At 41.8% G+C, this 144,179-nt stretch overlaps 3 protein-coding genes, 1 long non-coding RNA gene and 2 pseudogenes across 8 annotated transcripts in view; 2 read left to right on the forward strand and 4 right to left on the reverse strand.

Annotated features, from left to right (window-relative positions):
* Positions 1 to 6,033: 6,033 nt before the first annotated feature.
* On the forward strand, positions 6,034 to 9,430 carry LOC117268122 (uncharacterized). Of its 2 annotated transcripts, none has more exons than XR_013488066.1 (4): positions 6,034 to 6,094; positions 6,181 to 6,331; positions 7,077 to 7,276; positions 7,601 to 9,430. It is a non-coding gene; the product is annotated as an uncharacterized LOC117268122 (long non-coding RNA). The 2 variants fall into 2 exon arrangements; XR_004502622.2 differs by having other exon boundaries at positions 7,077 to 7,260; positions 7,601 to 9,428.
* A 5,864-nt stretch (positions 9,431 to 15,294) lies between these two features.
* Positions 15,295 to 41,708, reverse strand: LOC144458671 (uncharacterized; annotated as a pseudogene).
* A 16,056-nt stretch (positions 41,709 to 57,764) lies between these two features.
* timm29 (translocase of inner mitochondrial membrane 29) lies at positions 57,765 to 61,916 on the reverse strand. Its single transcript, XM_033643741.2, has 2 exons — positions 61,688 to 61,916; positions 57,765 to 58,781 (listed from the first exon to the last, which is right to left on the reverse strand). The coding sequence occupies exons 1-2, from the start codon at positions 61,791 to 61,793 to the stop codon at positions 58,120 to 58,122; spliced, it is 768 nt and encodes a 255-aa protein (XP_033499632.2). The 5' UTR covers positions 61,794 to 61,916; the 3' UTR covers positions 57,765 to 58,119.
* Positions 61,917 to 62,127: 211 nt separating this feature from the next.
* On the forward strand, positions 62,128 to 111,929 carry yipf2 (Yip1 domain family, member 2). Of its 2 annotated transcripts, XM_033644543.2 has the most exons (9): positions 62,128 to 62,388; positions 76,972 to 77,037; positions 79,059 to 79,243; positions 79,338 to 79,418; positions 79,595 to 79,682; positions 90,681 to 90,797; positions 90,889 to 91,055; positions 102,038 to 102,220; positions 102,308 to 111,929. In XM_033644543.2, exons 2-9 carry the CDS (start codon positions 77,007 to 77,009, stop codon positions 102,395 to 102,397), a joined length of 942 nt encoding a protein of 313 aa, XP_033500434.1. In that variant the 5' UTR covers positions 62,128 to 62,388; positions 76,972 to 77,006; the 3' UTR covers positions 102,398 to 111,929. The 2 variants fall into 2 exon arrangements, with proteins under 2 accessions (XP_033500434.1, XP_078017853.1); XM_078161727.1 differs by lacking the exons at positions 62,128 to 62,388; positions 76,972 to 77,037 and adding an exon at positions 77,153 to 77,276 and having other exon boundaries at positions 79,061 to 79,243.
* Positions 64,503 to 66,208, reverse strand: LOC144458672 (uncharacterized; annotated as a pseudogene). The gene has a single exon (XR_013488051.1). The product of XR_013488051.1 is annotated as an uncharacterized LOC144458672 (transcript).
* Positions 111,930 to 124,084: 12,155 nt separating the features above from the next.
* Positions 124,085 to 144,179, reverse strand: part of carm1 (coactivator-associated arginine methyltransferase 1) — a 78,352-nt gene continuing 58,257 nt past the window's right edge. The window contains exons 12-16 of one of the 2 annotated variants that reach the window (XM_033645287.2): positions 140,778 to 140,867; positions 140,559 to 140,671; positions 137,707 to 137,784; positions 126,874 to 126,942; positions 124,085 to 126,764 (exon numbers count right to left, since the gene is read on the reverse strand). In XM_033645287.2, the coding sequence (XP_033501178.1) occupies positions 126,625 to 126,764; positions 126,874 to 126,942; positions 137,707 to 137,784; positions 140,559 to 140,671; positions 140,778 to 140,867 (490 nt within the window). In that variant the 3' untranslated portion in view covers positions 124,085 to 126,624. Of the gene's footprint in view, positions 126,765 to 126,873; positions 126,943 to 136,017; positions 136,186 to 137,706; positions 137,785 to 140,558; positions 140,672 to 140,777; positions 140,868 to 144,179 lie in introns of those variants that run through there. The other variant, XM_033645288.2, reaches the window with a different exon arrangement.

A 144,179-nucleotide genomic window follows, 5' to 3' on the forward strand; every position in this document is an offset into this window, starting at 1 on the left:
CCACCCCATCTCTCCCACCTTGCCCCAACCCGGGCTCTGAGCGCTCTGTCTGCGCTTAGAAATATATTCAATAGTTAAATCTAAATATTAAATGTGGCACCTAAATGTTAAATGTTAATTCTAAATATTAAATCTAAATCTAAATGCTGAATATTAAATATAAATATAAATATAAATGTTAAATCTAAATGCTAAATCTAAATATAAATATAAATGTTAAATCTAAATATTAAATATAAATCTAAATGTTAAATCTAAATGCTAAATATAAATATAAATGTTAAATGTTAAATCTAAATGTTCTGGGTGAAACTAAATATTTAGCTAATATGGAAATTCACACTGTCGGTCACCAGAAGTACCAAAATAAAAGCTCGAGATGGTCAGACTGTCTTTATAGAATCAAATAATGAATTAAAACCAACTTATCGGGGGAAATGGACACTTGAACATACAGCGTGATAATAACTACCTAAAATAACAAGAAACGTGTTTGGAGAAATTTTATTTGATGTGTACTTTGAGTTGTTAGTATCCCTTCGGAGGGAATCACCTTGTTGTTTACAAATACTTCCGGGTAGAAAACTAGCGGAGTTTAGCTACATATATATATGCATATCTCACATTTTTCACGTCACTATATCACCGTTTAAACTAATCTAGTGTTTGTAAAGTCTATAAGCACAATGATTGAACAAACATTACTATCACGTTTTGAAATTAATAACATGGTTATCGTAGATTAGCGGGGCTAACGTTAGCTGTTAGCCCCGTTAGCGGTGTCTGTAATGACTCATTAACTCTAAACGGTCCATGAAAAAGAATATTTTTTTCCAGCGGATGTCTTAGTTACAACATGATTGAGCTAACTGGAGTAGTTTCATGTCATATCCGACAACGGGAGGCTTTTAACAGATGACGTCCTGATGTTAGCTTTGCTGCTGCTGCAGCCACTGATGCTTTCTAGACATCATGATTTCCCAAAACTGAATAAATACCACACATCGCAACACAAAACTGCTTTGCTAGCTCAATCATGTTGTAACTAAGACATCCGCTGGAAAAAAAGATTTTTTTCACAGGCCGTTTAAGAGTTAATGAATCATTACAGACACTGCTAACGGTGCTAAGAGCTAACGGTTGTTAGCTTAGCTTAGGTTGTTAGTCCCTCCGAAAGGACACTAACAACTCAAAGTACACGTCAAATAAAATTTCTCCAAACATGTTTCTTGTTATTTTAGGTAGTTATTATCACGCCAATGTATGTTCAAGTGTTCATTTCCCCCGATAAGTTGGTTTTAATTCGTTATTTGATTCTATAAACACAGTCTGACCATCTCGAGCTTTTATTTTGGTACTTCCGGTGACCAGCAGTGTGAATTTGCATATTAGCTAAATATTAAGTTTCACGCAGAACATTTAGATTTAACATTTAACATTTAGATTTATATTTATATTTAGCATTTAGATTTAACATTTAGATTTAATATTTATATTTATATTTAATATTTAGATTTAACATTTAGATTTAGATTTAACATTTAGATTTAATTGCCACATTTAATATTTAGATTTAACTATTTAATATATTTCTAAGTTAACAAATATTGCTGTAAATGTGGTAAAAGGTGATGTTAAAAAAATTCACAATACTTTTTTAAACATTGTTTAAAGCTAAATGTGGCAAAATGTTGATGTTATTTTCAGCGTGAGACACTTTACAAACGGCACCCCATAAAAAGATACCTACTAGACTCACTGAGAGGCACACTAAAGAATGCAGAGCACAGATCAATCACAGTGAACCACTTTGCATTGGGTGGAACATTGTGAGGATTTGGAACTTCGGACTAAAAGTCCTTTACTACCTCATTTAAAACTCGCAGATCGTGTACCAGCCGGTACTTATTTTTGTCTGCCTTCTTTACCTGCAAGATTGGTGTTTTACTACATGGATTAGGTTCAATCACCAGCACACCTGCCTCCAACAGGCCCTGTATTGTCTAGTCAATACCAGCCTCAGGCTTTAGTGGATATTGTGGTTTCCATGGAGGTTTGCATCCTACCTTTAATTTCACCTCCACTGGTTGTGCCGACTTAATGAGACCCACATCAGTCTCATGTTTTGACCACAAATTTGTTGGTACTGTAGCCAACATCTCTTTTTCAAGATCAGAATGCTAATGACAAAATGCAGATAGACATGGAAGTCTGACAGCCTGTTGACACGCCTACCCTGTAGCAGAGACAGATATCTTGATGAAAGATCCATCTTCACTCAACCAAATGTCTTTATTCTCAGTCAGTGTGAACTTTACTTCTTTACCCTCTAGTACCATAGGACCTAGATGCTTTGGCACATAGTCAGGATTCACCAACAATGTTACATGTGGAAAACTCTTTGATTTTAAACTCTTGGTCCAGATACGGGCCCCTCTCCATTACAATTGCAGCACCCTGTCTACCCAACACAATGGCAGAGGACCCTATTTGGACTTTTTCAGGCTATTCTTTAAGCCACAGATCTGGCTGTGATTCATATCCATTCTTCTTCTTTTTTTTCTTTTTTTTAGTTTTAGTTTTAGTTTAGTTTAAGTTTTTAGTTTTTATTAGTTTTTACAAAAAGAAAAAAACAAGTAGACAAAAACCAATAACAGACAAAATCAGCAACAAATAGGCAGGGACATCATAGGCAGAGGTGAAATGCCCAACATTGAGCAAAACAGAAAATAAGAAGAGGCAAGGCTATACTGCAATGTCACTGACAAGGGGTCATCCATGTCCATTGTTGTCTCTCAAGACCACAAAAGGTCCCCATGATCCCCAACCATGTCCCCTGAAAATCCAGAGCCCCTCCAGGGAGGGAAAGAAATTGTCTAGTCATCCATGAGCCACTGTCCATCCTACATGTCCCCTGGCCAAGGGGGACAAAGCAAGATTCACCAAACGAATTAGATAACTTCAAAGTCAAATAAGATTTCCATTTTTTACAATATTGTTCACATTTTTCAGTGGCATGTCTCAGGGAAAAGGTCACTTGTTCCATGGCATAAATATCCTTAATAATGGGGCGTAGGTGGCTTAGTGGTAGAGCAGGCGCCCCATGTACAAGGCTTTTGCCACAGTGGCCTGGGTTCAACTCCAGCCTGTGGCCCTTTGCTGCATGTCATCCCCTCTCTCTCTCCCCCCTTCACGCTTGTCTGTCCTGTCCATTAAAGGCTAAAAAGCCCTAAAAAATAAATTAAAAAAAAAAAAAATATCCTGAACAATTTCTGTCCATTAGGAGGTTGTTGGGGACTCTTTACTCAACCATTTCCTAGTTACTGCCTTTTTAGAACCTGCTTGTAGTATTTGTCATAAATATTTGTCCTGCTTTGATAGTCCAGGGGGCCTATTGCACAAAACTAGGATAAGGGATTAAGCCGGGATATCTTGGTTATTCTGGCTCAACTTATCCGTGATCCGGTTGCACAAAAGCGGGATAGTGGACAGCGGAATATGTTATGACATAAGTTACCATGGAGATTTATTCTGTGGAGCTAGCCTGCTCCAGACCAGGCTAAGTTCCAGGATCTATTTAATCTCATCCCTTATCTCAGTCAGCAGTCACCACAAACGGAAACCAGTAGTTATTCCACTACCGACTGCACATTGTTATCACATTCAACCAGACCCACTGTCATTATTTAAACATTGGTGATCATTAATTGCAATAATTTTAGATAAATGATGATTTTAGATGATTTTGCAATTTACAGTTTTCCACAGACTATATAAAATACACATCCCATATAAATATAAATACACATCAAAGAGTAACATGATGTTCCTTTATTGAATAAGGATAAATCAAAGCAAGTAAACCATCCGCTCCTTTCAAAACTGAAGTCACACAGTGACTCTACAAGATAGAAAGCACGGAATCAAAGCATATTATACAACACAAGAATAAATACACATTCAAAGGTTTGTATATGATACACCCCACGTCTGCACACTGAAATAAATGCAGGACAAATCCATACACAACAAATGAACAGGCAAATGAATGGATGCAGTAGCCTCCCTGCAAGCTTGTATACACACAGTATACAGCACAAACAACATAAGAGGCCAAATCAATTTAAATTGAATAAAAAAAAACCAAAAAAAAACCCAATTCCTCTGCCAATGCAGGCCATATTTAACTGAAATTCACAGCATGCGTCTCTGCCACTCCAGGACATATTTAACTGAAATTCACAGCATGTGTCTCTGCCACTGCAGGACATATGTATTTAACTTAAATTTAAAGCATGCATGTTAACTAAAATAACCAGCCGACCACTGTCGTCATCAGGGAAGATGGCAGGATTGTCCCAGTCCATGTGTGATGGCACTCTGGGGGCCCTCTCCTTCCTCAGGCAGGCCACATTGTGGAGGACAGCACAGGCCACAGTGATGTCACATGCCCTCAAAGGGCTGACCCTTAAGTGGTTAAGACAGTGAAAGCATGCCTTCAGGAGTCCAAAGGTCATTTCAATCCTGGCCCTTGACCTGGCATGGGCATGATTATAGGCCTGCTGTGCTTCCTGAGGGTCTGTGTATGGTGTGGGGAGAAAAGGCTGGCAGGCATACCCCCTGTCCCCCAGCGACACACCAGAGAATTCACCTGTCAATACAAAATCTCATCATCACAACCAGGGGCGAAAATCCCATTTCATAGTTGGGGGGGACAATAAACAGTAAAATTTTAGAGAATAATTCCAGGGGGGGACAAGGAAAAAAAGTTGTAGCCTATCTTTTATACAGCATCTTTTACCGCAATTTGACGCTTTAATCTTTTCTCTATCTCTCAGGCAGGCACTTTGAGGAATTCAAAGATTTTTCTTATAATGACGTCACTAAGAGCTACTTTTAGTCTTAGGATTCTTTGTGAATACAGGCCCTGTTCTGTACGACATCTATTGCTCGTCTGTCCATCCTGGAAGAGGGATCCCTCCTCAGTTGCTCTTCCTGAGGTTTCTACCGTTTTTTTCCCCGTTAAAGGGTTTTTTTGGGTTGAGTTTTTCCTGATCAGCTGTGAAGGTCCAAAGGACAGAGGGATGTCGTATGCTGTAAAGCCCTGTGAGGCAAGTTGTGATTTGTGATACTGGGCTTTATAAATAAGGGGAAATTCAATTTTTTTTCACTCTGTTTGTCAATTATACACAGGTCCCAACACACACATGCACAAACTGGACCTATACATGCACTAAGTGGAGGGATGTCAGAGTGGGCTGCCCATGACAGGTGCTCCGAGCGGTTGGGGGGTTCGGTGCCTTGCTCAGGGGCAACTTGGCAGTGCCCAGGAGGTGAACTGGCACCTCTCCAGCTACCAGTCCACGCTCCATATTTTGGTCCGGACTTGAACAGGCGACCCTCCAGTTCCCAACCCAAGTCCCTATGGACTGAGCTACTGCTGCCCCAAAGAAGAAGAAGATCACGGAGGCAATCAACAGCGTCGCCGTTGACAAACAGACTCCGGCTGAGGTTTGAATAAAATTCTCAATAAGTAGCCTATAATAATTAAAAAAAAATATTTTATTCATCCATAGCTTTATAGCCAATGCCTGGTAGTTGATCAAGTTACAATTCTTTACGTTTAGGTCAAGAAAAAGTGGTCAGACTTAAAGCTGGCACCAAAAAGCCCTTAGGCGCAGCAATACGCAGACTGGAGGAGGCCAACCAGATCCCAGCCTGACCCTGACGGGGACCGAGGAAAGAATCTCCTCACTAATCGGGTCAGAATCTATCTCTGGCACACAGACGCACTTTCGTCGGAGCCGGAGCAGAACGGTAACTAACAGTCCTCCTTTTGCTTGCATTAGTTTATTTAACCTGACAGTGGCTACACTACTGTCCAAACAAATAGGTGTAGCAGGATGAGATGCATCATCCCTACTCTCATGACGAATGTGCCACCTTGCTCTCCTCAGCACATTAACCAATCAGCACCTGAGGCCACTCTATATAGGAGGGCAGTGCCCATCTTGTCGCCCTCTCGCTCTTTGGCTCTGAGGCCCGCCCACTTCCTGGTCGCCTCACTTCCTCCTTCCCACCGTTGCTGGTGCAGGTAATGTGGCAGTAGCTGTCTTGCTTTGGCACCTGATTTCGCCTGATTCGGCACGTTTTTATATTGGTCGCTATGTTTGGTTTCAGACGTCGGATTGTCGGACACGGTGCCGACGTAACCGCTCACGGGGAATCTCCGTTCCGGCGCACGTGGCTTATTGGCGGCCGCGGTTTGCAACCGCAGCCATCTGAGCGTGAAGCTCTCTTCTCCCGCATGCGGTCTGACGCAGCCTGATCGGTATGTGCAGCGCATGTCAACCTGTCTCTCTGCTCTCACCCTTAACATGTAGTTTGTCTTTTATGTTAATTTAGTTTATTTCTTTTATTTATGGCAGACACTGACAGGTGGGCCATGTGACGCTGCTGATTGGGAACCACTGCTGCTTTGCTTGGGTCTGCTTTGCTTTGCTCCTGTTTTGCTGTGCTTTGCTGCTGCTTTGCACTGATTTGTGTACACCGCCATTTGCCGTGCCTTGCCTCTGGGCTGTGGCTTTCCTGCCTTGCTTCTGCCGGTGTCAACTATGCTGGCGTTGATAGGAGGCTCATGCAGCTAAAACAAACGAACTGTATATGCTGACGTTCGCAGCCCATTTTCCTTGGGCTGCTATTTTGTGTGTGAGCTGCGGGGTTAACTCCCTTACTTTCTCATTTTTGTTCATTGGCTTCCCATTTGCTCCTCTTGTCACCACTGGAGGTGCACTCAATTGATTAGTTTCAATTATTTTTGTTTTGGTTATCTGATGTCATGTTAACTTTATTTTGATCAAGTGTCGTTTACATTCTGTTTGAATAATTCTGATTATTTTGTGTACATTGTTCTTGTTAAATTGTTTTGAAATATTTATGGCAGCTAAATTATATTAATTTGGTTAAGTTGTAAACTTGGTCGCTGCCCCTTTGTTAAAAGCTTTGTATTTATTTTTGTTTATTGGTGATTTGATTATTTGAGTTCACCCCAATAATCGTTTCCCTTCTCCTTTCAGGTGCTGGAAGCTTACGGTGGTGGTCTTGGTGCCCTGGTGGTGTCCCCTTTTGTGTGCTGTGCAACCCCCGGTTTTCATTTGGTTTCCCCGTTGTGTGTTTGCGTGCGTGAGTGACACGAGTGACTGGGGTGCTCCTTTTCCTGGGATTCCTCTCGCCTCCTCATTGCCCCATTTCCCTCCACTGGTAAGCTCCAGCTCTGGTAAGCTAGTGCCTTCCCTTCCCTTCACATCCCTGTATGCATGGTGTTTTTATTAGATATTTTTAATAACTTTTGTAATAAAGCATATTGTATTTTAACCAGAACCACGTCTCCCGCCTCAAGTAAAACTAACCTGTGTGCCTTGTATTGGTACTATAACTATTTCCTAGGCGAAATTCCCAGGGTGGCGTTGTCTGGCTTCCATTGGGTTGTTTATAAATCTAACCATTGTACCAACCCCACTCGTACGTGTGTGCTGCCACATAGGCTTACACGTGTTACACAGGTACACATTTTTAATGTTTTGATTAAATGCTGTTTCAGAGCCAGGCACCAGCGGCATGGCGCCAGGCAGGCGAGCGCGTGCCCTCCGCCTCCCATGCTTGGCCAATCATCACGGCAGAGGTCCTGGAAAGGCAGACAGAAATATGCCATTTATTGGCTTCAGTTAGCACGCTCGAGACAATTAATAACACGCTAAAATAATTTAACTAGAATGTAAAAAAAAATAAAAAAACCTGAATAAAATGTTTAAATGACTAAAGGTTGTCCATTGTCTGTATTGAATGTCCTTATACCCTAATAGGCTATACTTGCATTACATTACTGATTAAATAGGCCTACTGTAGAGCACTTACACAACTTTAAAGTATACTTTACATTTTAGAAGCGATGAATGAGGTCCTGTCTCCTCCGTGTTGCCCCCAGTGGAGGCTGTGCTGGCCACGGTTCCCTGGGCATTGGTTCATCTGGCTGCGCTGGCACATCAAACGGCACTCCATTGTCTAAAGCAATATTGTGCAAAACTGCACAGGCCAAAATGATGTTGCACACCTTTTCTGGGGTATACAGCAGCGTTCCTCCTGCTGGTCCAAGACACAGCCACCTGCACTTGAGCAACCCGAAGCAGCGCTCCACCGTGACCCGTGTGCGTGTGTGCGCACTGTTAAACCTGCGCTCCTGCTCTGTGGCAGGGTTTGCCAGTGGGGCTATAAGGTATTGAGGGGATAACCTTTGTCACATAGAATAAGAACATACCAAAATGTTGTCATTTGATAGCCTACTTATTGAGGAGACACCGGCCCTGAAGTGCGCCATCCCGTAGCTGTGCGCCCACACTAGAGGTTTGTTTAATAATTATTTTCAGACTCAGCCAGATCTGGCTGTGCTACACCGCAAATCCACACTGACTCAAACTTACATACACGAACTGAGACCCGACCTGAGATTTGATCGTACCCTACGCTCACGTCCAAATTGATAAATGCCAAAGTTGGCGTGGAAATGAGCGTACACCCATTATTCTGGCGTACGTTCGTTTGATAAATGAGGGCCAGTGGCTGCGTTTCCCAGATCACTCTTAGCTTAAGATCTTTCACTAAGAAGGAGTTGTAAGATCAAGCTGACCCACTCTTAACAGTCTTCTTAGCGACCAAACGCTCACAGCTCCAGCCGCGGCAGGCAGATTAATATTGCACTAAGCAAGGAGATGTTAAAACAGTGCGCACTGTATATATTTTGATCTATTTTATACTTCAGATTTATATTGTTTAGCATTAATTGGTGACAGAAAAGAATGAATTTCATTCTGCAGGGAAACGCGTGTCCTTACTGTGCATATTGAATCTTGAATCTATGCTTTATGAAGACCCTGTGTGCGCTCAGAGCTGTGGCACAAGTTATGCACCAAAATCTGGTGGAAGAAAAATAAGTATGACAATACTTAATATAACAAGTGTGTTCCTGTATGTGCTGTACACATCAGGCACACAAATAAAATGAATCATGACTATCATTTATCATAATTTGTCCGCACATATCCCACATTTGACAAACACATCCACCCTCCAAACCTGCGACATTCACAGACATCAGGCAACTGACAGGTGTAATTGAGCTCAGTTGGAACCACATCAAGGGACGCTCCACCTGCTACTCTATATAAAGGCGTTGCCACATCACACGTGTGAGATACCATGGCTGCTTTACAGCATATTCTCGCTGCTAAACAACAGTGTCGCCATGTGCGAAGCCAAACCGTATATGTAATGCATTTGTGCGTCAGCACTTCAGCCCACTCGACATGCTGTCAGACTGGGCTGTCCAAATGAAGTACCGGCTGAGATACAACGCCTCATCAACTAGTGTCTCCACACATCAGGAGGGCAACCCGGTGCAATTTCGCCCTCAGCCCAGAGGTGCAATGCCTGGCTGCGCTGCGTTTTTACACAGTGGGGAGCTTCCTGGACGTGGTGGGAGACAGCACCAGCCTCAGCAAGGCATCTGTGTTTTTTGTTTAAATATAATACATTTCCACATGATTTTCTTACCAAGACTACTTCTTATTTAGATGTAGTCTTGTTTTCGTCATGAAAATAGGTCATTAACAAATATTTATCGTCTTAGTTTTTCATTAGAATTATTAGAACACACATACACACGAGCAGCAGGGAATTAGTGCGTTAGGTAGCAGCACTGTATGTGACTGATGCGCTGATGAAGTGGTGGGTGATCGATGTGCCTAACATCGATTGATTTAGTTTCAGCACCGCGATAGTGGTCAGCTCCTGTTAAGAGCGTCTTAAAGAGCAATCGTAAGAGCGATCCTAAGAAGGGCATTAAGAAGGCATCTGGGAAACACTCCTATCTTAGCGTCCCTTCTTACCAAAGATGTTCTTAACTGCGCTCTAAAGTCCTAAGATGGCTCTTAACTGGGAAACGCGGCCGTTATTGATCTGTGCCCGTATTCACAAAGATTCTCAGAGTCCTCTCAGAGAGCTCCTAACTTAGCCTAAAAATTCCTTGCAAGGAATCTTAGCTTAAGAGTGATTCAGGAAGTTTCTGAGAGCAACTCTGAGCAAGGAGGGGACAGAAACTTTTATCTTAGTGAGGAGGTGTGGTTGACCCCGTTGCTAGGTATGACGCAGTCTTCTAAAAGCTGTGATTGGTTGTTACAAAAAAAAAAAAAGTGCTCCTAGTAATGAATGGACAGTGAAATCAACCATCATAGAACTTAGACTGTAGGCTATTAAGAAATGTGTAATCATGAAAATAATTTTATGTCATGATGATGAAACTCAGCAAAATTAAATTAATTGTTACACAGCTTCAAAATGTTTGAACGTACCTCATTCACATGCCGATTATTATATTGATTTGTTTATTATTATGTTTACTCGCCATGCTGGTAATTTTACTACTTAATCTATTTGATATTAATGGTGGACGCAGACTCAGCTGTCAGCAATTACTGTGATTGCTGGCCTCCTTGTAAAAAGCGGTTTGATTTGGCAGAATGACCAAAACAATGAACGAAATGGAGAACGAGAAACCCGAACTGGACAGAAGAGCAGTGCCTGCTGTTGGCACAGCTCGTGGAGGAGAACAACGGAGTTTTAAGAGGGAAATTCGATCCCGGGATCACGGCACAAGGGAAGAGGCAGACTTGGGAGCGTATTGCCCGACAAATCAATGCATCATTCCCTCTCCTTTTACGCACAAGCAATGAGTGTGAGAAGCGCTGGTACGTGCTGCAATCCAAAGCGGGCGTTATTGCGTTACTACGCTGGGTGGGAAAAGAAGGCTCATCCCTGATGAGGTTAACCACAAACATTATCCCTGCACTATCATGCTGGTAGCGTCTTATTAAATCACTGTCGTTCAATATACGAAGAATATCTCTCCTTCCTCTCTGTCTTTCCGCCATCTTCTCTGTTTAAGACACTCTTAGGCTTCTTAAAAGTCCTCCTCCCTCCTCTGAACAGTTTTTCACCTTAGGAGCTCTCTTAAGGCCTAAGATGCTTTGTGAATAACTTTTATCTTACCAAGGGAAAATTCTAAGAAAAATCTTAGAAATCGAGGAATTCTAAGATTTTTCTTAGAATGATGTCACTAAGAGCTACTTTAGTCTTAGGATTCTTTGTGAATACGGGCCCTGGGCCCGTATTTATCAAGCTTCTTAGAATTACTCCTAAGAGCACTGCTAAGAGTCGACTTATGAGTAAAAAAATTCTTCGCTGAAAGCTGCACTTAAAAGTTAGTTATCAAGCGTCTTACTCACACTTTTAGTGAAGTGTAGGACTGAATCTTAAGTGTCGGTCTCAGAGCTGAATCACGACAGTACTATGTGCCGTAAACGGAATTTTAGGTGACGTCACTTCCAAGTCAATAGAAATGACCAATCACTGAAGGGAATCCCTTATCTAAGAATATAGAAATATCTTAGAAATATCTCAGTGAATAATTAAATGGACAATGGGAGTGTATATTTTGACAATAATCTACAAATAATACAAAACATATACATTGGCAGTGAATCAAAAATAAATGTTTCCTTATCTTTCCAATTCATTAATTAGGCAACTACCTTGAAACTGGTGTGCGGTTAACTGAGTGGCTCTATATACTGCAGCCACAGTCCACCAAGCTGAAACCAACATGGAATCAAAAAGAAAACCAAACTAAAGAGAAGAAGAGATACTATCAGATGGATGGATGTTGCTAGGGATGCTCGCATCTCCATCTCCTCCCTCATCGTCATCATCGCCGTCTGCCGTTGGGACTGGGACATTGCGCGCCTTACAAATGTTGTGCAGTATTGCACATGCCGTAATGATACGGCACACTCTGCCGTATTTCTGAATGCAGAACGTAGAATCTGCGCTTCCACTGGCCAATTCCTCTCTCCACCACACTTCTTGTGCTTTTGTGTGCCCTGTCACGAGAATAAACCCCCCTATTAAACCATATTCTATAAACTTAATTAAAGATTTTAAATTTAAAACAATTAGGCATTTCGTTCGCTGTTATAGTTCATTTGGCCTTGTGTCTGTGGCATCTGATAAGGGGTAAGAACCCCCACTTAGGTGACACCCAGGTGGCACAATGTGCCTCTCAAACAGCTGCTTCAGGCCACTTTCATTTAGGATCCTTGTATCATGGGTGGACCCAGGCCACTTGGGTACCACATCCAAGATGTTGTAGTCTGCATCAAACACTACTTGCGTGTTGATACTGTGGTACCTCTTCCTGTTTACATAAACGCTCTCGTCCAAGCTTTGAGTGATGATCCTAATATGTGTGCCATGATTGATTGCACTGACCACTCCAGGGAAGCCAACTATTTGCATGAATGCAGTTTGCTTCTGTTGAATTACCCAGGGTGTAGTTGGGAAGTCAATGAAATGCATGACGAGGTGAGTAGTAAGGGCCATTATTGTTTCCATAACAATTCTGCTAATTGACGGTTGTGATGGCCCCAAATCATCAGCGTTACACTGTTGCATTTTTCCAGTGGCGAGATATCGAAGCATTGTGATGACCTTTAATTCTGCTGTGAAAGCTCTGCTGCGTAATGTTACTGATGAGATGACGTCCCTTATTAAATCTGTGACAAAAATAATACCCGCTTTGTCCAAACGATACCGTTTGATCAGCTGCTCGTCATCAAACAAAGCCAGGACATCCTTCCGGTCCCGGAACGTTCACGCACGTCTCTCTCGCCGCAGTGCCATCCTTTACTGGCAACTCCTAACCACTTAGGACACCTCTGGAGATCTCTTAAATATCTGGGGGAGTAGGAGTGATTCTTAGACTTGAGAAGGTTGATAAATAGCTTTTATTATTAAGTTTGAGAGTAGGACTAAATTTCACAAATTCTCAGCACTTAAGACTAAAATGGCGCTTTAAGACGCTTGATAAATACGGCCCCTGATCTCTGTAACCACATTTACCCAGTAAGAGGAAATTTTAGAACACTCCCAAAAGATATGAAAGTGACCAGCAGACATGTTACCACACATTCTTCAACACTGACCATCCTCAGGTTTGTTGCTTTGTGATTTTTTAATTTTGGGAGTTATAAAGAAACTTAGTGTTTTTCCAGATGAACTCCCTCCACAGACCTGAGCTTGACATGTTAGATTGTGTCTTACATATGTTCAGCCAGTCATCTTCGGTTAACTTTATGTTAGCTTCTTTCTCCCACCGTGATTTAACGTACAATGTGGACCGACCCTTTTCCAACTGTAATGATGAATAAATCCTAGAAATCAGCTTTCTGGTAATTTTACCCTTATATGCATCAATGAATATGCCAATTGGGCTCATTCCCTTCTCTTCTGTAGTTTTAAGATTTTTATCAAAGTATTGTCTCAGTTGAAGATATCTGAAAAAATCCTGTTTCTCTAAATTATACATATCTGTGAGTTGTTGAAATGTATCTAAACCTGTACTGAAGGATATTACGCGAACACGACCCTCCTTGACCCAGCCCGTGACTGGAAGATGCAGCTCGACCTTGACCACAGGCTGCTCTTCCCAACAGAGATAGTAACAACTAATCTCAGACCAGACCATACGCTGAAATCGTATCTCACATTGTCCTGGGTTTTCCTGGTTTTTACAAAGCCTGTCTGGTCTGTATCTTTTAGATCAGGGATTATGTTTTCCAATAGTTTTGCTAGTATTGAAGCAAATAATCTATAATCTATGTTTAAAACAGATATAGGTCTATAACTATATTCTGTCTTATATTTTCCCATTTTAGGAATTACTGAGATTACTGCTTGTCTCCAGGACATTGGAGTCTCACCACCCCTGCGAACATAGTTAAAACATTCCTGGAGTATTGGTATTATTATCTCTCTGAGGGTTTTGTACCATTCTGATGGATAGCCATCGGCACCTGGCATTTTATTTGCTTTCAGTCTTGATATAGCCTCATTTATTTCTTCTTCTGTTATCTCCTGAGTTATTATTTTATTCTGTTCTGTTCCTACAGATGGTAAATCTAAAGGGGTTGGGCATATAACTTTGTGTAATTTCAAAGGAATTTTGTATATCTTCCAGTTTGTGAAATATCTTGTTGGTCTGGGGCTCTTTAACTTTATGTATTAAATCTCTCAGCTTGTTGTTTGTGAATTCTCCAGGCCAATAATTTCTTAGATTTCGGGCCATTCTCATAAAAATTTCGTTTAATGAATTTATCTCTCTTCTCCATTTGACTTTCATATAGGTTATTTAGAGTTTGTTTTGTATCCTGGATCTGATTTAAGACAGTGGTATTATTCTCTATGTGTTCATTCTCCAAAGATTTTAACTTTTCAATCAAGTCCGTCATTCATGTCCCTTTATCCTTTTTTTTCTGGCCTGACCATATTACTAATTTACCGATAAGAACTTCTGCAGCATCCAGAGATACAGTTCCATTGTTATTATGAGTCATATAATCTTTAAATTCTCCCTTTATATATTTTTGACATTGAGGGTCATTCAGAAGGCTAGTATTGAGTCTCCATAAGGTCTCCTTGGGCTTACTGTCTAAATGTAATGTTAAATATATTCCTGCGTGGTCAGAGATGTCCCTTACACCTATGTTACAGTTTATAATTTGGTGTTTATCCAACTTAAACATAAAAAAGTAATTGATTCTTGAATACACAGAATGAGGATGGGAAAAAAAGGTAAACCGCTTATGAAGTGGATGTAGTTCTCTCCATATATCTATCATACCTATTTCTTTTTGACATGTAATGCTTCAGACTTTATCTTTGGTGTTCTGTTGAGTCCAGGGAGGGCTGTAAATGAATATTCCAGTCCCCCCCACATATCAACACGCCTCATGTTTCCATGGATATTATATTAAAAATCTTTTTGATCAGCTGTTTATCATTTCCTGGTAGTCTATAAACATTCAATAATGTAACTTCTTTATGGTCGATAAAACCTTTAACCAAATCAGTAATTTGTGAGGAAAGTTGGAAATTAACTTTGTTTGAAATTAATATTGCTACCCCCTGGCACTATGTCTTAAGAATGAGGAGTTACATACGTTTTTAAATCCCATTTTACGTAACTTCTCATGTTCAACACTTGATAGATGTGTTTCTTGTCTAAAAATTATAGATTCAGATCCATTCTTGAAAAAACTGGAGTGTGCAGTGAGGCAGACATAAAGATAGAGATGCATCAGGCAGATTGGCTTTAATAAAGTCCATCCACACCCTGGCTGGGTCCAAAAAGGTATCACTCAAGTTCCCAAGCCAATACACCATCTCCTCTTCTCGCCTCACAGTCATTTGACAGTGTGTTGCGTCAACAATTACCCCATCCGCGGTACATAAGATGGCACAGTTCAATTTACACAAAGCATCTCGTCCAAGCAAGTTTTTCGGAGTCTGATTAGATATTAACACTGGGAGGATATCAGGGGAACGGGACTTGAAAAGAGAATCCGCCATTTTACCCCTGAGAACCCCTGGATTCGCACCAACTGCCCAGACTTTGGGAGGTGATTTTCATCTGTTTGTTTTACACAGGTAAACTAGACCCCTGAATCTGCCATCATTTCAAAGGGTTTACCTACCGTGTTAGTCCCCTGAACAGTGGTATCTCATATGTCCATAATTCAGACACCCTGCCACCCTGCTTCCTCTCTTTGATCCCCTTCCTCTGCCTCGTGTCATCTGGGGGCCTCCTCCCCATCCACCAGGTTTTACATATTACCTGTGGGGTGACAACAGGTGGCGGTGGAAGTGGTGGAGGTGGGGGATCCACTGCTGGGTCAGCATCCTTGATAGGAACTGCAACAATACTGTCAGGCTGAATTCTTGCTGGAAATCGCATTCTTAAAGCAGTTGAAAAACTCTCCATCATGGGCCTGTGTTCCCACATACTCACCCAGTTGAGCTGCATTCAATGCCTCTTCCATCTCTTGTTTTCCCAAATTTTTTCCCAAAATGGCCTTAAGGTCCCCCATTGCCAAAACTGTAACAATGGTTTCCTCCTCAAATGCTGCTATCCACTTACCCGCTCCATCATAGATGCATGGAAGTCGCTGCACCAGTCCCTCCAACTCCATTGCGGGCCAGGGGACATATTGGAGCTGTGCTCCTTTAGCCAGAAGTGGATACTCCGATGCTTCCTCCACCACAGTTGTTGTCATTGGTGCTCCACAGGAGTTAAGTGTTATTACTCCATCCATTTTTCCTCGTTCCTCCAAAATATCACTTCCAACAGCCAATCCTGCTCCATCCTCCACACCCCTCTCCACTCCTCCTGGTCTTATTAGAGCAGAGTGCTCCACCTTCTCACGCTGTTTTTTTTTTTTTTTTTTTAAATTGGCGGCAAGAGGAGGGGTGGTACTGTGAGGCTTCAGGATGGACTGAGGAGGCCTTGGTATTACCCCTTCCCTTTCATGTTTCCTGTCCGGTTTTTTTGGCTGATATGGGAGTGGAACCATGCCAGGGTCAGATAGCTCAGTGTAATCCACCTGTAAAATGGAAGGCTCTGAACCCTCTTCTCCACCTGCTGCTTCAGCCTTTTTTCCTTCCACAACTCGATCATGTATTCCACTTATCCATCTAGGATTTCTGCCTGTGAGCTTAATTGACTCTAAATAAACTTCAGGTAACTTAAGATAACCCATCCTCCTCCTGTTCTTGTTCTACAGCTTTCGCCAGGTCTGGATAAAGTGACGTTTGGCCAGATTTCATTACGTAGTCTCCCATAAACTTTAATTCACGCACAGGCATTTCTGTTGAATAAGGGGGTGGTCCTCCTTTCTCCCCCTCTGCTGTGTTTTCTGCAACAGCTGGCTTCCTTTGTTCCAGCTGTTTTATAACATACTCTTTGGTCTTTTCCCTCAATGTATTAGCAAATTCAGAGAACAAATGTAACACAGCAAACTCTCAGTCACGTTTGCGAGCACGTTGAGCAGATTGATCGTTAACTTTATAGTTTTTGACCAAAACCATTATCTTAGCACACTGTGCCGCATCAAATGTTCCCTCCGATGGCCATGGAGAGGGACTTTTCCATGTCCTCGCATTCCACTTCTGTCTCTTTTTTTCTTCCACTGCAAGCAGATTCTTTTTTCCAAGTATTACTACTGGACGCAAATCCTTAATTTTTTTTATTTTTTTTAATTTTATTTTTTTTTAAAGATTATTTTTATGGGCTTTTTGCCTTTATTGACAGGACAGAGAGTGAAATGGGGAGACAGAGAGAGTGGGGACCGACATGCAGCAAAGGGCCGCAAGCCGGATTCAAACCCGCGGCCGCTGCAGCGAGGCGATGCCTCTGTACATGGGGCACCGGCACTATCCACTACGCTACCGACGCCCCGCAAATCCTTAATTTCAGGCCCCATGATGCAGTATGTCTTATCAGTCTGTGTATATGCTTCAAATGTAGTATACTATCAAATACCAAGTGATGCAAAATGCAAATGCAATGCAAAATAACTGATTAATTACTTCCACAAAATAAACACAAATACTCAATATAGGTGTATATATACACACACATTTAGAATGTCCACTCACACACATACACACAATTCACACGAAAAAAGAGATCTCACTCAGGCAGGCACACACTCCAGCACACACACTCAGCTGATTTAGCTGACACAATAGACACACTTTATTAAAACATACAGTCCGGACATTAAATACACATTTACAATGCACTTTTTCTCAATTCTTATCTCACACACCGTGTACCGTTCCTTCTCAAAGGAACACTATAGCCACAATCCTAGGCTGATCAGTCCTGGGCGTCAACTATATAGTTCACATATACATTTTAACCCTGTCATGTAAGGTTGTAGCCCAGAGAGCCACTTTTGAGTAGCCAAACTGCCCTTTGGCACACATACTATAATTTATGGCCAGAACCCACGTACAGGTTGCACACTGTTGTTCCCTGCAGCAATACCACAGCACATCAGCTGCATGATTGGGGGACCAGCGGCCATAGACAAAAAGTTAGAGTGCCCAAACCCAGCCAACTGTCACCAAGTGTGGGCCAAATCCACTGCAGACCCACGCGGGACAACCAGATATGTTGGCAGTCTATATTAAGAGTTTTAGGACCAGAACTAGATCAGGAGTCGAACCTCCGAACAATTTAGAGTAATCAAACCAACATCCTGTCTAAAACTTCTCACAACAATTTACGTGGCCAATAGACTGCAATCAAATCTCCTCACTCCTCCGAACAAACAAATAACACATTACACTCATAAGCAACACATGCAGTTAATAAGACCAGAGATGTTAAAAGCCTTGTACCCTGTTCCACACAAAAACAACAGTTCCCCCCACAGGTAATTTAAGGAGAGCCAAATTAGAATCTGAATTGGGATTTTTTTTGATTTTTTTTTATTTTATGTCAAAATGTACACTGAACAAAAATATAAATGCAACATTTTTGTTTTTGCTCCCATTTTTCATGAGCTGAACTCAAAGATCTAAAATATTTTCTATATACACAAAAGACTATTTCTCACAAATACTGTTCACAAATCTGTCTATATCTGTGTTAGTGAGCACTTCTCCTTTGCCGAGATAATCCATCCCACCTCACAGGTGTGGCATATCAAGATGCTGATTAGACAGCATGAATATTACACAGGTGTACCTTAGGCTGGCCACAATAAAAGGCCACTCTGAAATGTGCAGTTTTGCTTTATTGGGGGGGTCTGGGGGGGGGGTCAGAAAACCAGTCAGTATCTGGTGTGACCACCATTTGCCTCATGCAGTGCAACACCTGAGTTGATCAGGTTGTTGATTGTGGCCTGTGGAATGTTGGTCCACTCCTCTTCAATGGCTGTGCGAAGTTGCTGGATATTGGCAGGAACTGGAACACGCTGTCGTATACACCAATCCAGAACATCCCAAACATGCTCAATGGGTTACATGTCCGGTGAGTATACTGGCCATGCAAGAACTGGGATGTTTTCAGCTTCCAGGAATTGTGTACAGATCCTTGCAACATCGGGCCGTGCATTATCATGCTGCAACATGAGGTGATGGTCGTGGATGAATGGCACAACAATGGGCCTCAGGATCTCATCACGGTATCTCTGTGCATTCAAAATGCCATTAATAAAATGCACCTGTGTTCGTTGTCCATAACATACGCCTGACCATACCATAACCCCACCGCCACCACGGGCCACTCGATCCACAACGTTGACATCAGCAAACCACTCACCCACACGACACCACACACGCTGTCTGCCATCTGCCCTGAACAGTGAAAACCGGGATTCATCCGTGAAGAGAACACCTCTCCAACGTGCCAGACGCCATCGAATGTGAGCATTTGCCCACTCAAGTCGGTTACGACAACGAACTGCAGTCAGGTCGAGACCCTGATGAGGATGATGAGCATGCAGATGAGCTTCCCTGAGACGGTTTCTGACGGTTTGTGCAGAAATTCTTTGGTTATGCAAACCGATTGTTGCAGCAGCTGTCTGGGTGGCTGGTCTCAGACGTTCTTGGAGGTGAACATGCTGGATGTGGAGGTCCTGGGCTGGTGTGGTTATACATGTGGTCTGCGGTTGTGAGGCCGGTTGGATGTACTGCCAAATTGTCTGAAATGCCTTTGGAGACGGCTTATGGTAGAGAAATGAACATTCAATTCACAGGCAACAGCTCTGGTGGACATTCCTGCAGTCAGCATGCCAATTACACGCTCCCTCAAAACTTGCGACATCTGTGGCATTGTGCTGGGTGATAAAACTGAACATTTTAGAGTGTCCTTTTATTGTGACCAGCCTAAGGCACACCTGTGCAATATTCATGCTGTCTACTCAGCATCTTGATATACCACACCTGTGAGGTGGGATGGATTATCTCGGCAAAGGAGAAGTGCTCACTAACACAGATTTAGACAGATTTGTGAACAATATTTGAGGGAAATGGTCTTTTGTGTGTATAGCAAATGTTTTAGATCTTTGAGTTCAACTCATGAAAAATGGGAGCAAAAACAAAAGTGTTGCATTTATATTTTTGTTTAGTGCATTTACCAGCATCTCCCAGCATTTCCCTCCATCACAGACAGTATTCAATTTTTCTTTAACAAAAAGCAAAAAATTGTTCTTATCTCAGTGCACTCTTGAAAACTGTCTGCGAAGAGGGAGCGCCCAGAGCTGCTGGGCCAACCCACACCCAACCCGGCCCCTTTCCTGTAACGCCAAAATTCTGTGGTGGCAAATAATAATGACAGACCAATCAATACAGTTCAATGGTATATTTATTATGTATTCAATAATGTTACAATAGTTGGAACAAGGTACATATTACCCGCAGGTTTGAGCAACAGAGATAGATGGCCTGGTGAGAAGATCAAGAGCAAACCGAGAGAAGAGAAGAAGACCTTGACAAGTCTTAGCCTGTGTTTCTTATTACTCAGTTCGATCACCTATCCCATATCTTCAGTGGGGACATTATTTCCTAATAAGGCAACATTCAGTGATCGAATCAAGCACCCAATAGCCAAGCATCACATTCCAGACATGACATGCTCTCTCCCTGTCTACCAAGCCCTTAGGTCATCTTAGAGCTGTCCTTAGGCAATATTAACCCAATGAGGAGTGAGTAAATGAAAATATAACAATGTTGTAGATACTAATGCGAATGGTATAATAAAGATATAAGTAATATTATGTATTATGTATCATAAACCACTACATTGGTTAAAGCCTGCTTCATTCACTAAAGGATCCCAGGATCATTACAGAGATGCCAACGTATTTTACATCCTGGAGTGAGACCAGACTGCTATGGGTGTTAAATCACAATCCATCCCACCTGCACTCCTGACTAGACCACTCCCTCCAAGATTTGAAAACTCCACCCTTCAGGCCTATGACTGTCTTTTTCTCTCCAAACATGCCAGGTAGAACAAAGAGAGGACTGATGTGAGTGGAATATAGACTTTTCGCCTTTATAATGTTTTACTTTGTTAATCTTGTATGTATTTTTTAAAGTGAACAGATTGTTTTGTGTTTATTGTTGTGAAGATTCCTGAGTTTAAACTGTTGTTAAAAGAATATAAAGAGTAATGCCATAGCAGATACATTAATGATGTAAGTTAAATGATACCTAATTTACTATTTTATCTTATTTTATTTTTATAATTCTGTTTTTATTATTATTGTTTAATATTATGCAGAATGGTAACATTTTCTTTTAATTTTCCCTTTTTATAGGAAAGATCATCTGACAACCACCACAGAACTGTTCAACTACAAGGTCTGCAATAAAATGTTGAAATGGCTCCCTGGATCCTGTGTTTTAATGTGCACCCCAACATCAGATGCTCTGTGCAGCATAACTGTTTTTCAATGTGGGTGTAATTAGACCCAGTACATGTAAAATTTGTTTTAATGTGACATCCCAAAATCTACATCTGCTCATATCACATGACATGGGACTCACTGGCTCTGTGGGGCTGACTTTGTGGGACTGGATCTGTGGGGCTGGCTCTGAGGGACTGGCTCTTAAGGACTGGCTCTGTGGGGTTTGGACTTCGGTGCTGGCTCTGTGGGACTGGTTCTGCAGGACTGACTCTGGGGGACTGGCTCTTGGCAGACCGAAGGTTAAAGACCACTGGTGTGCAGCTCTTATTTATTCAAAACCCTTTTAAAAAAAAACACAGACAAATCAAAGCATGTTTGTATTATTTATCATTAAAATATTATTAAAAACTAACTAACTTTTCTGCATGCCTAGTTTTTTAAAGTTTTTTAAATGCTGAAATCTTTAATTTGACTCTTTACCCTTGACTGCTGCAACACTGGAATTTCTCAATTGTGACATCAATAAAGGTGTATCTTATCTTATCTTAATAAACCCTACAATAGTCTATTTTAAAAATACTAGTAGCCTAGCAATTAAATTTTTACCAGTGTCCAGCTCAGACACTGGTTATGTCTGTGTCTCATCTGCTACCAGCCACACACTCCTCAGTCGCGGTCAACTACGTGCTTTTATATGAATATTATAACAATATCAATATTGTATAATATAGATGGACATTATTAATATATAAAGGCTATAGGTCAGTCATATCATAAATGTATACATTAAACATTCAAACCTCAGCTGGAGTTCGATTGTCCACTGCAACACTGTTGACTGCAGCAATGATTTCTTCCATACTGTATTTTTCCGACTTCCTTGATTGCCACTTTTCAGGCTGACATATACGTAGACCCTTTTAGGGCTGACTGTCACAATGAGGTCAGTTTGTTAGCTGGAGGCAAAACACCACAGGGCTGTAGGCTGTAGAGTCTTAAAATGTCATCTTGTTGTGTTATTGTGTGTCAGAATAGAAGGAGTCATGGCTCAAAACTTGAATTTTATTACATACCAGCTGTCACTGCCCGTCAACAAAAATGAAGACAACAATGGTTAAATGTGATAAGAGGAAAGTACTGGACAGAAGCAATTATCAAAAATGCTTGCATGTGCAGTGCACACTTCATATCATGTTAGGGAAAAAGTATTTACTGTTGTAGAAATGAATAACGTTATGTGTATTAAGAGTTATCATGTCCACCTCATCAGAAATTAGGGATATATTAAGAGGAATATTGGATTTTTCCATAACGCAATTTTTTTTTAATATACAGTACAGGCCAAAAGTTTGGACACACCTTCTCATTCAATGCGTTTTCTTTATTTTCATGACTATTTACATTGTAGATTCTCACTGAAGGCATCAAAACTATGAATGAACACATGTGGAGTTATGTACTTAACAAAAAAAGGTGAAATAACTGAAAACATGTTTTATATTCTAGTTTCTTCAAAATAGCCACCCTTTGCTCTGATTACTGCTTTGCACACTCTTGGCATTCTCTCCATGAGCTTCAAGAGGTAGTCACCTGAAATGGTTTCCACTTCACAGGTGTGCCTTATCAGGGTTAATTAGTGGAATTTCTTGCTTTATCAATGGGGTTGGGACCATCAGTTGTGTTGTGCAGAAGTCAGGTTAATACACAGCCGACAGCCCTATTGGACAACTGTTAAAATTCATATTATGGCAAGAACCAATCAGCTAACTAAAGAAAAACGAGTGGCCATCATTACTTTAAGAAATGAAGGTCAGTCAGTCCGGAAAATTGCAAAAACTTTAAATGTGTCCCCAAGTGGAGTCGCAAAAACCATCAAGCGCTACAACGAAACTGGCACACATGAGGACCGACCCAGGAAAGGAAGACCAAGAGTCACCTCTGCTTCTGAGGATAAGTTCATCCGAGTCACCAGCCTCAGAAATGGCAAGTTAACAGCAGCTCAGATCAGAGACCAGATGAATGCCACACAGAGTTCTAGCAGCAGACCCATCTCTAGAACAACTGTTAAGAGGAGACTGCGCGAATCAGGCCTTCATGGTCAAATAGCTGCTAGGAAACCACTGCTAAGGAGAGGCAACAAGCAGAAGAGATTTGTTTGGGCCAAGAAACACAAGGAATGGACATTAGACCAGTGGAAATCTGTGCTTTGGTCTGATGAGTCCAAATTTGAGATCTTTGGTTCCAACCGCTGTGTCTTTGTGAGACGCAGAAAAGGTGAACGGATGGATTCCACATGCCTGGTTCCCACTGTGAAGCATGGAGGAGGAGGTGTGATGGTGTGGGGGTGTTTTGCTGGTGACACTTTTGGGGATTTATTCAAAATTGAAGGCACACTGAACCAGCATGGCTACCACAGCATCCTGCAGCGACATGCCATCCCATCCGGTTTGCGTTTAGTTGGACGATCATTTATTTTTCAACAGGACAATGACCCCAAACACACCTCCAGGCTGCGTAAGGGCTATTTGACCAAGAAGGAGAGTGATGGAGTGCTGCGGCAGATGACCTGGCCTCCACAGTCACCGGACCTGAACCCAATCGAGATGGTTTGGGGTGAGCTGGACCGCAGAGTGAAGGCAAAGGGGCCAACAAGTGCTAAACACCTCTGGGAACTCCTTCAAGACTGTTGGAAAACCATTTCAGGTGACTACCTCTTGAAGCTCATGGAGAGAATGCCAAGAGTGTGCAAAGCAGTAATCAGAGCAAAGGGTGGCTATTTTGAAGAAACTAGAATATAAAACATGTTTTCAGTTATTTCACCTTTTTTTGTTAAGTACATAACTCCACATGTGTTCATTCATAGTTTTGATGCCTTCAGTGAGAATCTACAATGTAAATAGTCATGAAAATAAAGAAAACGCATTGAATGAGAAGGTGTGTCCAAACTTTTGGCCTGTACTGTATATATTAGCTAACATTAGCTTTGATAAAAAAAACAAAACAGAGGAAACCGTTCAAGTGTCGTCCTCCTTTGTAAGATTGGCATAGTAATCAATGAAAAAGCTGGCCATCCCACCTTCAGCAATCCTGTCAAATCATCCATCCACTGAGTGAGAGCATACCAGTCAGTGTTTACTTAAGTAACACTCACAGTCCCGGAGAGTGAGTGACCTGACATGGTGTGTTCATAAATTCAGTGTGACGCTCTACACTAAAATGAGACACTGTTGGTCAAAGAAACAAAGTGTTCTACTTTTAAATGAATTAACAAATGATTACGTTAATCACACATTTGATATGCTTGGCGCTCTGCTGCTCCATCTGCCCAGACAGAGTGCCTAGAGTGCGCTCTGCCACTCTGAGAGTGCGGTGCTCTGGATAAGCAAACGGTACATTCTGACAGTGCACTGAATTTACTAACAGTCAAGCTTGTGCATTATCTTCCTCCATTGCCTAAAACAAGCCAACAGAACATGCTAGCTAGCACTAACTAATGTTTTTGGAGAATTGTTTTGCTTCCAGTTAAGCCTCACCCATCAAAAAACATCATACTGTTTACTAACAGTAAAAGGGTCTTTAAAACCAGTTAGCTGGACATGGAATGTCAGTGTTTCCATTTCTAGCTCAAAGAAGTTTCTCTTCTATTACCCCTCTCCATAAACTCTAAGGGTGAGGCCTATCAACCCAGAATATATTTGGGCAGGATATTTCAATTGACGCTGTGTTTAGTGTGATAAGAACATTTCATGGATCACAAGCAAATCCCACCATAAGATCTTATGGTGGGATTTGCTTGGTTTTTTACATTATATTAATAAATGAGGGCCATTGAGAGTGGGTCATAAGTGATGACTGAGAGGGATTAATTCTGTACGAATCTATACATTTCTAAATGCTATGTTGTAGGCAACTGGACTTGCATGAGTTTCTTGAAGATGTTTCACCTCTCATCCAAGAGGCCTTTATAGTTCTCCAGCTTACACTAGGGCTCCACTGTGAAGGGACACAGGGCTACAAGGATCCTTTAGAACTGAAAAAGCTTATTGGATGAGAGGTGAAACATCTTCAAGAGACTTAAGCAAGTCCAGCTGCCTATGATATACCACTTAGAATTACCATGACCTGGATGACTGAGAATCTGCAGAGTGTATCTGTAAACAATTGGTCTGTCTAGATCATTTTAGCAACACATGGAAACAGCAACATTTTACTTCCCATTCAGATATTTCTTTGTACATTTTAAAAGGCAACCTTTTACTTGACATGCTTGCTTTGTTTCACAGTCAGCTTCAATCCAAGCACATGATGCTGTTTGAAGCTACTGTTTTCAGTACATCATAGTCTATCCCTAATCCAATTCAATTAGTTATAACAGCAGTTTTTGTGCATTTGCATCACTCAGCACCACCTGAACACTGCCCTGTTTTTTTCATTTACACTGTCTTTTACCCTCCTCCATCTTCTGCAACATATCCCCCACTCTCTCCATCATCCTCCCTCCTTCCTTGGTTCCATATTGATTAGGTCGCTTAGAGTGTGTGTGTGTGTGTGTGTGTGCGCATACATACGAGCCTGGTCCTGCTGTGGTCAATGAGGTCAACATGATGGCCAGACAGACATCACCACCCCCTTTATTTTTGTTGTTTTTTCCCCCCCGGCTCCTCCATCACCTCCTGCTCTCTCTTCTCAGGGTTAATGAGTGAAGTGTAGGCGAGGTAAAGGAAGCGTCAGCATGCTTCATGAGCTCACCTAACAGCTCAGTTGGTAGCAGCTGACAGAAAATAGATCCACAGATTTGCACAGTGTACCACGATGAGTTTGATGTGTTCATGAGGCACAAAGAAGTTTACATAGATAATTTCCCAATTTTGTCCCAGATGAACCTTCCATATCCCTAAATTTCCTCACAGGAAAGTTAAACCATTAGGTGGAAGGAAATTGCATTCATACATGTGAAAATGTTGGGTGATTAGGTGATGTCCCCTAACTTTCCAAACTTGGGTTTACATTGAAAGAAAAAAAAGCAGCGTGTTTTTTAAATGGCACCTGACAATGACCACCCTCACTGACTAGGGGTCAGACAGACTGGCTGTCTGAGTGGAGGAGGGGTGGGATGGATGGTAATGCAGGGAGTCGACAGAGGTCATGTGGCAAAGATTGAGGGAGATACACACAGAGGATGCTTGAAACGATGCAATACAAGAGAGGCAACAGAGCATCAAGCATCAACACCATGTATTCATCATTTCAACATTTTCACTTACTAACTCATCAAAATGCTGTGGTAAATGTAGCAAAGAAAGCTAAAATATGAATTGAAGTTGATAATCTCAATGAAGCAAACTGATATTATTAGAGAAGTATGTTAGCATGCTGATATACACACTGCAAGCTGTCATATGCTCAAAATGCTCTCTTCTAACTTGTCAGTACATCCCTGCCTGCTCTCCCAACATTATTTCACTGTGTGTAAATATAAGTGTGTGCACTTGTTTTGCACACCCTCACACTGTGATATCCTCCTCTCACATCACTGTGGCTCAGTGTATTATTTTGTCCTGTTTCTGCTCTTCAGGTTCCATGAGTGGAGTGTCTCTTACCCTGAACATTGAGACAGGGCTTGGAGCAGGATAGGATTTATTTGACCCTTTACTCTGGTAGAAGTACTAATAGCATATATTACAGGTACCGGTTGGCACCATATAAACAGCTTAATTCTTTCTGTAAACAGGAGAAATAAATCAGACAGGGCAACTTCATGTCTGTTCATTAGCCTCGGTCAGCAGAAAGAGAAGAAGAGGATTTATTAAACCAATGCAATATAAACCCTCTTTACATGGTCAATACTCACCTGTACATTATCACTGTATATTCCAATTGACAAAAACACAACTTCAACATAAAACAGTTTCACATTGTCTTTTCCCATATCTCAACATTCAGCATGTATACTGTTTTTTTTTAAACTGTGTTGGTTCAGTTACCCAAAATAATATAACATTTTCACCTCCAGTCTGTTTACTGAGTGCCAAGTTGTGCTGATTCAATAAATCAAAACAAAGTAACCCCTGTTACACTTGTGGGTTGTCTCCTAATCTTAAACTAAAATATAGCTTCTGCTACATTTTTGCATATGGCTCTTAATAGCTTTCTCTTTTAACTTGTCTTTTACTCTTTTAAAATGCCTGAGCTGACAGATTTTAACTAGTTTTTAACCCTTATAACGTATATGAAATGGCAGTTTTTAACTCTAGCTTTTAACATCTTTACAGTACATGAAATTACAGCTTTTAACCTTGTTTAAGATGAGATAAAAGTGGTAATGTAAAAGCCTTGCAGATAGTTAAAAACAACTGTACACATTTTAACAATATTATAAACTATACAGAAATGTTCTTGGAGCCAAAACTAAAACTCAGACTGACTGACGTCACTCACGATGCACCAGCTAATATTGCTACTAAGTTAGCCTTACAAATACATCCATATATCATTACAACAACGTCTTTTCTGGGTATTCAGACATCCAGCAACAAGTTTGAATAGTGAACTTAAGTAATTTATCTTAGATTACTGTTTCACCAACAGGAGAAATAAATCAGACAGGGCAACTTCATGTCTGTTCATTAGCTTCGCTCAGCAGAAAGAGGGAGAGTGGTTTCCATGTTTTTGAAATGACTTTGTGTTGGCCTACCTTAAATATATTTTGTTTTCTTATCCTGCATATTATGATATTATGTAACCTGTTCAATCTCCTGGCATCACTCTATTTTGAACTGTAACCCCCTCACCCCCTTGCACACGTATACTTACCATTTTTGTCAACTTGAAATGACAACAATTAAAAAAAAAAAAAAAAAAAGAGGGGGACTGTAAAGTGACCTGTACTGTCGTAAAGACGGTCCTGGAGCCAAGTAAAGCACCACACTGGCCCCTGCTGACTATAAACACATTAATTACTCCTGATGTGTGAACTACAATATTATTGTGTAGAGATGGTGGAAACAGGTTGGTTATACATGGAAATAAAATTAAAACACGAAATATCAAATTTACAAAAAACATAAAAAAATGTGATGACACTTTAGTGGGCATTACACATACTGTAAAACCATACTGTTATGAGTAAAAGTCCTGCATTCAAAATGATACTTAAATTAAAATATGGAAGTATAATTAGGAAAAGGAAAAGTATGGTGCTGAGAAAAATGTCCCCTGTGATTGTTATACTATTAAATATCATATCATTAGATTTGTATGACTTATGCATTAATGAAAAAGCAGGATTTTACTGTTGTAGTTGGCTGAGGTAGAGCACATTTTAACTCTAACTTTTAACAACTAAAAATTCTTTTCATTGTAGATTAATCTACTGATTATTTTCTCCACTTCTTAACTATCCAATGCCCCGCATGGTTTTATTTGATGATTATGATATGTAAACAACTGCTGTATTTGCTGTGTTGAAGTGGTTTACTCATACAAGCTATTGTTCGAAAGCTACGCTCCAAGGTCATTTTTGGCAATAGAGGGACTTTATATTACAGTATGTTACAAAATGTATTTAAGAGTCATCACAAAAGTAGAACAGTATTATCAGTAGGCCTAATAAAGGCTGTAGTAGTATGCGAGAGATGGAAAACACTGATATATAATGTGTAGATGCTGTTTCAAATGGAGATTCTGCTCCTGTAAGATCTGCCTTTGAGTTTGTGAGAGACGCACACACACACACACACTCATTGGTGTATTGTATTGGATGCAGGATCTGATGTTCAAGGACGATGTGCACACACACACACACACTCATTGGTGTATGGTATTGGATGCAGGATCTGATAGGATCTGATGTTCAAGGACGAAAGTGGAAAGTACCTAGGATCTGATAGCATTTGACACAGGCCTGTGTCTGTGTGAGTGAACCCATTGTCATGACGATTAATGAGCTACATGCAGCAGACAAGAGCACAGAAAGGGAGAGACAAGCTGAGATACCAGGCAGATTAACATGGGTTTAAAATTTCTTGAACTAGTCCTTCCCATTCCCAAACCGTGAGTCCAGTCGTCAATCTGAGCATACCTGCAGAGAGATACACTCATCCTGAACGCAGACATATCCTGGTTATGTTTGTGGAGTCAAAAATGTGATCTTGGTCGCAAGTTTAAGATGTGTTGCCCCTCAGCTGTTCTCCAGAAATTTCTCCTCGCGGTTTACATGGGAGTGAATGAGAAAAAAAAAATTGTCTCTCCCTTCGCTTGGGAGCTCACTGACCCAAATGTGTAAGTGTGAGTGATTCCCTAGGCACATAGTTGTGACCAGGACAAATTTTCCTACGTTCTGAGGTCTAATTGTGTATGTACAGTGAAAATTGTGGCAATGCCAGCCAGTTTAACCCTATGGACCCTAGGCCTTTTTGTGGTATTTTTACTGAAGAAAGACAACACGCACTCTCAAAAAAGAAGAAAAAAGTCTGGAGGTGCTTGGCCACAGAATAACAGTATAAACTGTAAACACAGACCGGTTTCGACAAGTGTCTTGACACTTGTGGAAACTTGATCGCCTGTACCAGCGAGGTATTAAAAGTTGGTAACGAAGGACACCGAGTGTTGCTGGCTTTTTCTTGTTTATACTGGGGTATTTTTACTGCCTTTACTTTTAAGCTCATATCACAATCATTCTAAAGGCTACATACACATGCTATATCTTGTTTTTTTTTTTCAGGACAATCTGGGCTAACCAGATTTGCCATCATTACATGTCCTCCTATGTGCCTGTATTTTATATAAATTTTTATACGAATGAAAAAAACAAATCCGTATGACTAAATTCTTACATTTTGACATGTATCTCACCATAGCAAGTTGGAAAATGACATGTTCTGCCATATATGAAGAGGGAAGACTCTCTGGAATCTGGCAATATAAGAACCATGATGCTGGGACATTCTGTCACTTCACAGTTGTCCAAAACATGGTTTGTGCCAGGCGGACATGATTGCCAGTATTTTTTCATTATTGCAAGAAATTCCATTGACTCATTCACAAGTCAAAAATGTGTTTTATCTGAAAGAAGCATGCAATATTTACATCTAAGATAATAGAAAAATAGTCAACCAAGTGCAATGATGTCCTCCAAGATAATATTTGTTTTTCAGTTTCAGTTATATACTGGGGGGACATTTTGGGCATTGGTGGGGGGGGGCATGTGTCCCCCTCAATGTATATGGTGACTACGGCCCTGTCATGCATGCATAATTAGGCCTCAATTGTCTGGGTGCGCAAAGGTGAAGTGCGCTGGTTTTGTCATACAAAGTTTGATGGAGTGTCAACTGGACAATATGGAGATATTTGCATCTTGAAAGCTGGACTACAAATGTGGATAGACAGGAAGAAACACACGCAAGCCTAAGATGTGGCAAGATACGATATTCCTCACTATATGAAGTGACTGATAACAAGATCTGTATAATGTATTGTAAAGAAATTCGTCAGGTTTTTATTTTGTAGACACTTGATTTGTATTTATAGCGTGATGGGATGACAGCACAATGATGTGTGTGGTATCACTGGAAAGCTCTGCTCCTGCGCTTTCATGTGATATGCGTGGCATTTCTGTGCGAGCCTGCATTCGCGAGTAATCCATCCAAGAGTAATGTGTGTGCAAAGCTCTGTTATACATAATTTTAGTGTCATTTTATTATATTTTTTCGCTGTGAAAACATTGGACTACCGACAAGTGCTTGGTCTTCCGCTGTTTCACGTGATATGCGTGGCTTCTCGCTATGACGAATCCATAAGAGAAATCCATAGAGAAGAACAGGTGTGAATTTGGACGCACTATGCGTCGTTGGGGCCCATAGGGTTAAGACAAAGATTTAAGACAATTTTAGAGCCCTCTCCACTCTAGCTCAAAGCATTCAGTGCAATACACACCCATTATAAACTAACAATTTCTCCACATTTGCTCATGGTACTTGAAGAGGCACAGATATGAAAAAGATGAAGACATGGCTAAATAGATGAGACCTGTGGCAACATTTGGAAGTTGGAATGGAGTCTGTAGCACTTCTCTATACTTTTATAGAGAAGCTGTATAGGCTAGAAAATGCCCAATGACTGGTCCCTTTCTCCATTAATTTCCTATGGGACAGCTTTCGAAGATCATCAGGAGGTTTTGTGGCACGTCAACTTTGAGCGCTTATAAAATCCAAACCATTCGAGAAATGACAAAGTTACACAGAAGTTTTGTTCAGCAGGGTGTGAGCTGTCATGTGTGTGAGGTTGAAGCCGATAGGATAGACGGTCTAGGAGGAGAGAGTTTTTGAAAAAGAGCATTTTTAAGGCGAAATCTTACTTTGAAAGGCCAAATAGTTCACTTCCTGTTGGATTTAGTTCAGGGGTGTCATGGGTGATTTGTAGGTCTTGATTAGACAAACAAGCCAGTTTTTGTTTGTACGACATTCCTATAGGCCACAGTGGTCATTTTAGTGTGCCTAGGTGGTGCTAGAGAGCGTATTTTGGCACTTTAGGGGTTAATTTCTGTTTTTCATTTTACCAAATTTTTCGCCAGTCCTGACAAGCGTGCCAATTTTGAGTTTTTGAGCATGTTAAGGGGGCGAAATTTGTCCTCAAAGGGGCGGCGGGAGAAAGACTAAATAAAGAAAGAATAAGAAATGCACCAAAAACAATAGGGTCCTTGACTGCGGCAAGAGTCTTCTGCCTTCGGCTCTGTCCCTAATAACCATGCTGGGGCTGGGCTCATTAAAGGATAACTTCGGTATTTTTCAACCTGGGCCCTATTTCCCCATGTGTATGTGTGTGTATGATTCATAGGTACAACTTGTTCTAAAATTGGTTCAGTATTGAGGGAGGCGGATGCAGCCGGGAGCCACAAAACGAGCTAAAACGGTAACGGGGGCAAATGCGTCCCGTATAAGTTTGCGCATTAAAAGTGCTTTTTTCACCACTGACCGGTTCAGATCGCCAGTGCTATCTCTGTAAATAGCATAGTAAACATTTCCCTTATCTCTGGGCTGTGTGATGTCATCTTGCGAGAGCTTTGCTCTGTGTCTGTAGCTCTCTCTACTCGTGGGGCAGCGGTTTTCTTGAGGAAGAGGTGTTTCTGGATTGGATGTCTTCTCTTCTTCGGCTGGCAGTTGTCATCTTGGGAGAAGTGAGCACTGCAGACCCGATGGTCTGCAAGGCGCAGTGTCTGGACAGGAGTGTTAGCATCCACTTGTAGCACAACTAGACACAACTTCAGCATCTCGCCGTCTGACAAAGGCAGCCTATGAAAGCTGTACTGGGTGTTGCGCGACATTCTGAGACAACCAGCGCCACTCGGAGCGTCGCTCTGCATGACTCCTCTGTTTTCTTCTGGCAACAAGCAAAGCTCTCGCGAGATGACGTAACAGCCCAGAGCAAGTGAAGGGTAAGGGAAACGTTTACTATGCTATCTACAGAGATAGCACTGGCGATCTGAACCGGTCAGTGGCGGTTCAGATCTGCTGCATCTGGCTCCCTCAATACTGAGCCAATTTTAGAACGAGTTGTACCTATGAATCATACGCACATATACACATTGGAAAATAGGGCCCAGGTTGAAAAATACCGAAGTTATCCTTTAATACTTTTGCACTAGAACGCCCCCTGATGGTTCATCCTAAAACACCTTTAGCCCTTGAATCTTGTGACATTTAACTCGGCTCCCTATTGAAAACTGCTGGCCCCTGACTTGTGACTTCCTCCAGGTGATATGTGATAGCCCCTGCTTGTGAGTCTGATTAGTGGCATCATGAGTCACCTTTGACCCCATTAGGGCTTTAAGTCCCTCTATATGGTTGGCTTATCAGTCCAGTGAGTCTGTGAGACTCCCTGATAAGTATCTGTGGAACTAACGGACCGGGTCATGAATCTACAATGAGATGCTGAGTGAAATACTGTACCTGCAATTATCATACAACCATCTGACAGTGAAGGCAACAGTGGTGTACTTCTCTGCTGTATGCTACAAGCTTACACACTTCAACCAAAAATATCCATCAGCACCGGACGACCAGCTCTTCCTCCTCCACTTCAGGAGGGGCCACCAGCCATCCCACAGGCCTTGCACTCCTCTTCCCACACCAAAACCATGGCCCTCTCTGTTCTGGAGAGTGGTGTCAACAGACTTTTTTAGAGGCAGAACCCCTGCAAAGCTCTGTGCTGACATGCCACGTACCAGCCTGCTTCAAAACCTCCACCATCATCCCAGTAGCCCCCCCCTTGTATAGTAGTATAGATTTACCTTCCTCTGAAAATTACATGATCGTCCCTCTCTGGAAACTGAGCCGCAATACAGTTTTCCAACATGATAATGTCCCAAAACACACCTAGTAGATGACAACTGCCTTGCTGAGGAAGCTGAAGGTGAAGGTGATGGACTGGCCAAGTATGTATCCAGCCCTAAACTCACCTGTGCACCTGTGGGCCATCCTCAAGCTGAAGGTGGGGTAGCGCAAGGTGTCTTCACATCCATCTGCTCCATGATGTCATCATGGAGGAGTGGGAGAGGATTCCTGAAGCAACCTGTGAGCTCTGGTGAATTCCATGCCCAGAAGGGTTAAGGCAGTGCTAGATAATAATGGTTGGCACCACAGTTGGGTATAACACGTTACCAAGTAAAGCGTTAGAGTACTTTGATTACTTTTTGCAGTAACGAGTAACCTAACGCGTTAGTTTGCTGTTTGAGTAATCAAATACTTAAGTACATTTTCAAACAAGACATCAGTTACTTCCGTTACTTTTAGAACGCTGGTCCTTCAGCTCCGAAACAGCAACGGCTGTCGTTTGGTTCTAATAACGGAGATAACGTTAAACCTATCAGTCTGAAAGAAGCCACGGAGCTTGTGGCTCGCTACGTGGTCGGAGAAATGCTGCCGTTGTCTACGGTGGAGTCTAAGTAAGTGGAGTAGGATTTGCTGACAGACATATTTCAGACTCAGGACTTGCATTATGCCTGATACACGATACATGCTGGTACTCACCAATTATCCCCAGTCGGCTTTCACGGCGTGTGTGATGTCATCGGGTTATTCCTATTTTTTTCACTTTTACTATTATTTGTGTCTGTTCATGTGCCAGCCAACATGTTGTTGTAGTCGCCTAAAAGTGTCAGCAGATGGCAGGAGCTACATTTGAAGCGTCATAAGTAAACTATCAAGCTACTGTATCTTCCACAGGAAGTTCTGACAAATGTTTCAGAATAAAAGCCTATTTAGAAAATGGAGGGATTCTCTCAGCTGAGGTTATAAGGGGCTTTTAATTTGAAACAAGTGTTGAGTTTGAAATGACAGTGCGATATGTTAACTTTACAAAGACAATGGAGCAGATAAGAACTAAATATATATGGCCTGTTTCCACTGAAGAAGTTCCTGGTACTATTTGGGGGGCAGGAACTACTATAGGAACATCCTCTTGCTCGGCCCTCTCAACCGCCGTGTTTCCACTGAGAGCAGAATACGAGGAAGGTTCCTGTAAAGTTACGGGCTCTGGATGTGACGTAATCGTTGCGCGACCATTTACCGGGGCGACGTAGGGACGCCTTTAGCTGTTAGCCTTAGCGGTGTCTGTAATAACTCACTAAATGGCCCATGAAAAAAAATATTTTTTCCAGCGGATGTCTTAGTTACAACATGATTGAGCTAACTGGAGTAGTTTCATGTCGTATCCGACAACGGGAGGCTTTTAACAGATGACGTCCTGATGTTAGCTTTGCTGCTGTTAGCTGTCCCTGTCAGCGGCAGCCACTGATGCTTTCTAGACATCGTGATTTCCCAAAACTGAATAAATACCACACATATCAACACAAAACTGCTTTGCTAGCTCAATCATGTTGTAACTAAGATATTCGCTGGAAAAAATATTTTTTTCACGGGCCATTTAGTGAGTTTTTTTACATGGCGGCGGAAGCTATATGAATGAGCTAACCCTCGTTTGCTGAGTTTTAAAAATGCCGGCTATTTTGTTGTTTTCTGTTGTCGTCACATCCCTCCTTGAGTATATCCAATCAGCACCAAGTAATCCCCAAGCCCCAGCCAGGAGTCTATCGGGGCCGTTCTGAGTACCTACCCCGAGGCAGGGACTTGTTTAGCCCCTGTAAAAGTTCCGGAACTCTGTCCTTCAGGGGTTCCTGCGGTGGAGACACGCACCAACGGCCCCGGCCCCGGCCCCGTAAAATTACCCTGAAGTTCCTGCGGTGGAAACGGGCCTATAAACACACAAAGGGATTAATAAATAACGGACCACCTATAATGTAGTTTGTTTCAAATGAAGCTGGGAGCCTCTGCAGTTGTGGTGAGTAAAAGCCCCGCCGCTATTTGTTAATGTTTATTACTTTATGTCCGACCATGAGGATGTAACATTGTTTGCTACCTTGATGCTAATGACAGTAACGTTAACTCAGCGGGTTGACAAAGTGCCTCTGCTGTTTCACACCATCATTTCCCCATTTCACTCTGTGTGGTAACATCCCTAGAGGAAATATTAAAAATGCTGGGGTGTTGTTGTCATACAGTTGTCTACGGCAGCAGATCATTCTGTGTTTCTACTGGTCAAAGTGACGGCTGTGATGGGAGAATTGGATCTCAGTGAAGGGCAAGTGGTCCATAACTTTAATTATGGAGACAAAAAAATGTAGGCTTAGCGCCCTGTGGTCCATTGCCCAATAGGAAATGTAGAATACTCAAAAGTACTTTAAAAGTGCCTGAGTTACTTTTCTCAGGGTGTAATGTTGGAAGTACTTTTAAAGTAATTGAGTTACTTTACTCAGGGAGTAACGCAGTAAAGTAACTAGTTACTTTTTTAAAAAGTAGTGCAGTAACGTACTTTGATTACTTTTAAAGTAACCCTTACCCAACACTGGTTGGCACACAAAATATTGACACTTTAGGCACAATTTGGACATATTCCCTGTGGGGTGTACTCACTTATGTTGCCAGCTGTTTAGATGTTGATGACTGTGTTTTGAGTAATTTTCAGAGGAAGGTAAATCTATACTACTATACAAGCTGTACACTGGCTACTTTAAGTTATATCAAAGTGTTATTTCTATAGTGTTGTCCCATGAAAAGATATAATAAAATATTTCCAAAAATGGGAGGGGTGTACTCACTTATGTGAGATACTGTACACCCACAGCTGAACCTCCAATCACCAGTAGTCTATATTTAAAAATATAAAATATGTGTATACAGTATGTATATCTCGTCTCGTCTCGTCATCCTCCGCTTATCCGGGTCTGGGTCGCGGGGGCAGCAGCCTCAGCAAAGAAGCCCAGACAGTCCTCTCCCCAGCCACCTCCGTCAGCTCTTCCGAGGGAACCCCGAGGTGTTCCCAGGCCAGCCGGGCGATGTAATCCCTCCAGCGTGTCCTGGGGCGGCCCCGAGGTCTCCTCCCGGTTGGACATGCCCGAAATACCTCTCAAGGGAGGCGTCCGGGAGGCATCCTTACCAGATGCCCGAACAACCTCAACTGGCTCCTCTCGATGTGGAGGAGCAGCGGCTCTACTCCGAGTCCCTCCCGGATGTCCGAGCTCCTCACCTTATCTCTAAGGCTGAGCCAAGCCACCCTGCGGAGGAAACTCATTTCGGCCGCTTGTACTCGCGATCTCGTTCTTTCGGTCACTACCCAGAGCTCATGACCATAGGTGAGGGTTGGAACGTAGATCGATCGGTAAATCGAGAGCTTCGCTTTCTGGCTAAGCTCCCTTTTCACCACAACGGACCGGTTAAGCGTCCGCATCACTGCTGACGCCGCCCCAATCCGCCTGTCAATCTCCCGCTCCATCCTACCCTCACTCGTGAACAAGATCCCGAGGTACTTAAACTCCTCCACCTGAGGCAGGACCTCCCCCCTGACCTGGAGTGGGCAATCCACCCTTTTCCGGCTGAGGACCATGGCCTCAGACTTGGAGGTGCTGATTCTCATCCCAGCCGCTTCACACTCGGCTGCGAACCGTCCCAGCGAGAGCTGGAGGTCACTGTTTGATGGAGCTAGGAGGACCACGTCATCCGCAAATAGCAGGGACGAGATCCTCCTGTCACCAAACCTGACACCCTCCACCCCTCGGCTGCGCCTAGAAATTCTGTCCATGAAAGTTATGAACAGAACCGGTGACAAAGGGCAGCCCTGGCGGAGTCCAACCCTCACCGGGAACAGGTCCGACTTACTGCCAGCCACGCGAACCAGACTCGTGCTCCTTCGGTACAGGGACTGGATGGCCCTTAGCAAAGGGCCACCAACCCCATACTCCTGGAGCACCCCCCCACAGGATGCCCCTGGGGACATGGTCGTAAGCCTTCTCCAAATCCACAAAACACATGTGGACTGGTTGGGCGAACTCCCATGCCCCCTCCAGCACCCTGGCGAGGGTAAAGAGCTGGTCCATGGTTCCACGTCCAGGACGAAAACCACATTGCTCCTCCTCAATCTGAGGTTCAACTATCGACTGGACCCTCTTCTCCAGCATCCTGGCGTAAACCTTACCGGGTAGGCTGAGGAGTGTGATCCCCCTATAGTTGGAACATACAACATGGCCTCACCGAACTCCTCCCACGCCCGAGTTTTTGCCTCCGCGACTGCCGCTGCTGCGCTCCGCTTGGCCCGCCGGTACCCGTCAGCTGCTTCTGGAGACCCACAGACCAACCATGACCTGTAGGCCTCCTTCTTCAGCCTGATGGTTACCGCCGCGACTGGCCCCCGTGGCCTTGCAGCCACAGCTCGCAACAGCCGCCTCGACAATGGCAGAGCGGAACAAGGCCCATTCGGACTCAATGTCCCCCTCCGCCCTTGGGACGCGGTCGAAGCTCTCCTGGAGGTGGGAGTTGAAGATCATCTTGACAGGTTCTTCCGCCAGGCATTCCCAGCAGACCCTCACTGCTTGTTTGGGCCTGCCAGGTCTGTGCGGCGTCCTCCCCTGCCACCTGATCCAACTCACCACCAGGTGGTGATCAGTTGACAGCTCTGCTCCTCTCTTCACCCGAGTGTCCAGAACATATGGTCGCAGGTCAAATGACACGACTACAAAGTCAATCATTGACCTGCGACCTAGGCTATCCTGGTGCCACGTGCACCGATGGACATCCTTATGCTCGAACATGGTGTTAGTTATGGCCAAACTGCGACCCGCACAGAAGTCCAATAACTGCACACCACTCGGGTTCAGATCGGGCAGGCCGTTCCTCCCAGTGACGCCCCTCCAGGTCCTGCTGTCATTGCCCACGTGAGCGTTGAAGTCCCCCAGCAGAACAATGGAGTCCCCGGTCGGGGCACTGTCCAGCACCCGTCCCAGGGACTCCAAAAAGGGCGGGTACTCTGAACTGCTGTTCGGCGCATAAGCGCAGACAACAGTCAGGACCCGTTCCCCGACCCGAAGGCGCAGGGACGCAACCCTTTCGTCCACTGAGGTAAACCCCAACGTACAGGCAGAGAGTCTGGGGGCTATCAGAAAGCCCACCCCGGACCTCCGCCTCTCACCCGGAGCAACTCCAGCAAAGGAAAGAGTCCAACCCCTCTCAAGGACTTGGGTTCCAGAGCCGGAACTATGTGTCGAGGTGAGGCCGACTATATCTAGCCAGTAGCGCTCAACCTCTTCCACGAGCTCCGGCTCCTTCCCCGCCAGAGAGGTGACATTCCATGTCCCAAGAGCCAACTTCCGTAGCCGAGGATCGGACCGCCAAGGCCCCCACCTTGGTCTGCTGCCCGATCCACACTGCACCAAACCCTTCTGGATCCCTTTGCGGGTGGTGGGCCTGCTGGGGGACGAGCCCATGTAGCCGGTTCGGGCTGGGCCCGGCCGGACCCCATGGGCGAAGGCCCGGCCACCAGGCGCTCGCCCACGGGCCCCATCCTCAGGCCTGGCTCCAGGGCGGGGCCCCGGTAACCCTCCGGGCCGGGTACACCAACTTGTTATCTTCCATCATGAAGGGTCTTCTGAACCGTTCTTCGTCTGACCCTTCGCCCAGAACCAATCTGCCATGGGAAACCCTACCAGGGGCGAAATGCCCCCGACAGCACAGCTCCTAGGGTCATTAGGGCCAGTATGTATATGTGTGTATATATATATAGAGAGAGAGAGAGAGAGAGAGAGAGAGATTTATATGTACATATAGATAAATATATATTCATATATATATACATATATATATATATATAAATATAAAAGAAAAGTAAGGCACTAAATTGAATTACTGTACACACAAGACTATTTACAATATATACACAGTATAATAAAGATATGGGATATGGGATATTGCACAGAGTATGTAAATTGCACAGGGTCTTAGCAGGGATGATAAACATTGTTATGCAGCAGATGTGACAGTGCTACATTACATTAGATGTTGCTGTTAAAGAGTCTGACAGCTGATGGGATAAATGACCTGCAGTAGCGCTCTGTCTTGCACTGTGGGTGCAGCAGTCTGCTGCTGAATGGGCTGCTCAGTGCACGGACATGCTCATGTAGGGGGTGAGAGGTGTTGTCCATGATTGATATCAGCTTGGCTAACATCCTCCTCTCGCCCACCTCCTCGATGGTCTCCAGGGGACAGTCCAGGACAGAGCCAGCCCTCCTGACCAGCTTGTTCAGTCTTTTCCTGTTCCTCTCCGTGCTTCCACAGCTCTAGCAGACCACTGCATAGAAGATGACAGATGCTACCATAGTGTCATAAAAAGTCCTTAGCAGTGTCCTGCATACTCCAAAGGACCTCAGCCTCCTCAGCAGGTGGAGACGACTTTGGCCCTTCTTGTACAGGACGCTGGTGTTCGAGGAACAGTCCAGTTTATTGTTGAGGTGAATACCCAGGTATTTGTACTCCTCCACGACCTCAATGTCCAAACCCTGGATGTTCACTGGAGTATTCTAGGATGTGATGAAGCAGAATTCGGGCCCGGAAGTGGGCCTGGTGGGTCCGGACCTCGTCTTCAACTTTTAGATTACTTTTGCTCTTGTCCAAAAATAAGTATCTTTAAAACCAAATTCTCAGCAGTCAAGGAATCACTGGAGACACGTAGAATCGAGTGCAACTGAGTTTAATGTGTTCGCAGTCAACAACACATACAACTCAATGAGTCAAGCTCTGGAGCAGGACTGAAGTTTTGCTTTCTGTGTGCTCTCTTTTATGCTCTTCTCTTTAGTCCTTCCCACATAAGCCTGAACATAATGGTGTCATACATGCACATCAAATGCTATCAGATCCTAGGTACTTTCCACTTTCGTCCTTGAACATCAGATCCTATCAGATCCTGCATCCAATACCATACACCAATGAGTGTGTGTGTGTGCACATCGTCCTTGAACATCAGATCCTGCATCCAATAAAATACACCAATGAGTGTGTGTGTGTGTGTGTGTGTGTGTGTGTGTGTGTGTGTGTGCACATTATGTGGATACATGAAACAATAAACCATGGTGTGACTGGTTATGATCAAGCAAAATATACTGCCTGGACATGTATTTTTAAAGGTCAACTGATACTAAAGCATAAGACTAAACAGATACATTACACTACATTCCCCCCTTTGGGGCTAACAAGTCCCACTACATGGTGGGGGAGAAGATATATATTCCCCCCTCTGGGACTGAAAAGTCCCATTCTACATTCTACACGAAGTCATCAAGCTAGCAGAGGAAAAATATATATTCCCTCCTCTGGGACTGCAAAGTCCCATTCTACTCAAGCAGTTGGCTAGGCATCACACGTGATTCAACTCTACTGGTTATATTTTATCTAGGCACAACAAGAGTAAGGCACACAATCAGTAGTGACACTATCACAGTGCTTGATCAGAAAATTACAAAGGTGAATAGTGCAACACATGAGATAATTCACAGTGGGATATATTATCACTCCAGTGTATTCATAGTAATATAACGATTACATGAGTAGGGCACTTTAGTGGCCCCGCAACTGTTGATATAGCACAGTCACTGTTCAGGGGAGACATACGCCGATGTCCTGGCCATACGCAGACAACGGTAGGCTGCAACTTGGTCCTTCAGCAGCTCAATCTCATGCTCCAACTCTCGATAGGTTGCCAGCTGCTTCCGCAGGTCACGGTTATCTCTCGTCAGGATGTTGAGCGCGCAGATTTACCTTCTCCTGTTGGTCCTGCTCACACTGTGACTTCAGGGCCCAGTGTCTTTCTATCACCCAGGCCTTGTGGATGGCGTAGTATGTGGATGTGCAGTCCTGGGCGCAACTCCAGGGGGAGGCTACTCACTAGATGATGGTAGGGTTTCGAGGGAATGTTGTGGAGCAGGGTTCGCAGATGGTCCACGAGCAGCTTGTATCTCTTCGTCATGGGTTTCTCTGTCTGTAGCTCACAAAGATGCCTCTCTACCTCTTCGGGACACACCTTGTAATGCTTGTAAAGCTCTGATAGCTCGGGACATTGGTGTCTGGGGCAGGGGCTTATGTGCGTTCACTGACACCGGGTGTGGTTGGTCTGGTTTTGCTTGGGGCTTATTGACAGGTGGGCTGGTTGGGGAGTAGGACATGAGTGGGGGTAATGGCCCCTCTGCATCTGTTTCTGGCACTTCTTCTGAGGATGAGCCCGTCTCAGAGGATGGACAGGACAGTGGTGCCATCCACCGCTTGTCCTCAGTGCAGTCCCTCTGCAGTGGCTGTGACATTATGGGGGTTGGTTGAGGCTCAGGCACTTTCGGCGTCATGTATTGAGATGGGGGAGGTGCCACGTTGCCTGGGTGTCCCTCCCAAAGATTTTTTACTTGGCTTGGTCCTGGCTGGTCCATATCATACAGGTTGATGTTGCTGGGGGGTTGGTTGTAGGTTCCTTGGCCTGCCATCTCCCCGGTCATGGTCGATCCCCATTCTCTTGTGGCCATCCCTGGGCCGGGGGTCTCGAACAGGGGCTGAGAACCTGGCAGGGCACGTTGTGAGTTGTCCGTAGAGTTGAAGAGGGGTTGGCTAAGATTGAGCATCAGCGGTGGCTGCAGAACTGGAGGCGTGTAGGTCATCGACGACGTCCCAGTGGTACCAGTGGGCCTCAATGGGGGCTTCTCCTTGCAGCACATATGGGGGTGGTGGTGTGTTGATCATCGCAGGAGCCGGGTAGGGGTGGTCTGCGAGATACTGCACGGCTGAGAGCTCTTGGTAGCTCGGCCCGGGGTGGCACCCTGGGCTCTGCGGGTATGGGTAGTGGGTTCTCCACTGGTTGGCCATACTTTGCACTTATCTATGTGTTGTAAGGGGACATTTTTAGTTCAAGTCATTTTTCTCTTTTCCCCTCGCCTTCTCCCTTTCCTTCCCACCACTCAGTGTTAGAGAGAAACTTCATAGGTTAGTAGAAAGGTTGTTAGTATTTTTGGGTCTGGTGACAGCAAGGGCTACCTGGGTGCTGTGGGTCTGACCATCACACCAGACTCTTGCTGTCACCCTCCCGTCAGCGCTACATTGTGGTCCTATAGACCGGCCACGCAACTTGATGTTTTCTGGGCCCTCCACCAGTATGTCGTCATACGCATGCGATTTGTAGTAGGTTAGTTGCACTATTTCTCTCTTAGGTATCTGTCTGTGCTCTGTGGCCATAGATCCTAATGCAAGTAGACATCTGTCTATCTGCCCCTTATTCTGTCTACTGTGTTCTGTTCCTTCACCTGGTTTTACTCCTGAGGCAAGCAGTAGTGTTAGTAGCACTGCCGCTATTATTCCTGCCTGGATCCCTCCACCTATTCTGCCCTGGCCTCCTGCATTGACTAGGGGCCCGTCACTAAGGGGCCTGCTAGGGTGCTGGTCCCTGTCCTGAGTCTGAGTCTCCCGTGTCTGCATCTGCTAGGTCTGTGTTTCCTGTGTCTGCTTCTGTTCTGCCTCTTTCTTCCTCTTCTTCCACTGCAACTTCCTCAACCTCCTCTGTTCCTGCTGTCCCTGCACCCTCATCATCATCCCTGCAGCTGTCAGGTGTCGACTTATGAGACTCATCGCTAGCCACTAACGACCTGCTGCTGTCACTCTGGACGTCGCTCTGGCCCCGCCTGGCCGCCAAGCGTGAGGAGCGCCTTGTCCCCTGACTCTGCAGGGAGGCATCGCCTTCCCCTCCCGGATGACCCCCTACACCCCTTGGGGCGGCCTCATCTTCCCCTTGTGGCCCAGACAGAGGTGCTCTCCGTCTGGTCCTGGGTCGGGGTGTAGGTATCTCTGGGTTGTTAGCTCGGCAGCAGTGGTTAAGATGAAACCAGACGTCCTTACCGTCAACTTTCAAGGCTGTTGGGGTTGTTACTATAACCTTGAATGGACCCTCCCTTCTTGGTTGGTCCCACTTTCTTTTGAACACCTTGACGTACACCCACTCTCCCGGGAGTATTCTTTGAAGGTCCTCTGGGATTTCGACCCTCCTGTCTGTTGTGGCCCCTTTCACCTGCTGGAAGATGGCCCTGTGAATACGAGTTAAACTTCGTAAATAGTCAAACATTTCATTTTGCAGCTGCTCCAATGAAGGGCCCCCTCAAATAAGGTATTGGCATGGGTCGACCCGTGAGCATTTCATGCAGTGTTAGATGCGTGATTCTGCTGGGCTTGTGAGCGCATGGACATTAGTGCAAGCGGTAAAGTGTCTATCCAGTTAAGCTTGTCCCCGCTGTCTGCTACTATCTTGGCTATTTTTGTTTTTAGAATCCCATTTGCTCTTTCTACTGCTCCCTGTGATTGAGGGTGGTAAACGTTGCCAAACTTGTGTTTGATGCCCAATTGCTTCAATGTTTCTTGTATTACATTAGATACAAAGTGTTTACCGTTATCTGATGATATGGTGTCTGGCATCCCAAATCTCGGGAAAACTTCTCGGCAAAGGAATTTTGCAACTGTCCTGTGATCTGATCGGGCTGTGGCTGTTGCTTCTACCCATCGGCTGTATCTGCATATGATTACCAAAACGTATCTCATTCCTCTTACTCTGGATTGTGCTCCCATGTCTATGTAGTCTAACATGAGGTGTCTGAAAGGACCGTCTGGGGGTGGTATGTGCGCCAGTGGGGCTGTATGGCAAAAGAAGATGGTAATATTTCCTGATATTGTACCTCGCGCAAGTTTCGCATTTGCTTAGTACTCTATCTACCGTGGCTGCCATGAATGGTGACCACCATGTTGGTTGCAATTTCCAGAGGATCTCCCCCCTTGCGCAATGGTCACTACCATGCGCCCAAATTATAGCATGTCGTAGCAACAGGGTAGGTAGTACAAAATTGCCATGACTAGATCCTGTGTCAACACTCGGTTAAAGATCGAAGGGGAATCCGAGAACCACTGCGCGAGACGCGAATACGTATATTACTGACCTTCGTAGGTGAACACAAACAGATACTGAGAATCTGGGTGGAGGAGCACGCTGAAAAAAAGCTGAACATAAATCAATAACTGTGTACCACCAAGTGTCTGGCGGTATGTTCAAAAGCAACGTGTGTGGGTCTGGCACATGTGGTGTCTCCGTCTCTACCACTGCGTTAACTGCTCTCCGATCATGCACCAGACGATAGTCTGAGGAATTTGGTTTCTTGATAGGAAAAATGGGTGTGTTGCAGGGGCTCCTGGTTTTGATCAGTACCCCCACTTTCACCAAGCCCTCGATTGTGGGTCTGATACCGTCAATGGCATGTTGTGAGAGAGGATACTGTCTCTGGTATGGTACGTTAACATGTGGTTTTAGTGTAACGTGGACGGGTTGTGCTGATTTTATCAAGCCTACGTCTGTCTTATGTGCTGTCCACAACTGCGATGGAACTTCTCTCAGTAACTGTGCATGCTCGTCGGTGACTGCCATCTGCGTGTGTGTGATACCATCAACCAGCACTTTGTCTGCGGTTGCCTCATCGCCTGTTTTAGTTGAAATTCTAATGTATTGTTTGTCTTCTGAAATGTGAATGTATTTGTTTTTGGTGGGTAACCACTCTCGCACCTGCAGTGCACGTCTGACCATAGGACCCAGATGGTGAGACTCATAACCCTCCGCTATCAACAATGTAACATGTGGTGTAGAATTTGGCACCTGAAACCACCCAGCTAATTCTTCTGGGAGGTGAACGGCCGCTGCCACGCCTTGCGGTCCCAAATACATGTCTTCATTTGTGATTAGACATGGTTTCTTATTGAGTATGGCATCCCAACATTATTGGTAATCTGCATGAGTCTGATCTACGTCGTACATGAGCATGCAGTGCAGTGGCAAGGGTGCCGTATGTGCTGTGTCAAAGTGTAACCTGCCCCATGGTTCCCACTCAGTCCATGTCTGTTTGAGGTGAGACTCTTCTGGTGTCAGTTGGAGCCAGTAGACCATCGCCTGTGGTGTCTCTGTTTCGTCCAAGGGCAGTTGTGGCATCATGTTTTGTGAGGGGACTTCAGGGAAGTCTAAATATAGTCCATCCTGAGTACACATGATCTTAGCTTTGAGAGGGCATAGTATGTCTCTACCTAATAAATTCACTGGTGTGTGAGCTGAATAGAGTAGGGGTGCAAATATGACTACCTGCGATGAGCATTGGAACGGGCTCTGTCAATGGTATGACTTATGATTTCCCAGCGAAGCCTATGGTCTTGATGGATGACTTAGAGAGGGGGAGTTTAGAGCCTTCTTTTCCAATGCATGAATATGTAGCCCCTGTATCCACCATAAAAGGGTATGCTTGTTCGTGGATGACAAGAGGTATAGTTGGTTCGTCGTGTGGCTGTAACAAAATGACTGGTGACATTACTTCCCCCTCAGGCTTCTCTGGGCAGCCCTACCATGGGCACCCTGTCTCTGTGTTAGGCCAATTTTCTGCTGGACCTTCCCATGGATTGACCGGACAGTCCCTGCGTCGGTGCCTGGGCTGGTTACAACCCCAGCACAAGTTGTCAGGTGCAGCAGGAGTCGCTCCTGGATAGCCTTTGTTCATTTCTTGGGGGCCTGATTGCTAATAGGGTGCGGCTTGCTGATAGGTTTGCTGTTGAGGTGGCTGGGGTCCTGGAGGAAAGTTCGGTCCCCCTCTCCATCCTCCTCGGCCTGCTGGTCCCCCCCTTGGTCTGCCCCGACCCCGCCCCCTCGGGGGCCTCTGGTTACTGTTGTTTCTACCTGCCAGTTGTGGATAGTAGTAGTGGTGATGTGTAGTATTTGCAGGGTTATACCCCCTGCCCTTGGGATCTGTGGGGGGCATTTGCTCAGCCATCTGAGGTGCTGGCAGGGGTTGGGCAGCTTGTGGCGTTGCCTGATTGGCAATGACAACAGGAGCCTAGATCTTTGTTTTCTCTTTTTCTTTTTTAGCTAGTTTGCTCAGCTCCCCCAACTGTAACTGCGTCAACCTAGTGGCTAGCTATTTGTTGTCCTCTTCCTGGTTTTTCTTCTCCTTCCTGTAGTGCTCCACATGATGGGCGATATGTTCTGAGAACATAGGCCAGTCCATCTTCATCAACCCTACGACGCCATCCAAGCGCCGCTGCACCTCTTCTGGCATGGCCTTTTTGACCATCGTTTTCAACAGACTTTGGGTGGTCTGGTTAGTGTTCCATACTTCTCCTGTCTCCTTCTTCCACCTTCGTTGGAAACTATGCAGGAAACTGGAGGGACACTCATCCTCGGACAGGGTCTCTCCTTCCAGTTTAGTAGGATCTCTTTTTTTGGGGTACTGTTTTCACAGTTGCTGCCACAACCTGTTGCGGTGTTTTCCTAAGTCGCTGTCATCATAGGTGTTGCTAGTTACTGCAAGGCCCAAACGAGCGTCGTTGAACATCTCATGGGTGGTTTGTTTACCTGCCACATATGTAAGTAGAGCTTTAATGTCTCCCAATGCCAGATGTAGGCCGGCGGTGGTCTCTTCCAGGGCCATTATCCATTTGTCAGCCCCATCTGTGAGGGCCGGCAGTCGCTCCACCAGACCTTTCATATCCATGAAGGGCCATGGTTCATATTGGGTTCACCCTGAGGCTCTTGTCACTAGGGGGCACATGAACTCTGACTCTGAGTCAGTATCATCCTCCTTCTGAACCAGCCCTTTAGTTGTCTTTCCTCCCCTTAGGAGCATCCCAGAGGTTCCGTCACTCTGGTATCCCTTGTCTCTTTTGCCATCACGCCCCTGTCGGTGGGCCTTTTTCGCCTGCTGGCTCTGCTTTGCTTGTCTCTGCGGTGCCTTGAAGTTGCACTACAATGTGGTTTTTGGAAGCATCTGTAGGGAGCTCACTTGCCCCTTGTTGGGAGGCTCTGGAGCTGTTCAGTTGTGCCTCCAGTAGGGTCAGGCCTTGACTTATCTGTTGTATTTTCTGCTCATGTCTGCTCACGACCTCATCCCACTTCCGTAGTATGTCCTTATCCTGCCCTCTTGCCTCTGCTAACTTAGCGGGGGTTGGGATTCCCTGGTGCCGGTCCCTCCCGTTGATTTGTGTGGCATCCATCAACTGAGGCCTCTCTAGTAAGGGTGGGGTGAGGAGCTCGGTGCGGGCCACTTGTGCCTCCATGTGCTCCAGCAATCTCAATTGTTCAAGGTTGGCCATTTTCTGTTGCCTCTTTATTTCACTTTCCTCCCTTTCTCTGTTATACAGCTCTTGCCAGTTCCATGTCTCTGTCCTCGGGGTGCTGGTGGCTCTACTTGGTTGGGAGGCTTCGCTTTTGGCCTTCAGAGATTGCCTCGACCGTGTATTATTCCAGAGGAGGCTTTTCCCCATTTCTCAGCTGTGGTTTGGCTCTGTTTCCCCTGCCCTCTGGGTCTGTGTCCTCTGTCTCTATATGGGGCCCAGAGTGACTCCCGTGTCCTTGGTCTGAGTCTCCTGACTGCCGTCCACATTGTACTTCCTCATCTGAGCCTCCTGTCTCTTCTGCAGAGGCGTCTTCGCTGTCAGCTGAACACCATCCTTCTTCTAGGTCTTTGTCAGTGCAGTGAGGTGACTGCATTGGCAGGGTTTTGCATGATGATGACACTCCTCGTCTTTTACTTATAAGTTTAGCTGTCATGTCTTTAGCCAGGGTCATGGTAAATCTTCCCTCTAACTGACCCTTCATCCTTGTGGCTATCTCCGCTTTCCCTCTCTGACGCACAGCATACTGTCCTGCCTCCAACTGAGGTGTGTCTTGTGGGTATGGGGGTGGTGCTACTGGCAGGGGTGGTGCTGTGGGTACAACACCCTCTTGTGTCGATGGTTCCTGGGGGTGCTGGCTATGCTCTATCTGCACCATCTGCTTTCTACCTCCCACCTGTCTAAACCATCCCAACACTTCCCTTTCCTTAGTCCTCTTGTTCTTTTTCTTGTAGCTAGCTTTGGTGTCCCTTGCCTCCATGTATCTCAATTCTGTTTCCACCTCATCACAGCATGCCAGGTTGAAGGTACCGTCTTTAGGCCAGCGATTTTTCCCTGATGTTCTTTTGTGCCACTTGGTCACACATCGTTGAATTCGGTTCTTCCTGCTCGGGTGTTGCTGCATCACTATCTCCACGGGGGTCAGAACCCCTTTCTCCATTTTTCCTTGGTTGGCTCCCATGAAGCCCTGTTTAACATCGTTGGCTCTTGGAATCTGTGGTTGTTCGTCTGTTTCTTTTGTGCGTATTAACACTAGTATTTTCCCTACTGTGATGGCAGTTTTGTATTTCTTTTTTTTCTCTCCAGGGGTTATATTCTAATTTATGTGACCTGTCGCCTTGGGGGACTTTGGTTAAGCAGCCAAATCTTCCTGTCTCCCACTCAACTTTTCTAGGCACGACAACAATCTGCAGCAGTGGATTAAAATCCACTCCGTTCTCTCGGTCCTGGAATACCACTTGGCTCAGAGGAAGCAAAGCTACTGGTCCGCCCCTATAATTGTCACACAAATATTGCAATAGTGGATCTAATGAGTAGGGCGTCCACAAATCACTCAGAATCGTCTCCCACTGTACACTTGGAAATTCCTCCTGTACTTGTTTTAAATTAGTGAATTTAGTGATCAGCCAAAGTTTTTAGTTGGATTTCTTGCTCGTCCTGCCACTGCTCCTTTCCCTCATTATCTATGTAGGTTCTTTCTAACCAAAAATGTGTTCTTATTCCTCTGGTATCTACTGAACCCTCTGTCATGCAATGTTCCTCAGTCCAAATTTCATTTCCACTACTGTCACCTTCTTCCACCTAATTTTAGCAGCCTTTCTTTAACTTTTTATTTTTATTTTATTCTTACGTTTTTGTTTTTTTATTTTTTATTTTATCTATTATTATTACTTATTTTATTTATTTATAAAGCTAAATAAAGATAATAAAAAAATTCTTTTTTATTCTCCCCTTAACAGCCAACCAGTTTGTATGGAGTTTACCCGAGCAACTGGTCCAATCAGTGAAATATATGGACTTTTGTTGACACCATTAGGTTTCCCGGTCCCCACACAATTTGTTGACACTGTGAGACACTGTCAATAACTACCACATTTAACAAAACTTTAAAGCAAATCACATAAAACAAATACACCGATACCAAATTATGACGAACACAAAACAAACACACAAATACTAAGTTGTGATTTTATCAGAGTCCCAGACTCCCCAGTATTATTTATCAAGTCCCTGACTTAGATTTAACTCTTTAATGATTAAGATTAATCATCTCCTACCCTTTTAATCGGGTCCATCGGTCCGTCTCTCTCTTTGGTTGACCCTGTCACTGTCTCCCCTTCCAGCCGGTCCTGGCCTCCTCTTGCCAAAACGGGGTTTTAAGAACTCCGTGGTGGAGGTCTTTGGTTGTTCTTGAAAGGCCTTTAACAGGTCCGTTGCCTTTTGAGGAGATCAGTTATTGGGGTCCCTGTTCGGGCGCCAAAATGTCAAAAGAATTTCTTTGTAATGACCTTTAAAGCAATAGAGATTGGAGCCGAAGTATCAAAGTTTAACAAAGCTTTATTTTCTTGTACAAGAAGGAGCATTTCACAGTGCAACACACAAGAGGAGGTTATTTTGTTCTTATGTGCCTACTTCTGTTGGCTGTGTGCACTCTTTTTATCTACCTCCTACGCACCTCTTCCTAGTCTAGTCGTTAGTCTATTATGTCATCAGTCTTTTTATTTACACACGTCTATTTATCTTTACTGTATTTACAACTCCTGTCTTCTTCTATAATATTTACAATTTTTACACTTTGATCAGCAGTCCTATCGGTTCCTAACGACTCTTATTTCTTTTACTATCGCAGTCCTTTAAGGCTCCTAGCGATTTATTTTTCCTTTACTATCGCAGTCCTTTAAGGCTCCTAGTGATTTATTTTTCCTTTACTATCGCAGTCCTTTAAGGCTCCTAGCAATTTATTTTTTTGTCAGCATTCTGCCCGTGCAGACCTGTTTTCTAATGCGGCACCCCTGCTTTTGAGCTTGAGGTGCTGCGAGATTAACAGCGGTATCCACAGAATGCTTTTATGTATTATCTCTTCTCACGTGATTTATTTTCTGCTGTACTGTACTTGGCACTCCTTTTATGTCTTTAACACACACATTCATTCCCTCTCTCCGCACCAATGTCATGCTTATTGCACTAGATTACACACACACTCTCATTCACTCTTTCCGCACCAAGGTCATGCTTATTGCACTAGATTCAGTTGTCTCCAGCAATAAATCAGCTATGTCCCAATGTTGTGTTATCAATTAGCAACTATCACATCACACTTTAGGTTCTTTAGAAGAGGAATTTGTCAAATACCTCTGACCTGGGCGGCTCCCAACACTGCACCTCAGACGCACGCCGGTTTTAGGCAGAAAAAGGCTCTGCTTACGTTATCTGGTGGCCACCTGTACGTCTGGTGTGCAGCCCAGTGCCCCCGGTCTCAGGAGCTGACCTCCTTGCCCTCCTGGCTGGCTCACCACATGATGAAACAGAATTCGGGGCCCAGAATTGGGCCTGGTGGGTCCTGACCTCGTCTTCAACTTTTAGACTACTAGATGCTACTCAGATCCTAGGTACTTTCCACTTTCGTCCTTGAACATCAGATCCTATCAGATCCTGCATCTAATACAATACACCGATGAGTGTGTGTGTGTGCACATCGTCCTTGAACATCAGATCCTGCATCCAATACAATACACCAATGAGTGTGTGTGTGTGTGTGCACATTATGTGGATACATGAAACAATAAACCATGGTGTGACTGGTTATGATCAAGCAGAGTATACTGCCTGGATATGTATTTTTAAAGGTCAACTGATACTAAAGCATAAGACTAAACAGTTACATTACACTACAGGTGCTTTCCTGCCGAAGTCAATCACTAACTCCTTTGTCTTGCTGGCATTGATGTGAAGACGGTTGACCTCACACCAGTTGACAAAGTCCGTGATGACACCCCTGTACTCCAGATCATTCCCCTCTGACACACGCCCAACAATGGCTGTATTGTAATAAACCTATTTTGATACAAGAAGTAGGCACCTGCATGGGAGTGTAAAGTGCACAGACAGAAGGAGGGGCCCACGAAGGTAAGTCAAAAAAACAATCAATTTTTATTTCATAGCATTAAATTCATTTAAGGAACAGCTCCGCTAGCAGATGAGATCCTGAATGAACCCTAGGCTTCTCCTCAGAACCACCTGTCGACCAGTAACATGCACGTGTACAGGCACAAGCCAACGACCCCCATAAGGCACTGCAAAACTGTCACTGCACTGCAACTCAGTAAACACACTGCAACTCACACTGAGGATAAACCCCCGCAGAGCACGTCACCACATTGCACTACAAAACACATCAAATCACACTGTGGGCTATGGGCCCCCTAAGGCAACTGTAGATACGCCTGTGGCACGCTCGGCTCTCCCTAAGAGTGAAATGCTGCTCTGGTTAAAACCACTAACAATAACACACACAAGAAAACACTTTAACACACAGACAAATGATGGTTTAAAAGCTACTTATCTCTCCCAGGGTTTGAGACCCTTCCCCCGGGGTCTGAGCTTCAGCGCGGGACGGCCACTGGCAGTAACTGTGGTGGGGGAACCGGCCAGTCCAGCGCAGCGAGGCGACTCCACAGGCTACAGGAGAGCCTCTACACACGGCTGGAGAGCGGACAGAAGCACTCCTATGGTCCCCACTATCCTCCCCGTGTCCCTGTCGGATTCAGGAACCTCTCCCTGCTCCCCCGCTGACTATCTTCGCCGCCGGCAGCCCTAAACAGCGTGCAAACGGCACCCTCCCCCCGAGATCGAGTGCACAACAACCACTGTTTGGCTGGGCTTTAGCCCGGTAACGCTCACCAAGCTCCGCTCCCCAGAGACAACTGCCGCCCCTCTCTCTCCCTCTTTTCACTCTTACCACCCACACTCACAGCTGCAATCACTTGGCTCATCACCCTCAGTGCCAACACACTCTTCCCGAGCAACGCACCCGGTTCCTAGCAACGTCACTCACTACCGTATCATCAGAGAACTTCTGGAGGTGGCAGCTGTCCGTGTTGTATCTGAAGTCCGATGTGTACAGGGTGAAGAGGAAGGGGGCGCGGACTGTCCCCTGTGGAGTCCCCGTGCTGCAGACTACCACATCAGACATACAGTCACGAAGCCTCACATACTGTAGTCTGCTGGTGAGGTAGTCGATGGTCCACGCAGCCAGGTGGCGGTCAACTCCAGCTCCTTCCAGCTTCCCCCTGAGCAGAGATGGTTGTATTGTATTGAAAGCGCTGGAAAAGTAAAAAAAAACAAAACATGACTCTCACAGCACTTCCAGTGTTCTCCAGGTGAGACAGTGATCGGTGGAGCAGGTAGATGACTGGGTCATCCACCCCAATGCCTGTCTGATATGCGAACTGCAGTTGGTCCAGTTCTGTTCTAACCAGGGGTTGGAGGTAGTTGAGTATAATCCTCTCCATGGTCTTTATCAGGTTGGAGGTCAGGGCTACAGGTCTGAGGTGGTTGGGCTCCCTGGGGTGTGCAGTCTTTGGTACAGGAACCACGCAGGAAGTCTTCCTCAGGACAGGAACCTTCTCCAGACTGAGGCTGAGGTTGAAGATGTGCAGAACCAGTGAAACCCTGAGTTCACCCTGTCTCCTCCCTACTGCCGAGCCTGAAGCAAGCTGTCAGACAGACATGGGTTGTTCGTATGTAGGAAATCTGATCGATATCGAGGCAGAATTAATTCACAATGCTTTATGCCTTAGATGTGCTGTCATTTCCCAATGAATATCTGTTTGAACAGTACCGTTTTTCATTAGACTCACATGCCACACATATCAAATCTGACACACCACAGACGTGCGCTCTCATCAGAGCACGTGTTTTTGCAAATGGTAACTTTTTATATGATATTGGTGATGTTTTGCAGCCTCTGCCTTCTTTCTGTAGGCTGAGTAGAACTCAAATGTTACTAAGCAGGATATTAGGCAAGAGGACATATAAGTTGAAACAGTATTTTTTTTTTTTTTTTGGGGGGGGGGGTTAAATTACTAAGACCTACAGTACATAATGAAATAGCCACTGAATGAGGTTATTTAAGCTACTTTAATAAATCAAATATGAATAAAAATAAAGAAAGGTACAGTCATGGCCAAGTCAAATATGCCTTACCTGTTTGAATGATGTTTTTATATTTCATGTTAAGCTACTTCCAAGTGCGTTTTCCCCTGTGAGATTGCACCTACATGAAAATCAGAATTTATTCAAAATCACTCCACCACTTTTTCACCTGTATACTACGATTTTAATTAAGTGTGGTTAAATGTAAATTAATGGACTAGTGCATTCAAACTTACGCGACTTAGCGGTGTTACTTTTTTAACTAAATATATGCCCATATTCGCTGTAGGCATTCATGTCCACAGGTGTAAAATAAGTTGATCGCTTTTTCTCTCCGGTTGCCGTGGTGAATCGAAGTATCGGGGCTCCATTGATGATGGCTTTTTATTGTTGTGCACGCGTTTAACTCAAGGCCTGCGTTCCAAATAGCATACTTCTACTATATACTTTTAGTATGTACTGCAGCTGCCTTTAAAAAGTATGTAGTGTAGTATGCAGTGTGCATGCAGTATGCATACTATTGGGACACACTACATCCGCCATCACATCGCTCCCTGAAGTCCGACCCTCTTGCTCACTTCCGCCGCCGTCCGTAGCGCCACATTTGAATATTTTGTTTTGTTGTACTTTGGAGATGCAGCAAATCTCCTCTCGTCGAGCTCGCCAGAGTCGCGCATACTGTCGGAGGTGCCGGAGAGCTCTGTTGCTGTTATGTCGTAATGTATGTTGTTGCTTCTAATAAACTGACGTGTTCACGTAAACAGTCCCAAGCCTATTATTAGTGACCTGTCTATTGAACTAGTCACCAGTAGGCATATTAACCCCTTCACACACAGCTCTCTGTTGCTGGCAGATGTTTGTTGTTAAATATATTTACAGCTATGCAGCTGCTGGCACTATATTCTGTCTGCACGTGAGGTAGTCTTACATTCACATTACTTTAATTTGTAGTGTAACATACTTGCACATTCTTACTACATTACTTAATATGTATTTGACTTTTACTATTCATATATTTACTGGTCTATACTGCTCATACCTGGCCCATAGTGTATTCATATTTAGTCATATTCATTCATTATTTATACCACACTTACACCACTGCCTGTACTGGTAGAATCTTCTATATTGTAGTCATAGTTGAACCCTAACATTGATTATACTATAATCACAATTAAGTTGAATGTTGTAACCGTGTTCTTGCAAAACTGTATATGTGACAGTATATAATCAGATCATTGCAGTCCTAATATGTAGTGTCTTAGTATCTCAAATTAAATAAACCATGTATGAAAGGAAGTGTGGGCGTTGGTTGTACACGCAGCTCAGTCAGTGCGACGTAACTTCCGCTGCGCAAAGGATTGTGGGTCAGAATGGCCAAAGAAGCATGCTGACATGCATACTGCGAAATATGACTGGATGTAGTAGAATATCCTGGTACTTCTGGCATACTGCATCTGACATACTATGTATTGGGACACACTAATTCTTTTTCTGGCATACTAAATAGTATGGTAGTATGGGTATTGGAACGCAGGGAAGGTGTACCTACTCAGAGTTGATTGAACTAATTCAAATCAGCTGTTCTGGAACCGGATACTCAGAGTTTCCCACCTCTGGGTAAATCAACTCAGAGTTCAGGATTAGACTCAGGGTTTGTTGAACCTCCTACCTGGAATACCCCTCTGGTGCACTGAAAACAACCTGGAGCTCAACCCCTTAATATAGTTTCCCCCATCACCCTGTGTGATTCCCCAGCCAATGCTGGCCTGGAGTCGTACGCTTTCAACATGAAGTCGACTGTGGAGGATGAAAAACTTGCTGGCAAGATAAGTGAAGACGACAACCACAGTTTGGTGGTGCAAGTCTTTCCTCTGGCTCCTTCATTACTCAGGACCTCAAGTTGGAGCTGAACATCAGCTCCCTCATCAAGAAGAGGATACTCAGTAGAGGATGTCTACTCTGATTCCTCTGGTAATTAAGTTTTCCCATTGTATGCTTCTATATATTACTGTACTGCACCACTATGGTTCAAAGTAAAGAATTATACTTCTCAGGCTGAAAAACATATGACCTTATATTATACAACCATTGGTTCTCAGCCTTTTTGGCTTGTGACCCCCCAGAAAAAAACTGTGTGTAGTTGGGACCCCTCGTCATGTTTTAAAAGTCAGCGAGTTGTTGTATGTATGTGTACACACACATATGATTGATGATTTGTCAAATAATGATTATGTATTTATTATTATTTATTATTATTCTGAATGTGCAATGTAGTGATACATTCAGTGAGTTGAAAAAAATGAGTAAATATTTCCTACAGGGCCCAGGCCAGCTTTTCTACATTCACAGTATTCTGTAAGTTGTAGTGGCATATTTCCACTGTGGAGATACATCTAGAAATTAAAAAAGAAATAAAATGAATGGTGTAAGTCTGTGTTACTGATAATATAGTTTTACTGACAAACTACTAACTGTAGCTAAGGAAGCACCTGCCAACATGACACGCACTGACCTGACAAAGGTGTTTCGGAGATGCAGTACCCTGTTTCTACACTCCAAAGGCCTGGGCCCTGTTTCAAAAAGCAGGTTTAGTGAAAACTCTGAGTTACTTAACCCTGGGATGAGGGAAACCCTGAGTTTCTCTGTCTCCTCACTCTGAAAAAGCCAGACATGCCATTTCATTTCTTCATTGATTCAGTCCATATTAAAGCATGTATCAAAGTGCATTAATTAGTGGACTTTTACTGTCCGTTAGAATCAAAACCCTGTTTGGATCTTAGTTTGTTATGAAGGACCATCTAAACTTACCACTTTTGTGGTAACACTGTCAGTGGTTTCTTTGAACAGAAGTTTTCACCCTCACATTAAAGTATTCCACAGGATTAAGTCACCCCCAATCTCTATACACAGATATCAGCATACTTAGCCTGCTTGAGTACTCACAACAACAAAAAAATCAAACATATGAACAGGAATATAAATTGGTCTACAATGGGAAATAAGCGCTATTCGAATCTTAATGATTAAACAGCAAGGCTTTAATTATCCTATTAAACCATACATTCAGAGTTAACATAAGAAAAATCAGCAATTTTTCTGTCTCTGTCATTAGGTTAGATGCAGCACTGCAGGACTGTCACCAGGGTCCAGAGCCACTTCCCTCCTAGTCAGTTTAACGTCTGCCCAGTTATCATGAGCTAACACAAAAGCAGCTATCATCAGACACTGTGCCCATTAACATCCCATCGAACTTACACCAACACCAAAACGACTCAACTCTGTCGATAAACCTGTTAATAACCCTGAGATAACTTTAGACTTTTGATGCTAAGTTAGCCCTGTCACTGTGTGCATGTGTGCGCGCAGGTGGACTATCAACTGTTCCCCGGCATGGAGCTCACACTTCTGCAGCAGTAGTCTCATATTAAATATAAAAAAAGCAACAGCTAGACAAGGAGGCGCTAAGCCAAGCTCTCCTGAAATTGGATTGGACCCATTTTAAAGAGTGAAAAATACAAAAGTCATGTTCACATGAAGGAGGTTTGGCAGTAATTACTCAAAACATTGAACAAATGCTGATGTCCAAATCAAGTACTAGAGTACTTATTTGCACATCCCTAATTGATTTACTGTATTTAAAACATCAGAGGCAAAAGCCAGGTTTGGTGTCAGCGGCTCAGACTTTAAGAGAAGAGAGGATGCTTCCTAGAGACAAACATTTTCACACTCACAGCGCCAGAAAGTAAAGAAAAGGACAGTAAATGAAAATGTGTGAAAATCCTAAATTAAATAAAAGACAAGGCAAGGCAGGTTGATGGGATGGGGACAAATAGACATCACACATTGAAAATGCTATCTTAAAACAGCTGGTGGTCTGTATAAATATGTTAGAGTTGGGAGACAAGTGAGATAGAACAAAAGTAAGATATCTAGAAATAATTGACAGTTTTATTGATACATGGTTCAAAGGATAAATGATTGCATTACTTTCTGTGATACAAAAAACAGGCTGGAATAAATAAAACTAAAGACTTTGAAGAGGGCTGCTTTTACTATGATGAGGAAGCTGTGGATGTTTCCTCATTCCTTGGCCACTTGTGGTGGCAGTAAATAGTTTGGACAATTCATAACTGAAAAATGAGTTCTAAAAGTTTTTTGTTTTTTTTTTAAAATCCAGGACTGACTGTAACAAAAAAAAAAAAAGAATAACTACCCTTGTATAGTTCTGTATTCAGCATGTTTTTTCCTTGCAGTGTGAAATGTCTCCACAGCACTTCAGCTTGTTACTCTTTCAGTGTTGCTATTTGGCTCTCTTCACTGACACGCTCCTCCTTTATGTTCACAACATTTGTTTCTTCCCCCTCTTCCTCCAGAGTCAGTACTAACCAGGACTCTTTGTGCAACTTCTCATTCCTTTCCACCTCCCTAACACTGGGTGGCAATGTCACCTGCATGTGTGCTGGAAGGTGCTTGAACTCTTCCTCGTTCACATCACAGTCCTTCATCTTTAAGTCCAGCACCCACCAGCGGCCAACGAAGCCCACATCTAGCATCCGCTCAGGGAGCTCCCTCCAGGGTACCGACAGATTGGAGCACTGGGCTTCATACAGTGTGGTGTCAGGGTCGTAGTCGGCACAGTACACCAGAGAGAGAAGACCCAGGCTGGCATGACGGAGCCGGCCCTCGTTACGAAGCTTTACTAGACTCTGTATGTGGCTGTCAGAGGTCCCGTTGCGTATCCATGGGGAAAGCAGGCCCAGCTGGTTGGAGCACTCCAGCAGGGTGGCTTCAAAGGACGAGCAGTCAGGTTTAGTGTAGAAGCAGGCCCAGGTCCCAGCAAGCAGTGAGGCATATACAGACGCTTTGACCGGACGCTCCCATAAACCAACAACCACCTCCCAGGATGCGTCTTTGTAGTCAGAGAACAGGCTGCGACACCACACACCTACAGACAGAAGGAAGGATGCAGCACAACAAAGGACACTTAGTCCTGTGCGGTGTCTTTAACACACACAATTCAAAGCAATTTCAAGAGAGTGGTTACACAGTTTGGTGGTGAAAACCCAGTTTCTTTGTCCTATTTAATGTTTAGCTATTTCCTGGACAATATTTTTCAATTTCATGGCATTAAATCGATCCTCAGACTGAGCAGCACAGTCTCACAGATTCTGTTCTTCTCTCTGACTTTAAGGGAACTAAATATGCTGTTGATAAAAAAATAAAACTGGACACCAATTGTTTCTGTAGGTAAGCAATATTACAGGAGAGGGTGTGCTTTAACGTTATTTGTTGTACGACTGATGTGGTCAGGACCAAGGCACCCAAGGTGCTGTATTTATGTTGAGGGGCTCTCAAAATAAAAAACTTTTTGTGACTGTTTTCTCCATTTCCATGGTGTCCATCCTTTCAAAAACAACTTTTTCCACTGTGGTTACACTGTGACTGTCTGCACTCCAGCGGAGCACCTGCACTGACAAATAGCACCATCAATTATATTCCTTAAAGAAAGTTGATTTAATAAAAAATAAGACTAACTCATTTAGTTCGACAAATTACAAAGCCTAAATAACTATGTTGGTGAATTTCTGCAAATGCAGTGGTTAAGTTCAAGTTCTGAAATGGTTTTATTAAAGTTAAGTGTTTTATAAAAGGGTTCCTATAACAGCTGCAACAGCCACAAACATCAGAAGCATTTGTTAGTACGGATGCACCGATATAGACTTTTTTTCAACTGATACCGATAACCAATCGTCTAGTCACCTGCTTCTCATGGCCTATAACTGATAATTTCACATTTTTGTATTTTACGAAGTGTATACTCTGTAGTTGATGTACACCTGAGGGTAAGAAAGGCTAAGATGTGGTGAGAAAATATGGATGATTTAATATTCCATAGACCTGACCTAACCACATTAAAATGACATCACTATTGCTAACACAACAAAAACAAACAACGGTTCTGACTCTCCCAAACCTGCCAACATCAGGCTGTGAAAAAGAGGGAGATTTTCTGGGGTATTGTCAAATACTCTCAATGTCCCTGCCCCATATAACCCTACACTACAGATGAACATGAGGATGTGAATGTAAAATGACTTTTAATCAGAGAGAGAGAGGGAAATGATGAAGCCCAGTGTTACTGTGCAATTCTCTGTTGTATCAGTAAAGTGTATAAACTAAACTGCAGAATTGAGTCTCTACTAACAGAAACAAACAGTGACAGGTGACTCATATGAACAGGTTGAATGCACAACAGCAGGTCCTCTTTACATCTGGCATGAAATGAAAACATGAAAAGTTTATATCATCACGCTGCATTTTTATAAACACACCCAGACGCCATCTCAATGTCCCATGATAGATTAGCCTACAACTACCAAGTAGAATAACGATGTGCTATTGATTCACCTCACACATTAACACTCAGCTCAGACAAACAAGCTGCTGTGTCTCGAACACACACGCAGCCAGAGACAGAGATGTACTCCAGACTGGGTTGCCAGGTATCAATACAAATAATCATTAATTGTAGCATCATATGGCTAGCAGTTTTTCACAAGTTAAACAACAGTGTCAAGTCTTTTAAAAGCTTGTTGTTGGATACAAGCTGTTGCTGCTAATTAGCTTGTGCTAACAATCTGGAAACCATCCCTCAACACTGTGTCTTAACCTGGGTCGGGCGGTCGGAGATCAGATCCTCGGTGCAATCCTTTTGTCTTCCTCTGGAACTGTGAAAGACATCTACGCCGCAACAGGTTTTGCCCTCAAGACAGCATGCTGCATTTGTTGTTCTTCTACTCAGTGTTTACTGGTGGCTTGCAAACTAGATTTGAAGGTATATGTACCACCCACTGTGCTGGGTGTGTTGATGCTGCTCTTGTTAAGTCAATGAAAGCAGTCTGGCTTTGTATTATTGGCACTATTTATTGCTTATAATTTTAATTATCGGAATGTTGCATAATTATAAAAAATACCCCATTATTGGCCGATAATTTATCGGCCCAATATATATCGTGCATCCCTATATGTTTATAAGATAACCTGACAACCCATTTTTGGAGGCTTTCTGCTAATCCTCATTTCAGCTCATTTGAAATAAAGAACAGAATGGTTCAGATTAAAAATTTAATTATATTGATTGATTAATTAGTTTCATAAATGTTGACTTCTATTGGGCTTATAAATATTTGTTTACATATTAGGCTTCAAATTTTCCAGATTGTGACGAGTTTTACAATAGATTTTCACCCATATACATGAAAAACATACAAAGCATATGTTCTCAGTATGTACGAAAGCAACAACAGCAGCAGCAGCAGCAGCAGCAGCAGCAAGATGTACTGACGAAGTAATACTTTCACCACAGCAGGCGAAATAGATTCACAATCACTTGTGGGCAGATTGATATCTCTGAATTTTAACTGACTTGGTGTTATACTGTAACCATCAAGTGTTCACTTATTTTTTTGTGACAGTGTAACAGGTGCAGGAGCGAGTGTCAGGAGACGTTATCAAACAGATTCTTGATACACAGGACTGAAGTTATACAGGCCTGTATCAGCTGCTGCGATTAGTAAGTGTTGACCTGACTGATAACAACTACACTAATGTTTTTATAGCAAAAATACAAAGGGAACATAGTTACACATATTTGTGCTAATATTTGCAACATGCACACTGGAACACTGGAAAATACGTAATCATGTTTCCCTCTACAAACATTATAATACCAGTGGATGGTGCAGCAGGATTAACTATTGTTTACTTTAACATCATATCGAAAGCTACGTTGGCTCGTAGTGTCCCTGTAACCTTCCACAAAGCCTAACGTCAGCTGACTCTGTTTCTCACCCGCCTTGCTGTTTTTCAACCTTTCCCATCTGCTGCCTGTGACCGGAGCTGCAGCTGTGTCTGCTGCAGTGCAGAACATCCTCCTTATTGCCCGCAACGAAGCCATTTCACCAGGTTTTATTCACCGGTGCGGTCACCTCCACGCTGAAGAAACATCCGGAACTCACCTCACATAGAGCCAAAATGGCAACCGAAAAGCGACTCATTTTTTATCTTCCGACAGAAAGCAATACCTCGCAAACGTTCCACTTGCGATCACTTGAACACAAAGCGTATTAGTAACAAAGAATACATGAAGTTAAGTTTTTTTGTAAATTGGAAATGCATCCGATGTGTCGCTTAACTGTAAATCACACAGCACACACTGCATTTTAGTAAAAATAAATAAAAACTAATTTTTAAAAGAAGATCGTTCAAGTGACAGCTTTGTTTACGTGGTGACGTGTACCGGAAGACATGATAACCTGACCTGCATGACAGACAGCAGCTGCGATAGTTATGAACTACAGTTGAGAGCAGTGTACGAATATTTTTTTGTGTGAGTTTATTAACACTACATGGGCTGTGGTGTTTTATATTTACGTCAGCTACCTACACATCTTCAAACAGATGAGAAACAAGAGTGCTAGCATCAGATTAGCCTAGCTATTGTTACCGTCACGCATCATCATCTCCAGGGACATCCTGCTGTACAAGAACAGGTTGGTTTTTATTTTTTTCTGATCACGACCCAGAGGCAGAGTATCAACGTTAGAGCAGAACTGTAGGGTAAGATGGGTAAGATGCCCTCATCCCATTAATTCCTCTCCTATCCAATAAATGACACTAAATCTGCTCTGAACAACTGCGGTCCATTGACCCGTCATTTGTCAGCCGTCGTCAAGCCAGCCGCGACACGGATTTTTAATGCGTGTCTATTCATGGTATTACGGTAGGGATGGTGGAAACAGCCAGGCGTGACAGAGACGTCCGTTTTTCAGCAATGCATTCTCCCGTTTCTCCCTTTGATATACCAAATATACAGTGCATTGTCTTGCACATTATATGAATTTCAATTACAAAGTGTCAGAAGTTTTTCTGCTGTACTGTAGAGCTCTAAATTAAAAATATCGACAAACTTTTTTTTTCCTGTCACTAAATAAAATGCTTATTATATTATTCGTTTTATTAATCCACTCCTATTCTGGGTGACCCCTACAATGGACATATCATAATTTTCATGCAATTTTACTGTGGAGTTTATGAGAAATTTAAAAGGTAAAATCTGCTCAAAATACAACAAAATGTAATCAAAGTTTCCTAATATTAAATATTAATTAAAAAAAAAATCCTCAATAGGTAACATAAATCTTTCAATTGATTCTTGTTGTAGGTGACCCCCACTACATCCAGATCAATTTTCATGCAATTTTACTGTAGAGTTTATGAGAAACTTAAAGGTAAAATCTTGTAAACAATACTCTATAGTATAATCATAATGTCCTCATATTAAATATAATTTTTAAAATAAATCCCTAATAGGTTACATAAATCTTTAAATGGATTGTTGTTGTAGGTGACCCCAACTACATCCAGATTAATTTTCATGCAATTTTACTGTAGAGTTTATGAGAAATTTAAAGGTAAAGTCTGCTCAAATTGCAACTGAATATTTAATAATTTCCTCTGTAGCTGTCTTGCTACATTCGTGAGTTTTCCCCAGCACAAACACACAGATCCTCTGTCAGGTTTTTTTTAAAATTTAATTTTATATACTTTATTAATCCCCGAGGGGAAATTCAATTTTTCAATTTTTCACTCTGTTTGTCAATTACACACAGGTCCGAACACACACACATGCACAAACTGGACCTATACATGCACTAAGTGGAGAGATGTCAGAGTGGGCTGCCCATGACAGGCGCTCCGAGCGGTTGGGGGGTTCGGTGCCTTGCTCAGGGGCACCTCGGCAGTGCCCAGGAGGTGAACTGGCACCTCTCCAGCTACCAGTCCACGCTCCATATTTTGGTCTGAACAGGGACTTGAACAAGCGACCCTCCGGTTCCCAACCCAAGTCCTTATGGACTGAGCTACTGCCGCCCCAAATATATTAATATATAATATATTAATATATTATTATTATTATTATTGTTAATATATAATATATTATTATTATTATTATTATTATTATTATATATAAATAATATTAATTAAAAAAAAAAAGATTCTTCATAGGTTACATAAATCTTTTAATGCATTCTTGTTGTAGGTGACCCCCACTTTGACCAGACCAATTTTCATTCAGTTTTACTGTAGAGTTTATGAAAAATTTAAAGAGAAATTTCTGTTGAAACACATATATAAATAAGATACAATAGAATAAAAATAAGATTTCCCTTTGAGTTTGCTGTGCAGTGTCTACAGTGCATTTAGAAAGTATTCAGACCCTCTTCACTTTTTTCACTTTTGTTATGTTGCAACCTGATGCTGCAATCGTTTAATTCATTTTTTTTTTACATTAATCTACACTCAGAACCGCATAATGACGAAAATATAATAATAATGGACAGACTCCAAATGACAAAAAATATTGCCGTAAAAAGTGTAATTTGCGTCACAACAATATAAATGATAGAGGAAAATATGAAACAATAGACATTTTTCTCTCGTTACACGATATATATCGTCATATCGCACAGCCCTATAAAATGATTATGCACTTCTTGTCAGTTTACTCTCGTTGTCTTGTGTTGCAAATCAAACGCACCCAGAAGCTGCGCATGCGCAAAACTGCCCCCTCCTCTTCTTTGCAAATCCTCTCTAGCCCAATCAGGTTGGATGGGGGCTGTCGGTGGACAGTAGGGCTGCTCAATTAATCGAATTTTAATCTAGATTACAATTTGGGCTTTCAACGATTATGAAAACAAAATAATCGACATAAAACGATAGGGCTGGGCAATATGACCAAAATCTCATATCACGATATAGGTCATTTCATATCCCGATAATGATACATATCACAATATAGCACATTTTAATCCAATGAATAAAAAGTTGCCCAGAAGAGTAATTTATCAATGTGATCCATGCAAAAGATGGACAGACTCCAAATGACAAAAAATATTGCCGTAAAAAGTGTAATTTGCGTCACAACAATATAAATGATAGAGAAAAATATGAAACGATAGACATTTTTCTCTCGTCACACGATATATATCGTCATATCGCACAGCCCTATAAAACGATTATGCACTTCTTGTCAGTTTACTCTCATTGTCTTGTGTTGCAAATGAAACGCACCCGGAAGCTGCGCATGCGCAATACTGCCCCCTCCTCTCCTCTCCTCTATTCACTCCACGAGCCAGTCAAGTAGGTGAAATTGAATAATGTGAGGGGCAGGTGATCGCCGAAGATTTAAAAAAACAGCGTGCGGAAAATATCAGAGGGAGAGCGAGAGAGGTTGGTGTGTGTGTGTGTGTGTGTGCGCACATCAGGGCCGAACTCTGCCGTGCGCGATACAGAGAGCAGAGGAGAATTGTAAACGTGCGACCATGTGGAGACAGAAATGACATGCCGTCGTGTAAATAAGTCATCACTTGCGCCGCATAATTGTTTGCATAATCGTGATTTCTATTTTAACCAAAATAATCGTGATTATGATTTTTTCCATAATCGAGCAGCCCTAGTGGACAGCCATTTTCAGGTCTCTCCAGAGATGTTCGTTGAAGTTCACAAGTCAGGGCTTTGGCTGGACCACTCCAGAACATTCACAGAGTTGCCCCTAAGCCACTTCTGTGTTGTCTTGGCTGTGTACTTAGGGTCATTGTCATGTTGGAAGGCGAACTGTCAGCCCAGTCTGAGGTCCTGAGCGCTGTGGAACAGACTTTCATTGAGGATCTCTCTGTACTTTGCTCCATTCAACTTTCCCTCATTCCTGACCAGTCTCCCAGGCCCTGCTGCTGAAAAACACCCCCACAGCATGATGCTGTCACCACCATGTTTCACTGTTGGGATGGTATTTGGCAGGTGATGAGCTGTGTCTCGTTTCCTCCAGACATAAGGCTTAGAATTGAGGCCAAACTGTTTTATTTTGGTTTCATCAGACCAGAGAATCTTGTTAACAGTCTGAGAGTCCTTCAGGTGCTTCTTTGCAAACTCCAAGCGGGCTTTCATGTGTTTTGCACTGAGGAGAGGCTTCCGTCTAGCCACTCTGCCCAGATTGATGGAGGGCTGCAGTGATGGTTGTCCTTCTGGAACTTTGTCTCATCTCCACACAGATCTCTGGAGCTCAGTCAGAGTGACCATTGGGTTCTTGGTCACCTCTCTTACTAAAGCCCTTCTCCCCCGATTACTCAGTTTCTCCAGATGAGCAGCTCTTGGTAGAGTCCTGGTTGTGCCAAACTTCTTCCATTTGAGAATTATGGAGACCAGTATGCTCTTGGGAACGTTCAGTGCAGCAGAAATTTTTTTGTAGCCTTCCCCATATTTGTGCCTTGCAACAATTCTGTCTCTGAGCTCTGCAGGCAGTTCCTTTGTCCTCATGGCTTGGTTTTTGCTCTGATATGCATTGTCACCTGTGAGGCCTTTTTATAGAGAGGTGTGTGCCTTCCAAATCATGTCCAATCAATTTGATTTGCCACAGGTGGAGTCCAGTCAAGGTGTAGAAACATCTCTGCAATGGTCAAGGGGAATGAGAGGCACCTGAGCGGAATTTCAAGTGTTGCTGCAAAGGGTCTGAATACTTATGCAAATGTGATATTTCAGTTTGTCCTTTTTAATAAATTAGTGAAAAATTCTAATATTCTATTTTCACTTTGTCATTATGGGGCACTGAGTGTAGATTAAAGTGAAAAAAAAAAAAGAATTTAAATGATTGTAGCATCAGGCTGCAACATAACAGAAGTGACAAAAGTGAAGGGGGTCTGAATACTTTCTGAATGCACTGTATATAAATTAAAGGTTCAACTTTTTAGAGCACATAAAAGTGTTCTCTTACACCTCCTTTTACATTATAGTTTTGTTGATTTCTTTCTTTTTTCCCAAACACAACCTACTTTTGTCTACAGGAGGACAGCATTTCAGTCATTGTATTATACCCTCTAACATCAGACTGCTCAACACCCTTGAAACACCCTGGAAATTTTAGATTTATGCATGTGCATTACTTTTAGTAAAAAAATTACATCTATCGATCTGTCGACCTATCTGACTATCTGATGTTAGTGGGTACAATACAACAACTGAAGTGCTGTACTCTTGCAGACAAAAGTAGGTTGTGTCTGGAAAAAAGAAAGAAATCTACAAAACTATGATGTAAAAGGAAGCATAAGAGAACAAATGTGACAGACAACTTAAAAACCTAAAGCAGTACACTGTAAAATATGAAGTTCACATAGGCTGAAAGACTTTGATGTTATTGTCTTTGTTTTTGCTCTCTGTCAATCTGTCTGTACATCTGTGTCTTTGCATTGGCCTAGCACAACTAAAATATTATATGACAGTGTTATTAAAAGTATTCAACAGAAAGATTGCTAAAAAACCCCTCAACATTACTTAATTGAGGACAGGGAAGACATGCTAGCATAACATTGGATTTCATTTAGATTATGAACATGATAGTTTATATGCTCTCAAAAATGGAACTTTACTTTCACAGAAAATTAGGTATATAAACAGTGCACAGCAAGCTGAAAAGGAAATTTATGGGTCAGTGACAAATCAGGGTTGGCAAGATGAGCAATTCAGAAATATCTTCAAAAATAGTTTTCAAAGCATGCATCAGATTTGTTAAAATGTACATTCTGTATTTTTGTTGGTTTTATGTCATTTGAAATGACATTTGCACCATTTTTATGAAAAGTAAGACTGAATGCTCCTGAAAATGTAAAATGGTGTAACCACGAAAGAATGATAAATATTAAATATTTTATCCACCTACAGTAGATTTAAGTGTACTTATAAAAAATATCTTTATTTGAAAAGCATTAAATTGAAATAAGATATTTTTGGAGTATTTCTATATTTAAATTTTAATGCATTTTGGCAATACTGAGCAGGACATTTCCTAGAAACACCCCTTTTTTTCTAAATAACGTGTGACAAATTATGTAAAATTTGTTAAAAAACACAGTGTTGCACTACAGAGGTGGATTACATTTATTCCACATTTTACTCCACAATTATTTTCCTGTATATAATCATATTTTTATGAAAAAATACCAGTTACATCAAATGATACTGGGTTGTGTCAATTGGTGTAACTGGTATTTTTCATAAAAATATGATACACTGCCTGACCATGTTCCTTCTACAGTCAAACACCACTGTTTGGTGAAGGAATTGACACTGAAAATCAAATATGACAGTCAACAAGGTTAAGTGAACTTGTTTTTTTCATGTTATTTCAGTTCAGAAAAAAGAACATCTGGCAACAGTGAGTTAATTTCTTCTACTGTAAATTCTTTGCTGAAAATACATTTTACAATCATGTTTCATTTTAAAATGTAACTCATGTTTTGTAACTTAAGTTCTGTTAAGAAAAAAGTCAACTGACAGCAACTCATAAGGGTGAACTGGTCTACTATTGTGAATATGGTTGATAAAAATTTAATGAGAGAGAAAGTTCAGAAAAAAGAACATCTGACAACAATTAACTAATTTCTTCTACTGTAAATTCTTTGCTAACAACAATCATTTAATTTTAAAATTTAACTCATGTTTCATGTTTTGTATTTTAAATTCTGATAAGGGAAAAAGTCACCTGACAACAACAACTCTTAAGGACGTAATTGGCCCTTGCTGCAGCATTAGCATTCATTAGCATTCATTTGCATTAGCACTCTATGACGAGCCACTTTTTCCTTGTTCGAAACTGGCATCTAATGGGGAAAAATGATTTTATTGATTTTGTTTGATTACTTTAGTTTTCTATAAATGTATCATGTATTGTAATGAAATAGCAGAAATGTAAATAATTGTATTTTACAGACAGAAATTTTAATGTCTGAGTAACACTTGTACTTTAAATGAATTATTGGATTTTTAGGTATTTTAAAGCTACTGTACAAGATCAAAAGTAGGGTTTTTTTATAATACATCTTTAATCAGCATCATAAACTACTGATATCTAACAAATTACCATCATAAACTGCTGATATTTGACATAATTACCTATAACAGAAGGCTCTTAATAGGAGTCAAATTCATTTTAAAATCAAATTTGACAGGCATTACCATGGACACCTGTGTAAGCACATGGTCTTAGTGTCAATATTTCAAACATATTTTTTAAAGTAAATATTCATTTTAATGATTTTTATGAATTATTAATGTTTTTCTAGGGTCATACCATTTGACATGTAAACTTACCAAACCTGACCAGAGTCTAAAAACGTCAATTTATTAGTAATTTTAAAAGATTCTAACCTTGTCATGCAGCAGTTGTGATCATCAGAGGTCCTTCTCTGTAACACCATTTCCTGTTACATGGCCTTCTTTACAATATTAACAAAATGGCCTCTTAAACGGTGGTTACACCACTTGACACTTCATGTAGTTTACTTAACTTTCATGATTCCCCAAATTAAATTTCATATTTAGAACAAATGTATTCCATTACCTTTATTGAATATAAAAAAGTAATAATTTAAAGCAAGTTTAATTATTTGGTGCAAGTTTTTATGGTTACACCACTTAGACATTTTTGCCATTATCCTCTAATATATTCTCTCAAAATGTATTAAAAGCAGAAATTTTATACTGGATCCACACAAAATTAAAGTTTGTAAGTTAATCATACATTTATTTTCAAATTTTAACCCTTTTAAATTTGACTAAACCATATGGACACAAAAAAAGTAGCATCACGTCATGTGTTTGAGAAAGTTTTCTCTTGAAATTTCTCATAAACTCTACAGTAAAATTACATGAAAGTTGATATGGTCATAGTGGGGGTAACCTTAAACAAGAATCAATTGAAAGATTGATGTAACCTATTTAGGATTTTTTGGAAAATTAATATGTAAAATGATGAAGCTTTGATCAGATTATGTTGCATTTTGAGCAGACTTTATCTTTAAATTTCTCCTATATTCTACAGTAAAATTGCATGAAAATTGTCTTGGATGTAGTGGTAGTCATCTACAACAAGAATCAATTAAAAGATTGATGTAACCTATGAAGGACTTTTTAAAAATTAATATTTAATATGATGAAGCTTTGATTACATTTTGTTGTATTTTGAGCAGACTTTACCTTTAATTTTTTTTTTTCAGGAAATTATGATTATACTTTAGGGTATTTTTTTTTTTTTTTAGCAGATTTTACCCTTACATTTCTCATAAACTTTACAGTAAAACTGCATGAAAATAGTTTTGGATGTAGTGGGGGTCACCTACAACAAGAATCCATTGAAAGCTTTATTTAACCTATTAGGGATTTTGTTTTAATTATATTTAATATGAGGAAATTATGATTATACTTTAGATTATGTTTTTTTTGTTTTGTTTTTTTTATTTACAAGATTTTACCTTTAAATTTCTCATAAATTCTACAGCAAAATTGCATGAAAATTGATCTGGATGTAGTGGGGGTCACCTACAACAAGAATCCATTGAAAGATTTATGTAACCTATGGAGGATTTCTTTAAATCAATATTTAATATTAGGAAACTTTGATTACATTTTGTTTTGTTTTGAGCAAACTTAACTTTTAAATTTCTCATAAACTCTACAGTAAAATTGCATGAAAATTAATCTGGATGTAGTGGGGGTCACCTATAACAAGAATCAATTGAAAGATTTATGTTACCTATTGAGGATTTTTTTTTAAAAAAAAATTATATTTAATATTAGGAAACTTTGATTACATTTTTGTTTTATTTTGAGCAGATTTTACCTTTAAATTTCTCATAAACTCCACAGTAAAATTGCATGAAAATTATGATATGACCATTGTAGGGGTCATCCAGAATAGGAATGCATTAATAAAATGTATAACATAATAAACATTTTATTTAGTGACGGGGAAAAAAAATGTCAATATTTTTAATTTAGAGTTCCTTTTAAAAAAGTGTAGTTAAAAAAATTCTGATACTTTGTAATTGAAATTCATACAATGTGCAAGAAGATGCACTGAATATTTGGTATATCAAAGGGAGAAACAGGGGAGAATGCATTGCTGAAAAACAGGTGTCTCTGTTATGTCTGGCTGTTTCCACCATCCCTACCGTAATACCACAAATAGGCACGCATTAAAAATCCGTGTCGCGGCTGGCTTGACGACGGCTCACAAATTATGGCTCGCTTGACTGCAGTTCTTAACACGTGTATTTAATGGATATGCTGGAGTGAATGTTGACATTTCATCTGAATTGGCGCATTCTTGAGATTTATTCCACTAGAACCATTTTGGGCTAAACCCATCAATTTTTTTGTCACTGGAAAATAGTACTTTCCTCCCTGTCATATTATAAGACTTGTCTTAATTGAGGAAAAGCTGCTAATTAAGTTTCGCTAATTTTGTAATAAACCTATTTTAATTCTTATATAGTCTTAAAAATAAAAGCCCCCCGTTATTTTGCTTTGTAAAAACTTAATGTGAAGCAGCAAAATAAGGAAATGTTGAATTTTCTAGCAGCAACTTTACAAATATGTAAAGTACAAACAGGATGCAGGAGAGAAACTGAACTCCAAACCACAGAGATTCAGTTAGAAGCTACAAAAGCACTGAGAGCTGAACACACAGAGGGCTCTAGTTTCCCGGCGCAGCGCAGGGTGGCGCAGGGTGGCGAACCCCGCGCAGAGCTAGTTTCGAGCAGCGCAACCCGAGGCGCGCTCAGTTTGGCAGACCGAGGTGCGCTGAGATGGGTGTGGTGGCGCAGCAGGGGGAGGTGTCGACAGATCCAACTTGGCGCAGTGACAGTTTCGTGCCAAAAGGCTTCGCCGAAGGTGCGCTAAAAGCTTGCCATCTGAAACCTGGTCTACTGTCAGCGCAGGGGGAGCGCAGCCGGTGTAAGCCGAAATTTACTGCGGTCAAGCCAGCAGTGGTTTGCTTTTGCTTGGTCAAATCAGCCGCACGTTTTTTTCTAGTGCGCGAATCTACTAACACTTATGGTAATCGTAATGAAACGGCTCTGAAGAGCTGCTGGTAGTGACTGTGGGTCAGACTGCAGAGGACAAGTTCAAGGATATTTTGCTGAACTTTGACGTAGAATAAAAAACGTATTTTCCATGTAGTCCATAAAAAACTTATTTTCCATAAGTAGTCTATGATTCGTATATCGCTGAATTTAGTACTTCCTAGACTACTTGCATGCATAATATCAAGTACTTTTACTGTGTAGTTTTTGAGTAATCCTTTGTCAAAGTCCTTAACAGATCACAAGATTAAGGATATTTCACCCAACTTTGATGTGGAATAAAAAACTTATTTTCCATAAGTAGTCTATGATCCATATACTGCTGAACTTTGCACTTCCTAGACTACATGCATGCATAATATGAAGTATTTTTAGTGTGTAGTTTTTGAGTAATCCTGTGTCAAAATCCTTAACAGATCACAAGATCAAGGATATTTCACCCAACTTTGATGCGGAATTAAAAACCTATTTTCCATAAGTAGTCCAAGATCCATATACCGCTGAACTTAGTACTTCCTAGACTACGTCCATGAATAATATGAAGTACTTTTACTGTGTACTTTTTCAGTAATCCTGTGTGAAAATCCTTAACAGAGGATAAGATTAAGGATACTTCGCCCAATTTGATGTGAAATAAAAAAAATATTTTCCGTAAGTAGTCTGTGATTCATATACCGCTGAACTAAGTACTTCCTAGACTACGTGCATGCATAATATGAAGTACTTCTACTGTGTAGTTTTCGAGTAATCCTTTGTCAAAATCCTTAACAGAGGACAAGATTAAGGATATTTCACCCAACTTTGATGTGGAATAAAAAACTTATTTTCCATAAGTAGTTCAAGATTCATATACCGCTGAACTTAGTACTTCCTAGACTATGTGCATGCATAATATGAAGTACTTTTACTGTGTACTTCTCGAGTAATCCTGTGTCAAAATCCCTAACAGAGGATAAAATAAGGATATTTCACCCAACTTTGATGTGGAATAAAAAAACTTTTTTTCCATAAGTAGTCTATGATTCATATACCACTGAACTTAGTACTTCCTAGACTACATGCATGCATAATATCAAGTACTTTTACTGTGTAGTTTTTCAGTAATCCTTTGTCAAAATCCATAACAGATCTTAAGATTAAGGATATTTCACCCAACTTTGATGTGGAATAAAAAACTTATTTTCCATAAGTAGTCCAAGATTCATATACCGCTGAACTTAGTACTTCCTAGACTATGTGCATGCATAATATGAAGTACTTTTACTGTGTACTTCTCGAGTAATCCTGTGTCAAAATCCCTAACAGAGGATAAGATTAAGGATATTTCACCCAACTTTGATGTGGAATAAAAAAACTTTTTTTCCATAAATAGCCTATGATTCATATACCACTGAACTTAGTACTTCCTAGACTACATGCATGCATAATATCAAGTACTTTTACTGTGTAGTTTTTGAGTAATCCTTTGTCAAAATCCATAACAGATCACAAGATTAAGGATATTTCACCCAACTTTGATGTGGAATAAAAAACTATTTTACGTAAGTAGTCTATGATCCATATACCGCTGAACTTTGCACTTCGTAGACTACGTGCATGCATAATATGAAGTATTTTTACTGTGTAGTTTTTGAGTAATGCTTTGTCAAAATCCTTAACAGATCACAAGATTAAGTATATTTCACCCAACTTTTTTTTATTCCACATCAAAGTTGGGTGAAATATCCTTGATCTTGTGATCTGTTAAGGATTTTGACAAAGGATTACTCGAAAATTACATAGTAAAAGTACTTCATATTATGGATGCACATAATCTAGGGAGTACTAAGTTCAGCAGTATATGAATCTTGGGCTACTTATGGAAAATAAGTGTTTTATTCTACATCAAAGTTGGGTGAAATATCCTTAATCTTGTCCTCTGTTAAGGATTTTGACACAGAATTACTGAAAAAGTACACAGTAAAAGTATTTGATATTATGCAAACAAGAAGTCTAAGAAGTGCAAAGTTCAGCGGTATATGAATCATAGACTACTTATGGAAAATAAGTGTTTTATTCTACGTCAAAGTTGGGTGAAATATCCTTAATCTTGTCCTCTGTTAAGGATTTTGACACAGGATTACTTGAAAACTACACAGTAAAAATACTTCATGTTATGCATGCACGTAGTCTAGGAAGTACTTAGTTCAGCGGTATATGAATCTTTGACTACTTATGGAAAATAAGTGTTTTATTCTACGTCAAAGTTCGGCAAAATATCCTTGATCTTGTCCTCTGTTTAGGATTTTGACACAGGATTACTGAAAAAGTACACAGTAAAAGTACTTCATATTATGCATGCACGTAGTCTAGGAAGTACTAAGTTCATCAGTATATGAATCTTGGACTACTTATGGAAAATAAGTTTTTTATTCTACGTCAAAGTTGGGCAAAATATCCTTCAACTTGTCCTCTGCAGTCTGACCCACAGTCAGTACCAGCAGCTCTTCAGAGCCGTTTCATTACGATTACCATAAGTGTTAGCAGATTTGCGCACTAGAAAAAAACGTGCGGCTGATTTAACCAAGCAAAAGCGAACCACGGCTGGCTTGACCGCAGTCGAAATTTGGCTGACCGGCGGACAGCGCGCACACGTCACCAAAACCTCACAGGCAGGTTTCCAGAATATCAGGCACATTAACGATGCAATAAATAGCCACAAAACCACTATTCAATGCAACTATCTGCAATCAGCACATAAATGTATCTCTATATTGACTGTCCCATCACATCTGATGTCAGATCAAAGGGGATTGGCACCGTTTGGCACATTTGGCACGTTTGGCACGCGTAATGGAAACCCAACCTGATTTGATTAAACAGCTGCAAACTAATGAGTTCACATCCCTCTCAGCCAACAACAAACAGCCACAGCATCAGATAGGGAGTATATATTCAGCATCTGTCATCTTAGAAAAGTCAAAAGAAAAGAAACAGAGTGAGACTGCGAGAGAGAAAGAGAGAGCGTGCGCACGAGAAAAACGTGTGGTGACCTCCTCCCAGGCTACCTTTGCATCATCAGCCCGTGGAGGTCTGCTCACAGTTCCGTATACGCGGACACTGCGAGCTTGGACCTCCCGGCCCAAAACATCAGTTTCCTCCTGGGAGAAGTTTGGCCGTCTGACGCTGCTGCTCTCTTCTGCCATGGCGAATTGAGTAAACTCTCATTACGCCTTCGTGCGGCACATTTAAGGACGAGGAGAGGGGCTCATTTGATTGGTGTGATGTGTGTAAAACCCACTCCACGCCTTCTCTCCTCCCTCTTTCCGACTTGCGCAGGTAGGAGGGACGGAGGTGGGACAGACGAGTAGCTGCGCCAGCGTGCACGGTGTGCCAAACTTGCAAAATCCGCCTGGCCACACCCAGTTGGCGAAGCGCAGGTGCGCTGCGCCCCCGCCTCGCCCGGTCTGCGAAACTAGAGCCCAAAAAATGCCTTTCTCACTGGTCTCCTGCAGACAGAGGTGAGTAGAGTCCCACAACACATGGTTAGTTTGAGGGGGAATAACAGGTCGGGCGGGGGATCAGCTGCAGTTGGTGAGACGTTACCGCTACCCCCTTACCCGCCTTGCGGGTGGCCCGGCTTTTGGACCTACTTTGGAGAACGAGTAGGTGCGCAGCTCGGCGTGGCACCGCACACCTAAACTGATAACAGAAACACAAATCAGTGCTTGACTGGACGCGGCTAAAAGTTACAGAGTAAAAGGCCCACAGTATTGTACCTGTGCTGCAGCAGTAACTTCATTCGCAGACTGATTTAGCATAGCTCGTGCACCATAAAGACCAATGTCACAGTGGCTACGGTTACATGATAGCTTCTCATTCGGAATGAAATAAATCTGAATGAAATCATTCGGATTTAAAGTCTTTCCAGGTAGTTTACATGGGAAATATTCATTCCGAATGAGGGTTTACATGGGAGATCAGTTCAATCGCCTTTATTCAGGTCTGCGCAAGGTTTGGGGCAGGGAAGGTTTCTGATTGGATAGGGGGCGGGGCGGATGTTACGTGTTTACGTTTACCGGAAGAAAACACTGTATAGTCCTCGCTCCGGATAACAAGATGCTTGACGATGCCGTTCTTAGTGCATTTTTTGAGCTTGTTTTGCTTATATTCTTGAAGCACCACGACAACAACCTTGTTCTGCTAATGCTTCGTCTGTTGAGGAGGAGAAGGGAGGTAGAAGGTCGAAGAAGGGAGATAGAAGACCGTGCTGTGGTGAATGGAAACCGGTGAGTGCAACAAGTCCGACTGCTCTATCTCAGCCTGTTGCTATGCAGCCCATTGCTATGCGCGCTATATACGTCATCGTGCCAGAAGGGCAAGGAAACGAGCATGCGCAGAAAGACCGGAATGAATTTAAAGAGGAATGAGTGTATACATGCACACAAAATTCTTTCATTCGGAATGACAAACGGAATAAACCACCCCCTTTAATCGGATTTAATTTTTTGTAAACGTACTGACTGTAGACTAATTAACAGACAGATTAAACAGAGGAGCAGCTCTGTGTCTCTGAGTGTTGATGGAGAACCTGTGAGTGAATGTACGTGACTTAAGCGATAATGTTCATTAATGTGCACTGTCCCTTTCTAAATGAAATAAAATTTTTAAAAAAGTGCTACAACAACAATATTAGCTGCTCTATCAATTTAATTCTCCCAACAGTCTCCCACCATGGCTAGTGGATTCCAAAATCTACCAACCAGACAATTATTGTGTTTTTGGTTGGTGAGTGAGGCAAATTTGCAGCCACTTGCATATTTTACCAGCATTTGGCTGGTGGTTGGTGCCTGCACACGCTAAAATCCTAACCAAATCTCTTTTTAATTTAACAGTAAATTGACTTTGTTCTTTGTCTGGATGACTTATGAGATTACTGAACATTTAATTGTCAAAGAACTTGATATGTGAGCTTGCTGCTTGATAAGTTAAATGAGCGGATGCCCGGTCTGCAAAGAGATGACCTAACTTTATCATTTCAGTAACATAGACTTTATAAAAGTATAGCTAAATTCATAGCCTACAATCTATCAGTTGACCAATAAACTCTGCCCAGCGTGCAGGGAACCCTAGTATGTGAAAACTGCTGTCAGTGCTCATCTGTATCCATCCATTATCTTCTCCTAGGTCTTGCATGAGGTTGCTGTTTGATCACTGAAGCAATGGCCAGTCCTAATGATCTACAGTTCCAAGGTAAAGATTGTGAAATTCAACCTTAATCCATCAGTTTATTTTTTTGCATGAAATTATACAGGATACATGCATCCATCCATCCATTTTCATCTGCTTATCCGGGCCGAGTTGCAGGGGCAGCAGGCCAAACAAAGCATCCCAGACATCCCTCTCCTCAGCAACACTTTCAAGCTCCTCCTGGGGGACCTCAAGGCGTTCCCAGGCCAGATGACATATGTAATCCCTCCAGCATGTTCTGGGTATGCCCTAGGGCCTCCTAACATTGGGACATGCCCGAAACACCTCCAATGGGAGGCACGATAGTCGAACCACCTAAACTGACCCCTTTCGATGCAAAGGAGTAGCGGCTCTCCTCCAAGCTCCCTCCAGATGTCTGAGCTTCTTACCTCATCTCTAAGGCTGAGCCCAACCCCCCCCACCCCCCCACCCCCCCACCCCCCCCCCCCCCACAGAGGAACTCATTTTAGCAGCTTCTATCTGTGATCACATTCTTTCGGGCAGTACCCAGAGCTCATGACCATAGATCATAGATGAGGGTTGGGACATAGGTGGACCAGTAAATCGAAAGCTCTGCCTTGCGGCTCAGCTCCCTCTTCACCACGACGGTCTGGCGCAGTGCCCGCATCACTGCAGAAGCCGCACCAAATAGCAAATCCATCTCACGTTCCATTCTACCCTCATTCTTGATCAAGACCTCAAGACATTTTCTGACAAAGGGTGGTCTTGCTTCTTTGAACAGTAAGGGGTGAAATAAGACATCCCTTAAGATGGTGACCAGATCAATTTCTGGGTTACCAGTGGAGCAAGGAGCAGCATTGAGTGTCACTTTTTTATTTCTGTAGGATGGGGCACCTGGGTTCAGACAAAAGCGAAAGTGCAGGTTAATCTTCTCAGGGCAGCTGTTCTAAAATTCAATCCAGATCAGAATGATCCAGATTTGGAAATTCCATTTTTTGCTATTCAGAATCACCTAATCCACTTTAATTTTTCAAAGCAACATTGGATCAAATCACCCTGATCCACACACAAAGTTTTCAAGATAACCAGATCTGGATAACCAGTGGTCTAAATGGAACTACATATCACAGTGTAGGCAGTCTGCCAACAAACACACTACAGTTACCACTTATCACCATAGTTGCTGCCAAGGAGAACAAACAGGGATCTTTGAAATTCTAACTTTAAATAAGTTTTGGTTGATTTTGACAGCTATTTGGGTGATTATTATATTTTATGAATGTTTGACCAAATTCAAACCTGTGTTACATTATGTTCCTGAAATCCACCCTGAATCAAACCTTCTGCTGGGATCAGGATAATCCAGATTTTTTGGATCAGAGGTATCCCAATCCTAATAAAAAGTTTTCAACAACACCTACTGAAGGTTTTATTCAGATCAAAACCAAGACTGGATTACATGATCTAAGGATTTCAAATTCCTTTTTTCTTTTGAACTGCCCATTTCCAAGATTTGATCTAATTTGATAGCTGAAATCCGATCAGATTACATTTTAAACAACTGGGCCTTGAGGAAACAGCAGTAGGGTTTAAGAGGGACCGTAGCGTTTGTTCCAGGTTTTTGTTGATGTTTTCAAAAATACTGATAACCAATATTTATATGATGAGTTGGCTGTTAAGGAGCTCATTTTTGAATGCTAAATATTAGCAAAATTATGTGACCCTTTTTTGGGAATAATTTTGCGTATTGTTTGTATTTCAGATGAGATTTTCTGTCAATGGATCCCCTCAGAAAATCAGACTGTCCTGTTATAAGCCCTCTGTTAATGTTTCTGTCCAATCAGCCAATAGAAAATAAGTGGAAAATTTGATAGGGGTTAGTTTACCACACTAAATACATATTGACCATTAAAATGCATATTAATTGTGCGAAGCGAGAGAGCCCGACTGAGTTGAATTGGCTTCAGGTACTGGCCTGAAGTACAACTATTATGTACACAACCAGGCTTGTAGTAACACAGCCACTTTACTATCTCCCTGTGTTTCTCAATGCATGTCTTAAGAGTTTGAGGAAGCAGCAGAGCTGTTGTCTGCAGACCCGGGAGCCTCCACACTCAGTATGTCTGCCTCAAACACCAGCATGACAGCAGCAGCAGCAGGAGGAGAAAGAGAAAGAGAAAGAGAAAGAGGGGAGGATGTTAAACTAGACCTCTCAGAGGATGAGGAGGGTCAGGAGGAGAGTTCAGAGGTGTGTAAAGTATCTGTGTTGACTCATCATGACAGTTTCTAACAGAGTCTCGATGTTTTGAATGAACACAGCTGAAAGATGTGTGTGTTTCCAGCTGTTAGGAGGACAGAAACCAACTGGTGGCTTCTGGACCTTTGGGTATTATCAGTCTTTCTTCAATGTGGACACAGTGCAGGTATGAGCCACTCCCTCTCTACAAATACACTTTTTATACAATTGCAGGTGTGACTGAACAATGGATACATGTGATTTTTTTTTCATGATAAACCTAGCTCAAAGAATATATGAGTTTCTTTTAATGTGGTTTTTTTTTTCTTTTTTTGTTGCTTGACATTCCTTTATGTGATGCAGGTACTGGACAGAGTTAAGGGGTCAGTGATGCCATTACCTGGAAGAAACTTTATTAAACACCACCTAAGGAGTAACCCTGATCTCTATGGTAAGCCAATGGAGTTGGTTAAATATATCATATTATACATTCCCTTGTGTTTTTCTTTATTTTCTCTAGATGAAAGACCTTATGGTTAGATGTTTTATGTGATATTAACGGTCTAGTGTTGAGGATTTAGTGGCATCTAGTGGTGAGGTTGCAAACAGCAACCAACTGAAACTTCTGTGGCCAGTGCAAAAATGTTAAATGCAAGTGGCCCTATTTAGAGCCAGTGTCTGATGTGTCAGTTCTTGGCTACTGTAGAATAACATGACGGACTCTGTGGATGAGGACTCACTCTGTGTGTAGTAGTTCCAAGGTAACAAAACACAACAATTCTTAGTTTTAACATATCCCTGTAAATCCTACACTGTGGAGCTTTAAAGCTAGATTTACAGTTGTGTGTGGGATATACATACAGTTGAGGACAAAATTATTAGCCCCCCTACAAAAATGTCATTGTTTAAAAAGTATTTCCCAAGTGCTTTTAAACAGAGCAACACATTTTTAACACAGCTTTTTTAGACATCCTAGTTTTATTTTGGATGCTTACATTATTTTAGTTTGCACACAGAAATGAAAATATTCCACAAAAAACAAAAAATACCAGGGTCAAAATTATTAGCCCCCCGGATCCTAATAGTCAATTGTGTATCCTTTTTGCTGGATAACAGCCTGCAGTCGTTTGTTGTAGTTTTCAACAAGTCTCTGACACTTCTTTTGAGGAATCCCAGCCCATTCTTCTTTGGCAAATCTCTCAAGCTCCTCCAGATTTGATGGCCTTCTGGCATGGACGTTCTTCTTTAGGTCACCCCACATATTTTCAATGGGATTTAAGTCAGGGCACTCAATTACATTCACTTTGGTCTTCTGGAGATAGTTCTTCACCAAGAGAGACGTATGTTTTGGATCGTTGTCATGTTGGAAGACGAAGCGACAACCTAGACCCAGTTTTACTGCTGACTGCTTAAGGTTTTCTTTCAAAATCTCCACATATCTTTCTTTGTTCATGATTCCTTCCACCTTGACAAGATTTCCAATTCCAGATGCACTGAAGCATCCCCACAGCGTAATACTCCCACCACCGTGTTTCACTGTGGGGACGGTTCTTTGGGTTATATGCCTCTCCCTTTTTTCTCCAAACATAAGCAGTGTCTCTATGGCCAAAGATCTCTAGTTTAGTCTCATCAGACCATAGGACACGCTTCCAGTATGCATAATCTTTCTTCAGGTTGTCCTGAGCATACTTAAGTCTGGCTTGAAGGTGTCTCTTCTTCAAAAGTGGAGTTTTCTTGGTCTGCAACCTCACAGTCCATTCCTGTGCAGAGCTCTAGTGATTGTCTTCTCAGAGACTATGATTCCTGATGTGTCCAAGTCATTCACCAGTGTCTTGGCAGTTGTTCTGGGGTCTTTAGACACATCTCTCACTAGTTTTCTTTCCAGGGTCTTTGAAATCTTTCGCTTCCTACCTCTGCCAGGCTTGTTCTGTACTGTGTGGCTGTCTTTGAATTTCTGAATTATACTTCTCACTCCAGTTCTTGACACTTGGAAATGCTTGGATAGCTTTATATATCCTTCTCCTGCTTTGTGTGCATCAATAATTCTTTTTCTCAAGTCCAAACTGATTTCTTTAGTTTTCGGCATGGTGCTTTCTAAACTGACAGCTCAATGACCCATACTGAGGCTTTTATACCATGTTTTAACTTAATTGTTGAGTGAAATCACCTGATTCACCTGATCACCTTTAAGTACATCACCTGTGAAGTGAAAGCACATCATTGCACAAAAGTGGTTTGTGCAATGACTTAATAAATGGTCATTTCTTAAAGGGGGCTAATAATAATGTCCCTGGTCATTTTAGTTTTTTCTTAAATAATTCTGTTTTGGTGTGCAAATATAAATAATTTGTGCCTTCTTAAGAAAACTAGTATGTTCAGAAATGCTATGTTGAAAATTCCTTGCTCTGTTAAAAAAGTACTTGGGAAAATCTTGAAGAAACTTCAAATTTCATAGGGGGGCTAATAATTTTGTCCTCGACTGTATATATGGGACATACACACGTCTGCGTAGGGTCCAGTGTTTGCATAGACTACTGTAATATTTCCCTTGTAACAGTATGCAATTCACATTCCATTCAATAATATATGGTCCGCATCCTTTTTATTTTAAAAAGTTGACTGCATTGATGAATTAATTACTTATTTGAAAGAGGAGGGAGTGCTCCGCCGCAGCCGCTGTGTTGTTATTTATGTTATGCCAGCAGAGGAGCTGCGAGTAGCCTCTCTCTCCATTAGTTCCGGTGAAAGCCAAGATACTGGGCAGGCCAGGCACAGGATTTTAAAAGACTAAGCCAAGAGTTATTTTCTGCACTACAGAGGTGTTTTAATTTGGTTAATGCTGCAGCATGTGTTGGTCGCTCATCACTGCTCCTTTCGTTATTGTTAGTCTCTGGGTAATGGTGTAAGTAAGTATTCACAATATACAATATGCCTCGCAAATGTAATTACTTAGACAGTGAATTAACACAAGCTTGCAACTGCCGTCTTTTGTGAAGATGAAACACAACAAGTTAACTTTACCTGGTCCACATTGTAGACTGTCCTGGGGCCTGTATCACGAAGCGAGATCAACCTTTCCTGGGTTACCCAGACCTATCCTGGGTTGACTAACCCTAACAATGGCAATCAGGATAATCGGTATCACGACGCTGGATATCAACTCGGTAACTCAACCCAGTGTTGCTTTATCAAGAGCCGTGAACAAGCATGCAGCGGACCAATCACAATCATGAGAGAAGCGCAGCGTCACTGAGCGTCACTGAGCGTCCTCACTGAGCGTCCTCACAGAGCGCCGTATGTGAGGGGAAAAAAGTATTTCTCGTGAGGATCAGAGATTAATTCTACTAAAATATGAAGAGGAGAAAAGCAACATTAGAGAAAAGGCCAACACCGTGGCAGCTGCAGGAGGAGGGAACATGCGTGGCAACGCATAACGGGATGAATAATGTTTAGTTTCAGTTTAGATTAGTTTATTTGGACATAATGTTAAAAACAGAGAGTATAACATTTACAAGATTAAAAAAAGAAAAGTGCTGGAGAGGTTAGAAGCCACTAAAAGCTTATCAAAGAAATTCCCCTGTCAAAACATCTATGAAATCACATAATAGAGAAAAAAAAAACGGGTCAGGAAAGAAGAAAGAGAGGAGGAGAGAGGGAAAAATCAAGACAAAACAAGGTAGCAAATAAAATGATGTCTAGGTTAAATTACTCATCTCTGGTTCAAGTAGCTACAGTACCTGTACCTGTACATCTGACACTGATCACACCCTTGAATCCCATGAAATCAATGCTGCGCAGATGAATTGCGTGTATTACAATTATCGTCTAACATCACTGCGTCTGATAAATTGGTCTTCTTTGTCATAACGTTATATATGCTACAATAAAGCTTAAAGCTGACGTCACAATTAAATCATATCAACACCAAATTAATAGTCTGAATAAAATCATCCTGATATTGAGCTGTGTTAGAAATTAACATTATTAACAAAAATATACCTAGTCTCCCTCTTTAAAAAACAAAAAGGAAAATCCCTCAAACACCATGAAGTGTGACGTAAGTATGTTTACGTTCACATTTCTCTACCGTCTATGAGCGAGAGGAGATGTGTGATTAAAAACGGAACGGAACTATGGATATAAGGAAATTCTTCCGACCACCGCGACCTAAAACTGCCTCCAGTAGGGCAGAGCAAGCTGAGGAACAAGCGACAGCGGAGCAGGAGCACTTTATCCCATCTACTCCACACTTCAACACTTGGTAGTAGCTTCCTTGTTTGTTTTTAAATAACAACTTCTCATCTCATAAAGCATTCTTACAGATTGTGATCCTGAATCTCCAGAACTGTACAATTAAGTTAACTGCCCCGTCTCTCAGGAGTAACTGCTGTGAAAATCCAGCTGTAAACTGTTGCCAGTTTGTGAAGCAGTCCTCAGGAAAATGGAGGGAACACAACAAAATGTCCAGGTTGTATTGTTGAGGAAAAGTGTTAAAAATAAATTCTAACTTTTATTCTTCCTCTCTTCTTCCTTTGGCAGTCTAAACACAAGACTGATATAACTGAGTAAATGTGACATAACCCCTATATCTTAGAGACTTAGTTTTCCCAAACATATCTCCTAGAGCTCCACTTGCAGAATCTGCTAATACTGATATCCCATGTAAAAATGACGTGTTCATCAAGGAATAGGCCAAGGTATTTATACTTATCTGTGAATTTTTATGACCAAAAATAAATTGAAATTCACTTCTTTTCTTACCAGGTTTTCTAAACTCTTTAACCTCTGTCTTTTTGGGATTGATAGAAAGACGCCACCTCTTACACCATTTATCTGCACATATTAGCATCTTTTGCAAATCTTTGTCATTTTCTGCCAGCAATATTATATCATCTGCATAAAGCAGGATGCTCAGTTTATTTCTCCACATTACTCCCATTCCAACCTGTTTTATTTCTGTTACTAACTCATTGAGAAGAATAGCAAATAGATTTGGGGATAAAACATCACCTTGCCTCACCCCTGAAGGTGTAGGGAACCACTTAGTATAATATTCATTTAGCTTGACATAGGCAGCAGATGCATTATAGATTGATTGCATGGCATGATAAAATTTTCCTTGAATTTCTGTTTTAAGGTAGCCTGGAAATCCAGACCCAAATCTAGAAAGATTTAGGGTCTGGCCATGAGTAATGAAAATGGCCCAACTCGAGGGGTGGCACCAAGCATGCATTTGTAAATATCACTGCACGCAATTGAATAACACTACGACCAATCAGAACAATACACGGGGTGACGTATACGCTTAGCTACCAGCGGAGCTAACTGGTAGAGTAGACTCTTGCCGTATCCGGTCGGCAAAACAGCAAAAACGTCCTTCTTGCAAAGGAAAGACTCGAGCGCCGTCTTCTGTTCCTCTTTTAGAGAAAAAGCCAAGTCTAACTCGTTCATTGTAGCAGCCAAAGCCGTTTCAAAAAACTGGTGTTCATCTGTAGGCATCTTGCAGTTTTAAATGACTGATTCCGGACTTCGTCGTTGCAGCACTATCGTCATCTGTTTAGCTTACCTCTGGCCCACCTATATCAGATACACCGATGTGATTGGTGCAGCTCGGTTTCATGGGCATAGGTAATGAGCATCATTACTGATTGCCAGAGTGACTCGCTGAGCAAATTCAAATTGTGCTCTCGCGAGAACTCTGGATTTCCAGGGTAGTTTGAAGGAGCCTAAATGAAAAAAGTCTTTTCTCAAAAGTCTTTTGAAAATCAGTAAAACAAGCAAAAGTAGACCTATTTTCCTGAATTTTATTTCTAATTACAGTACAGGCCAAAAGTTTGGACACACCTTCTCATTCAATGCGTTTTCTTTATTTTCATGACTATTTACATTGTAGATTCTCACTGAAGGCATCAAAACTATGAATGAACACATGTGGAGTTATGTACTTAACAAAAAAAGGTGAAATAACTGAAAACATGTTTTATATTCTAGTTTCTTCAAAATAGCCACCCTTTGCTCTGATTACTGCTTTGCACACTCTTGGCATTCTCTCGATGAGCTTCAAGAGGTAGTCACCTGAAATGGTTTTCCAACAGTCTTGAAGGAGTTCCCAGAGGTGTTTAGCACTTGTTGGCCCCTTTGCCTTCACTCTGCGGTCCAGCTCATGCTTTGGACCTATTTATTTTTAGACAATCAGACCTTTTGTCTGATTGTCTAAAAATAAATAGGTCCAAAGCGTGATTTGACCAAAAACTACATTTCCCACAATGCATGTCGATTATGTTACCCATGAAGTGACGGCTTCCCGCCACTAGACGGCAGTGTTTCCACATCAATGCGATTTATCCAACAAGTGGAATTGAGAAATACAAATAATGATCCCAAAATGTCCAGGAAGAGAAAAGTCTGTCACACATGTTCTTAGCAGCTCACAATTGTTGGTTTTACAGTAATTAAGCCCCTCTCAACTATGACAAAAACGTTTTGAACAAAGTTAATGTCATAACTTGTGTTTGATGTTATTTTTCTTTATTCACTTGGATAGTTTGATCCTTGATTGATGGAGTTATGTGGGTTTCATAACCTGACAAATTAAAAGGATTTATGTTATAATAGAGCAACAAGCAAACATATTTTTTTCTATGCAACTGTAATATTTGTAACTTGAATAAGTAATAAATTCAGAGTTATTTAACATTAAGGAGTAGTTACATTTATTTTACATTACATTTGGTTACATTTAGTTACATTTATAAGTTACGTCTGGCCCTTTGAGGGCAGCCATTATGCTGATGTGGCCCTTGGTGAAAATGAGTTTGACACCCCTGCATTAAGAGGATCTCTTTGTTGCCACCAGCCTTCAGACAGATTGTCAAGAGACACGTCCTTTTCACTGGGTGTCCTATACATAACAATAATGTTGAATGACATTTCAGAAGAGAAAATTACAGTAACTTCAACACATTCTGGGGCGTTTTTGGAAAGATCAATCTGTTTACATTGTATGTTGTTTTTGACAGAGAGTAGAAAAACCCTGCCTTTGCAATGAGCGTAGTCTCCTCTGAAGGTCTTGTATCCTGTAATATTAAAAATGCCTGAGGGAATTGTTGGAGTCAGTCAAGTCTCAGATACTGCTAAGTGATCAAGATCTGAGTCAAACATTAACTTTTTAAGTTGTTCTGTTGTAGATATGGTCATTAATGTGCGCACCAAACATCCCCTTTGGCTTAATTGTTGGGTCCCAAAAAACCCTAGCATGATTAACAGTCTGTAGCACTTAAGTTGTTTAAATATTGCCATGTTAACAGCAGATGGCACATTAGCAATAGAATTTTCCATGTCCCTTTATAAGTCAGCCTTACCATCGCTGCAGCTCTGAGGCCTGTGTTGCCCACACTGGCCAGCTTGTGTGGCTAGTGGTGGCAGTGGTTCATCAGCTGCTGGTTTTTGGGCCATAGGTACTGTTGGGATTCACAGCACAATTTATTTGTCTTTTGGTAAAATCTAAACTGGAGATTTAAAGGCTTTTTCCTCTGCATGCTTTTTGTCTTTAAACAAAGAGAGCTATGTGACACCCATCTCCAGGAGGTCTCACCTCACACCTCAGTGAGACACAAGTCTCACAACTTGATTGGACAGGACTTTTAGGCCCTGTTTAGACGACGGTTTCTCTAAAAACGGAAAAGTCTGTCCTTTGCGTTTTAAAAAACTTCTGCGTTTATATGACGCCGTTATTGAAACGATCCCCGTTCACACGGAGCCACAAAATCTACTGGAAATGCTGTAGTATGCATGCCAGGCCAATGGATGGCAGTGTAAATTTGCAAAGCAACACCACGGCATGACGCCATGCGCCTGCGCTGAAGCGCCTTCCTCTACAATGCGGTGATTACAAACCAAATCAAAGAAGACACAATGGCAAAAGCATGCACAGATAACTTTGTCTGGATGGACAACAAGGTGGAGATGCTACAGTAACAGATCTACACTTCACTTCAAATCAACAGCGAGCACAAGCAGAGCTCAGCATTGTTGTTGTGACGGTCGGCATGCCTAGTGACTGGACCCGTAATGCACGTGTGCGAAAAGTCTCCGTTTTCAGAGGAACTGCATATTGCAAGTTTACATGACAACAGAGATGCTGCCGTTTCCAAAACGTTGCACTCTGGAACCCGTTTTCAAAACGTTGCATTTTCAGGCACCCAAAATGCCACTATCGTGTAAACAATCGGCCAAAACGCAACTAAAGTCTACCATTTTCAGTTGAAATCGTTGTCGTATAAACAGGGCCTTACAGTGACATGTGATTCTGATGTCACACGCATCTGTAGAAGGTCTGCTCCCTTCAGACAAGCTCTCTTACTCGGGAACTGCAGAGCAGCCCACACCTTTTTCCTGCTGGGCCTGGACCAGCCCAGATGCTCAGACCCTTGCTCCTTGCCCTGAACCATCAAAGGTGGGGCAATTGATCACAGACTCTCTAACCTGAACCAGAAAGTTAGAGGTGCAAGCACAAGGTTTGCAGCTAGTTTTCCAGCAACAAGGAACTAAGTGAGTTAGCACCCAGCATCTAACTTTGCAAGGACCCCGAGTGACTGGCTTCCTCTAATCAGAACCTTTGGAACAAGGACACAGCAAAGACTGCAGCTGGAACCACAGCTCTTCCCAGCCTTCTTCTGCCGCCTAACAAAGCAGCACACCACCAAGTGACTCTTTCTTTCATCCACTCAAGGATCGGTAATGTAACAATTGGGCATAGCTTTATCACAGATTTACAGGCTAAGCAAGTCTGTTTAACTTGTTGTATGTGATTTAATGCTGTCATTGAGTTATTGTTGTGATTGTTTGCAGTTAGGTCATTGATTAGTTGGCTTCGCCAAAGCTAAGTGTTTAGTTTGCTAATACTGTTCACAACAGATTCTTGCACACAACTAAACAATCTCTGCACGAATCCAGACTGTTTGCAGCACAAATCACATTGACATAGACTCATTAACAAATAGGCTTTCAACAGAGCTACACCCAACCAGGCATCTCAAAGTTCCCGCTTCTTTTCCTTTGTCTTTGTCCTGACCACACGGTCAGACAAACACCTCCCCCAACTGGAAGTCAGCTTTGATTCGGCCATTTGTAGTCCTCTGTTGTCAGCCATTTTGGTTTGTAGGCCAAACGGCTCTTTGATCACCACACCTGCCTTTGTCTTTCTTCTCTCTCTCTCGCACACACGCACACACACACACACACACACACCAAGCTTGTATATAGTTAGTTAGAATTTGTGTGTTTTGGTTTGCTTTGCTAGTTTGTGAATAAATATAATTCTTTGGAATCATACCTGCTGCCTGTTTAATGTTGCATAAGAGTGAATGAATGGTCAACCTCTGCTGCGTCAAGAACTCCAAAATCCTTCAGGCGTTACTGTTAATTTTGGTTGTTGTCATTAATTTAATTATTAATCAAACTCCAAATTAATAGTTTAGCGTATTTTATGAGACTGATATCTTTAACTGGCTATCATTTTCCCTTTACGGGAATGGTGGCCCACGAGGTGATTTAATGTTAATTAAGTCACACTATTTAACATAATTATGAATTATTATTAATATTATTAATTATTTCCGATAACCAAATGACCCCAACATAATTGGTGCCTCTGTGTGATGCCCTAATATGTTGATCACAACATATTTGGTGCTGCCATGGGAGACCGAAAATTATGTTTCCAACATATTTGGTGCCTCCGTGTGAATCCCGAATTTAAATCCCTACATATTTGGTGCCCCTTGGTGAGGCCTAATATGTTGATCCCAACAGTACAGACCAGCTAATGTCTACCAATGTTGAGGGTTTGCTGCAATGCTGGGGTGGATTCCCAATGTATTCCTCAGCTGCTGGGCCTTGGCTGTAGGCATGGACCAACTGATGTCCACCAGTGTTGAGGATCTGCTGTCACAAACTGGCTCAGTGAATGTGACAAGTAGGGAGTCCATACAAAAGATTTCGTTACAACAAACGTAATTAATTAAACTAAGATTAACTTAAATAAAAAATGGAGTGTGTATGTCAGCAAAGTCAGTAATTGAAGCCATGCATGGATGTGTAGGTAAGGTACACAGTGGAGGTGTTGATGGTGCAAAATCAAAAAGCAATGATACAAGGTGGACGTCTGCTGTAGGAAGAGGGAGAGCGAGTGTAAACATGATGCAGCTTTTATAGCCTGGAAGGCCCAGCTCACCTTAAGGCAACGACCCCCCCATGTTAGCTAACTGCCTGATGAGTTTGGCCAGGACATTCGAGACAATGGGAGGGGTGTCACACCCACCCTCTTAAGATCAAGGTTCCACCTTAAACACAAATCATACTAAACAAAGTTTGAAACAATACAATATGTAGAGAAAGGAATAACATTTCCCCACTTTTGACTTGTAGTCTACCAACTGTCCCCCTTACACTGGACTGGCCATCATACAAACATACGTTCATATGAACATTGACCTAAACCTCCACCCACCACCAGCCATCTTACCAAATCAAATCCCTCACCCAGGAACTTTGGATCCAGAGGAGCAATTTAAGGATGAGGGTCCACCAAAGCATCCATGTGAAGGCTCTGGGATAGTGCTGTGCTTTGACACCTTTCTTCACCAAAGCCCACTCCCTTAGAGTTTGTGCAACATTGATGAGGTGCTGGGTAATTATCTGTTTCAGGTCAGGAGCTGTGTGTTTGTGGGGGAGACAGAACGCCCTTTACCTTTACCTCCCTGAACCTTTTTTTTTTTACTTAGCAGACCTTATAGAGGCAGAAAAATGCTATATAACACACTAAAGAAGAGGGGAAACCCCAAAAAGCATAATAGGTCTCCTTTAATGGAAGCTGTTGTGTCTTCTCCTTGCAGGACATGTTAAACAGTAGTTTTAAGGTAGATCAGCACAGAAGAGAAAGAAGCACAGGTGTTACTGATAATGTGAACATATAATTTAACATGTACTGCATATTCCTGTTGTAATGATGGCCATCGCTCAACCATTTTCTTTTTTCTCTCTCACTGAAACACGCACACACACACACACAGTGTGTGGTATATGGACCTGATCATACAGCTTAGTCAGTACTAGTAATATTAGTATTGGGATGTGCACTAAGAAGCAGGCACAAAATTCACGTCAAAATTTCTTGCAACATTTTCTAATTTCATATACAGTATGATAAATGATGTGGCAATGTTGTAGAAGAACAGTTCCCCTGCAAAAAGCACAATTCTAACCATACAGGATCATTTGAACCTCTGTTTTTCAGTGCATCATCTCAGCAGTTTGAATACATCTTGGGTGTACACACATAATAACATGCATTTTTGTTTCTTCTGTCATTAAAGGGACAGTTTTAAAGGGTAGGTTGGTAAGAAAAGTCTGTGTATGTGTGTGTGTGTGTGTGTGTGTGTGTGTCTAGGTCCATTCTGGATCTGTGTGACACTGGTGTTCTCAGTAGCAATCAGTGGGAACTTGTCCACCTTCCTCAGTGAGATGGGAAACCCTTCCTACCACTACAGACCACAGTTCCACAGAGGTTAGTAATCCACATTATGCCAGAATAGTTTCTTAGATGTTCTTAGTCTTGATGAGTCTGCTTTCTTTGTCCTTTTTTTTCTTACCAACAGTCACGATAGCTGCATTAGTGATCTTCATGTATGCCTGGCTCGTGCCGATTGGTTTATGGGGTTTCTTGACCTGGCGTCAAGGGGCTGAGAGGCAGATTGGAGGCTATTCATTTCTGGAGACTGTGTGTGTCTATGGCTACTCCCTCTTCATTTATATCCCAACCTCGGTGAGTTCATCACTCCCTTTTGAGTTTTATTTATGGATGTCAGGGTCACCATAAGACAAAGACAGACAAACTATTTCAGTATAGAGCACCATGTGTATTGGCTTTAGTTTGAGTCTAAAGATGAAAAATGGGGAAAAGGAAAAAATCTGTCTAAATTATCCCAGCAGCTTGCCGTCTTTCCACCTGGTAAAAATCAAGATCAGAACAGTAAAGACAGACTAGAAAATTTGATAAGACTTTGTATGAATGTTATTATTATGCATCATAAGGTCATTCACAAGACATAATGCATTTATAAGGCTTTTAAAAACATGTATAAATCTTTGCATGACAGCTTATAACAAGGTTTATAAAGTATTATAAGTGTTGGACATAATTTCAATCAGGAGAGACTTGTTTTTTTATGGTAAAAGAATATTTATTAATGTACACATGAGAATAAAAATGTGGACAGTCTTTGGCGATTAGACCCTGTAGAGATGGTTTGATTTAAGGTGGGTGATGAATCCATAGTCGAATAGGGAACCTCCCCTGGGGTCTAGACCCTGGTGGTGGTAGAGGTGGTGAAGATGAGAGGAAGATGGAGAAATGCTGATGATCTGGATGAGTATGAGCCTTTGTTGAGCTTGTCCTGGACTCTGGATACGATGGCTGGAGGTGAATTGGGTGGAGGAGCGTGCGAAGATTCTTCCTAAAACGATGGCTGACAGCAGCAGAAGACAGAGCAGTTTTAAAATTTTGTAGTGGCATCCTGATTGGCTGAGAGAGATTGTGGCAATGTTTGATTGGATAACTATAAGAATGAACACCCATAGTTAGCTGATTAGAGGGAGTAGTGTGAGTGGGATGGAGAGAATTGTGAATGGATGAGCACAAAAAAGTCTTCCTGATTGAACTTATGCTGAGCTTCATGTGTTCTAAGTTTAGCATTCATAAAGCTTTAAACCTTCATACCAAAGTGACAATAGTGTTTGAAAGATGACTCCACGCACTGGGTTACACAGCACAGATATACTTACTTTACTTTACTACTTTAGTAATTTAAAGTTACTGAAATGGAATAAACAGAATATTAATGTTATATTATAAACATTAACAATATGCTATACCATGACTTTGTGAGCATTAAGAAAAGTGACAGCACTGTATATATGTATTAGCAATTGTATGACACTACAACACAATTACTTGGACTCATGAGCAGTATTTGCTGGCTGCAAGTAAAGTGTAAGACAGAAAATACAAATATAGTTGTGGTTCAAGTCAGCATGGACCTTTAAAACTTGAATCTGTGTAGGACCCAGACACCTGCATTAAAAATAACTGGTTTATGATGATCGACATTCATTTATATCCAAATCTGTGCTGGGCCACACTCTTTGGAAAGATTTTTGCTTCCTATTGGTCAGTTGCAGAAACATTTTGGGAACATGCTTCAATGGCTTAGTTAAAAACATCCACTGAGTTTGGTGACATTTTTTGTGAAAAGCCAATGCACTGGTGGCGCCCCCTAATGACCAATTTCAAATAATTTTACACATGTGGTTCAACATTATTTAATATATCTGATTCATAGTCTGATTTGTGCATTTATAGCGCCCCCCAAGTGGTCAATTTGAATGACACTTTCAGGGTATGTTTAAGGCATTCTCGGAACCCATTGGCTGTATTCGGCGTCTGACTTCCGGCAGACGGTGATACAGCCTCTGGGGGCAGACCACCGATTTTTTGGCATTGTGGTTTGATTTGGGCGGAGGAGGCAAATTTCCGTTTCCAACTTCGGTTTATATATAAGTAAATATGCTGAACCACTGCGATAGATTCAGAGTTTGCAGTGACGCCAATTATGTTCCGCCTCGTTAGTTCACTGCACGGACCGTTTAACCTGGCAACAACTGCAGCCGGCTCAAACGTGATTGGTCAATATCATGCGGACTACAAACAGCCTACAACAGGAAACCAGGGCTCCTCCGCTCTTCTTCCGGAGGCAAGATTTCCGGGGTTTGCCTACAGACTCTACATTCACTGAATGTAGAGTTTGTATATAGAGACTATGTTTAAGGTACTTAAGCGGATATCCCACAAGTTTCGTGATGATAAGCCTAACTGTGCATTCACACCAAAAGCGTCATGAGCGCCAGCAGTCACTCAGGTCGCTGGCATCGCGCTGCCTGGCAGCAGCTCCAGCAGGCGCTTGCAGTGGCCAAAGGGGCGGGGCTGGCTGCTGCAGATGTGTCCATCAAGGCTGACACGGCTGTTCACTTTACAAGGATGAACAAATATATCATTTATGTCTTCACTTTGTATTATCCATGACTTTCATTGCACAATTAAAATAACGCTAATAAACACAGTCAATATAGCCTTTATGAGTCCTTTATAATTATGATTTTACTCTCCTGTTGGCACGTAGGACCACTGAGAAATGTAATTGGTGGTAAATAAGCGGGAGCTCATTAATCGCACTTTTCGGAAGCCTCCTTTGTACTGCATCGGCGTATTTGCTGAGGTGACACAGGGCCCAGAGCCGTCGGGCCATCTGGGTCCACAGAGTCCTGCAAACCCGGCAACTCCATGGTGAATTTCACCGGCTTGTACAGCTCCGGGAGAGCCCAGACCTCCGTACTCGAATCCCGGTCTGCAATTGGCTGCTGCTTCGGCAGCGGCACTGCTCATTTGCATAAAGTTCAGCTTCTCTCAACTTCTACTTGACGCTCTGGTCGCTGGCATTGCGCCGCTCACTGCAGCCGATGCCCCTGACGCCCTTCGTAGCAAGCGTACATTGAAAATGAATGCCTGCCGGCCGCTTATGACGCTCATGACGCTCATGACGCTTTTGGTGTGAATGCACAGTAAGTGTTGTGGAGTATGATATATTTATGTGCTGAGCCAGGCCAAGTTCATTCAAGAATATTTCTTCAGAATGCAATGAGATATCAACAAGCTTTAATAACTTTTGATAAGCTTGGTCAAATAATGATCCACAGAAAATGTGATATGAATCAGACCTGTGGTTTAGGAGATGCCAAAAATGCATTTTTCAACTTCCGGTTTAGCGATTAATGGAGTAAGACAAGACTCTCTGGGCTCTTGCAGCAGTCTATAAAAATCCTTCTATAGACACACTTTTTGCACTTTTTGGTGTAAGTTTTGCTCAATACTTTTACTTTTGCCTCCCATGGAGCAAAATGCCTTCAAAATCCAAAACTGGGAGTACTTAAACCACACAGCCACAACAGCCTTCTCTGCACATTACACCGCCACCTGGTAGTGGTGACACTGCCTGCCCAGACGAAGCCGAGGGCGCCACAGTCACGCCATCAGATACTACGGCCCCCTCCGATTTCAAAGCCAGGCTGCTCCCTTCCCTTTGCACCGAGATGGCGGTAATCTTCAAGACCGAGCTTAAAGTGGCTTTGAACAAGAACCTATCAAACACATAGACTGTGTAAAAATATGGACATAGTCACCGTGATATCACCCATTGGTTTCTGAGGAGCGGGTTTGAAGCTCAAAGTAAGTGGCTCTGGCTGTCGCCATCTTGGCAGTGCCTGACTCCGCCCAACTCCCGGCCAATCAAAAATGGGCAAAGAGGCGGGCCAAATGAAGCCTGGTTGCTTAAACACACCCACCTCGCTTGAAGCTGCTAAGTTAGCTAAGGCTAACAAGCTACGTTACTTTGGCTAGCCCTGTGGTGTTGGCTGCTCCCACTCATGCTCCCACTTGGTGCCAGCTCCCTCACGAAACAAAATATCCAAAAGGCACAAACATGGCTGAGAGGTCAGGTTCAGTGACTTGCGAATTAGCTGAGATGACGCCTAGCAGACAGCCAGCAGCCATCTCCACCTTGCATCTTGTATTTGGACTGTTCTGAGTGTTCAGGGTTTCTGTGTATGCACATGCTTGTTTGTTTTGTTTTGTTTTGCCTTCACATATATATATTTTTTTCTTTTCCTGGAGGGGTTGTGGCTCCAGGTTTCACCACTCTCTCGATATATACAGCCATTCAATAGATGGCCACTAATATTAGTAACTCAGGGATTTTAATTCTAAAGCCATAGGGGTTGCTGTTCTAATTGGTATATTTTTAATTAATTTAATTTAATTTAATTTTAATTTTATATACTTTATTAATCCCCCTGAGGGGAAATTCAATTTCAGTACATATATATAATTAGCAGTACAGTTTTCACCCTCTAAAACTATATCTGATAAAAATGGCAGATATTTGTTGATTTGCAGACTGAATTTGATCTTGTCACAACCACTGATGTCGAGCGCCTTTTTTTATGCTCGCGTTCCACGTATTATGAGCATGCCAATAAGGCAAGCCGGCTCCGGGCACACCAATTACGCCGCCAGACAGCCTCACGTATGAAAAAAATAAATAAATTAAAAGATTCCTCAGGCACTTTACACACGGACCCAGCCACAATTATTTTTGTCTTCTGTTCGTTTTATTCTTTCTTATATACATCTAAAATGGTAAAAAAATAAAAAAATAAAAAAATAATATTAAATCACATTTTCCCATCTCAGGTATGTAGATTTTATTGATGCCACACAATTATTTTCAATGTCCTGACTGTAACACCAACTATTATAATCCAGTGTGAAACAGAGCTCAAGCTTTTTACTTAGAACACTGGTGCTAGGAAGTGCATTGTGATTTCCATCAGTCTTTATCACTGCTGCTCCTGTTGTCAGTACTTTCACTACTGCTGCTTTCATCACCTGGTGTAGAAAAAAGAAATCACTATATAAGAGTGCAGACATTTTTATCTACATTATATACACATCATGTACACATGGTTACACTCACAAACATATGACCATGTGTAAACGACAAAAAGCTGAAACTCTACACGAAATTATTGCATTATTACTGCTGTTTTTTTTTATAAGATTATCTATTTGGCCTGTTGCTTCAGGACAGCATGAAATGGGGAAATAGAGAATGGGCCGCAGGCCGGGATCGAGCCCGCGACCGCTGCGGCGAGGCAGCGCCTCTGTGCACGGGGTCTGCGCATGCTGCGTACAGACTACACTCCTGACCAGGCGATGAAAACGCCAGTAATAGGGGCGTCGGTAGCTTAGTGGATAGTGTTGATGCCCCTATTACTGGCATTTTCATCACCTGGTTAGGAGTGTAGTCTTCATCACTGTCAATGAGACAGCTGTCATCACTTTCGACTGGTGGAACCCTGGTTTGAAGTCCACCTTGTTGCTTCCCATAGAACATTGATGCATTCATTTGGTTCTGTGTTGTGAAAAAGCACAGAAATTGCATTCATATCCCAGCATGCTATTTTTATAATGTTTATAGAAATTAACTAGAATGTCATTTCCCAAAGAAATGCATGTGAGTGCTGAAATCCATCTAAATACAGCATTATTTATATGCTGCCGTTATGGCCGAATGTAGCCGTTATGCCAATGTAGCCGAATTTGCGACAAACAGAAATCTTCAAATAATGTAAAATATATTCGCCACATGAAGTCTATTCCAATATGTCAGCTGTAGAAGCAAACAATAAGCTGGTATGTATTTTTACCTTAGCACAACTTACCTCATATTGGACAATTTCTTCAAATTTGCAGCCTCCACACACAGCGGTTATTAGCCAAAGTGTTAGCTTCCATGAACCAGATGTAGTTCTCACTCCGACTGGTCCTACAAGAAACCAGTGCTTGCAAAGGTTCCTAGGTACATATTGAATATGCACAAACTGGCATTGGGGGAATACATACACTATCTCGGCTGCAGTCTGAATGGAAGTGGTATGATGCGAATTTGCGACAATCTGTGTCATTCCATAAGTTGTAAAGAAAGCAAGGGAACAACATTTAATAAAGCCCTGGAGGGTGGGAGTGGATGAACCCGAGTACCCGCCCGGACGGGACGCTCTTAAACTAAAATGAGCGCGCCCACAAGGAGGCAGGAATCATTTCATTGGTCAACAGTAAACCTGGCGTTCTATTGGTTCGGGGATTTTGATAGGGTTGTTACACAAAAAAATCCAAGCGCAGGGCAGAAATCTGAGAGCAGAAATTCGGCAAGCGCACAGAAGCAGTTTGAGCGTGAAGAGAAAAGCCAAAGCTCGAGCAGGAAATCTGTGCAAGCAACATGGTATCTGAGAGCAAGCAACATGGTATCTGAGTGCGAGCAACATGGTATCTGAATGCGAGCACACAGTCTGAGCAGAAACAGAGTCGATCTAAGCCCAAGCAGAGGCTATCTGAGTGCGAAGGCAGGGTTTTGAGGGACAATATTACAAAATCTGAACGTGAAATCAATAACTAATGCTCTCAAACTGATATACCACTCTCTTGAACAAAGATAGGGAAAAAGCTCCATACCTGCCTTGTAGCAATAATGCCTTCTAACATAAAAAATGTTTTGAAAAGAAAACAGGGCAATGTCAATCACGTTTTTCCTTTCTATTCAAAAATGAATCATTTTCCTAGTAATATAATAGTATTTAAATTGCTAGGACAACAATTTCTTAATTCACCAAGCATTATTGTTTGAGGATACATGGTTAAAAATGTCAAACTTGATGCAAGCCATCTTTTCATAGTTGTCCAAAAAGTTGTCGCATGAGGATAGAACCAAAATAAATGCAACATATCTTCAATTTCAGATTTACAGAAACGACAGTTTCTGTTCCCTTCCATACCCCAACCAAAGAGCATTTTTCTTGTTGGCAGTATTTTGTATGATAAAATATTGTGACTTGGAATCTATAACAGCTTTATAAATTACATCACATACCTGTCTCCATGGCAATTATATCAAATATTTCCTTCCAGTACAACTGAAACTCTTCTGCCTTGTCATTTAAATCATATTCCCTAAAAAAATGTACATTAAAGCATTGACCTTTTTTCTTTCAAGCCAATGACAGTTTATAATGGCAGGTTTTCACACCAACAGTTTCCTTCCAGCATTTCTCACTTTTTTTCTCCAAGCCAAAGGCACTGCAGCTACTAATTGATAATATTAGCATTCTGAACAGAATACTCCAAATGTTTCACAAAATATTTCATATGAATAGATATTACCATTCACATCTGTTATATCATTTATAAAAAAATAATGCCCTTTTGAACAAATTGTTCCCAAAACAAATGGAAAAAGTTTGTATTTAAATATTGGATGAATCTCACAAATTAGTTGTGAGGAGCTCCACTCAAGGATTCCAATATATTGTCTTTGACCATGATGCTTTTAACAGCAGGTTTAATACTTTAAGGTTATTTAACTTAACACCTCCTTCATCCAGACAGTTATACAAATATTTATGCTTATTTTTTTTCCATATAAAATCAAATACAACTTGATTATACCTTTTATAAAAATCTTCATCAGGAGATGAAAGAGACATCAACAGGTAAGTATACTGAGAAGTACACAATGAATTGACAAGGGTGACTTTACCAAACAAGGATACTGTTGTCTCCATTTTTTTAAGCTTGTGTTCAAAATTAGTTTTAACAAGTTCATCCATCTGTTTTGGAATATGAATACCAAGTACGTCTATTGGCCCATTTGACCATGTAAGTGCTGAGTTGCAAGATAGTTTAGAAATAGAACCATGTAAAGAATGTTCAGATGCATTGTGTCTGTGTGATTTTACATCTATTGTTGCTTTTAATTTGCAGCTATACTTTTAATGAAGCTTACATGTCATGACAGTCAAGCCGGATTGGCAAGCTGATCTGAGGTGCTCAATTTTCCGCCTCGTAGGTAGACATATTGGCGGAACCTTTTTGGTTTAAAAAGAATGAGGCACCCTTCCGCCATGGGAGGAGATGTTGATGACGCCGCACGTGTGACCCACTGGCGGTGGATAAACAGGAAACAGCTGATAGCAGGAATGAGCAGCTAGTAGCAAGAGGGAAATGCAAACCTGACAGATACGAGAAGTATTGCGCGCCCTCCTTGCTGTTACTGATACCTCTTTAGACAATTCCTACAAGTTTCATGATGATTGGCTCAACGGTTATGAAGTTAGGTCTATTTATGTGCTGAGCCATGCCCCCTCTAAAGTTTATTGGTCAATATCTTTAAAGCGCAATGAGATATCAACAAGCTTTTGATAACTTGAGAGGTTGGACCAATGAAGATCCACAGAAAGTTTGGTTCAATTTTGACCTATGTTTTAGATACAGATGTCAAAAATGTGTTTTTCAAAATATTCAAAATGGCAGAACATTTTACCACTGTGACCTTAATGGTTCTTGTGTATCTTTCATAGACCACATTGAGCTGCACTTGTGTGTCAAATTTCAAGTCAATCAGACCTGCGGTGTGAGGGGCCGTGATCACAGCACGCACATTTGGACAATCGGTGTCATATTTCTTAAGCAGCACTTGTACACAACTTCCAATCATTGGTGGAAATGTCATGTGTCTACAATGTATCATCTCATGGGAATTAGTGAAAACATTTCTGATTTAAAAAAATAAAAAAAAGATTAAAAAAAATAAAATAAAAATAATAGGGTCTCAGCCCTTCGGGTTTGAACTCCTAACAAATATCAAAGCCATGTTAAGCCCTTTATTTTCTAAAACACACAGTATTGGGCAATCAGCCAATCAAATGTAGTTACAATGTACAACAAAGAATGAAGTAGGGTGTCGCTGTAAGTGAGCATGTTAGCTCAGCCAACCTACACTGCAAAAAAAGTGTTTTAGTTCTAGCCATTATTTAACACCATATCTCAGGAACAAAGGAGGAGACATTTGGTCAGATAATTAATTGGTGACACTAATCTTGGGTGTTCACATTGAAACTGTGCTGATTGTATAGATCCTCCGTGCTGCCGGGGTAAATATGTATGTGAGGCACCCTTGTTTTAGAATATGTAGCTTCCTTGCAACAACATCCATATTTGAAGCACTGTCTACTGTCATGGCAAAATATGAGTCTGGACAGACATGGTTATAAACTAACTGCAATTGACTGGTTCACAGAAGGTGGTAATTCTAGTTTGTATCTATAACTCATTCAGTCTGTCTTTGGAGCAATATTCATACGTACTTGGACGGAGACGGATGGAATTTGTGGTGGCATGTCATTGAATCACACGGCAAAGTGGGAAAAAATTAGTGTGTCCACCCAGGTGTCATATTTCCATCACTACTGATCAGAAGCTGAAGCAGATAAATACCTGTAAATAAATACCTCTGCACAGTCATTTGTCCCAGGAATGAATGCTGATTGTTACCTTTGCCACTAAAGACAAAAGCCAGATGGTAGTGGGTGTCTTTGTCCAGTGAGAAAGGGGCTTTAGGACATTCTCATACCTATAGTTTAGATCATTTGATCCAAACCAAGGAAAATAATTTAGTTGTGCTAGGGCTCATGTTTACACAGACTTAAATGAATAGAGCTGTAAACATGTAGTCATGTGGACCGACAGACAACTCAGTGATTGGATAGTTTTGGTGATGTCATTTAAGTGACTATGTTTGAGTCCAGTATGTAGTTCTTATAATGCATTCATGGAAATGCCCCCATGTTACCAATGAATCATCCATAGGCTATGCATTTCGCTATACATTGCTCCTACAGTCCATGTCAAGGTCTTCACAGTTAGCAGTCAGCAGGTGAATTTGTAGTTAAACTTCGGAATTCATACTAAAATCAGACTGGTCCGTTTCTTTCATACTACACCACAGTTGGATTGTAAGCTGACTGAGACCCTTCTGTAAAGGCAGACTTGGTCCAGTTGTTTAAAGGGATAGTGCACCCAAAAATGAAAATTCAGTCATTATCTACTCACCCATATGCCAACGGAGGCCCTGGTGAAGTTTTAGAGTCCTCAGATCCCTTGCGGAGATCAGCGGGTGGAGCGGCTAGCATACCTAATGGCAGACGGCGCCCCAGACTAACGTCCAAGAACACAAAATTGAATCCACAGAGTACCGCCATACTGCTCATCCGTAGTGATCCAAGTGTGCTGCAGCCGCAACATAAAAAGTTGTTTAGAAAAACGTCATATGAACTCTGTTTTTAGCCTCACTGTAGCCTGTAGCTCTGACTGCTTCTCTGTGCTCCGTGTTCACGTGTGCACGCTCAGGGTGATCGGTGATGCACGGTCTCTGAAGAGCAACACTCTCGTCAGTACTGATGTCCAGATTCTCAAGTGCAGGCATCGCCAATTCCCAGTCTGAGCAGCAAAGACTTTCCTCATCCGATGGCATTGCTTTGCATTTGAAACAACTACACCACCAGGTTTCCAGTGCTCAACTCCGGTATTCTGCAGCTGGCTGAGGCTCATGTGCTGCGGCGGCTGCTTCATCCACTAGCCTGAGTTCCGTCCGTATACTCGGGCTCAAACAAATACGGCTCAACAAAGAAATGCTGTTCCTCCTCAATTTCAAAGTCTTCAGACATGTTGGGCTGTCCTTTGCTAAAAGACCATAGTGCAAATTATCTTTTAGCTCTGTGGTTACGTTGTCTCTCCCTGCGGTGCACGTGTCATGTGATGTAAACACGGGTGAGCAAAGCTCATGCTTTCGCTGGTCTCGCGCAGACGCACACACGTGAACGCGGAGCACAGAGAAGCAGTCAAAGCTACAGGCTACAGTGAGGCTAAAAACAGAGTTAATATGACGTTTTTCGAAACAACTTTTTATGTTGGGGCTGCAGCACACTTGGATCACTACGGATGAGCAGTATGGAGATACTCTGTGGATTCAATTTTGTGTTCTTGGACGTTAGTCTGGGGCGCCGTCTACCATTAGGTGTGCTAGCCGCTCCACCCGCCGATCTCCGCAAGAGATGTGAGGACTCTAAAACTTCACCAGGGCCTCCGTCGGCATATGGGTGAGTAGATAATGGCTGAATTTTCATTTTCGGGTGCACTATCCCTTTAATCTGCAACCGAGTTTGACTGAAATAAACTAAATATGTTGGGTCTGACAGCACCCTGAGATGTCAGTAACCAACATGTAACCTTTTCACCTCCAGGTATTGTGGATCATTCCATTTGAGTGGTTGCGCTGGACACTGATCCTGGTTGCCATGGTGATCTCTGGCTCCGTACTGGTCCTCACCTTCTGGCCTGTTGTCTGTGATGACACAAAGGTGATGGCAGTGGCAACAGTTGTGACCATAGTGGTTTTGCACACGCTGCTGGCTGTTGGCTGTAAGGTTAGTGAGCCAGATGAATGGGGTCTCTTATCAGTTGTACACTTTAACCTTGACAGAATAGTTAATCTTTTTTCTCTTTTCTTTCAGATGTACTTCTTCCAGACAGCATTTTATGTACCAACACCGCCCCCCACAACACCCCCATTTCACATAACAATGACAACCAAACACTACTGACCAATAGGAAGGAGGAAGAGTGCTGGCCAGGATAAAGGAAATGAATGATGTTTCTGTAGTGTTTGGAATCACACGCATTTATAAAACCACATATAGACAAGCTGTTGGAGGCAATGTTGATTATTGCCATTGTGTGATCAGTGCTTGCATGATGAAGTGCTGTAATGAGGTGTGTTTATTGTTTATGTAATTTATCTTGATGGTGTTCCACTGTGACTGTAGTAGCATTTGTTCACTGCAATAATTGTACATTTCTACTGTGATGTTTCAGGATGTGGTGCATTGTATATGTCTAGCATGACCTTTTTTTTTTTAAGTCTCTTTATTGAGTTTTTGAGGACAGATAATGTGCATATTCCAGAGGCAGCAATCTAAATGCCACACAAAGGCAACATTAAGTAATGTCCAGTGGAGACAAATATAGAGAACAATAAAGTGACAAACCATAAATACAAAAAACAAAACAAAACAAAACAAAACAAAACAAAACAAAAACAAACAAAAAACCACACACACACATACACACTTTGGCAACTGCAGTCTTACAAAAATGAGGATGTGATGCACCATGGATAGGCCCTAGTCACCTAACGTCAAGCACACAGGTTATGAGTCAATTCACTTCTGCTTGGTTGCAGACCATTTGTCGAGAAATGGTTTCCAGATTATCAGGAAGATTTTTTCCTTGTTGGCAAGTTTATATCGAAGGCTTTCCATATGAATCACATTGCCAAGTTCCCTTAGCCATTGGTAGCCATAAATCTCCAACTGTGGCAATATTTTTGTCTTTCCAGAAATTGGATCAACCAAACCTGGAGGAAAAGCATGGTTTTTGCAGATAGGGCTATCTAGTATGTATACTGTGGATTAAATTCAGAAAGGACTGAATTTGCTTCCATATTCGTAACGTACTTAGAATAATCTGGCTAGTTAAAGTAATATAATGGTATATGGACAGGTAAGCACTGAAAGATGTACAAGAATCTGGGGAGCGAAACCATTTTTAGGGCATTGATGCGACCGACTAAAGAGATTGGCAGTGTATTCCAATATTCAATATTTCTTTTCAATTGTTAGGTCTTTTTTTTCCCAATTGGACTTTAGGAGATCACCATATTTTCAGGTAGCAATAATACCCAGACTCATAATTTGGTTATTTACAATTCTGAATGGCATTGTACTTAGAAACTCTACAGTCTACATTATCTGATAATGGAAGTAATTCACTCTTATCCCAGTTAATAGAGTACCCTGAAAAACCTCTAAAAGTTTCAATTAAACACAGAAGAGGAGGGAGAGACATTTTGGGGCGCGACATGAACAAAGTTATGTCATCTGCAAAAAGTGACAGATGATGTTTCGTTTCATGTATTTGAATAGGTTAGAATCAGGGTTTGTTCTGATCTCACTGGCCAAGACTTCGATGCATAGATTAAATAAATGCGGAGAGCACAAGCAACCTTGTCGGACGCCTCTGTGTAGGTAAAATGGCTGTAATATCTCCCCATTGGTAATAATGGAAGCCTGAGGTTGGGTATAGATGATCTTAATCCAATTTATGAACGAGTCGCCAAATCCAAAGCGGTGTAGAGAAGACAGCATGAATTTCCATTCAATATGGTCAAATGCCTTTTCTGCATCTAAGGCGTAGCATGGCTTTCTTAACACAGTGATTTCCCTTGAAGATTCAAATGCAAGTTCAAAAGAGGAAGATATTAAGAATTATTCATTAGTATAAGGGAAAAAACTGTAAGACTTCTACACCAAATACAATCATTAAACCATGCTGCCACCAATCATTCTTTCTTATGAGATATTAGCTGGACAGCAATGCTTAGAGACTTAAGACCAAGCTGTGGCATCACATCAGTACTTTTTAGTTGAGTAGAAATTCACTGTTGGTTTACAAAATAAAGGTGCTCATCAAAAAGTGATAAGCACACCTAGTTTGCGAAACTGTCTGGAGCTTACTAAAGATGTTGAAACTAACATTTTTGAGGACAGTAAAATTAGGGCTGCCACCATAATTGTCATTTTTTTCATTTGATAAAGCTGATGATTATTTGTTTTTGATTAAGTTTATGAAAGATCATCACGATTTCCTAAAGCCCAAGGTGACAGAGGATATTTTCAAATTTAGAATATATAATTTACAACTATATAATTAGGAACAGCAGACATTTTGACTTGTCAGAAAAGCACAGGTGTTATAATAACATGAAGGGGATTTTTTAAAATTAGGGTTGTATAAGGTGCTCATCTATAGTTACTGCATCACCTACAGGAGATGACAGTCAGCCCACTCAAGTTTGGAAAAGCTATGCAATGTACTGCTGTGGACCAGAGATATCATAGTTTTGATGACATCTCAAATTTGACTTTTATCACTCCAGTTTTTGACTTTGGTTGAGTAGTTGATCATGTTTTCCAACATTTTTTGACTGTCTTAGACCATAGGAAAAACATGTATGAAGTTTGAAAATGGGTGTAGTTCTCCTTTAAGAAGTGCAGAATGGGGCCCTGATCACACAGAAAGTGTTTAAGCAGCTGGATGCTGCTTTTTGTAATTGATTTTAATGATAAAGAAGCTTTTTGCTCACTGTTTTTGCATTGCTATGTGCCTTGCATTTCTGTGCTCTAGGTGCCTAGTGTTTTTGCCGGACCACTCTAAACTCCTTGAGTTGAAAAAACTTCAACTCAGAGCGAAAAACAAGTACCCTCTGCCTGTCCATTTTAGGAACTAGCTACTAACTACTGTGAAAATAATTAGGTAGTTTTAGCTAGCCAAAATAAATGATAGATTGAATATACATTAGGTTAAAGAGGTGATGGCATGGCTGCCTGGCAATGATAAAAAGGCACAGCAAGTGTTTTTTACTTGTGACATTCAATTCTTTAAAAAAGGCGGTGCAATTTGCCTTGCGCAACCTGCAAAATACTTTCTGTGTGATTTAGGCCTAAGTTTTGCAGTACAAACAAAATATTTTGTGGAGGCAACTGACTCAGTCATGTTGACATCCCGGTCATATGTAAAAAAAATTTTTTAGCAAATTGACAAAGACTAAAACAAAACCAATTTCCTTTTTATTTCATTTTTGTTTGTTGTTAAGTATGCAATATTGTTTCAGTTAGTTTTCTGCTTTAAATAAAGTTTAATTTTTATTTTTCAGTTAACTTTAATGTTTTTATTCACACCTTGTTTTATTTTTTATTTGTTTGTTTTAGTTAAAGAAGTGTTTTACTGCTGAAAGGATTTTCATAAAACCATGCTGTAGAAAGATGCAAATGGTGAGAAAATGCAAATGAAAAATGGTGCTACAGTGCCCAACAGTATTCACCCCCTCCTTTTTTTCCTATTTTGTTGTGTTACAACCTGTAATTGAAAAGATTCTGATATGGACTTTTTGGAATGGACCTACACAAAGTAGTTGAAGTGAAATTTAAAAAAAAAAAAAAAAACTTTTTAAAAATTTTCAAAAACAAAACAAACAAAAATACGTAAAAAGTGGCGTGTGTGTGTATGTATTCACCCCCTTTGCTATGAAGCTCCTAAAAAAGACCTGAGGGGTATTCCAGAAAGCGGCTTATGTGAAAACCCAGAGTAGGTTAACCCTGAGATGAGGGAAATTCTGAGTTATCCGTTCCAGAAAGAGAGGTAACTGAAACTCTGAGTCAGTCACCATGGTAACATAACCTGCTCACTGACAGGTTTTCTTCAATAAACCCTGAGTTTTTCTCTGTCTCCTCCCTCTTACACGCTGTTTCATTTCCTCATTCATTCAGTCCGTGTCAAAGCTTGTATCGAAGCGCATTCATTAGCGGAGATTTACCGTCTGTCACAGTCTAAATCCTGCTGGATATTAGTTTGTTACTCAGGACTGTCTTAAGTTACTGAATTTATGCACATCAGTCATTTCTTTGGACATCGGTTTTTGTCTTTACATTCAAATATTACACAGCGAGAATTCATCCTCAGCTCAGAATCAAACCTCCCAGCAAGCATTTTTTGGTTTAAAAAACGTCTAATAGCCGTCTAGGTACATAAAGACCTGTCATCTAGGCTAAATCACGGCTGAATTTGGGCTGTCAGTGAAAATTTAGTAGACGTCTAACCATAGCCAAAGTGTAGATGTCATCAATTATATGGCTATGTAGAGACCATGTCCAAAAAATGGAGATAAACATATTTTAATTACTGTTGACTCTCCATACGTGATTGAATATCATACCGCACGCCATCTGCAATGGTGAAAATTACATTTAATCAATTTCCAAATTAAATCGGCTAGATTTGGGTTACATGTAGCTAGACTAAATCGGAGCTAAATATAGCCAATATGTTTAAATCACGACTATTGCTTGCTGGGCTCTGTCCTTTTTATATTAATTATTTTTTATAACACTGTGCACAAGGATCAGACTATCAGTCTGTTAGAGCAGCTCCGAAATGTTTATTGCACATTATGTGTAGGTCTAATTATTTAAATTTTAAAAATCGGTATGAAGCTTTAGACACGTAGTATCAATGACTAATGATCTCTACCACTGATGTCATTTGCCGCACTGATGGAACATAATGTCTGTAGCCTAATATTGGGGATTATATGTTAATATTTCTGAGTGAGCAATGGTGCAGCATTTCAGTGTCTTTAAATTTACTACATTTGTAGCTGAAATAAAGTCACTGAATGCTGTTGAGTCAAGATACAAATAGATGTCCAACATTTTAAAATCTACTGTATTTTAACCTCAACGTCTTTTCAGGTGCAAATCACCAAACATATTATTACTGGGTCAGACTGTGAGTTTACAGTCATGTCTTTATGTCTTTGATCTATAGCCTAGCCTATATGTTTTAAATCTTACTATTTTTCAGTTGCTGCCTCCTGTGTTTTTCCCCATCAGATTAAATCTTCATTAAGGAAAGTAAATCTGATAAATGATGAATAAACGGACAACACTGAATAAAACTTTTTTATTAACTTTATGGTTAACTTATTTACACTTTCCACGTTCTGACTCAGGCTCTTCTTTCAAAGATAAACATGCACCGCCTGCTACACATGCATTGATATCTCTACATCCACTGGATTAAAATGGAGGCACTGTCTTTTATTTACCTGTTGCCATGGTGAATCGTGGAGTCGGAGCTCCATTGATGATGGCTTTTTATTGTTGGCTTAACTCAGAGTGAACATACTCAGAGTTGACTGAACTAACTCAAATCAGCTGTTCTGGAACCGGTAACTCAGAGTTTCCCATCTCAGGGTAAATCAACTCAGAGTTCAGGGTTAGACTCAGAGTTTGTTGAACCTCCTACCTGGAATACCCCTCTGGTGCTACCAATTACCTTGAGAAGTCACATAATTAATTGAATCAAGTCCACCTGTGTCAGTGTCAAATCTCAGTATATATTGGAAGGTAACAGGGTAACCCAGGTTCTCTGAGTGGAGAGAGAACTGTCCCCGTACATACAGGGACCTCTGTTGCATCTCTGTCCTCTCAAAAAGTTAGAAACATAATGCAGACTGGGGTTTTAGCATAAGCTGAATAGAGACAGTTGAAGCCCAACTGGGGATATCACTAACACCCAGTGACCTCAGCAGGACAGTACACACTGTTTTGGGTGTGCTGGCAACTTTAATTTTTATCGTGGTCCCTTTTCCATTTCTTGTGCCACCTATGCATACAATCCACAACTGCCTGTTCCAACGGATTGTTACGACTCTGGCCATATTTTGATGTGTCTTTCCCGTGTTTGACTGTGAGAGTGAGTTCTCCTTTCTGCGTGAGGATCTTTGTATCTTAACCACAGATGTCTCCCACTGATTGGCGTCACAGCAGGCCAGTTGACAGTCGACTGACAGCAGCAATATTACTGTCCTCAGCCTCCACACTTCCTGTATTGTGTATTTGTTAAATCTAGGGATTTGTTTTTCTGTAGTGTCTGATGGTGCCTCCTGTGGGCCATCATGGTGAGTGATACTATTATATTATCACTCACTATGATGTATTATATATTATAGTTTGTTGCACTAGTTTACATTTATTTTTTTTTAACTTAGCTTTGAAGTTGTAGGGGTGGGCTACCATTTTATTTTGTATACTTTTGTCATGTTTTCTGATGTATCCTTGGGAGACAGGTTTAGTGAATGTATTTTTGTTTGTTTTTTCTCACATAGGTGTAGTTAGTATGTTTGAGGTTTAGATAGTCGTTTTGTTTGTTGTTTTGGCCTTGGCCCACCCTGAGTTATTTTTGCTTCACATTATTGTTAAACTAAGTTAATTTTCTCACAACAATAAATACCTTAACTTTGAACTGTAATTCCTGCAGTGAGCTGTCTGGTTTGGATACTTGGGAGGGAACAGCCTTATGCACTGTAATGTTGCGCTCCTATTCCCCTAGATAGGGGCATAACAATGATTAATGAATTTATTTATGATTTCCTCCAAGGCCTCAAACTATTGGTCCACTTATCCTCTGAGCCTCCCTTCTCTATTAATGGCACTTTCACTTGTTTTGAAGTCCTCCTCCAAGTCCCTGACTTTGTCCTGAAAGTCAGAGATACTGTTGGATACTGTAACTCCCTATTATCAGGTAGCTATAATAAGTCTTTGAAAACTCCCCAGCTAATCCAGATCGTGGCGGCATGTGTACTGACGGGAACTAAGAAACAAGATCACATTTCTCCTGTTTTAGCTTCTCTGCACTGGCTCCCTGTAAAATCCAGAATTGGATTTAAAATCCTTCTCCTAAATCAAAAAGCTCTATATGGTCAGCCTCCATCATATCTTAGAGAGTTCATAGTGCCATATTATCCCACCAGAACACTGCGCTCTGAGAATGCAGGGTTACTCGTGGTCCCTAAAGTCTAAGTCCAAAAGTAGATCAGGAGCCAGAGCCTTCAGCTATCAGGCTCCTCTCCTGTGGAATCATCTTCCTGTTGAGGACCAGGAGGCAGATACCGTCTCCACATTTAAGACTAGACTTAAAGCAACACAATGGAGTTTTTGAGTACTCAAAATATATATCCAAGATCTTTGTGATTGTACATCGAGTCACAGTAGGTTGGATGACACCGCCGTCATTGCTTGAGAGTGTCTGTTTTGCTTGCAGTGGCACTATGCACTTTCAGGTTTCGGTTAGGAACTCGGACACAAAAAGGACTACAAAATTTGGCTGCTTTATGGCATACGTCATTAGCCTAGTGAAACCATCCTAATCTCGCGAGCTCATATTCTGTTTCGCTCCGCAGATCAGTCTGGCCATGCAATCATTAAGGCGCATTCTGGCATCGGTTAAAGCTTACCAGGCCAGTCACAACCATTTATTACTTTGGGGCAGGCACGTCATCAGAATAGGAGGGACAAGGAGTGGAGTGAATGCATTTCGTAAACAACCATCATGGCTACTGATTTTGAAACGGCGATGGTAAATGTGTTGAACAAACTGGAATGTTCATTTTCTTTAAAAGCAGAACAAACGGCTGCACCGAAAGCTTTTATTGAAAAAAAAGGATGTGTTTGCTGTCCTTCATACGGGGTTTGGTAAAAGTTTAGTTTACCAACTGGCTCCGTTGATCGGGAAAAAGATGGGACTGAGTGAAAACCCAGCGGCTATTGTTGTTTCTCCACTAGTTGCTCTCATGGAGGAGCAGGTCAGGGAAGCGACCAAGCTGGGAATCACAGCAATGCAACTTGGAGTCCACAGTGAAGAGGAAATCCGCAATGACGGCAACACTCTTTGCCAGACATCATCACAGCTCATCTCTGCTGCAGCTTGCTGGTCTGTTTACTGTGGCGTTGTGCTAGCCTACGTCACACATTTCGTTTACTTTGATTGGTTTTCTGTCTTTCCAAGGGGACTTTGAGTGACAGCCGTTGATACCGCCCCTCGGGAATAGAGGAAATGTACACTCCGTATCCAGACTCATTTGCGTTTTGCGAATTGGGTCTGGCAAAGCCAGGCTAATACGTCATATCCCCCTCCTCTCTTTAGAGTAGCGTAGCCGAATCGAGGTGAATGAAGTTAGACGTGGTTGTCATGGCTGAAGCGACAAGGAAAAGGAAGAAGGTGAAGGTGTCGTCCCAGGGTTAGGAGACAAGAAAAGAAAACGGGAGAGCAATAAAACAAGAGCTCGAACAAGGATTAATATTGGCCCGGCTTTCACACGCTGGTGAGAGCTGAAAGAGGAGGAGGGATGCCTGACCGATGGTGACCTGGCGCTGTTACTGCTGTTACCCTCTACTTAGGAGACTCACTGTCTGCAGGTCGGCTGCCTCAGGTACATGTTCAGATAAAGTGTTAGCCTACATACAGACAGCTTTCATTTTAGTTTGTCTTTAATAGTTTGCTATTAGCACCGCAAGCGCGATGTGCTTGTGTCGACCGCAATCGTAAATCATAATAGCGGTGAATGAGAGACTGTGGACAGAGCAGATTGAAATATGGCTTTCTACATGCTGATCACATGTATTGATAAAGTATTGGCTTGGCTGGCAGAGGTTTTATTGCACTTACTTACAGTAACAAGCGTAGTTGTCGTCAACTAGAGTAATCTTGAAGTTATATTCCCTTCATCTGCACCACGGCCTCTCTGCTGTTGTCTGACTTCACTCTGTTGAGTTTGTGTGTGTGTGTGTACATGTGTGCCTGCTGTGAGGAGGAAGTCTGTGGAGTACCATACGTTTCAATATACGTGCGCAGCAATTGACTGAACGTGTCACACGCGCGTGCTTTGACGCCTGCGCAGCAAAACAACACCTGACGTGTCATGTAGTTTCCCCATTGACTTATAACTGTCACGCGTGATGACTGCTGCACGCCGCGTAATCACACAACGCGGAGTTAATACGTGTGACATTTATGCGTTTTTTGCAAACGCATGCATAAACGCACACATGAAGATAATAGAACATTTTTGTCACACGCGCACACGCACGCGTACTATGATGTGCACAAACTACATCACGCGTAACAAGAAGATGCGTACTGTACTTACAACGTGTGCACATCCGTCTGTCACCATTGGAGAAACGTTGGCAAGTGTCCCCACACGCGCATTCGCACTTGTTGATTCTACGCAACCGGAAGTTTATCTGCATCGCACACACCAATCCGGGTGCATGAACGCCTCACGTAGTTTTCTTTTTCATTTTTTTATGCTACACATATCTGGAACAAACTCCCTGAAAACTGCAGGTCTGCTGCAACTCTCAGTTCTTTTAAATCAGGGCTGAAGACTTTTCTGTTTGCTGCTGCCTTTGATTAAATCAAACCTGAGCCGCCTTCTTCTCACGCTGCACTGTAACTTTTATTTTGTTTTATCTGTCTTCTCTTTAGGTTTTATTTCTGTCTCCCATCTAGGTTTTAATTCTAACTTCATTGTAGTTACATTAATGTGATTAATGTCTTTTTATGTTGCGTATTGCTTTTACTTGCTGTATATTTTATGTAAAGCACTTTGAATTGCCTTGTTGTTGAAATGTGCTGTACAAATAAACTTGCCTTGCCTAGTGAGCTTTATAAAAATATTTTATAATTTATTTCAGTGAAATATTTTCTTCCAAAATTGGCTGATATTGAAGAAAATACAAAATTAGGCTTCACACTTTCTGTTCTTCTTTTGCAGTTTGATCTAATAAATTGTTTTTAAAACACACACAAAAAAACCCCATGGTAACAGTGGGATTCAATCCCATAATGTTTTGACTGTAATCCTAGCACTCATCCCAGTGAGCTAACTCTGCTCTCTGTGGTAATGGTACAATAAATATTTCATTCACTTTCTTCCACAATACAAAAAAACCCCACTGTATCTAGGCTACTAACTTTGTGTCCGTGTTTTTCCAATTACATCTAATAATAATAATACTTAAAAAAAACAACCTATAATTATATATGTCTATATAGAATGTATTATTGGCTCAATGGCACCATCTACTGGATGAAAATGGAACACAGACATAGAATGAAATGGAAAAGGAAACTACGTGAGGCGTTCATGCACACGGACTGGTGCCCGCAATGCAGATAAACTTCTGGTTGCGTAGTATCAAAAAATGTGAACACGCATGTGTGTGGACACAACATTTCTCCAACAGTTACAGATGGACGTGCACATGCTGTAAGTACAGTACGCATTTCTTGTTACGCGTGAAATACAATCCGCACGTAACAACGCACGTGCGCATGCACGCATACCAAAATTTACTATGTTAATCACGCATGCACACACACGTTGCTGCGCATGTGTCTGCTTATTTTGATATGGGTAGGACTTCATAGAGGTCAGCCCTGACTTGCAGAGAGCAACTCATTTCTGACTTTAGAAAATGAATAAATGAATAAAGCAATCGGCCTAATCATGTATGTACAAAATGCTATAAGGCTACTTTACCTGTTCTGAAGACATGATGATCGCGCATTACACGGCCAGCTTCAGGAAGTTCACCGGTATCGTTGGCTTGTCAACAAATGCATGCGCATTGCGACAGTTGTAACAGATAAATACTGTTTTGCATCTGTAGGGGGGACCCCATGAGGTAAAAAGTGAAATCCTCCATTGTGTTGCTTTAAGACTTTCCTTTTTGATAAAGTTTATAGTTAGGGCTGGCTCAGGCTTGTTTTGGACCAGTCCCTAGTTAGGCTGACATAGGCCTAGTCTGCTGGGGGACCTCCTATAATACACTTCCTATAATACACTAAGCACCTTCTCTCCTTCTCTCTCTTCTTTGCCAACAGAATGTCCTGTTACTGCATCTTGCTAACTCGGCTTCTTCGCCGGAGCCTTTGCGCTCCACTATCTGACAGGTCACCTCGTATCGCAGCTGTGCCTGGATCGTGTGACGTGGTTGTGCTGCTGCCGTGGTCCTGCCTAATGCCCCCTACTGCTGATGTTACTATTAGTCATACTTCTACTGTTATTATACATGTGATTATTACTGTCACATACATATACTATCATATATTCACATACTGTACTTACAACATATTGTACCACAACAGCTGTAATTATTATTAGAATATTATTACTTAAATTATTGTTGTTGTAAGCTACTGTCATTACTGTCTGTCTTGCATCTCTCTCTGTCTCTGTCTCTCTTTATGTCTCATTTTGTCCTATGATCTGTTCTGTACGACATCTATTGCACGTCTGTCCGTCCTGGAAGAGGGATCCCTCCTCAGTTGCTCCTCCTGAGGTTTCTACCATTTTTTTCCCTCTGTTAAAGGTTTTTTTTTTGGGGGGGGGGGGGGGGGTCTCTGAGGCAAATTGTGATTTGTGATTTTGCGCTCTATAAATAAAATTGACTTGACTTAACTTGACTAGTGAAGCCTCCCCAACCTGCTGTATGTGTTCCTATGGGCCACCTGATGGCGGCTAGACCTAACCAGGTCCTAGCTATTGACTTGACTTTTCTGGAACCAGCACAGAATGGACAGGAACAGGTACTCATTATTGGACATGCTGTGATATGCTGCAGTGTCTAGGTGGCTTAAAGGGTTGTTATCTGTCCAGACTACACACTTATCACCTATCAAATAGTCCCAAATCTTTTTGGTCATAGCCCATTTCAAGGCAAGAAATTCCAGTTTCATGGAACTTGTTGGGACCTGACCTTGTAACAGGCCTCCAACTAAAGTATCAAAATGGATATTGGGAATAATTGATAATTATTGATAATAATTTGAATGCACAAATCCTAACTAACTATACACAAGCATGGGTGTGTATGATGTGTATTGGTGTGCGCATAAGCAAGAGAGAGAGAGAGACACAAGGTGTGTGTCAAAGGCCGTTTGGCCCACAAAACAAAATGGCTGACAAAAGAAAACTACAAGATGGCTGAATCAAAGGTGGCTTCAGATCGGGGGAGGTTTGCCTCACTGTGTGGGCACTTAGGACAAAGGACATGAAGCGACAACTTCTCCTCTTTGAGTGTAGCTATGTTGAAAGCCAAATTGTGAGTGAGTATATGTGTATGTGATGTGTGTTGCAAAAGGGTCTGGGTTAGCACAAAGGATGTTTAGTTGTATGCAAAACTCTGTCTGTGTAACGCATTAGCAAGCTAACTTCATTTAGCTTCAGTGAAGCCCATTAACCAAACAATCACAACATAACTCAATGACAGCATTAAATCACGATTGACAAAATTAAACAGCCTTGCTTAGCCCGTACAACTACAATAATACTATGCCAAGTTGTTAGATTACCAATTTTTAAATGGAGGGAAGAGCTGCTTTGTGGTATGCTGCTTTTGTTAGCTGGCACATGTAGGCTGGAAAGAGCTGTGGTTCCAGAAGCGGTCTTTGCTGTGTCCTTGTTCCAAAGGTTCAGATCCGAGGAGACTGTTGGCCCGGTAACCTTGCAGAGTTAGAAGTTTGATGCTAACTCGACTTGGTTCTCCTTGTCACTGAAAGTTAGTTGCAAACCTCATGTTTCGCACACTAACTTGTCTGGTCATCAGGTTCTGTGTCTGCTGGGAGCAGGCCACATTCAGAGCAAAACTGCAGCTCCTGCTGTGAGCATGTAGAGGGGAGAAAACAGGGGAAGGGTGTGTCAGGTCCTCCTACCTCGGTCGAGGTCCAGGAGAAAAGAGTGAGATGAAGAGCAGAAAGTTCTCTTTAAGTTGGCTTGGTGACATCACAGTCACATGTCTCTGTAACAGTAGTGCCCAATCAAGTTTGAAGACTGGTCTCTCACATAGATGTGACAAAAATTGTTGGAATTGTGCTCAGGTTGAAGAGTGCACAAAAGCTTGTGTAGGGTCCTGTTAAATTGTACACATTGGCCATTGCCTTTGGGGTGGTTGGAGTGGTATGAGTCTTTTGAATCCCATACAGGCTACACAGCTGTTGAATAAGAGCGTCTCAAAATTACGGCCCTGGTCTGAATGAATGCGTGGTAGAACCCCAAACTTATAGAATCATTTCTTCACAAGCACGGTGGCCATTGTTGATGCCCGCTAGTATTTGGTGGGGATTGCCAGTGTAAACTTTGAGAAGACATCAGTTATGAGTACTTGTTCCTGACCATTCTGTGCTGGTTCCAGAAAAGTCAAGTCAATAGCTAGGACCTTGTTAGGTCTAGCTGCAATCAGGTGGCCCATAGGAACACGTACAACATGTTGGGAAGGCTTCGCTACAGCACAATGTTCACATTGCTGACTCATTCTTTTACCCGCTGGTACATACCTGGCCAGTAGCAGTATTGTTTCACCAGCTCAGTGGTCCTTTCCACTCCCTGATGTCAATGACCATGGTGAAGCTGAGTTGGGACCTCCTCTTGGAATGCTTCTAGCAGTAGGAAGCTGACAGGCCTCCTCCCCACCATCAGATGGGAAGGGCCTTCTGTAAAGAATTCCACCCTTTTCTACCAACCTTTCCTACTGTTTGAGCAGCCCTTATACAGCTGGGCTAAGTTGTCTATGCTCAAAAGCACTAGGGCCTTTTTGGCACCTCCAGAACACCAGAAGGTTGCTAATTGTTGAGTCGTTCTTATGGAGGTTTGTCAATTTGCTGTTGGAAGTGGAAGGAAGGGCGGAGATGGCTAGTGTGGCGGAATTTAGGCGAGGTAATATAGCGAAGATTGTCGACAACGCCACCTGGGGGAGTTTAACCCCCTGGAAATTATTGAACTTAACCCTTACAAGGGACACAAGAATAAGGCACACAGGTTCAACTAAACACTGGCAGAGACAGGTACCAAAAGCTACAAAACTTTATTTTTAACATTATCTTTTTAAAATGACACATTCTCAATAGTAGAAGAGCAATGACCAGAAATTTACTGTGTGTGTTGGAGGGCCTAAGGAGCTAGGCCGGGGGCTTCCTGCGGAGGACAGACCAACAAAGGAGCAGGGACGGGTCCAAAAAAAAGAACACAACCCACCACACGTGAAGACAAAATAACAAAGCACGGCAAAAAGGGGTGAGTGAGTGAGTGAGTGAGGGACACCACCACCAAGAGGTCTGCCTGCCACCGGCTCGAACCCCTTTCTCCTGAGAAACACACAGTTAGTCAGTTAGTTCAAGTCAACGGTCTCACACACACTCCATAAAACACACTCACACAAGACACACACACACACCCCAATTTACCCAAACAATATACCCCAGAAACCAAACAATGATAACAGATATTACAAAAGAAAGTAGGCTAATAACAATTGTCTAATTGAATCAATAAACAGAGTAATATAAATTACCCAGGAGTTGGAAGACATGCATGTGTGTAGCTTTTAAGTCAACCAACCCCCAGAAAACAAACCTCAAAACAAAACAGGAGAAAGAAATAAAGATTCAAAAGAAAACAAATAATACTGCTTACTGTAAATTAAATCAAATAAACAAAACAGCACAGGGCCACTAGAACGTGGCTACCAAATATAGTCCCCTTGTCAATGAGATGAGAATAAAAAGACACCAGGTAATATTGTAAAACGGGAAGTTCTGAAAAGTCTGGTACAATCAGAACAATTCAGTTATAAATGACTCGGAGTGGACCCACTCTGCACAAACCCCAAATCCAAAAGTCATTGGAGACAGAACAGCAGCCCGCGCCAGGTGGTGGAGGCTGATGGCTTGTGAAAAACAGGAGGCACTACACTGTAGCGCACAGCCTGGCCTTTAAGGGCCTGCAATGTAAATACCATAAAAAAACGAACATTACCAATTTGAAATTACGCTGAAATCAATAGTAATATGAACTCGAATATACATACCACCGGGCAGAGGGCAGTTTCCAACAGCGGAGCAGAGAGGAGGGGAGGACGTATGGCCGCTGCGCACTCAGCCGACTGCTGACCAGAAACCACGGAAAGAGACAATTTATTCAGGTGAAGACCAGGCAGAGACGGGCCACAACTTAAAACTAATTTGAGCCAGCCTACCTCAACACCGAGTTGGCGAAGCAGTAAACCGTAACTCCGGTCTGCACTCAAGAAGCCAAGGGAGGGAGAGACAGCCACACTGCAGAGCGAGGAAACTGGCAGGTAAAACACCAATTACGCACGCAGTGTGCGACACCAGGAATATTATGAGAGCCTACCTTATGCTCACAGCAGGACTGACACACCAAAAAGCCTCGGAAGGCAGACCAGCCACACCAGACTGCACAGACGCCAGACTCTGGAGGTTAGGAAGAAGAACCAGAGCAGTATTGCCTCACCTAGATATAAAGGTGGGTGGCACCGCCCTGCAATCAGCACTGATGGCTGATTGAATGCAGTCTGCTGCCCGTTGAGTGAAATGGAAGAAAGGAGAGGAGGAGGGAGGGGGAGAAACTCAATCTGCCACACTATCAAGGACACTTGCTTATGTTGTTTACCTACTTCCGTCTGCATTCTTGCGGAGATGGGAGTTCCAGGCAGAAACTGGCTAACTGAGGCTGCCTCAGCTGAGGCTGGTTGTCTGGACAGAGCATCAGCATTAATATTATTAGTATTAAGGACCTGAGTGATATTTAAGAGTGAAGTCAAAATCAGCCAGAGCCTCAGCCCAACGTTGCTCTGTTGCCCCCAGCTTAGCAGTATCAAGATGGCTTAAGGGATTGTTGCCTGTCCAGACTACTCACTTATTACCTATCAAGTAATCACAAAATTTTTCAGTCATGAGCCATTTCAAGGCAAGAAATTCTGGTTTCATGGATGTCCTCCCAATGTTCAGATATGCCCAAAATATCCCCCCAGTATATAACTGAAACTGAAAAACAACAACAAAGAAAACTTTTTTTTTTTCTTCATTGCTATTCTACGGCAACCACATACCACCATCCAAAATAATGGAATCATCATAATTATAACTAAACATAACAAATCCCCATTATTATTACTATCGGTTCAAGTATTGCAGTTCTGCGTGTGGTTTGTCCAAGTGGAGTTGCCATAGCAGAATGCCAAGGCTGGTTGCCATTAATGTTGTTGCCAGACTGCTGTATGGGTAACGTTCCAGGCAGGCAATGTAAATTTGTTTCTCTATTAATTACTAAATAAAAGTGGAAAACGAGATAATATGAGTGTTACGTAGGCTATATTTTAACTGTTTATTGTGATTTTGTAAAGTGATATGAAATTTTGATGTCATGAATGGTTATTGTTTTGCAATGTTGCACCGAATGTAACCACGTTATAATAGCTAGCTGGCTAGCTAGCTAACTAGCTAGCTAACAACAAGCCTGTGTAAAGTTTGAACTTGGAAGTGTCTCTCATAAAGTTAGCGCTGCATGTGTAATTTCGCAGTGAGTCGTCATGAGCAATAGGAAGGGTGGCAGAGACATTCGGCTTTTTTTTGGCAAGTCTCAGAAAAGAAGCAAAGTAAGTTAAGCACAGTGGGAAAAATGAGTAGCGTTACCCTATCAGTCGGATTATAGAAGTAACGTTAGTTATACGGTACGGTAGCATTAGTACAAAAAATGAGTCATGAGTTATTTCTTGATATAAGAATTATTGTCATTCAGATCAGAAATGGTTTGTAGGCTATCTGAGCAAGAGCCACCATTTGTTATCTGATAATATTTCTTCCATGTTCACTTTGGTGTGTTCAGAATAATGAGTGAAAAAATGTAAAGTGACAAGTGGTCAGAGAAGAGGAGATGACTTCAATTGAGCGGCAAGCAACTAGTGTGAGTCGTCAGTGTAAAATGAAAGGTAGGGATGTCCCGATCCGGCTGCCGATATTAGCAAAAAATGTGCATCGGCATCGGATTGGACTGCATGGAAAAATGCTGATCCAAGAACTCAGATCCAGTTTTTCCACGGAGTCCAATCCAGGTTTTCCGACCAGCCCAGCGCTCCGCGATTCAAGCAGTCCATTCCAGTGATCTGCTCCAGCTCTTACTATCAATCCACCAGGCCAGCATGCAGACGGCAGACACACATGGAGGGTAGGAAGAGTAGCGGTCAATTTAGTTAACTGACTATTTGTTTTCTGCTCTGGTTTTTTGAGAGTGATATTTTTATTTGGTTTACACTCTTACTGTTTAAGTAAAGAGCACTGATGGCATTGTTTTGGGCACAATTAGTGAAACTGGAGCCATGGATGGACTGTTGCTTGTTTAAACAGTTGTACAATATTGTGTGTGGTTTTTTTGTCCCCTCTGTTGGTCCCAGGAAACAGCAGCACCAGGCTTGCACTGACACTACTAAAATAATTGAAAAGGAAAGGCTGCATTGTTTGTTAAATGTCAACAATGTCTTGTGGTGTTAATCTTTTTTTTATTTATTAGGGGGGCAAACCACAAGTGTGTGGAGTCTTGCTGCTATTTTAATTTCAATATTAGACATTTTAAAGATTTCTTGTGTTGATTTATTTTCTATTTATTAAGGGGCCAAAGCAGCCAAAGCAAACCAGCTATATTTTTTATTTAATGTTAATGTTCAAGTCTAAAGTTTGTTCATTTAACCCTGTTAACAATAAACGGGTCAGTTTCTCATACCAACTGTTGTGGATCATTCTAACTAACCCGATTAAGTAGTTGTTCTTGTTAGAGTAATATCGCTTGATCAAACCTTTTCTAACATGACTGACAACAAAATAAGTGAATATGTATAATACGTGCTTGGATCGGATCGGTATCTGTATCGGCCAAAACTCAAGGCTGTAATATCGGTATCGGATCAGAAGTGGAAAAAGCTGAATCGGGACATCCCTAATGAAAGGGCAATAAATCAAATCTGTTTCTACTGAAATTGCGTGGCACAGACCTTCCTATGGATCAAAACACTTCAATATGATTATGGGTGAAGTTGTACTTTATTAATCCTTAATCCCTAGTCTAAGGCACTTAGACATTCAAAAAAAAGAACGTATCTCATGTGTTAGTGAATTTGTACATATTTTATTTTAGAATTTCAATGGCAGGAAGTAAGGGTGTGTGTGTTTGGGGGGGTGGGGGTGTGTGCAGATTTGGTCCCCCCCAATGTTGACTCCATGGCTACAGCCTTGCTTTGAAGACAGCATAGATGGATAAAGGGGCTTCAGTTACCTGTCCAAAGGGACTGTCTGATGATATTCTAAATATAGTGTACCCTTAAACCGATATTGATATTTTTAGGTAGGCTTTTTTTTGGCTAAATAACATTTTGCTGCTGCCCCTGTCCACAGCTACCCTGGAAATCCAGAGTTCTTGCTAGCGCACAATTTGAATTTGCTCAGTGAGTCACTCTAGCAATCAGTAATGATGCTCATTACCCATGCCCTTGGAGCCGAGCTGCACCAATCACATCGGTGTATCTGATATAGGCGGGCCAGAGGCGAGCTAAACAGATGATGACAGCGCTGCGAAGACGAAGTCCGGAATCAGTCAGTAAACATTGCAAGATGGCTACGGATGAACACCAGTTGTTTGAAACGGCTTTGGCTGCTACAATGAACGAGTTAGACTTGGCTTTTTCTTTAAAAGAGGTTAGACTTAGCTTTTTCTCTAAAAGAGGAACAGAAGACGGCGCTTGAATCTTTCCTTTGCAAGAACGTTTTTGCTGTTTTGCCAACCGGATACGGCAAGAGTCTAATCTACCAGTTAGCTCCGCTGGTAGCGCTCTGGATACGTCACCCCGTGTATTGTTCTGATTGGACGTAATGTTATCCAAATGCATGCTTGGTGCCCCCCTCGAGTTGGGCCATTTGCATTACTCATAGCCAGACCCTAAATCTTTCTAGATTTGGGTCTGGATTTCCAGGCTAGTCCACAGCAGGACATTGGCTAGCTTTTGTAGCGGTGTGCCTGGCTGCCTCTCCAAACTGGGGGCGTGCCGATTGCCATCTTCTGTAGGTAGTACACTGAATATGGACATGTACTTCATACAAACCCACCTCAAAAAGTCCAAAATATCCTTTTAACAATGGCTTTGTTCAATGCAAATATCCCTGAGCCGTGACAGTGTGAAAATGAGTAAGCATGCAATACTAGGACCCTGAACTTGAAGCAGCAAAATGGAATTCAGCCATCTTTCACTTTAAAAACTAGAGTAGAATCAGTCAGGAAGGATAAAAAGACAGCAATTGTCTGTGGCCACCACATGCAAAACCATTCCCTTTTTGGGGGTGGTCTTGCGTTTGCCTCTCCATTGCACCTGTTGTCACTTTCATTTGCACCAAAGCAGGTGAAACTGATTCACAATCACTTGCACTTCCTAAATGGACAGATTGATATCCTTGAAGTTTAACTGACTTGGTGTCATACTGTGACGATAAAGTGTTCTCTTAATTTTTTTTTTGATCAGTGTAGTACACTATTATCTATTATTATTATCTTTTTATAAAAAACTATGAATGAAGTAATTCTTATGATATGAAATCAAACAGTGATACTTATTACCTGCACAAACGTTCTGTTTTAGGGGAAGTAAAAAGTTACATTCATCAGAAATGTGAAATATAAGTGATAGCCTATAACCTCATAACAGACTAGGTAGATGTGGAAAAACAGGAAAGGATTTCCAAATATTAAATGCCCAATTATTGATAATTGGTTGGAAAATGAAAAAAGTGCTTCTAATATGTCACATAAAACACTTAAGCGTGATTCCAGACTGCTTCTGCTCCTGAGTGGAAAAGTAGTTAATGACTGATGAGGTCTATCTGACCAAAATTTAGTATTTAGAATCATGGGACTGTGTTTGGATAATCTTTCCAACTAGAATACCGCCTCACAGTTCCACGCCTTTGCGAACCAGTCAGAATTCTCTTAGTTTACATTCATGTCTGTGAAAACGTGGATGCTTCACACACATCTTCCCTTTGGTAGCACAGAAGATCTATACAATCAGCACAGTTTCAAGGTGGGCACCCCACCTTGTTGAGTAATGGCCACAAAAGTTTTTTTACATAACATTTTGATGTCACAGTGAAGTTGACCTTTGACCTTTTGGACATCACTATCATTTTACCTAATTAGACATTTATGTGACATTTCATCATGATCAGCATATGAAATCCTCAATTATGGCAAAAAAAAACATGCTTTGTAAGGTCACAGTGACTTTGACCTTTGACCACCAAATTCTAATCAGTTAATTGTTGAGTCAAGTAGACGTTTGTGCCAAGTTTGCAGATAATCCCCTAAGGCCTTCTTGAGATGTTGCATTCATGAGAATGAGATGGACACAAGGTCAAAGTGACCTAGACATTTGACCACCAGATCCTAATAGTTTGCATTGTTAAATCTAAGTGAATGAAGACATTCTCTCAATGCGATCTTGAGATCTCACATTCTTGAGAATGGGACAGATGTATGTACATACTGACGACCCAAAAACATGATGCCTCTGGCCACAGCTATTGCTGATGTGGAGGCATAATAAAAGACAATCTTACGTTTTTTTCCCCAGTTCTCATCATACAGTTGTCTTGTTATCCTGAGCTGTGGTAATGAAATCAGAGCGTAAAATCAGCCACACTGTCAGCTATCACTGATAAAATAAACTTTGCACAAGTTAAAATGCAGCTAAAATCATCATGTGTTTAGTATTGCAAACCATCTCTCCGTTTGTTAGGAGCTCTGCTTACAAACATAACCTATAACATTAACAAAATATAGGCTGACTCTTTGTTTGCCTGTCACCCTGGACTTTTGTCCATGTCGGGATACCTTTTTTCCAGTGATCTGATTGGTCAGTGGAAGGGATATTGAAAGGTTGTGATCCAGCAGTAAGCCGTAAGTTACCATGGTGATTCCAGTAAAAATTGAGACAGCTTCTTAATACCGAAAAAAGAGTTAACCCTAAAGTTACCTCTCTAATTCCAAATCCTGCTTCATAGTACAGGTTCTAGTACTGACTGTTACTGACTGTTGTAGTTGTCCATGGTTGAAATGTGACGACACATCTGCTGGGTCAGTCATGATCCACAGCACTGTGCAGAATAGGAATTTCCAAGGTGCATGGACAAAGGAAAATTCTAAAGAGGTCTAACTCCAGCAATACAAATAGTGTACAGAACGACTTTACCATCAGAATAGTGTGGCCTTCATCAGGGTCATGCACAAGTTGTTCCTTATACCACAAGTGTTGCTGGGGTTTTGACCTCTGCATCATCCACAGCATTGCCTGCACCACCTGACAGTGCCTAAAAATCACATTTAGTATCACCACCTGCCCAAACTTAGTACAACTCTCCCAAAGCAAATACAGCACATGGATACAGTAGGCTTTGTTAAGTTCCTGTTGTGTCCTCTAAGGGTCTGATACATAAACGTGCTCTAACTGCACTAAGCTCAACCTATATTATTCTCTGTTATCACTGGTTCAAATTCTATTACTAGTCCCATCTATTTGACTTGGATATTACTAGCTGCTGCATACTTATCTGATTGTAATTAAAAGTGTTGGAGCTGCCAGCTGTGACAGACCAAAAGATGTTGACTCCACTGACATACCTGATACACAGCATAAAAGCTGACTTTGAAAGCTCACCACATTTTCTCTGGCTGTATCTAGAGCAGAAGAGTTGATGTCAGACAATGACAAATGTGTTATTACTGGTTAAGTTTGTCAACACACAGAAATGACAATATGACAGTCTTCCTCAAACACTTTTCCATGATAAAAGTGGATGCCACTATTTGACTACACAGAGCAATGATTCAATGACAAAAAAGGGCATGATCGCTATATGCTAGCTACCACATGGTAAACATCTGCTGTGTCCGTAGTCAACAAATTAAAGTACTAAAACACCTGATTCCAGGATGGTTTTGGAACATCTCCACCACATTTAATTAGCTGTTTTTTCATTCTTTGTTGTTTTTTGTGAAAGAAAAGACAAAATAAAGATAACAAAAAGGTTAATTCTACAAAATGACATTTTTTCCTCAGCTTTCTTAAAACTTGCTAACTCATAAATTCCAAATGAACTGAGTCCAATACTTGTGACACTGGAAGCAATGCATACATGTGTCGGTCTCTCTGTCTTTGACTGATAAAAGGGGACAAGGGTGTTAGGGTGTGATATGTTGGAGTTCATACATAGTGAATGGACAAACGGGGAGGCAGGTGAACTGGCCCTGTCTCACAAGCCTCCACATTTAAGTCTCTGTGACAGTCGGGTGGGGGTGGGGGGTGGGGATCCAGCACAGTTTTTCTCATTTGGATAGCCAGCTGGCTGGCACCTGGGTCACTGGTCCTTATTGGATCCTTCTCTGAATCTTCCTCCTGCAACTGTGTTGGAGCACTCTGGCTCAACAAATGACTGGCTGGGAGCGAGCTACTGATATGTCCTCTGAGAGTAACAACTGGCTGTTGGGTAAAGACAACGGGCAATGGGAGCAGCAGGTTTACAGTTTTAGCTTGAACTAAAACACAGTTTTTGGCAGATTATTCCATTGGTCACCTTCCATTTGGACAACAAGAATGCTTGATAGGAGAGACTGGAGGTGTTCTTCCACTACGAAGACTCAGAGTTCTTGGACAGAATCGGCTGGCAGATACAAGTAGACTAGAACAGATGAAGCATTTTTAGAACAGCTAGAAACATTTTTTATGGGTCCTAGAACTCTGCCTGAAAAGTTACAGAATTAATACCTGTAACAGCTCTAAACTGTCCTGCATGTTAGCAAATATGCTTGTTTGCCATCGAACCCACGGTGAGATGACAAGATCCAGTTTCACTGAGTCCAGCACAGGGATATCTCCATGCTAAGATAAAACCTAGCTCTGTCAAAAATCACACAAAATAAACCTTTCAAAAGCTCCATTTATACATTTGTTGTAAGAGAGGATAAAAAGTGCCACCTATGTTTCTTTTCAATATAGACGATGCTCTAACCAGCAGCTCCACTACGAGCAAATTCTGTTCACTGTTCTGAAAACACAAGATTTTTTTGTTTATACATACACACATATTATATATGTGTATATATATATATATATATATATATATATATATACACATATATATATATATATATATATATATATATATATATATATATATATATATATATATACACACATATATATATATATATATATATATATATATATATATATATATATATATATATATACACATATATATATATATATATGTATATATATATATATATATATAAATATATATATATATATATATATATATATATACATATATATATATATATATGTATATATATATATATATATATATATATATATATATATATATAGACACACACACACACACACATATATATGTTATATGTATATGCTATATATGTTACCATGAGGCAGCTATCATTTGATGTAATGCATGCTAACATGCTGCTGGCATGGAGCCCACTAACAGTCAGAGTACAGTGTGCTGAGATATTAGCAAAGACACTCTACAGTGGACATGATTACAATGTCTATTTATCGTGTGACTCAACATGGAGGGTGACCAGCATGCCATTCTCCCAAAACCTGATGTTAGCATCAACACCGCTGGTTATCAGCAGGTAATGATTGCAACTAGAGGGCCAATTTGTCCACGTCACAACCATGGCATATTTTACATACTCCTTATGGTGCCCAGGCATGTGGATGGCTTCAGTTTTCTGATACATCTGCCTCTGCCTAAAACCCAAACTGTCTGTATGAGGAGACAGACTAATGGTGGGCAAAACGTTGTGACTCATCTGGCAGAGTCAGTCTCTTGAGAGAAGTAGGGTGGGGGCTTTGAAGATTGGACCAGATATGAAAGAGCCAAGCCATCAGTACTGATGATGATAACAGTGGCTTACTGTACGAATGGAGAGCGTCAGTGTACATCTGATATTGAAGTGTGGTAATAGTAGATATGGACTGGTGCTGGTGTGTGGCAGCGAGTGGATTCTTAGGGAAGAAACATTTTCAGTCCTTATGACACCAAAAAAAAAAAAAAAAAAAACAAGAAAGGAGGAGAAGTGGAGGGACTGAGTTACATGTGAAGGGAGGAGGGTGGAACCCAGGAAGGGGATAGATAGTAACTGCTGTCTGTGTTTAAGTCCTAATGGATCCAAGAGGGGGGAAGGAGGTTTCCTCTGTTATCAAGACAAGATAGTGGACGGATACGAGGGCGCTGGACCTTCCATATAGTGATGGACTGAAAGGAGTAGAACGAGGAGGACGAACAACAGGACGCAGTGCCAGCATAGCACTGGTTTTGGTATATTGGTTTTGGCTGCAGTTGGTGCATCAGTCAAGGTTGAAGGGTGGGGGTGGACTGTAGAGCTCCGCTGGGGGGGGGGGGTCTCTTGTCATGCGGGGGTGGGGAGGATTGTGAGGTCTTCCTCTTAACTACCATAATGCATGGTGTTGCTGGGGATGACCATGGGCGAGGCCATAGAGATGGCAGCACCCCCCATGGTGAACTGGTTGGTGACTGGATAGTAAGTACCGCTGCTGCTGGGGCCCGACTGGCCCGTAGTGGCTCCTGGAGGAACAAACAAATCATTACATTTAACATTCCCACTGAAGATGCTTGCATGGTACATACTTTGTTTCTGTACTGTGAAGTAGCAGAGGGTGACAGGTGGACTTACCCTGAACTATTCCTGTGCTCATGATAGAGCCCATCCTGGAGTGGGTGTGGTTTACAATTCCTGTGTTCACTGTAACCAATCGGAGAGAAAAGCACAGTCAATGATATGTACAGCACTACAACAGATTTTAGCTTTTTGTTTGCAGTTTGTTGCTACAAAACACAAGGTAGACAACTTCAGAGCCCTTCACACCACATTCCATCTGTTGCTTTAGTCATCTAGTTACTCACAAAAGTATTACAAGCTGTTATTGCTTGAAGCTTTCAAAGGTAAACATGATCATTGCTGAAACACTTGAAACAGCCGGAACACTGTTGGAGCTGATACAATGCAATTGCTAAAAGAGGCTCCAGTGTCAACTGGAAGTGCTGTGGGAAAAGTCAGTTTCAGTTCAAACTGAAGCCCTAAAAGCAGCTGAAGTGTCATTTGAGGTGGAAGTGGTGAAAGCAGTTAGGGGTACATTGTGTGCTAAAAGTAAAAGCTGTGGGAGCTTAAGTTTTTTTTTTCTTTTTCTTAATCATTCCAGTAGATATTTGTTTCAATCATGTGAACCATAGACTGTATGCAAAGATGGATGACATGACAGCTCTCCTGAAATGAAACCAAAACATCTGGATCATCCCCTGACAGCTGGCTGCAGTACAGGTCATGAGCCCCATGACCTGTACCGGGCGGACCAGGCGGAACCAAAAGTTCAAGTACAAATGAATTTTCCTGAAAGATGGTTTCTGTCATTTTATGTAGTTCTTATTACACTGATGTTTGTTCAGGTGTTCCTTTTGCTGATTAGTTATTTTATGGTATAAAACAGGGGTTTGACATCATAATAGACACCTGTGTGTGCCAATCAGTGTGCTTGCAATTAAGAACGGTTGTAAAGGCAGGAGCTCTCTACAGTGGCGAGAGCAATTGGCTCCAAATGATGTCAGCAACACAAGATGGCAGCAGACACATCCGGGATATTTTTGCTTCATTTCCGTTCAGTGGCAGGAAGTGGAGATGCATCGTCCATCTTTATATAGTTATCGTTGTGAACGGCTTGACAATCTGTGTGTTACTTTGTAAATATCAAACACTTTCCACAAATATTAAAATAGATTTGTAAACTCACAAAAAATGTTTTGCAAATGTAAAACTGATCTGCAAATACACAAATTCCACAAATAAAAAATATCTGTGTACACAATGAATCAGTTTACAAATACATGAAAAGCATTTGTGAATATCAACACTTCCATAACATTTGCAACTTTCAAACATATTTATTGACACACACAGAATTTTAAGACAAACTTTACAAATTAAAATCCACTTGTGTCATCCGGACATTTTTGGGTAGCACATGATTTCCTGCTTACATCACTTCCACATTTCAACGCAAGGCCACACAGTCTTTCTATTAGGTGTTTGGTCTACATTTTCATATGCATTCCTGTTTCGGAGTATGAAATTCATGACATTGCTTTTGTCCAACACTTGCTACAGCCATGGGCTGACCAGGTGTCTCGCTTTATGCAGGACTGCATGGCATTTTTATCCCTTATCCCATGTCCCACATATTAAGACAATGGCCTGCGTTTTGAGTGGCTCTAGTTTAAAAGTCAGACTTTTCTGCAGTGGAGGCAGCAGTCACTGTACAAAGCGCAGAAGCATACAGCAAAAGAAACAAAAGAAAAATATACTCATAATATTGTTTGTCAAAACACACATAAGAGTGCGCACTGACTGGAGAACAGTCCTTACCATTCTGTCTTGAACATCCAACTTGCAAATGCTTGTTTAAGAGTTAATACTGAAAATGTGCAGAAATACTTCTTATTTCATTTTCATAAAATGTGCTTGTATACAGACTGTGTGCCAGGTGTGCGCACATTTGGATACAAACAGGAGTAACTGCAGACAAATTGATCCACCCAATTACCCAATTTCAACATGGAAAATTGATAAATAATCACAGAAATCATATGGTGCTGGTTTAATCATTATGGTTTTATTCAAAAAGTCTCCATAGAGACACCATTATTTTTGTTCTTCCCAAATGTTTCTGCAAATTTTTCAGAGATGGTATACCGTAGACAGATGAAATTTTGGAAACTGTAATAAAATGTTGTCAAAGGTTTTTGATCTTCGTAGCTTTATCCTGTCACGACTAGTTCCAGTCCATGCTGACTTGAACCCCAGAATTGGACCTGCATTTGTATAATGCCTTTTAGTCATCTGACCACTCAAAGTGCTTTTTACAGTACGAGTCACATTCACACACACACATTCATACACTGGTGGCCGAGGCTACCATACAAGGTGCCACCTGCTACTCCGTTCTTAACACATTCACACACCGATGGAACAGCCATCGGAGCAATTTGAGATTCAGTTCCGCTCTACCTCTGAGCCACAGCCGCCCAAGCAGAATTGCTACTTGATGATATATTTTCTGTTTTTTTTTGTGTCGTTGTGTGACATCAGTGAACACTAAACTTGTTTTAAGCAGTCCGTGAGAGTAACATATAACCTAGCTTCTTAGGCTTCGTTAGCTTGGTAGCTTCAAGCTAGGTGGGCTCCACTTAAACACCCATTTTTGTATTAGCCTTGTGTTTGGCAGAGTCACGGCCGGGAGTCTTTCACATCACTTCAGAAAGGTTCTTAAGAAATCTATGAGTGACAACATGGAGACCACATCCATTATTAGTCGTTACCAGGTGATAACCATCTAGGTTCCAGCACAGTTCAGACTCTGTAACCATGACAAGACTGACTCATCCAGGGCCAAAGCAGCCCCCTTTAAAACAGTTGCCCCTCCCACTAGGCATATTATATTATCCACATAAAAAACACAGTCAGCATATTGTCTAACCAAACACAATTTCCAGCTTTCTGAACTCAAAATATAGCAAAATATTAAGTATTTTCATAAATGTTCTCCTTCGCAAGTTATTTACAACAAAATTTAATGAACAATAAACTTAATAATGCAGGTCACATGATCATGAAAAGCTGCAAGAACAATCCATTTCACAGCAAAATATTACGCCCGTTTTGCCAACCAAACTCAGATGGCGGGTAACAGCGGGATGGATGTGTAACATACATCAGTATGGTAAGTGATACAATAACTGTGCATATATGCATATGAATGTTTACAGAACTACTGAGTATACACCCTTGGCCACGCTACAGAAACAGGGGGAAAGCAGGATAACTGTGAGGTTTTTTAAATGACATAGTGAAGACAGGAAGGGAGTGGGGACTTGGAAATTAATGATAGCGTGTGTGTGTGTGTGTGTGTGTGTGTGTGTGTGTGTGTGCGTGTGTGCGTGTGCGCGCGTGCGATGCCCACAGTCAGTGAAAGAGCCGCTCTGTCACAGCATCCCCCTCTTCCTGGAGGTTGGCGATGTGTTGCAACCTGGAGAGGTAATCTGCCACCACATTGGCTTTGCCTGATCGGTGTTGTATGGTGAACCTGAAAGGCTGGAGTGAGAGATACCATCAGGTATGGCGACTATTATGGTTCTTCATGGAGCTGATCCAGGTGACAGCTCGGTGGTCAGTCTCTAGATCAAACTCTCGTCCAAGCAAGTAATATTGCAGGCTCTAAGCACCCACTTGATGGCCAGGACTTCCTTTTCCACAGTTGAATACCTGGTCTCACGTGGCTGCAACTTGCAGCTCAGGATCAAGATTAGGTGTTGCTCTCCAGGGTAGCCTTGGACCAGGATGGCTCCAAGGCTGACTGCTGAGGTGTCCACTAGGGCTGTACCCAAATGTTCGGATATTCGTTTCTGTGGGTAGGTATTTGTTATGAAAATTTGGTATTCGTTTTTTTATTTACTTTTTTTTTCTTTACATATTTTTTTGGTGCTAAATGTAGTCTTTTTGTTGTTGGTAAATGTAGGTTATCAATAAAAATCAAAACTTTTAAATTGCATTGTTAAAAATGTGAAAATATAGTATAGCTTACCAACTGAGCTTGTGCGCACGGCACACTTGAGCGCATCTGTCTGAGGCTGTGGATCAGTGCCAAGTTTTACCACTTTATCACTATTCCCTCTAACTTGTAGCTGTTTTTTTTGTTATCTTTTGAATTTAATATGAATTATGGAACTGTTTTTGTCAACGTTTGTTTCCCCCGTTTTGTACAATAAATTATTGTTTAAAGTTTCAACAAGTTTCTTTTGGAGTGCGTGACACAAGTGTGTTTTGAAAACGACCGTGGACTGTCACCTGCTCAACAGATCAGTACCTTCGGATGCCATGACAGTAATAGATTATAGATTAATAGATTATAATAATAATGTAAAAATATCATTTACAGACGGATTTGACAGACGATCACTGCTGCCCGACCCGCAGGTCCATTTGCGGGTCCCTGCGCCGTGAACAAATATTTGAATATTTGTTATAAATTCTGCCGAAGGTCCGAATGTTAAAAAATGGTTTTCGGGACAGCCCTAGTGTCCACCTGTACCAGAAAACTTTTGCTGAAGTATGGACTCTTAAGGACAGGGGAAGAACACAGGTAGGCTTTCAAAGTGTTGAAAGCTGTTTCCCAGTCATCTGACCAAGTCACTGGATTTCTCTGGTCCTTGCTGGTCAGAGCTGCGAGTGAGGCTGCTATGGTAGCAAACTGAGGCACAAATTGTCTCTACCAACCAGCCAACCCAAGGAGGGACTGCACCTCCTTTTTGGTGCAGGGTCGAGGGCAGTTATGGATAGCTTCTACCTTATCGCACCACTCCTTGTTCCAGTTGGTAACCCAGGTACCATGTTTCTTGCTGTTCCCACTCACTCTTGGAGGGGTTGAGTGTCAGCCCAGCCTTCTGAATCCTTTGAGACCAATGAGAGGTGTTAGACATGCTCCTCCCAGGTGAAGATCACTACATCATCGAGGCAGGCCGAGCTGCAGTGGTCACACCCCTGGAGGACTCTGGCCATAAGCCTCTGGAAGGTGGTGGGTGCCCCATGCAGTCCAAATGGCATCACAGTAAACTGGAAAAGTCCAGCTGGTGTTTGATATGCCGTGTATGGCCGGCTTTACTCCTCCAGTGGCACCTGCCAGTATTCCTTACACAAGTCAAGGGTGGTGATGAATCGAGCAGCTATGATCTTCTCCAGCAGGTCATCGATCCTTGGCATAAGGTAGGTGTCAAACTCTGAGATGGAATTGAGTTTCCTGAAACTGATGCATATCAACTGCATACAACACATCTTCATCAACAATAAACCTTTCCTTCCCTACACAATTCCCCTCTTTTTCGTCTACCACCTTAGCAAACAAAGCTTTCAGAGTTTCTGAAAACTCTTCTTCGCTTCTCAAAGCGGTGTTGGTGACAAGATTTTCTTGGCCCCTGTGTGCCACCCTCACAAACACTACTACTAGGTCTGGGAGTGGTTGGACACCGGCTTAAGCCTGGGCTTGAGTAATCACAGGACAAGAGACATTCACCTCCATCTTCTGCAATGTCTGTTCCCACTGGCAGTTCTTTTTCCTCCACCAAGTCAATGAGTACAGATAAGTCCCAACCCAAGATGGCATCTACGGGTAAGTTCTCTACCACCCCAACAGTCAACAGGTAAGGGTTCACATCAATAGTAACAGTCAGCTTTGGGATAAGGATGATTATCCCCATGAACACACAAAATGTTTGCTTGCCTGCTGTAATCTACACTGCCAATTGGCATCAGGCTTTGCTTTGGGGTGTTGAAGTCCTGGTTGGTTTGCTGCACTTGTGGAGCACGTAGCTGGTCCTCTTTTGTGAGTGCTGAGATACTGTAGAGCCAGCTTGGCAGACCCTATTCCCTCCACTGGCTCATGCTGCTTCACCCAGGTCGTCAACTCCAAGGGGAGTACTAGGAGCAGCTGTTTCAAGATGATAACCTCACCAAACTCCTCCTAGGTGCGCTGCTCTGGTCAAATCCAATGCCGATAGAGGCCCTTAAGGGAGTGGTAGGTCTCTGTGGGGTTCTCGCCACGTGGAACAGTAGTGGATTGGAACTGCTGTCGATATGCCTCAGGACAGATGTCATACTTGGCTAGTAGGGTTTACTTCAGGTCTGCATAGCAGTGAGCTCTCTCCTCATCCATTGCCGTATAAGCCTCCAATGCCTTCCCAGACTGGAGTGGAACGAGTCGACATGCCCATTTACTCGCTGGCCATCTCCGTGTTTTGGTCATACATTCAAAATGTATCAAATAATTTTCAGTGTTCTCACCCATCTGATATTGTGGAATTTTTGGCTACGTATAGTGCCTCCACTCTTGCCTTGACTGGTCAGATTCACCACTAGCATCTTGAATCTGGACCGAGTGTGCCTCCAGTGGGGTTTCCTGGCGCCCACACCTTGGTAGTAGTGTTGGCTGTTCAAGTCTGGGACTACTCACCGTTACTGCGCTTGGGGTTCTGGCAGCAACTTTAGTCCCCTCTTGAAGGGAGGAGATAAAGCTGATCCAAACTGTTATAGGCCAATCTGTCTACTGCCCTACTTATCAAAGATACTGGAGAAACTGGTGAATAAGCAACTGACTAATTACCTCAATGCTCATAATATCCTGTCAAGTGTTCAATCTGGTTTCCGGTCTGGTTATGGCTGTGTTAACTACTACCCTTAAAGTCCTCAATGACATCGTCTCTGCTTTGGACTCTAAGCAATGCTGTGCAGCTATTTTCATTGATCTTGCAAAAACTTTTGACACTGTTGATCACTCCATCTTGATTGGCAGACTGGGCAGCGTTGGGGTCTCCGGTCACTCACTGGCGTGTTTCTCCAACTACCCCACTGGTAGAGTACAATGGGTAAAATCCAAACACCATCTCTCTCAGCCTCTCCTCGTCACAAAGGGTGTACCCCAAGGATCAATCCTAGGTCCTACAGTCTTCTCTATCTACATAAACAATATTGCCTGCTCTGTCACAGATGCCTCCATCCATCTTTACGCTGATGACACAGTCCTCTATGCTGTTGGTCCCACCATTGATGCTGTACACACCTCACTTCAGGGCAGCTTCAGGCGCATTCAACAGGCTCTCTCCACTCTACACCTCCTACTAAACTTATAAATACTTATAAATATCTAGGCATCTGGCTAGACAGTACCCTATCATTCTCACAATACATCACCAAGTTACAGTCTAAACTTAAATCCAAACTCTGTTTCCTTTACAGAATGCGGCCCACTTTCACTCCCTCTGCCAGGTTAACCTTAGTTCAAATGACCATGCTTCCCATGCTGGACTATGGTGACATCATCTATCAGTCAGCCTGCAAGAGTGCACTGCATACACTGGACATCATTTACCACTCTGCCATCCATTTTGCTACTAATGCACCCTTCAAAACACACCACTGTTCACTATACTCCTCTGTCAACTGGCCATCTTTACACACCCATTGTAACATACACTGGTCAATGCTCATCTACAAAACCCTGCTTGGTCTGTGTTTTCTGTTCTGGTTGCACGCTGTGGACTATTGTGGTTACATGTTGTGGACTATTGTGTCTCCACAGGTTTGACTATGTCTGACTGTGTATTCTGTTGCTGGATGTTGAGGACTTGTGCTGAGGATGGTTTTATATGTACTGTTTTTGGCTGTCTCGCATGTCTGCTGCTGTGTTTGCCGCTATTGTCCGTTTGTGCTGGTGATGTTTACATGAGTGTTTGTGTGTTGTGCTACATGTGTGTTGCATACTGCCTTTCAATATGTTATGCTGTTTTTATATCTAACCCTGTTCTATTTCAGCCCCCTAACCCTTTTCCTTCAAGAGGCTTTTACTCTTGCCAGGCCTCCTTTGTAAATAAGAACTTGTTCTTATAGGACCTGCCTGGTTAAATAAAGGTTAAATAAAATAAATAAATAAATACAAAAACTGGCAGCTTGGAAGTAGGTGGTGCATGGACCATACTTTGATGCAGCTGGGGCAACTGGTCAGCCATCAATGACACAACTAAGTGAGCCCTGGGGCCCACTGCACCAACATTCATGGACATGCAAGTCTGTGTGACCCTCCAAGAATATGCCTCCCCAGACCATTACCGACCCACCGCCAAACCAATCATGCTGGATGATGTTACAGGAAGCATAATGTTCACCACGGCGTCTCCAGACTCTTCATGCTTGTCACATGTGCTCAGTTTGAACCTGCTCTCTTCTGTGAAGAGAACAGGGCATCAGTGACGGACCTGCCAATTCTGGTGTTCTCTGGCGAATGCCAGTTGAGCTGCATGGTGCTGGGCTGTGAGCACAAGCCCCAGTAGAGGACGTCGGGCCCTCATGCCACCCTCATGGAGTCTGTTTCTGACAGTTTAGTCACAAACATGCACACCAGTGGCCTGCTGGAGGTCATTTTGAAGGGCTCTGGCAGTGCTCTTCCAATTCCCCTCTATGGCCCTGTCCAGCTGGACTACCTATGCAACATGATTGGGCTGCAGGTATCACCTCATGCCACCAGTAGTTTCAAGGACACTAGCAGAAAACAAAACTAGAAAAGAATCAGTCAGGAAGGATAAGGAGAGAGCAACTGTCTGTGGCCACCACATGTAATACCATTCCCTGTTTGAAGGTTGTCTTGCTTTTGCCTCTCCATTGCACCGGTTGTCTCTTTCATTTGCACCAAAGAAGGTGAAACTGATTCACCATCACTTGTGCTTCCTAAATGGACAGATTGATATCACTTAAGTTTAACTGACCTGGTGTTCTACTGTGACGATTGTGTTCACTTAATTTTTTTGAGCAGTTAAGTTCACTGTTAATAGATAGTTTAGTTCAATCTATTCTATCCTAAGTACATTAGATTATTTTAAGAGTTACCATTGTAGGACAGAAAACTCATATTTGATGATGGTCCTCATGTTGCGGAACTTGTCTTTAACATCTGTGCCTGTTAAGTAATGTTACGTTAGCTGGATATAACCAGAAAAGGCCAGCTAGATGGCTACCTACAGTAAACTATTTTACTTATTTAGCCACCTTATTAATTTATTTACTTATATGAATGTGGTTTTTGTCTGTCCAATTTTAGATGTCCTTTGTTTTTTAAGCCTACTGATGCACATTACCGTAGCCATAATAGAAATTTCCCTGAGGGAACACAGCTGTATGTATTTTCACATCATGTATTAGTTCAATGTTAATCATCTTACAAACATACTGGGTTTAATTTTTTTTATTACGTCACACATCATAGCATCTGTAAATTCACGTTTTTAGAAGTCAGTAACGGGTGACCAAGTAGAGCAACAAACTGATCCAGGACAGCATCTCTGTCTCCTCTTCTGTAACAGCTTTCATCTCTCGGGTCCGAAAGGAGTCTCCGCTCTGAAAATTAAATGGGTGTCAAGAAAGGAGGAATTTATTAATCTAGTGTTATATAGATCGCAATACCAGCAGCCTATTTCAGAAGATTAACAGGCAAAACAAACAACAAATGTTGACATAATATTCAAACAACTGTCATTAATTAACTAAGCTAGTGGTAATGTTAGTCAGCAGCTAACTTTGTCTAGCTCACATTTGTTTGTTAACATGGCTCAGTTGTGTGACAAAATTAACAACTTAAGCATAACCAACCTTGCATGAAGTCTGAGGACAATATCCATCTAGAGCATCCAAGAGACCATCTTTTGTTTTATTATTTGTTCGTTTTGGTGATAAGCCGTTGGTGGGTTGAAATCTGATACAAGTTGCGCACAAGCATCCTCTGGCTTTCACAGTCAAACAGAAATGTATACGAAAGTGTGGGATAGATAACATAACTTAATATAGGACAAACAAACACACTAACACTCACTGTGCCTTATCAACAATAAAATAATAAATGCACATTGAAGCTCATAGAAAGACTGCATGATCTTACTTTGAAATGCGTAATGATGTTATCAGCAAGCGATCACGTGCTATCTGAAAATACCTGTATTAAACGATTTTTGTTTGGACTTCAGTCGAAGTTTGCATCAAAATTCTGTTTGTAAAAAAAGGAAAATCCACAAATGTAGAGATGAGATCCACAAATGCCTTTTCCATTCACAAAAAGAAAGTGGAATTACAAATGCCTGTTTGAAAGATAGACATGTTTGAGAGATATTCAGAAATGCTTTTAAGTGATTGGTAAATTCATTCAATGTGTTCACAGACATATGTTTTACTAATGGAATTTGTGCATTTGCAGATGCGTTTTATATCTGCATAATATTTTTGTGAGTTAACCACTCTTTTTTTTTTTTTTTTTTAAATATATTTGTGTACGGTGTTTAATATGTACAGATTACAGTAACACACAGATTGTCAATTTGTTCACACAAATAATACTGAAACAAATGTATCTCCATAACGTTCAAGTGTGTTTCAAGTGTAAACATTTAAAAGAGTTAAAATGTCAGTGGAGGAAAAAAGACATGAATGCAGCCAGCAATTGACATGTGAGTGGTGGAAGCAGTGTAAGGACAAGAGATTAAAAGATGTTGAAATGTCATCAACAGTTCAAAGGGAGGAAGTATATGCTACAACAGTTACACAAAGGTATTCCACATTTTACATTCACTGATCTGACACTCTGGCTCATCTCCTTTGTAAAAGTTTGAAATCCTTTACTAGCACTCACATCATGTAACAGCACTGTCATTTAGCAGAACTCACTTGCCTCCCCTTTGTGGTGGGCAAGATATTTAGTCATTTTTCTCTATGTCATAGTGTGGTAGTGCCCACTAGAGACCAAAACATGAACAATATTTCTGTTCAAACTTCCGCAGTTTTCATGCTGGACTACAGTTAGTCTCTGCTGCTCTCTACTATATTAAGTAACAGAAGATGTTGAGAAGTCAGGGGGAGTGTGATTCGTACCCAGGGGGATGAGGTTGTTGTGAGACACTGACGGGCCGCTGCCAATGACTGTGCTGAGGTCATAAGCTGCAGGCATCCCTGCAAGGGAGAGACACAAAACAAGCCAGTCAACACTGTTTTTTCTCAAATTCACATTATATAAAGGTCTTCTCAGCGTAGGGCCTGTGATGCCATGTGACTTGGGCCATCAAAAATGTACTTTGTTCACCAAACTTAGGGGCTTGGGCCTGTACAGCCAGGGCTAAAAATGATTAAAGTCTATGATTGGCTGAGAATTACGCATCCAAGAGGTTCCCAAATCTCCAAATGGCCCCATCCCAACTTCCTGCGCCCCCGCTTGGATCACACCCATCTTTGGACTCTGTCTTCATTGTGATCTTAACTTCACATCAGTAAAGTTTTGTAACTGCATCTTGCAGTTGTAATTTTATCGTGGTGACAAAATCTATCCGTAAACAGAGATATAAACACCTGCTAAAGGTCTCAAAATGGCTTCTATGATAGCTCCTGCTACAGTCGGTGTCTCTAGGACCACATTTTGGACCAGATTCTGCTACGATGACACAAACACACACACACACACACACACACACACACACACACACACACACATACATACACAAGGTGAAAACAATAGCAGACCCGCTGTCATAGCTGGCAATCACGTAATGAACAGTGCTATGGAGCAGAGAGCGAGCACTGGCCAGTGATGGGGTACTGGTCTGGCGTCCTTGCTTTCCGATTCATTGTCAACCTTCTACTGCAGGTGAGGCTCTTCTATTCATTTACAGATAACGACATTTACAAGTCACCACATGTAAATGTAAAAGCAAATCTTTAGTAGGGCCACGTTTTCCATTGATGCCTCTCCCACTACTTACTTGCTTAATAATAATACATTTTATTTAAAAGCGCCTTTCTCAACACTCAAGGACACTTTACAGAGCATTAAAAACACAACTAAAGTCATAATTAAAATAAATAAAAACAACAGACAAGAGTGACAGAAAGTATAAATGGATGTGGGCAGTTAAAGGGAATATGTAATTTGGAACAATTTGGAGCTTACGGTGTAATCCCCTACCAAACAACACATAAAAATAGTGACATTTGTCCCGATGTGGCAATTTGGTATTGCATGACTATGTATGCTATCATGCTGCCAGATAACTGCCAGTAGTAGTAGCTAGGTACAGTAGCTCATAGAGATCAGTTAACAGCAAACCCAGACAAGTTCATCTCTGCCCCAAAAGGAAGTAAACTAACTGGTGCTACCTACACGACGTCTTATTTTTTTTCTTAACATATTAAATAAATAATATCATATTACTGTTCACCCCATAATTTTTGGCTCTTTAATAAAAACTAGCAGTGCCCATTCAAAACATGCCTTTTGGGAACAGACTGATTGCTTGGTCTGTGCTATTGCTGCTCACAATTTTTTCGAGAACCGCAGTTCTTTGGGTCCTGAGCAACACACCTGAGCCCAAAACACCTTGAGCTATTTGTCACATTTGTCATTCTTGAGTCATTCTATTTTGTGGTGCAGCACGGTGCATTATTCTGCTGGGGGGACCACTGCCATCAAGAAGTGTGCTTGCTTTGTATCAGTGTTTGGTGAAGCATGTCAGGTGGAATGTCAGGACCTAAGGTTTCCCAGCAGAACATTGCATTGTTAGGAGATGATCAATGTTATTCACTTCATCTGTCAGTTGTTCTTATGTTGTGGCAGACCAGTGTATGATGCTATTCTGTTATTTAGTTTACCCCAAAATAACATACAAAAGGCCCCCAAACCACTTAAAAAATATGCAACTCAATGGTGTACTCCTTAATTCAAAGGAAAATATTGTATACTACATGATACTGGTTATGTTGCAGATTCAAACACCACTGAAATACACCAGGGTATTAATTTCCAAAGACGCTTATTCAGCCAAATCACCAGAATAAATGCTGGCATTGTATGTTTCTGTAAACCACGGATACATAACATATTTCTGTTACTACGTAGCAGATATGCTAAAACTTTGTTTCAACAACACTGTGGTTATATTTAGGCAGAAAAACTATTTGGGTATGGTTAAGAGAAGATCATGTCTTGGCTTTAAGGTTCTATATGCAACATAAAGACATCATTAAAGCAGCAAATAACTACTGTCTATGTAAAGATATAGTGGAGGCATGATGTTCTGAGCAGAAAACAAATTCACGCTCCCTCTCTGTGTGATCAGAGTCAATCTGTTCTTGTTGTAGTAAGTTCTGGCACCTGTGCAGCCAGACTTATTGCTTGGGTATGTTAGGTTAGGTTATGTTGTGCACTTGTGTAGCCCACTGACTAGCTCATCCATCCCTTTCCACTATGCTCATCAATTGTTTTCATTGATATTTTATTTTATTTTATTTTTTGATAATTTGCACCAAATTCAACACTGCATGCCTCTGGCTACCCCTCCGAAAGACATATGATTCCTTGCTTTATAGTAACAATAACCGAAAATGAGTTAAATAAGTGAAACAATCTTAGTTTCACAGCATCTGTGCAGCATTCTTTACTCACTGTGTCCATGGAAACCACAATGCAGCTTCACTTAACACCTTAGAGAGTCTACATATCTCTATGGTCTGCAAATTGACCAAGTTTTTGGAGTTCTTTCCTTTCTGGTCGACTATTGTCGTTATTTGCCAGTGTATAACATACTGCTCTGTGCAGAGATCCAACAGGAAAATACTTTGATAATCCCAACCTGTAATTAAATACTCTGCAGTGTCTCTAACATCTTCATGATATTACTGAAAATGTGTATCACACGCAGGATTGGTTTTATCTACCAGTGTTTCTGTGTGTTCACCTGATACAGCCATCCCCTGACTCATGCTGTAGGCTGTCCCCGTGTTCCACATGTTCTCGGACGGGGAGGTGTAGTGTGAGCCAGGAGGGGGGTTAGGGGTGGTGCCTGTGTACCTGCAAATACATACACACACACGCGTTTAACATTGGAGAGACAGACAGTGCTCCCTGTCACTCATCCACATCCAGGTGTGGTATTGGGGTCATGAGACCAACTCACCTGAAAAAAGGGTTCTTCAAGTCCAGGAGGTTGCTGGACTTTGATCCTGTCTGGTCCACCTGGGCAACAATACTGATGTCGTAGCTTTGTCTGTTGAGAAGGAGATTGGGACTGTATTATTTGACAAATAAATACATATCACAGAATACATTTTTAGTTTTGCATTTACACTGCTCAAAAAAACAAAGGGAACACATAATCATCACAGTGTAACTCAAAGTCAATTAAACTCCTGGGATATCAACCTGTCCAGTTAGGAAACAATACTGATTGTGAATCAATTTCTCCTGCTGTTTTGCAAATTGGACCGACAACAGGTGGAAAGGAGAGGCAATTACCAAGACAACCCCTATTTAGGAATGGTTTTGCAGGTGGTGGCCACAGACCATTTCCCTCTCTGCGTTCTTTCTGGTTGATTCTTGGCTAGTTTTGCATTTTTCCAGTGCCCTCACCACGAGTGGTATCATGAGGTGGTATCTGCAGCCCACAGAAGTTGCTCAGGTAGTGCAGCCACTCCAGGTTTGCTGTATCTCCCAGCACAGTGTCAAGAGCATGGAGGAGATACCAGGAGACAGGCCAGTACACCAGGAGAGGTGGAGGGGGCCGTAGGAGGGCGACAACCCAGCAGCAGGACCGCTATCTGCTTCTTTGTACAAGGAAGGACAGGAGGAGCACTGCCAGAGCCCACCAAAATGACCTCCAGCAGGCCACTCGTGTGCATGTTTCTGCCCAAACTGTCAGAAACAGACTCCATGAGGGTGGCATGAGGGCCCAATGTCCACAAGTGGGGTCTGTGCTCACACCCTGGCACCGTGCAGCCCGATTGACATTTGCAAGAGAACACCAAAATTGGCAAATTCGCCACTGGCGCCCTGTACTCTTCACAGATGAGAGCAGGTTCACGCTGAGCACATGTGACAGACGTGACAGAGTCTGGAGACTCCATGGAGAACATTCTGCTGCCTGCAACATCCTCCAGCATGACCGGTTTGGTGGTGGGTCAGTGATGCTAGCCAGAGGTACCCTGACTGCTGTTAGGTACCAGGATGAGATCCTCAGACCCATTGTCAGACCATATGCTGGTGCAGTGGGCCCTGGGTTCCTTCTGATGCATGACAATGCCTGGCCTCATGTGGCTGGAGTGTGTCAGCAGTTCCTGGATGACGAAGGCATTGATGCTATTGACTGGCCCGCCTGTTCCCCAGACCTGACTCCAATCGAGCACCTTTGGGACATCATGTATGGCAGCATCCACCACCTCCACATCGCACCACAGACTGTCCAGGAGCTGACTGATGCCCTGATCCAGGTCTGGGAGGAGATCCCCCAGGAGACCATCCGTCATCTCATCAGGAGCATGCCCAGACGTTGTAGGGAATGTATACAGGCAAGTGGAGGTCATACACACTACTAAGCCACATTATGAGTTGTCCTGAGGAAACTCACAAAAGTTGGATCAGCCTGTGATCTGATTTTTCCACTTTGATTTTGGGTATGATTCTGAATCCAGTCCTTAATGAGTCAATGATTTTGGTTTCCATGGATTGTTCTTACATTATTTTGTTCTTAACGAATTACACTTTGTAATCAATAAAGATTTTCATCTAGAATATTTCATTCATCGAGATCTGGGATGTGTGATTTAATTGTTCCCTTTGTTTTTTTGAGCAGTGTATATTTCATTTGTACTTTTTGTTTTCATCCATTTGAGAAGCTTTATCAGTATAAGGCCGACTTTGATGATACAGTAGGATAGCCTTATATGATGAGTTTGACTATTTGGGAAAGACATTTGGTGTCTTTCTTGTCAAGTGTTAGATAAGGAGACAGCTATCACTCTCATGTCCATACAGTAAATATAAGACTGTGATGCTCATCTAACTACAACAAGCACGATAAGAGGAAGACCATGACCACTATGGATGTGGCATATGCACTGAAGAGGCAGGAACGCACTCTGTACGGCTTCAGTGGATAAATAGATGTGTTGGTAATTAGTATCTGAAAATCTGGTCTGCATAATATAAGTTTATATTTAAATTGTCTTGGCAACATAAGTTATAGGTCACACAATATTAGGCTCTTTAATATGCTATTAATTTATTTGGCAAATTTCCCACTGGACATTGAGGATGTTGATATTTTCATCTGCTGGATAATCCTTGAAATGAAACCAAAATACGATGATAAAGTGTTTCCTGTGGAACAAGAAGGTTGCTGTGAGGGCAAACTATCGTGTTTCCCCATTTTACCTATAGACAGGCTACATGTGTGGTAAAGAAGACTTGGTGTGTTTTTGACTGCCTATTATCAAATGTATTAGTCTATTATTAGATTCCATGTGATGCTGACTGTATTGCAGCAAAAAAACAAAACAAACACTGAGGTGCTTTAGAGGTAGCTTTGAGTGTCCTTCTAAATTCAGAGAGGATGTGTGATATGGTTATAGCTCTTGATTACAAAACAGATCTGGCAACTAGAGCTTGCTCTAAATTTTGAAAGTTTAGCAGTGTAGCCTGTTAATAATATTTAAATGTACTATACTTCAGAGAGAGGAAAAGAGAGAGGGACAGAATGTGTGGATAAGTGAGAGAGAACATGTAACTGAGTGAGACAGAGAGCATGAGGACTTGAGAGAGTGCAGACAAAAAGAGAGCAGTGTGACAGAGAGACAGAGAAAAACTTTCTAATAAAACATTAATGTTTATTATTCTGCATTATATCATTAAAGAAGCATGTCAATGATTGTCAAATAACAGATTTGACTCAACTGGACTGTTGGAATATCATTTTCATTAGTTTCTCAGAGAGTAAAAAAGCCATGTGAATAGAAACTCTATGAGTGTTAAATAAATGTGAGGAGTAAAAATATGACATTTAAACTTAAATTAGGTCTCATTACTGATCACAAAAAGCAGCCGATCAGACAGTGGTAAATTTGCCCACTGCCAACTAAGAAGCATTCTTATGAATTGTTCCAAAGAAATAAGGAAAGCAGCCCACCAAGGTGAAAGTCTGAGACTACTGGAAGAGAAGCGGAATGATATGTAGGCTATGCTACACATAACACGTAATTTATAGTTCTGCGTTGAATCGACAAGTAGGTTACGGCGTAGGCTCCACGTCAATTTGGAGCCTACGCTGTAACCTGCGACGTAGCCTAATGTGCACCTTCCCCAGAATTGTAACTATGTGTCGCGCTGACGCAGACCTCCGGTCTGTCGCTGTATACTCACACCATTTCACTCAGGGGAAATGGAGCTTGTATTTACTATTAGTTTACAAATATGAAACAATAAATTGTGAAGACAGTAAAGCCTCCACTAAAATAGCATTTTAAGTCTTGTCTGTGACTTATCCTTCAGGGATTTATACTTTGGGATTTATCCAGGTTTCATATGA

This window comes from Epinephelus lanceolatus, chromosome 18 (assembly GCF_041903045.1).
Source record: "Epinephelus lanceolatus isolate andai-2023 chromosome 18, ASM4190304v1, whole genome shotgun sequence".
In the NCBI taxonomy this organism is placed as follows: Eukaryota; Metazoa; Chordata; class Actinopteri; order Perciformes; family Serranidae; genus Epinephelus; species Epinephelus lanceolatus.

Coding starts and splice junctions, on each gene's coding strand:
- timm29 (XM_033643741.2), bottom strand. CDS start 61,793: ATGGCTTCGTTGCGGGCAATAAGGAGGATGTTCTGCACTGCAGCAGAC. Junction 58,782..61,687: donor GTTGAAAAACAGCAAGGCGG/GTGAGAAACAGA, acceptor TTCTGTCTGTAG/GTGTGTGGTGTCGCAGCCTG.
- yipf2 (XM_033644543.2), top strand. CDS start 77,007: ATGGCCAGTCCTAATGATCTACAGTTCCAAG. Junction 79,419..79,594: donor TCAATGTGGACACAGTGCAG/GTATGAGCCACT, acceptor TATGTGATGCAG/GTACTGGACAGAGTTAAGGG. Junction 102,221..102,307: donor TGCTGGCTGTTGGCTGTAAG/GTTAGTGAGCCA, acceptor CTTTTCTTTCAG/ATGTACTTCTTCCAGACAGC.